The sequence below is a fragment of the Dromaius novaehollandiae genome, chromosome 1 (genome assembly GCF_036370855.1).
Source record: "Dromaius novaehollandiae isolate bDroNov1 chromosome 1, bDroNov1.hap1, whole genome shotgun sequence".
Taxonomy (NCBI): Eukaryota; Metazoa; Chordata; class Aves; order Casuariiformes; family Dromaiidae; genus Dromaius; species Dromaius novaehollandiae.
The window spans coordinates 26,158,325-26,281,658 of record NC_088098.1 but is presented as its reverse complement, the minus strand read 5'-3'; the positions used below and the strand labels follow the sequence as shown (position 1 = coordinate 26,281,658).

The following is a 123,334-nucleotide window of genomic DNA, read 5'->3' as shown; positions in this document are numbered from 1 at the left end:
GCCTATCTCCAGTTATAACTATCTCTGTGACCACGTTGTCTTTCTAAGGAAATTACATTTAAACATGTTTGTTGTCATCTCTACTGGCACAATAGCTGGTTAAATGTTGAACTACGAGCTTGGGGGCCTCCAATCCCATGGGAATTTATCTCCCAGACCCTATTTTTAGGAGGTGTGAGGCACCTGGCTACACCTTGCCAGGCCAGCTGGGAGTTGTGGTGGTCCCACAGGCGGCGGTGGCAGCAGCGAAGGGGTGGTGCATCCCGCAGTGCCCTGCAGGGTCCAGCCTGCAGGACTGTTCTCTGGACATCAGCCTCAGGGGACCTGTGAGGCAGAGCGGCTGCTGTAAGGTGTCAGAAGTAAGGAGAGGTTTCCTATATTGCATGTTCAATTCTATGTGCTGCATGGAAAGTGTATGGGCCATGGCTTTCCCTGTACTTCTCCAGTTGTCAGGCATCTGGAAGAGGAGCTGGGCAGCTGAGTGACCCTATAGGTTATTCTCCACTCAGTTTTGCATTCTCATAATTGATCTCTGTGCAGGTAATAGCAACTCTTCTAACTTCTTCCAATACATCACATGTCTGTTAGGGACTGCTCCAGACTGAACAATTTCAAATAGTACCTGTGTCCCAAGACAGAGGCAGCCAATTTGCTACGTATTCACTGGTCTAAGAAGTTGGAGGCAGCTAACTTTTTGCAAGTAATGGTACCGCATGAAACCATTCATCATCACTTTCCTGAGTTTTTGAGAACCCCAAATTACAATTTGTGCCCAGGGCAAATCTGGTCATTTGGAGGTACCTGGTCCTGACAAATCCTAGATGGGATTTTCCAAATTCTTCCTGCTTGATATCAGACATGACAAAAAGGGTGAGTGTTTTCATCAGACAAAGGGATCTGGAAGTGGATGGAAGAGGTGATAGAGGTGACATGGTTACTGAGGAGAGGTAGAATAGCTAGCTGATTTTGTACTGCCTCAGTTGTATTTATAATTACCTTCTCATAGGGGGAGACTTTACTATATGTAAATTGAATCCTTTTGTTTCTGTATTGTTAGCCCAGTTTCCTGTGATGTTTTCTGTTTACCCCAGCTACCTTAGAACAACTTCTGGCCTGGCAGGTCCGTTTTGACCACACCTGGCAATGTGACAAGTTTTAAAGATGTTAAGTTCCTACAAAGGGCCAGCACATCATGTGCGTTGTTCATAAAGCCTTCCCCTCCCTGCGCTGAGCGGAGCAGCTCTCCGAAGCTTGTGTAGACACTCAGGGACAACAGTTCCTTGGCCTGGTGGTACCCGTTCCTGTGGCACACCATGCTGAAGTGCTGGGAGTCAGAGGTCTAAGAAGCAAGAAAAAGAAGTGAGGGTAATGCAATTCAGTTGTGAGACAGAAAAAAAAAATCAAAGACAACCATTCATGCTGCTGCTCATAAATGGCTTCTTTTCATTTTCCATTAAAAAAAAAATCTCACTTCATTTTTATTGTCTTCCCCAACTCCACATGAAGTCCACAGACACAGTAATTGTTCCTCATTTCCTCCTGTCAAAAAGGTGACATACTGAACAATTAAGGTTTTTCTTTTTTTCATAATAAGCTACAACCTCTGAAAGAAGAGAAAAAGACTCAATTTTTAAAATTGTCTGGATAGTGAAAGGACAGACTGCTGTCTCAAAGAGACCAGGTCTTTATTTATAGTAAAATAGAAGCTTTTTCTTCTTTTGGACTATGAAATAAATTGTACCACTCACTGCTGCTGGTTTTCAGTATTAACACTTGCTGCAAGAGCTAATCTGCTTTCTATTGTCCCAACCTGAGATGATTAGTGATACACCAACAGCTGAGACATTTTTTGCTATTAGGAGTCTTGTCCTCAGTGAATACAGCCCTTTCTCAATGAATTCAGTCTCAACAGGGCTCTGGTTCAGACCGCCTGTGCCTTGTGTCACTCCAAACCAATTACAAAGCTGTCATCAGGAGACTGGCTGTGGAAGAAAACTGCACATGTACTGGTAATTTTCTGTACCTGGATACACTTTGTACTGCTGGCTGCTTCAAAAACCCACACCCATAATCTGAAAGGCCAGTTGGTTCTTATTACTCACTTGAAAGCATAAACAACTTAACACAAATTATGCTATAACGTAGGATACTTAGGAAACAATATTCCAATGAATAGAATAGTCAAAAATATGTTTTTCAACTCAGCTATGAACATTTTGAGGCATGTTTCCCTCTCCAATTGAGCATAAAATGGGGAGAAATTCCTAAATGTGTAGTAACCTTGTGTGCCTGGCAGATGAGATGCATGTTATGCATGTTGCAATGAGCAAATATACAGTATGAGTTCTATAATTTTCCATTGCATTAATTTGTCTGAATATATTTAGGTCAGTAATTTAGACTGGAAATTAAGGTTGTTTATGACAACTGCTGTAGAAAGAAATATCGTTTGCTCCGCTGTATTTTAAAACCATGTCATTGACTTTTGAAAAATGCTTCAAAGTTAAATGCACAAAATTGCTTCATCAAAATAATGTTCTACCATACAATTAAAACGTAAAAGATGAAAAGTTAAAGGTCTTGCATATTTTATACATAAGATTTAATTTTTCTAAAAGTGATTTAACTGAACTAGGATTACTTTTATAGAATGACACTGCGTGATATAGTCAGAATATTGTATAAAAACCTGGCTTTCTCATCTTTCTCTCTTTAGTTTTTAATTCTGCATTTAATATACACACTAACTTACTGTTTGGTGTTCTAATTTTTCAGAACCTAACTGAACCATCCTATGGTAAATCTTGCAGAATGTAAGCCGAGGTGTCAGGAAACTCTGCAGGAGCCCTGAATTAGTGTTCCTCTCCTAGGAGAACATGTCTGAGCTACAGATTTTCCCTTGTAGCGTCCATGGACCACTTTTGAATGAGAGCGTCCTTTTTTGTGGTCAGGCGACTTTCTTTATCCCAACCCCAGAACTTGTACAAAATCTCTACTGCAGGGTCCAGTGTTAGTGCTAGAAATAACTTTAAAGATGGATAGCCCATAAGTGAATTAAGCTCTGCCGACATGCTTGGTGTCCAGAGCAATCAAGGGAAACAAATGGTCGCATCCAACCAGGAAATCCTATCTCAAGAATTTTAGATAAGATTGGAGAAGAAAGATGGGCTTTGACTGCTCCTAGACATGGTTAATGGTGGGGAGGGAGCGTGGAGCCATGTAGCAGAGGTCCTCGGGCCCTGAGCACTGTCTCTTCACTCCAAAATTCTTGGTGCTAGAAACCACCAGGCTCCAAACATTGGCCAGGGTGGCAAAGAGTTGGTTCTGGCATGGAGACTGGAATTGTCTTCAAAGGGAAGAGCAAGTAGGGAAGGAAACTTAGCATTTTTAATGGAGGAGGAGGGCCAATACGGGAAAAAAAATAGGAATAATAAAGCAAAACTCAGAATGAACCTTTAATAGTTGTAAAATTGAATGCAATTTTTAAAGTAACAAGGCTTTGACATGCTTAAAAATTCTATTTCATGGGGAGAGAAAAATAGAACAGAGGAAGTAAAGTTCTGTTAAATATAGAGAGAGCTTTCATCTTTTATTTTTGGTTGTTGACTCCAAAGGTGTGTTCAGGAGAAAATGAAAACTTGCATCCTGTAGCTGCTTACTGAATGTAAATCTCCTCCTAATTGTAAATCATGCATTGCAAAGACCCTGACAGTCAAAACCTTGAGAAGTAACTACTGATTCTGCATGTCCTTGCTCTTGATTGTCTATTCTGAGATGTTTTACACGGTTCAGTAAAAAAAAAAATAGTCACGACTGGTAGCTTGCTTGTAGATCCACAAGAGCTACTTTACAGATGCTGCATTTGCATGACCATTGTACTATTTGTGAAGAGTATCTTTTGACATTTCCATCCAATTCTATTTCAAGTTTAACAGAAACATTAATCCTCATTCTAAAAATGTGCTTATTTTTTACAGTGAGAAGTCATCTGTTTTTTTTTCTTTTCACACTTTAAAGTCACTTAAAAATGGTTTTAATCTGTTTAAAAAGTAGTTGGATTATAATAATATGGAGATCTTGCATCATGCTTTTTAAACCCTTAGGAATGAAACCTAGTTATTGGACTATCAGATTCAGTCCCCTACTCTTACAGGCAGCCATATTATACAGTTCCTTTATAAATTCCATTTTAAAAGTATTTAGGTTTTCCGTAAGCCATGATATTCCAGTTGAAAGGTTGTTCCAAAATTTCAGTTTTATTTAGATCTATTCCTTACATCTGTGTTTAGATCTTTCTTCTAATTTCTAGAGTGTGAGCAATTCACACCCATTCGTTTTTGTGTCCATGTGTTTTGTGCCTCGGTGCTTCTTTTCCCTCCTGTTGTTTGTCACTGAGTCATATCCTCTCTTAGCCTTGGGTCTCATCACCAACCTAATTGCTTCTGGTATGATCAGCTGAGTTTCCCTGGCCATTCTAGCAGTCTTCTCTGCGTCCATCTCACTTAGAAGTGGTGGTGCAGAGGACCGAGTGGCCACAGAGTATGCAGTTGGGCTGGCTGTAGTTTATTTCTGTGAACTGAGTGCCCATTAGCAGGTGGTGCACGTTAAATGTGCCTCTGGAGTGAATCTTCCAGTTTCGTTTTTTCTGAAATGAGTTTGCTGTGTTTTGGCCCACTCTGTGGTGTGAATTGAAGCGTTATAAGCAGGGATGATAACAATTTACTTAAAAAGCACAGTCCTGATCTGAACTAAAATGCTGCTGTAGGCAGTACTTTATAACACCAGGGCACTTCCTTGAGGAACTGGGATTTATTTCAATGTCCTTTTCCCAAACTTTTTCTTTTCATTCTGTTACACTGAGGGCCGTGCATGGTAATTGGTTGCTGTCCTCCATTGCTATCCATTATAATGAACACTACAGGGTTTTTTATGAAGAGAAAAATAGAGATCAGTGTAGGCAATTTGCAGATATGCCATTTCTTTCTACCCAGATGTCTTGATATCAATTTTTTCTTGTAGGGTAAGTCAATTAAAAGTAAATCCATTTTTAATATGAAATAATTTAAAAATGCAGGTACTAAAACCAGTGATCATTTATCCACTTCAAATAAATGTGCTTCTGAGTTTTTGTTTTAACTGTTTCCCTGTGTTTTTTTGCTGTTACAAAATGGCACGATTTTACTAGGATCTAAATGTATTGAAAGGCATATTAACCAAGAGAGAGGAAAAAAAGGAGCTATATATAGTTTTACTGTCCCTTTAGGGAACCATTGCTTGAGCTTCATTAATATGCATTTTAGCACAATCTAATTTACTCATATGGCTGGCCCCAGGTGTTTGGAAAGGCAACCAGAGGAAAATCAGATCATACTAAAATTAGAGACAAGAAATATTGAATGCCTTCCCTTTTAGGTCCTTGAAAGGCACATATTAATTATAACTGGATGAATTTATGAAAACTAATACTATGAACAGCTCCAATAGTAATTATTTTTGAAAAATGTTCTCTACCAATAAGTGTATGCTGATCAAAGTGCACATAAGATGTTCTTTTAGAGAAAATATGTATAAACTGCCCCTGCAAAACATTAAATATTTAGTGCAGTGCCCCCTGTGACACCCTTCTGATGTATATTTATTCACTGAAAACCAGAATACAAAGCTTAATTTCTTGTGCACCATCTCTTGAATGGCTTCAAATGGGGCAGAGCATTAGATTTCCAATGGATTTGCCCAGTCCTGCTAAAAGAGAGTAGGTCTTGGCTGGGCTATCAAAAACCAAGACCAGCAAGGCTGGGCGGGGGAAGAAGTGAAAAGGTGTGGGGAAAAAGGGTTAAAAAACTGTCTTTGTGTGGTCCGATGAAGTGCTCCGTGCTTCCGCTAAGGCACTAGGAGGGTTTGGCAAGCAAGTGCTCACAGCTGCTCTCTGAACTGCTGGCGGGATGCAGCGGTGCCATAAAGGGGCTTTCTGTGATCGTTTCCTCAGTGACTCCTTGCTTTGCAGCATGAAGCCTAAGCAAAACAATGTCAGACAAATTAGCCCTGAAGGGGCCTTTGGAGCAGCGCTCGGCGATCTGCCCTTGCCTCCGCACTCTGAACTCTTCAACTGGGGAGGCACTTGCCTGGGGAAGGGGCTATTTCAGAGTAAGTCCTGAGGGCTGCAACAGCCCGAATGACAGAGATAGCAGGCTGCTGAGAGCTGCATATGCTGTGGAAACACTTAGTCATCTCCAGTGAGATTCTGATTTGAAATATCTGACCTTCCTATCATCAGAAAGAGTGAGACCTCACCGCAGAGCCTGGCGACGTTGCATGTAGTGGCACAGAGGCCTGGGTGGCCCATGGCGGAGAAGCAGCGCTGCCTGGCCGGGCTGGTTCACCCGCCATCCCCGTCCGGGAGCCTGCATGCACCCGGCTCCGGAGGCGCCAAGGTCTTGCCAGGGTTTGTGACGGCCATGAAGGAGCTGGGAGGGTGTCTCCCCTCCATGTGCTGTGTAGAGCTGCGCAGAATAATTTTAATCCTTGTGCTAGAAATTTGGTAAGAGGTCTTGCTATTTCAGCTAGGAAGCAACTTTCCTTATTCCTAAAGAAACAAAGCTTCTCTTTCTGTTTCAAAAATGGTTTAATTTCAGGAGAAACCACACAGAAGTGTACTAACATGCAAATCATCTGATGTTTGTCAGATATATTCATTATACCTTAGTGAAGGACCGCGGACAAACATTGCTTTGATGTGATAAGCAGGGGGACATTAAAGGTGAATACTAGAGTATACTATTAAGGTGGAGTTTAAAATGTACTTACTGAAAGGAATAGACTCTTTACAGAGGGTGCCATTTAAGAATAGTCCATCTAAAGAACATTCTCTTAAAGCAAAAACATCAAAGAAGGGATAGAAAATATGTTTTAGGCCGGGATTCTGGAAAGAAATCAAAGACATATGAATGTTATTAAATCACCAAGGAGTTTAAGGGGAAGTAGATTTAAAATGTGCATAAAAAATATTGCAGTAGGTGAAGATGGAAAATAAAATATCCAGTGACCTGGGAAAAACAGAGAAAAGAAGAATAAAAAAAAAGGAGGATTTAGAAGTACCTTAGGGAAAAAGGTTACACTGATGGACAGAAATACATACAGATGGGAAGCAGATTTTCCTCCTACAACAAGCAGGGACCATTCCCAGAATTAACCAGTACATGAATGCATTCTTTTAAGCTTGACGAACTAATTAGGGGAACTTCTATAAAGGCAACTAGATGATAGAAGAAAATAAAGATGGTTGAAACCTCTCTGTACCCACTGGTTCTCCGAGACTGAGAAAAGTCAATGAGCAAATTTGAAACAATGAAAATACTGTCTTTAATCATTTAACTGCCTGTTAATAAAAATACATGCTTTCACAATAGACAAAGCTATGCCAATTAACTGTCTTCCTCTGAGTGTCTCGGTAACATCGCTGCATAGCAGGAGCGACCAGAACCATGGACCTTTATGAGAAGAAGTTATGCTCTGCCCTTGCACTCCTGCAGCCACCAGCGTGGGAGACCGCAACCCGCAGCCACGCGCAAAAGGAACCGCGGCTTGAGGAGTTGAAAATTCAGCAGCAAAAACATCTGACAAGAGAGAAGCCAGTGTCCTGCTACCAGCCTGCAGGGTGTCCAGGGAACAGGCTGCCAGCAAAGAGGAATTACATCTGGAGCCTGATAACTGTCCTCGCATCCAGTGGCTGTAAGCCACGTGGTTGCTGCTCTCAATGGGACGGGAAGAGGGCCTGATCCTGCCCTTCCTGCTGCTGTCCTTGTGCCCGTCCATCTGCAAGTGCAGCCAGGCCTGTGGCTCACAGCCAAAGGGGGCTTGGAGCCACAGGGAGAGGGAAGAATAAGGGATGGGAGGTGAGGAGAGATGACCTCGAGGCTAAAAATAGTGGTTGGGATGTAACATGAACAGGTTAGCATTTCAGTCCCAGGGAAAAAACAAGCATTTTTCAAGTTATGGGTTACGGCTCCCAGCACGCAATAAGCAGAATAGCTGCTGTGTAACATGGACTCCATTTTATTTCCAGCTTGGTTCATCCCTTTCTCATTTAAATTACTTTCTTTATATCAAAGGTTTGAATGCTTATTTGTCTGTGATTGAGCCAGCACTTTGTTTCACCTCAGCTGGAAGCACAGAGTGTTTTCTACGGCACATGTTCTAGCTAATGCTCCTGCAAGACTCCTCCGACATCGTGGGTGGGACTCTCATGGGGAAAGGCTCCCGACTTTCTCTTCTTTCTGGCTGCTTTGTTCAGTTAGACTCTACAGGGCTTCTTTAGAGTCTCTGTTATACACTGTCAAAATGCCGTGTGAATGCTGTAAGGAGATACATGAAAAATATTAATGACATATTACACATGATATTTTGATGAATAAAATCATAGAAGAACAAGGATATCATACCAATGATATTCTATGTGTCTTTGTTATAGTCGTTAATATGGTGCCACTGATATATGTGTTTCTGGGCATAAAATTAAATCTACAAACAAGTATTTTTACTGAAGAGTTGAGAGCTAGAGGGCCGGGGAGTTGTGTACATAAAAAAATTCAGGTGAATCCAACTGTGAATCAACATTTACTCTATCTCTTGATAACTGGTTAAGCGTACTTAAACCTGTAGTTTTAGCTAGGGATGTACCATCAATGTATACTGTACCTAAAACAGGGATACTCAAGGAGGGCTAGATATGTACAGTAAACAGTTTTGGTTTCTATTCATTCAGACAGTTTAACTCAGGTAGGATTTAAGAACTGCATCTGAAGCCTTCAGGGTGAATGCTGGACTGGTTACTAGAAAAGCAGATCAAGAAGAAAAAGTGGAACAGATAGGATGCTGGTACTTTGTGTTACCCATATGTGGAAAAAAGAATGTGCCTGAATCATACTGTATTTAAACTTGAATTGTGAGCATTTACTGCTTGGATAAGACATCATCTGTCTAGAGTTAACTGTATAACTTGGCATACATAACTGCAGGATTTTGTTGCAGAGCTGGGAAAAGAAAATATGTTGGGTTCTTGACCTCACTGGTCCTGAGAAACCTATGCAAATTTATACCTATAAATATACTATGCAATTGTTATTATTAGCTAGTCATGCTTCATTCAAGCCTAAAATTCTCTGCTTGTCACATGTCAATATGCTGCAAATGGATATTACTGTGCTCAGCTGTAAACTTTCTGTCCAATATATCTTTGCAGAGAGCATCTCTTTGCCCTTGCCTTGTCCTGGAGATGTTTGCAAGGTCAGTCTGAAAGTTCCTCCAGCACCTAAATGTAAGCAGCTGCTTCACTCAGGCATGTGCAAGTGCCTATTTTCAGCCCAGCACCTACTGCAGTCCAGAGCTTAGATGCCTTTCCACTGCAGAGATGCACCCTGTAAGTGTACTCTGAGTATCCTAACACCTACAAAAATAGCACGAAAAGCAAGAACTTCAATGAATGGAAACCAAAAGCAAGAGGTCATCTAACCCCTTCTCCAGCCCCTGACAGGAACAGTTTGTACCTGCATCGAATGTGTTGCTTACGACGTCTGCTGGTGAGATTCTATCGTCTCCTCAAATGAGCTTTCCTAGAGCAGAGTTGTCTTACTGCAATAAAATGTGTCTTAATATCTAGCCTAAATATCCTTTCTTTAATTAAAGGCTACTATTTCTTGTCTCATCACCAGAGATGGATAACAGATCCTTCTTACTTCTTTGCAGCAGTCTTTTAGGTACTCAGCGACTCCTTCATCAAAAACCCTAACTCTTTCATAACCACCCTTATATGTTATGGTTTTTAGACCTTGCATCGGTCACACTGTTACTGTGCTCTCTCTGTCTGGTTCATACCATTCTCAGTGTGGTACCATTAACCTGGCACTGCACAGAGAGGTCAGTTTAGGCCTTCCCAGTATTAGATGTTTCAGACAAAATCCACACATCTTGCAGACAACATAGCTGTTAGGTTAATTGCTGCAGCGCTGCTTACGCCTGACATTTGAGAGTACTTATCCAGGAAATGGAAACTCTGATTTTTATCCTTTCCTGAGCCCTCTAGGTGTTTGGATCCACCCTGCCCCCAAACCAGGAGAATGTTCTGGTTTTCAGCTGTCTGAGATAGCTCTGCTTTCATTTGTAGTTGCTCTACTCCATGTCTAGAAAAGGAGGATTCATTTGGGCAGAGGAAAAAAATCCCATGAGGTAGGAATGCAACCAAATGGTTACGGCACTGGGATGGGAATGGCCTCTGGTGTTAATGAACTTTTACAGGTGACAGTCCTCGTTCTTATGTATTTTAATTGTGAGTCTACTCTAAAATACATGGAAACTATAATATAGGGCAAAGCTAAAAATGGAAAAAATTGTTCTAAGGACGTACTGTTCTCTATCAGACAGTGATGGTACTGATGTGCTTAAGTTCAATTTGCGTCATTATTCTGATTCCACATCACCAAGGGCAGGCATGCCTTCATTTCACAGGATCTGCAATAGTTATGATTCATGTATAAAAGTGAAATTCAAGCATAAAAAGTCCATGCATAAATATTTACAGGATAAAGACCAGAGTCTTGGCCATAATGAATTCACTGAGATCACATAACTGGACATTTGACAAAACAACCTTTCTTCAGAGGAACAGCCTTGGAATATGAAATCACTGAATAAAAATTTCCATTTAAGTCAATAGAAAATTATGTCAAATACATTGTGTACATATATATAGGCAGGGAGGCGTGTGTGTTTGAAAGAAAGTGAGACCTGGATTTTAACCTGAATTAAAATGTTAAAAATAGTAGGATCCTGTTTAGCAGAGGTGACATGAGAGACCTCCTTAGATATGCTACTGTATCTTTCTACATTTTGGGCCAGTCATGCTACTTTTATGCATCTGCCTTACATATTCAGCTAAGAAGATTTCTTTATGACAGGAGAAGGAATTACATGCTCAGAGTTGGGTAAGGAGGGTGACTTACCGATAGAGTACCCCTGAGAAAATTTGTATTCTTATATAGTGTGTAATTTAACAAATAAATCACAGGGTCGATTTGATAGCAGGATGAACAAATCTTTTCATCTTCCTCTCACCTAGTGAGTTTGACGATGATTACCCTTATTGTCCACTTTTTCTTTAAAGTCTGTAATTTCTCTTGCTTGTCATTTTAGCTAGGATGGCATTGCTTGATGAATGTGAGGTCAGCTGTGCACAAGAAAGGACAGGTTATAGAGAGAGGGCTATTACTGTAGGAAAATGTGATGCAATGTTTGTAAAGTTTAGCAGTCATTAAAATGCCTTAATTGAGTAGGATAATTTTAGTACCATTCAGTTCTCATAAAGTTAGGTGGTTGGACCATGATGCCATGAGGGTCTTCTATCATCAAATTCCTACCACAGTTACATGAATTTTGGACGCAGAGAGACTGTCAGACTTCCCTATTAGGTGTCTAGGAAGGAGGGAGTGAAGAACAGCCGGGCAAGGACGGCTGCAGAGAAGGATTCAGTCTGCGCCAGTGGGCCAAGAAAACCCTTGAAAGTAGAAGTGAGTTAGTAAATTTTAAGATCCCCTTTATATGACCAAGTAATGAAAATTGCCTTTGGTAAGCAGAAAATCAAGGTGTAATTTTACAAATATGCCACTGACTTTGCATGTGAAATTGGGAAAATAACTTGCCTCCTGTAGGCCTCAGCTCCTTTTCTCAGCCTGCCTTGAGACAAATCAAGACCATTTGTAAGGTGTTTGTATTCTGATGTGATAGGTAAAATGGAAACACATAAACAGGAAATACTATTTATTTTATAAAATAGTTATTTAAATGCACCATTTTCTGCAATCTTTTTGATATTATGTAGATTTGATAATAGTTTGTCTGTTTGCTTAGCTGAATTGGTAGATACATTATTTAAAGTCAGCAATAGAGATTTTATTACATGAATAAAAATTTCAGTAATATTTCCACTGTCAGGATGATCTGAGAGCCCATGAGCAGACCACTAACCCACACAACATCAAAAAAAGAGCTAAAACACTGTACTGCATTTAGAATTGAGAAATTAGCCACCAGAGGGAGTTGAGTGAATACAGTACAACTGGTTGGTATTGGCACATAAAAGATCATTAAATAGTTAAGATGTAGGGCTCAAAGATTGAAATTTTCTTTATGATGTTCCCAGAAAATTCTATAACAATTCAACATCTAATGAAAATCAACTTAAAAGTTTGGCTTTTTTCTATACAGGCCCTAGTACAAAATTTACACAGTGAAAATGCTGCCTTGATGCCTCAGATTTAACCTTCATTATTTGTGCAAAGTATGTGTTTGCTCCATAAAACAAAATTACTAAGTAAGTTATCCAAATTTTTGCTTGAAAATGTAACTTTGGGACTGAAAATCAAGACATGCTTTACAAATCATGAACACTTTCACTGAATTAGTATAAAAATCTCAGTAATCTGGAGTTTTCCTGGCAAGTGCTTTGCTGGTTATAAAGCAGATTACAGCTGATTGCTGTAACGGCTCTGCATTGCTGATACCAGAATAAGCTGGAGAGCATCATACAACAAATACTTTGGCTCCGAATATAATGAGTAGAGGGTGGATGAAATACAATGCCTTTTTGTTTTTTCAGAGTTATCCTTTTTAGCAGATCCAATATTTAAAGAGGTATGGGATCTATTCCAAGCAATACTGAAGTCTTTTGTAATGCCAATACAGTATAAAGGTGCCTAACAACAAGCAAGAAGAGAAGCTGATATGATCTGATGCTTCAGCAAGAAAAAGAAGTCCTTCAGAGGGGTCTATCTGTTCAGTGCCTTGTTTGGTCTTGCTTACTGCACTTTGACTCACATTACTTCTGCAAAGCTCTGTAATACAAAAATGCATGCGTACCCCTCTCTGAAGCAACAACCCTACTGAAGCATTAGGAATCGGTTCGTCATTCATTAAAAAGCAGTTTCCCATTTCCATAACTGCACCAGGCTGGACTCTATATCTCAGATGTATGAAGAAGCAACAGACTGAACGAGAACTCAAATAGCTAGGAAATAGCAATTTCCTAAACATGGCAGGTAAGGGGAGGTATTAGAGGATCTCCTCTACTGTTTCCTGCCTATTCCCAATTACCGATTCCTACTCACCTGCTTGCTACTGTTCCCCAGTGTATCACTCACACAGTTTTTCTGCAGGTCTCTGTCCAAAATAAAGCTCATTTTAAAGCTAGGGTATGTCACAGAAGAGGTACTACTGAGTCTTTATGTATTCTTTTTTAATGTGTGTAATCCTTTATGAATCTGGAGATATTTTACCTTTCAGGAATTGCAATGTTTTTCATTCTAAATACCCAACATCCCATCACTCCTGGGTTATCCTTATGACCTTTACAATTTCCATAATCCATTTTCTTTAAATCTACAATAAATTCAGGGTGCAGAACTGGCAAAATACAAACCCTAACCATGAGGATCTCACTTTCTATTTTCCTTTTTCATAAGTAGCAGAAAAGTTGTCATCACAGAACAAATTTTTTGTAGGAGCTGCTGTGGTGGCAACCTAGCAATTCTATTACTTTAAATTGTTGCACACATAGAACACCACCTGTTCATAAGTACAAGTATAACAGTTAAGTGGAAAATATTTCTAACTTTTTTATTTTTGCCACCTTCATACTTGTAGGAAATTAAAAAAAATAATTACAAAAGCATTAATTTAGAAATCAAAATTTAAAATATAATTTGCCATTTTCATTCATCTAGGCAATTATACATACTTGAGCCTATTGATACTATCTTTATTCATTTTTCTGGGGAATGGATGAGGAATTTTTGGTAAAGATCTGTGGAAGGAATTTCATCATAGTTTAAAAGAGCAGTAGAGAATCCATTTCACAAATGATACTATAGTGTAACTCAAGCAAACTTTGCAGTGTTGCTTTTCTAGGACTTCTGACTGGAGAATATAGCAGATGAATCTGCAAACATTCACTAATCCTGCTGTACATTATGCTCTGACTTGCTTTTTATCCTTCACCCCAAAAAACTCCCACAGAGGAATATGTTTCACAACTTTCGTGCTTAGTGTTTGTGGATGTTTTTATATGACATAGGTAATGGAGCTGCAGCATAGTATTCACTTTCTAGGTCAACCTTCTGGAGCTCTGGAAGAGATATATATGTGTGGCAGGAAGGAAAATATCTTGGCCCTTCTTTAAAATTAGTTAAAAGAGAGAACAGGTCCAACAGTGCTTACATGGCTCCATAAAGCAATGTCAAATATAGTTTGTACCCTTACCTGCCCCTTTGTAAATGCTGAGGTATAGTCATACCATTTTGTATCGTCCTCATGCAAATTATAGCCTATTTCAGTCTATAAGTTCTAAATATATCTGAAACTTGCACCTGAACAGGTATTTGAATGACCATTTTACTTTAAAGTTGGTCAGGAAGGCTTTTGGTTAAACTTTTCTTACTATAGTTTCATACATTTTTAAGTGTTGTTAGAATATGTTTCTCCATTTTAACAGGGAAATTATTTAAATTGATTAAATTTAATTAAGTACAAATGGAGTGCCTAATTTTTAGAGATAAAATTCTTTGTTCAGCTATTATTTTGATTCAATTTAGACTTTAGAGTATCAATTTGAATATGATAGACTATTGTTGAACACATACGTATACATATATATATAGTCCTTATATAAAATATTAACTGTTCCAATACTAAAAAAATGTAGTACTTCAGCACAAATACAACTCTGTTTTCAGATTTTTATCCCACTCTGGAATGAAACATTTTGCAACGTTAGATTTTCCACAGAACTGAACCTTCTTTTTCCTTGCAATTGTATTTTTCCTGTTTGAGAAATGCCATTAAAGCACAGCTCAAGCCTGAAACCGACGCTTATCACAAAAAAGAAATTCATAATGACACGCTTACTGTCATGTTAGCTTGAAGATACTGAATCAGATTCTGTAAAACCCTTAGTTTTGTAAATAGTTCTTACAAACAAGACTAGGCCAAATCTGTTCTCTTTGGTAATATTTTTAGGCAACAGAAAACTCTCAGCAATTAAAATGTTGTTCTCAAACCTTGTTATTTCCCCAAGTCAAATGAGAAATGTACAGATTATGGTTTTAGTGCATTTCATTCTAATTTAGCAAGCAAAACAATGTGGAAGACAGGCTATCTTTGGAGCTGATTAAAGAAACCTCAGATGTCAGGGAGTACACAGCTCTATTGAGAAAAGAAGAATATTAAGTAGCCTTTGAGCAGCACTGTGATGTGACATTTTTATAAGGAACTCATTTGGAAAAAAATGAAGTGCACATCCTCAAAAGAGACTGAGAAGAATGCAGCTATTATGCTTTTATATTTTTTGAAAAGGGCGATGACTTATTATTCTTATCCACAAGAAAGCATCCTTCAGTAGAACCAAATCCCAGAAAAATAGGAAGGGTAGATATCTTCTCATAGGGCTGTCTTCTTCATTCTCTCCCTATATTTTAAGTATCACTTATTGTTCCTAGGGCCTTGCTTCTAATATTCTTGGAAAAGTATCCAAGATGTTAACAGCTGAGAAAAGATACAAATGCTCATGGGAAGAGATAGGAACAGAGTAATAGATCCACTCATGAACAGTTCTTGGATACTAAAGAGCAATTCCCACAGGCAGTGAAATGAATAACAGTATGTCAAACATTTTATGCAAGAAAAACCTTCATAGTATTTCAGAAGTATTTCTACCTAAACAGCTTTCCTGTAATAGGCAAAAGCCTGTGTCATTCCCTCTCACTAACTGTAGGGAGACGTAGCTGAAAGAAATCCCCCTAAAGATGCTTCTAAGGCATAGATGTATAGATGGGTCCCACAGCAGCTGGTTTTGCACGGTTGGGAGCAGCTGGAGGAGCTGTCCAGGTCTCGCAGGCTGGCTGGGATGTGCAGCTGCCCGCAGAGAGCTGGGGGCTTCCTCCAGACCCTGATACTGGGGCTTCTGTCCCCAGCTGCTGCGTGGAAATGCATTTATTGCCTCTTGGAGAGGCTTATCTTGACTCCACTGCACAGGACCCATGAGAAGGACAGAATGCACTGGACAGGCAGTTCTGTGTAGTCCCCAACCTAGTGGAGGAGTGGGAGATGGCGCCAGCATGCACAATTCATACATCTCACAAGCTGGTAATACCTTCCCTTACGCCAAAGTAAGCTGCATGGATTTATAATGCATATAAGGCAGTTGCAAAAAAAAAAAAAAAAAAAAAAAAAAAAAAAAAAAAAAAGAAAAAAAATTCATCAGTGTAGAAAGACAAATCAGTTTGTTTGGGTTCATCACATCACTGCTATGTGAAATCATTGGTTTTGACTCTCATACAGGCTGCTGCAAGGAGAAATCCCCCTGGAATCCACTTGAAACTTGGGTAAATGAGAGAAGAATCAGGCTCATTTTACACAGTTATTTCCTGAATGTAGATAAATGCAGATCACCTCACACTCCTTATAAATTGCATTATTCAGCTGATGTATAAATCCCCTGTGGAAAGCCACAGTCTGCTGAAGTGAGTCTGGAAACAGAGTCAGCTGTTTTAATTTGCCTTGCATCTGTTTACTTGCAAAGATGTTAAAGGACAAAGTTTTATGAATCCAGACCCGTATTTGGAGGCTTAAGGAAGAAAACAGTCTCTGGGTCTATGTACCTAACTGAAAGTGCAATACCTGACCTGACGTGTGCACATCTTAAGAGATTTATAATGGGTGCATTGCCATTCCTACTCAGAGAGCAAATAGTTAGGTACCACCAGGGTTGCTAATGGCTACATTTCTTCCTTTTGTTTTCTTGTTTTGTGTCCTCTTCATTGTGACAGACTGCACTGGCTGAGCAATGAGCTGTGAAACTGCATTTGTTCACACAATGAAACTCTAAAGTGATTTGGTCCCAATGCAGCAGAAATTCAGACATTTGCCTTTACCTGCAAAGGAAGCTTGTCCTAAGAGATAAAAAGTGAGATAAAAATAAATGGCAAACAAATACATGCTATAGTGCCAAGGATCCAGAAACCAAGTGTGGTCTACAGTACAGATTTGTAAAGCTGTACTTGTTCCAAAAAAGAAAAGAAGATGGTCCCTGAATTTACTGGTGCACCTCCAAGTGCACATAACACAATCCTTTGCATAGATATTGCCATATCTGGAACTCTAAAAACATTTTGTTTATCATATTAGGAACAGAGACTATGACAAAACCCCAATCAGCAGAAATTTGGAGTAGAATTGGTCAATATTTTGTTTGGAATGAGCACACCAAGTCATCAGAAGGCTCTCAGTTTTGGCATAATGCAGGTTAATGAGCTACAGCAAGTTAACTCTCTAACAAGGCAACTGGAGGAGACAGGTTAAATATGAAAATTTGTAAACCAGTATCTTTGCAGGACAAGTCTTTTCCTCCAGTCTTGCCTTCAAATCCAGCAACTTTCAGTGGCTCCCTGAATTGAACAAACCTCATAAGGTCTTCTAGGAGCTCCCTACAGCGCTTCCTGCTTTCTATGACCGCTGAGGGTCATGGCGATGGTATTGATGGTGTTTCTGCATCCTGCTCCTCTCACGTGTCTCCTGGACTGTGCTGACTCCTTCCTACCTGCCCCATCCTGCAAATCAGAAGCTTCCTCCAACTGAACAAGCACAGCCACTTTCAAGAAAAGCAGTTTCTTTTCTTCTTTCCTTCCCTTCTGGTTATAACTCACCTGCTTTGGTACTTTCCCCTGTGCTGCACAGCCGTTGTTTCTTTTTAGATAAAACATACACTGTACAATGCCATTTACTGTAAACAAACACAAATCAAAGAGTTATAACCCCCATCACAGAGGGCAGGAAACAGAGCAAGGACACCCTAGGCACAGCGGTGAACAGCCAAGTATCCTGTTCCTAAGGAAGAAGGGAGTAGGGAGGCAGTTAAATAAACTAGCATTTGAAGGAGAAATTCTAGAAGAAAATTCTTCTCTTTTCCTCCTGCAGAGTTCCCCATTGCCCAGACACATTCCTCAGCTGGATGCAGAAAGATTTTAGCCTTAGGGAGACAAAGAAAAGGCGAAAGATTGTGGAGACATAACATTGATGGAATATAAAGGTTAAGACTGAAATAGCTTTCATTCTAATCCAACCATTTAGTTCTTCTAATTTTCTGACAAAATTTCTTATTTTAGCCTGATTGTGTTTCAGGGCAAGCCAAATGAGTTTGCTATTTGATGTACAAAGACAAAGGCTGAGCTATTTAGAAGCCTCTTGTGCCCTACAAGATACCTACCGAATGCTGTGCTTTTCCAGGATCATCAAGCGAAGACATACGGTGGTTGTGGTAATGTGATGCAGATAGCTAACTCCCATGCATGGGGCTCCTGCATCATTCATATTTTGTAACTATATGGGTATCAGTTTGGAACTACTTTCTCAGCTGTAGGAGAATTCTTCCAGGACTGGGACAATTAGTTCTTGGCAGGACTGTTGGCATAAGACTGTGAGGAAGCCTACCCTTCAACCTTATTTTGTGCATGAGGAGAGACAAGAAGCAGTATTTCCAAAGTTAGAAGTCAAAAACCAAGACCTCTGTGTAAAAATAACCCCATTTTCAGAATCACCAGGAACCTATGGCTCTCATTGCCTCTGATGTATCATCTAGGAAATAGTCTATATGAAAAGCACCTGACCAGGAACTTAATTCGATGAGGTGTGGTAGGCACGCAGCTTGAACGATTTTGGTGCAAAATTCTGAGCTAATATTTAACCAGGAGCATTTCATCAGATCTAGCACTTTTTAAACTCTCAAAGACATTTCTCCCATAGTTTGTAGGAAGCTGCCTTGTGCAGAGTAGACTAGAGGATAAAGTGTTAAGGCAGTTAGCTTGAGACCCCAGAGAATCAAGTTCAAATCTCTGTTCCACCATAATCTTCCAATATGGCAGTTCATTGTTTTTGCTTCACTTCATCGTTTCTATTACTTTTGAAACAAAGCTGAATATCTTTCTAGACCATGAGTTGTTCAGCTCAGTCCAGGTGTCACTAAATGAAACTGAATGACCTAAAAATATGGGAGGTTAGAACATAAAGTTTATGTGTCTCTGGGAAATGAGGATGACACTCTTTCCTTACTTCATAGAGTTGTTGCAGTGCATACCAAGGTACTAGTATTTGGGCCATTAAAGTACAATACCTAAAAATACAGTGTTTGGTTAAAATTTTGATGCAACAAAAATAGAAATTTCTTTTAAAATGGATATCTTCAGTATTTGCTATAGAAGAGAAAAAGTGTGCAATTTTTGGAAGTATTGTGTCAATGGCAATAGTGTTCCTAAGACGTCTGAGTACATGATTATATAAAAATACAAACAAATAGTGACTAAAGGACAAACCTGTGTTGCAGAAGCTTGGTCCAAATATTATTTTTGTGAAATTCTTATTTTTTATCACTCATGAGTGGACTTAACCTGAATTTATCAACGCAACCAGGTAACAGTAAGAGGACAGCCATTGAACCTGCCAAAATTTAAAGAGGAATTCCTGACCTCAGTAAATCAATCATCTATTGGCTCAGTGGGGCCAGAGTTTCACTCATAATGTTTTAATTCTTCTTTGGTCTCTGAAGTTTTAAGTGAAAATGGAGGTGTACCAGACATGGATAATGTATTGGAAGGTTTTTCGCTTACTGATATAACTGACCATAAAACTGGACTTGGTGTCTGAGGTTACAGTTTCTGGGTTTTTTTTCTTGGAAAGGCATAAAATGCATCAAAGCCTTTAACACATCTAATATTCCCAGGATTACTAGGTCCTTATATGAATTTTACAATCCATTTCGTAATTTATTTTTTCTTACATTATAGAAGTTATATCAGTGATTTTAGAAAATTTATATCTATGACAGTGATTACTCAAAAATGAAATCAGTGAGAATTTATTTTATTAAGGCCTGGAAAAGGGCTGCAGAACTGAGTTTATTATGATGAAATTTGGAACTATTAGGTTTCGGTTAGGGTTGGATTAGGAGCTGAGAACTGGTTATTGACGAACTCACTCTAATACTGTTTTTAGAAGAATACTTAGGAGTGTGTAACTTACCACTTACCAGATGGAGAGAAATTTATTCGTGAGTTTTGAGAAGAGGTGCAGAGTATTTCCTTGGGTGAATCAGGGATAACCTTCCATTTGCCTTGTTAATAAAAACTGGATAGATAAAGGTGCACGAGTCAGAGTCCTTCCCCTCCCTGCTGTCCCTTGGTCAGGACAGTTGCTCAGTTCACTCTTGTTTGGAGAGCTTTCAATGCGGCAAAGTGTGCGGCACTGCTCTCTCCATGTCATTTAAAGAGACTGACTTGGCAGAGCACCCTCCAGAGAGCATTAGAGCTTTTTAAGGATCAATCCCCAACTTTATAACCGATGCCAGACATTTCACATGATAAACTTTGACATGTTTTGGAAAATAAATTTGTAGAAATGTATCTATCTATCTATCCATCCACCTGTCCATCAATCCATCTATCCATCCAGCTGTCTATCTCCTAGTTTAAAAATAAGGTTGACATTTCCTATGGAAAAATTACAAATCACAAGTAAATCTGAAAGATGAAATCTCTGTGTAGTAAAATGGAGGTCTAAAGCCATTGTGCCACATAGTGTTTGGTTGTTCACTTCATCTTTATGACGTTACATATTGTTTAAGTCTCTGTATATGTCTGCAAGTTTAATAAAAATGACAAATCTATAGCAAGTTTTAACTATTTGCAGTTTGGGACTTAATTTGTTTAGATATGTTTTTGCAGTTTTGATCTTTCCATTGCTTTGAGATTATCACACTTTAATGGAAGAGCATTATGTAAGCATAAATTAGAATAGAAACCAAATTCTGAGACTAGTCTGACTTTTCTGTATTTTGAGTATGAGTGAAATTTTCTGTGTTACCTTGCATCAACAACAATGTAACTCTCCCAGGAACCATCTCAGGAGGAAACTGAGTTACTTTTCTTGGTTGACTTCTCTCTTACCTTATGGGGGGTAGAGGTATGGGGGTAGAATAAAAACCTATTCCATCCTTTTTTTGGGCATAGATTACTTCTGAAGAGATTCTGCGCTCCCTAATCAGCTGCACAGCAGTCTTTCCAAGCCACCTCTCACAAAGGGATATCTCACTGAGGAGTGGAAATGAATATCTCATACCTCTTTATGTTCCAGTATTTCTGGTTGTGTCCTAAGAACCAATAGACAATGATCTGGAACCCTCAGGAAAAAAATCAGAACATATAACATGATTCGGTTAAACAATTTGACTTACTAAAATAAAAGCTACTTACGTGAAGATGGAGAAAGTTGTTAGAATAAGTTTCATAGCCGTAACTCTGTCCTGAAAAAAGTTTAACAGTTATGTATAGTCATGTAGATAGAGATATAATTACCTGCTCTTCTGTATCAAAAATAACAGTCATCTTGCTTATCTCAATGTTTTATCAATGTTAATAGACATGAGTTAAATCATTCCACAGATATGACAAACTCTGCACCTAATGGAAATGTTCTACAGGATTTAACATAGAGCAGATTTAAAAACCTTTTTTTTACCAAATTTATGGAATTTTGAGTGATTTATAATATTCCATTACTTTCTAAAAGTTTTTAGAATCATTTCAGTTGGATCATATTGATTTCCAATTGTTCTCTTGCTTTCTAATTAAACAGCTCTACAGGACTCGACTATCCTTACCACTGACAAAAAGCAGCCTCAATCAGACAATCTTTATGAAAAAATGTGTTCTCATTAATGTTTGCTCCAGAACAGCATCCAGATGCTGTCCTTAGTCATGACTGAGTTCCATTTAGAGTGAAATAAAGACATATAATATGTGCAAAGACAAACAGTAAAATTAATCTTCTTAACAAGATTAGGATTTTACTTACAGCTTTTGTCACAATACATTTACAGTTAAACTTTAGCCTACCAACTTATCTTCAGGCTTTTGCAGAGTCCCACCCAGGCACAAGTATCATTCCTGTACACGGATATTTCTACAGCAGATGGCAGAACAAGATATAAAACAAAATAATTCAATAGAGGTAAACAACCATGGTCCTTAAACTCTTATAAACCCCATAAACAGATGCATAAATACATCTCTCTTTAGGTCAGCACTTATACATGTGCTTTAATTTAAGCTTGTGTTTTATATCATATTAAATCCAATAGGATTTATCACATTGATGCTTTCCCACGCAGGAACCTACAAATGTGTGAGGGAAGATGTAAGCCAAGCTTTGGAGATGTGCTCATACCAGAATTTAAATTGAATTTTGATGGAAAAGTATTATCAATCAAATAAAACAAGTAGACAGCTATAATGCCTACTACCTACCCTATATAGCCAATATCATGTGTTATTTCTTCTTTTCCTTCCCAAAACAAAAATAAATGAACTTTGTTATTAGAAACAAGAATGCACAAGCACAGAACTTGTTGTCTTCAAAACAGTTTCATTAACATGAGTTAAACTAATTAAAAATAAATGTGCTCTTTGAAAATATCAAGATGTGGCCTTTATCTTTTTTGACTTGATATATTTTATAACTTTATACTATCACTTCTTGTTGAATAGTGTAAATTATTGGCATTAGTATCTTGATAAAGTACTTCTCTAAAGAAATTTAATTTATCTTAAAAAACAGAAAAAAAAGCACTGGATTTTCCTGAGATTTTGCAAGTTGCATCCTACCCTACAGTACAAGAGTTTTTCATCTAAGAATTTTAGCGAAAGTTAAGAAAAATGATACACTGAGTTTATGGCTCCATTGGCTTTAAAGGATGTTTTATCCTTGTAGTTGTAATTTCTGGAGACCATTTTAACATTTTTTTTCTCATGATCTCTAAAGCAGCTTGACCTTCAACCACATAGGTAATTTTACAGGTCTTGTTAAATATCATTTAATGGGAGTATTACTGCGTAAAATAAAGGTTGTTCCCTTCTCCCCCTCAAAAATCTAGGAGGAATTAATGCTTAAAGTAAGCATATTAAGAAAAAAGGTGATTTTTTTTTAAAAACACTGAGCAGGTACTAAGCTGGGAGGGACATGGATGGGGCCTGGTCCCTGTGACTTCCAAGTATATGAGGCCATGCTTTCCACTGTACATGTGAGGAAGAATGTATGGACAGAGGACTCAAAATTAGCTGCCTACAGAAAGCAGCTCAAGGGACAAACCAGCATTCATGTGTCCGAAGGTAGGCAACCAGAATGTGACATGCTCAGAATAAGTGGCTTCTTTTGAAAATGTTGACTCATTTCCCAAAGTATGTGTTTTTGTTCTTTATACAGAGCACACTTTAACATGATTCTATTTCTAGACAAACAGATGCCAGTAACTTAATTTATTCTTCTTAGATTTCACATCTTATACTGTGTTTGTGAAAGTTGTGCCCAGTTCTGTGCTGTTTTTGCTACTGCTGTAGTTACTCTAAAAATAATGTCTGTGAGGGTGATATTTTTAGTAATCATTTTAAATTACTTTGTCAGTGGTTGCAATCACATTAATCATATTGAATGTTTTTGGGTGCTCAAATAAATGTAAGTACCTCCGTAGGAGCACTGCTATAATTTAATACTAACATCCTCTTATTAAAAACCTTAGTTTCAATAAAAGAAGTGTAATATATGTGTTGTATATGAGACTGAGGTGAATTTTTTAGAAACTAAGAGATTTATTTCTATATTTTTTTTTCCAAATGAGGATGACAGAATAAAGAATAATATGCAACTGAAGTGGCTTAGAGAAACAGGAAAGCAGGTAAAAGTCTGAGGACCAGACCTGTGGATGAAAGCACTGAGGAGAGCCCAAGAATTAAAGGTCCTGGATCCTGAGACCAGCGTCTGCCATTCCCATCTTCTCTTCTACTGGGGACTAGCCATTTTATGAGGGACAGAGGTCCCTGGCTTGGGAGATATTCTGAGTGACTGGCAGGGCTTTTATAAAAACTTGGATAAAATATAGCTTTTCTTCCCCCACTGGAAACCCACAGTGAATATTGTCATGGCTGCTGCCTACCATTGCTGGGAGAATCAATCCCCCACCAAGGAGAGCTGCTCACGCGGGGACATAATTTGCAAATAAGCACTGGTCCCATGGGTGTATTCCCTTATGCAAAATAAACCTTAAAGAAGGTCTCCTGCATGTCATTTTCTTTTATGGTACAGTGTATATTAATAAAATATTTCTATTTAACAAAGGGATCTGTCTTTAGCCCAGCTCTTTGCTAAGTTGGCATAAGCTTCTAATTTAATTGAGGAATTCCAAGCATTTTTTATTTAAGGCAAAGGTGCTCATTTTTTGTCTTGAAAATGTCTCATACTAAATTCTTTTCCCATCAGTTAAGAGATACTTTTTGACATTTTTAAGCCATTGATAATAATGATTTCTGACAGCATCAGTGTGCTATAGCCATGGCATCTTGGAATGCTACTAGTCCTCAGACTGTAAGAGGAAATGGTCATGATTTTTTATAATACATTGGAGATAAATAAACACATATTTTTATTTTAAAGGCATTCCAAAAGAGTTTAGAAAATGCTGGTGTACTTCAGCATCTTTTGTTTTGAGAAAGCGAGCTGTTATTTCTGTCACTTGCTGAGAACTGCTATCTTAATGATACAAAATTGTACTTTGCGGCAGAGCCCTGAGCCTCACAAAGCAGATTAGGTTGAAAACATTCACATCCTTTCAGAAGAATTTGGGAAACTTGACTGCTTCAGTACTATTAAAAAATATATATTTTGGCTAATTCAGCGAAGAGCTTGCAAGCTGACTTGCTTGTTTGGTTTAATTTAATGTTGTCTTTTAAAATGCTCTACAAAAGCTTGTACAGGGAGAAGAACTTTTTCCTTGGCAATGTGCCGTCCCTCCAACCAGACTTTTCTTTCTGTTTTACATAAGATTTTTTTTTTACTCTTTGGGTCCCACTTACTTAGCCCCTTTTTAATGAGTAAAGATATCACATAAGTGAACACAGCTAATGAAACCTAGTCTGACAACATTCTTATCAGGGAAGCAATAGATCAGAAAATCTGTCTATTACACAAATCTTTGGCATTTATTACATGCGTCACAGCCAGTAATCATGTTGACTTCTTGCTCATGGAATCTATGAATTTGTGATCTAACAATATAAAAACACAAATAAAATCTTCTTCCTTGTTTTGTATCACAGTGCACGATTCCTTGCCTAATTGATGAGTAAACACGAAAGTTTATGCTCTGTTTACTTGCTACACTACCTTAGACATCAGAAAAAGCTGCAGTTAATTACAGTATTCCTATAAAATATGTTATAGGGCATTATATTGCTCTTTGAATCTACTGCATTTAGGTGAGGTGATATAATTTTTTTCATGTTATTCATCTCATCCAACACACTCTCCCATCCCACTCTCTGCAAAATACCTTTTAAATCAAATCACAGTTCCCAGAAATCTATTTGCAAAGGCTCTTAAAACATTTGTTCCAGGAGTGAAATCTGAGTCCTATCAAACGTTATCAGCATAGCACTGGTAATAATTCTACAAATCTAAATAATTAAATAAAGGAAGGCTTAAGAGAAAATTATAGTTGATTTATTGTGGCAATCTGAAAGTTTTAGTGTTAAAAGGTACTTCTTACTACGAACTGATCATAAAAATTATTGAAAATTAAATTTCTTTACTCATGAGCTCTATAACAATATTCATGGGGAAATCATGACATTAATTTCTGTGATGACATTAAAGCATTTTCAGTACTGTAGTTCATGAGTATGGCCTGCAGGCTATCTATAGTGAAGGACCATGATTCAGCAGTATGTGAGGTGTTTCTATATGTACGCAATAACAGGAGAAGTTGGTCCCAGACCCATTCTCTTTATATAATCCTCTGGACTCGGCCCCAGTCTTCTCCCTCTCCCCATAGTCCCTGTTTCTCTGATTCTCGTCATCTCCACTTCCTATTCCATGAAGGTTATCCAATGATGTGGAGTAGCAATGTAAATATATGGTTATTATTTTCTATGCCTTCTTAAATGAAAACTAACATTTCTTGTGCTTCTTTGTTCAGCTCTGCAAAATAAGTAGGCGTTTTAACAGAACACCCAGGCATTCCTCTTGCATGGTTCCAGTTAATCCATCACTGTGCCTTTGTATTCCAGAGTATTCAGCTGTGAAGTGCCTAGCACTTTCAAAAATGACTTTTTCTCACAGAGTCAATAGTCCAAAAAATACTGACTATACCAGGAAATGAATAAATATCAACAATTTCTCTTTTATATTTCTCTATACAAAATAATACTAACATATTTAGGAGGCATGCGTTCTTTTTGTTGTTGTTTGTTTCCTTTAGAGAGCTGTGTTGTCCCTACCATAATGTCTTTTTCTGTTTTTAGTGATTTCTTTCAATTAGGATGACCTTGAATTGGAGTAAGACGTATTGATCTGTAATTGTTATGTTTACAGTTTAAAAATGGCCTTTTAAAAATTACGGTAAAACACTTGCTTTACTCTAATCCTCTAATAAAGACTTTGGCAACAGAATGTATACCTCTGCTTATGTCTCTTCTTCTTAAATATTCACCTCAATCTTTATCAATAACATCAGATCTCAAAAGTACTTAACAAATGAGGCAATTATTTTTATCAGTTTTGGAGCTAGGGAAATAGAAACATGGGGTGGTGAAGTGACTCTTTTAAAATCAGTCAGAAGATCAGCATTCAGATCTCCATGTCCCAGTGCAGAGGTAATACTCTCTCTCTCCATCTTAATCTCCTTTTGAATTTTACCGTGAATTCCTTCTGGTCTCTGTGATTGTTTCCCCTTAATTTCTTTATTTAGTTTGGTGCTGTTTTGGACACATGGTTATCTGTCTAATCTTTATCAGAATGAGTAGGTGCTTCTTCTGTGTTCTCTCTGATTAGCTACGATGTAAAAACAAAGTGTCTTCTTGGCAACATCTTTATGCTTCTCAATTTTCTTCAAACCTCAACAATAGCTTAGCTCAGTTATCCCCAAAGTATGACCCATCAGATGGATCCAGCCTGACTAAACGATTTTTCTGGCCCACAGTGTATTCCTGCAGCCCCTTTTCCAAGTGCCTTGGAGGCATGAACAGGGACTGGGATGCTTGTTGAATTAATTGCTTTGCCAGCCTGTGAGCTGTCCCTGCCTCCTCCTTTCCCTCTCTCTGCAGGGCCTTCATCAACAGGTGACTGGATGTGCATCTTTCACATGAAAAATGATAGCATCCCCCATTAAATTAGGGTTGTGTTTCTGGTCGTAGGAGTGCATTGGCAAATGTGGCTGGATACTTGCTTGTGTGCTCTAGTGTCTGATAGACCTTTTTTCTCTTTACTCTTTGAGGTTTTGATGTCTGCTATGATACTGGTGCATGGTGATGTTGGCTGGTGTAGTGCTTTCTTTACTTTTTAGAAATATGTGTCTCACAGGATATGCTGACTTTGAAGAAATTAATAAATAAAAGTATTAAACCAGATCTCTCATTTAGATTAATCTTCCTGTCTGGTTCAGAGCATGTGGACTGTCCTTGTGTTCTTACAGCAAGTCTGACAGCAACGCCCTACCGTCTGCAAAAGCAATTCCCTACCCATATCACACTCTGATTCTGCAGGCCTTTTCAGTCAGCACCTCACTTAGGTACATTCTTCAAGTTTAAAACTTGCTTAAATGTTTTCCTTTTGATATATTTATTTCAGTCTATAAGCAGGAAAATGCCCATTTTTTATTAGATGGCCTACTTTAAAAGATGACTTATTTCAAAAGAAGCAGTGACGCATTTTAGGATAATCCTTGCTCCCTTCCTAAATCTTTCTGTCTCTTGGAAAGACTCTCATTCCCGTAGTTCCACTTACCTCCTTACTTAGAAGTTTTGAGAATAAAGGAGAATTGTGCAATGAACCAGGAAACACAAAAGACTAACTTTCGTAAGTCATTTTGGCAAACAGGAATGGGTTCAGATGTGCTTTTAAGTACGTTACTGATTTTCATGTAGCTGAGATTTTTGTTTCAAAGAGACTGTAAGATATTTCCTTTACTGTTTCTTTGCTCACCCTAGAAGTTTCTATATAAACTTTTGTTGACATTTACTATAGCTCTTTAAAAATCAAATGGTAATTTTAAGGTTAAAACACAGAATTCTGATTCATAGATCTAGATTTTTTCTCATTCTAACAATAATTTTCTCTGGGATCTTGCCAAAAATCACTTGCAGAGTATGTCTGTATCCACCACCGAAGGCAATTACTGCCAGGAATAAGAAATACCTAAGTAAATGGCAGAATTTATTCTTCTTTCATTTTGCCCAAATATAAAAGCGAGCTGACCCCTTTTCAGAATAGTGATGTGTTTAATTTGTTACTTTTTGGAGAGAATTTTTGGAGCTACCAGAAAACATTACAGAAATGCCATAGACATGCAGAATTACTGTTTTTCAGAATAATAATCCTCATATAAAAGAGTCCCATGAAATTTAGTAGATTTGAAGTGACAAATGTTTTACATAAATTGTGTTTTAGAAAATACATTGTAGAAGTACTTAATGAAGTTAGTATTGTTAATATACATTTTAATTTTTAAACTAAATTATAAATGATCTGTTGTTTAGGATGGCTCAGCAAACCTAAGGAACAATTACAACTTTCTACGAAATTCTGTATCACTTCACCTATGAGAATGAAGGAACCATGTCAAGTTTTTGGAGCCTATAAGGCCTTTTGGGAATAATTCTGATAAAGATTTCTCATAGAAAAATGCACAGATGGAAAGGTTTGTTATGATCACAGTTGGATGAAAAACTTCCTAGGGATTTGCAAATGGCTGTTGGCAGAGAGTATGCAAATTAGGATTCTGATGTAGTATATCGGAAATAAAATTGTTATGAGTTATTAATTTTCATAGCAACTTCTTCCTTAGTGTTAATTTGTGTAAAGTTGCCTTTGTCCCAAGTCAGGAAATGACAAAACAGCTTTAGTATAGCAGCCGAAAGTATTGTGATCTTGAATGAAGATGGGACTCTGTACTTTCTGTTATATAACTGAACTAACAGAAAAGGAAAATGGAAGTAGAAATACTCCTTGATGGAAATTACTACTACTTTAATGGAATAATGTCAAAGATCACTTAGTGGTGAGTTATCACTTCAGACACTTGAAATCAGTAGGAAACATTGGCAAGCTACTCTAAAATCTGCAGGACTGTGAGATTATAACTGACTGTGAATAAACACTTTTTCTCCCTGTCCTTAAAATATAACGAAAAATACGCAACATTTGATGAGATGAGATCCCAGGTCTGAAAACTGCCATGATGGAAGAGAAAGATAACACTGATGATGGAGGTTACATGTATAGGAGGGAGGATGTAGGATCAGATCTTCAAAATGTGACCATCTGTTAAATACGTTAAATATAGAAAAGGCCTATATTGTGAGGAAAAAAGGAAAACTGACATTTCCAACAACTGACATCATTAAAGAAACACACCAAGGCATGTAGCTAATGAGTCCATGCCTATAATGCTCAAATGTTTATTACAGTTCTATGAACAAATGACTCTCCTGCAAAAATTTTACTTGGCCTTTTGGCTGAGGTCTGCACAGGTATGGGCAGTGTATGCTTTTCTGGGAGGCAGGACACGTGCATCTGAGCTTCCCACTGCTTCTGGGACTGCCCCAGGCCAGCCAGAAGGAAGTGCAACACTACCACCAATTCTCTGGTGATCCACAGCACTTAACCCACTCCTCCAGGAAAGCCACTGCTCTTCTTGTTTTCTGTCTTAGGATGGAACAGAACTCACATTTCTGTTTTAAAGCAGTGGCAGTGGGGATACATGCCATCTGTCACTGTGCAAAATGCTTAGTCTTTGCAGGAGTCATTAAAACTCTGTCCTCTTGACTCTCTCTAGTCACAGTAACAGTTATGCTTGTTCTTGTCCTTGCACTATCCCTCTGGTCCCACAACTCTTGCAGTACTTCCTACACTGTTTCAATGGGTAGTTTTGATAGTTTATTTATTCAAAAAATGCTTGTGGCCAATGGTTCAGGCATTTACCTAAGAGACATGTTGTAGTTTGATGAGAATCAAAGGATTTAAGTAAACCAGTTTAATGACTAACATTAACTTTGCTGTAATTAGACAGATTTTAAATGTTAATATATAATTAGAGAGGTATTATACATACATCCATATATATAAATGTTATATATTGTGTATAATTTTATATGCTCTTTTATATATAATCTATAATCTATTATATCTATTATATCTATTAATCTATTATCTATTATTATTATACATTTTATATATTATTTTATTATTGTTATGTAACTTGAATTTCCAGGAACGCTGAGAAGTCTGGGAACCCTAAAGTGAGAATGTACACATGACCAAGAATGTGTTGAAGCTTCCTTAAACCATACATGAAAACCTATGCAGGTGATTTAAGGCAATCTTTCACCTTTCTGTTTAATGGTATGTTAACTGCTCATTAGCTGAAGCCCAAGGTGTGCCCTATTGTTTTCAAATAAAGCTGAATGTTCTAGTAAAAATAGTGACTTTTGGAGTAATGTTTGAAGAACTTGCAGTCAAGCTATTCCTTTTCCAAAAGTTGAACCCTCCATTAGGGGGGTTACACTCAGAGTAAGCTAATGTGCCTGTTATATTACATTCAGAAAGGACAGAATGATATTTTTAGGACTGTGACTTGAGATTATGGGATGCCAGTCTTCCAAATTTCATTTAGACAGACTGTGCTATCTTCCACATAATCACTGTTTTAGAACATAAAATTCTTTTGTCACAGAATCTGCTGTCATTTCCCCACTGACAATACCTCAGTATGAATGACTATGATGTTCAGTATAACAAAATATTAGAACTAACATATTATTAGTGTTGTATACTGTGAGGTATGATGAATGTGTGCAGACTTGTCCAGGTCAGTGTTAGACCACATACGTAGGATACCAGTTATCCCTGCTTCAGGTCACTCTCACCTATAAACTCTGCTAAGTTGATTCCAGGATTTATAGCTGTTTTGCATAAAACACTGCTAATATGAGGGTGGGTATGAAATAAAAATAAGTTGCTGTGTTATTTATCAGCAACAGCAGCATAGTCAATACGCTTCTTGCCGAAAGAACCAAGAATCAGTAATGCTTTGCTAGAGAAAAATGTGAACTCTATGTAGGCCAAACAGGATTATCTTCTTAATGACACAATTTGCATTACTTTTAATAGGATTTATTCTTACTGGCTTGTAGCAGAGAATGAAAGAAACATTTCAGCTCTTTAAACAAGATGTTCCCTAAATGAGTTCACAGGGTCATATGTAATGCTGGTATTGTATAGGCACCACTGTTGCACATGGCTAAATTCAATGACACAAGCAAGAAGAGTCATGGCAGAATTATTTTAGTTCTTTTGAACATAAATATTTTGTTAGTGAAAAGAAATCCTAATATAATTTTCACCTGAGACGGGGAAAGGAGAACAGACCATTACGCATGTTCTCTGACATATCCCTGGGAGGCAGCTTGAGGTGAGGGCTGTGTCAGGACCGAGGGAGAAGAGTGCAGCGCCTATAGTAGGGAAACGGGTCTGCTCAGACAGCAGGGCCAGTCTGCACACCTTCTGCCGCTGCTACTTCCTTCTCCACAGAGAGGACAAATGGGACTGGGGAATGCAAGTTAAGACAATTAAATTCTACCCTAGCTGATTACGTTTCCTAATATGTAAGGGCTTGCCCCCTGAATACCAGGTAAGACTGCAATTCTGCAGAGCTTTCCGGGTACATGGTCTGACTGACATGCACTGCAGCAGAAGAAGGCTTGGCACATGGGCTGCGCACCTCCATCTGAGATCTCAGAGCTGCTCGGTTAATCGACACACTGAAGGTGAGGAGGTGGCGATGCAAAGAGCTCCCACTATCAACATATGAAGCGCAATAGAGAAAATGTGCAAATTAATAGTAACAGTTTTCTGGATGTCATTTCATTTGTGCTACGTACCCACACGGAGGCTGAAGTTTTTGCATAACTTAGGCCAACGTCTCTAAATTGTGTCAAAAAGCAGATGCTACTTCTGTGCTTCCCACTGGGGACGTGTAGGCTGCATAGCTAAAACAGCTAACCAGATAGCCTTAACTACAAAACCTTGCTAAGTTGTGAACTACCATCCCCTTCTACCCTTTTCTTATGTTTTGAATACTTTATGCTTATACATTTGTAAAGATAAAGGAGATCAAGCCCAACATTTAACACAATATCATATGGTGTAATGTTATTACTAGCCAAAATAAATCTGAATTATGTCATTTAAGAAACTATACCAGAAGACTAAAGCTGTATGAAGCATTTTGATACAAGCTCCTCTAGCTGCCTCTGTAATCTGACCACAAAATACTGCAAATATTGAACTATGTTAATTTGAGTAGCAGTATGATCTGCATTACACTTACTTTTCAATAATTGAATAACTAATAAAGTATCTGTTTTGAATTGTTATATTTAATTGGGAGGAATAGCAGTATGAAATATAAGCCTTGAGGAGGAACTAGCTATATGGCTCAAGTCATTGGAAAACCTGATTGGCAGTTGATTGGCTCTGAATTCCCCAGAGAAAATTTTACTTCTGAAGCAATCTTAACAACTGTATCACTGAAGTGTAGTAATAATCAAGAATTGATGCTCTCATAAATTATCTCCTGTTGTTTGATTAACCAGGCAAAGCGTCAAATGATTTCATGTCTTCATAAGGAACTACTGAAAAAGAAAAGGACTATCAAGGAATATACTGAGATGTTACATAAATACTTTGCAGTCCCTGACTATTCTGTAGCCATTTTTACTCACTGTAAAAACACTGAAGGGGACTGCCTGGAGTCCTTCAACCTTCATTAAAAGGCAAAAGAAAATTCTATGGGAGGGCAGGCAGCTGACCAGAGCTAACCTAGCAGATGTTTGGGATATGGCCCAGAACACTTTAAACAAACTGTTCTGGCACCAGATAATCGTGCAAAGAAATGAATGTTTCAAAGTTGCAGAGAGAAATAATGTCGACACTTCATTTTCTCATTGAATTATAAAGAGGGATACAAATGGTAGATTGAAAGTGGGAAAATTATTGCTTGGGTTAGCGAAAGTGCCCCTTGCTTGGTAAGAACAAAAGTCCTGTTGAAAAAAAAGGCTTTTCAACACAGTCTTTTAATATCTCATCAAGAGAGAATGGGGCAAAACTGAAAAAGAATAGGAACACTGTTATTGTAAGAATGTGGATGACTTGAATAAACTGAGAAACTAATCAGTACAAATGGGAAAATGAGCTGGAAAATCCACTTTCTCATCAGTTCCAGCTGGTAGGTTGGAAAAAATTACTTTTATGCATGTGATACTTACCTGAATAATAACTTGGTTAAATGCTCCTCAAAAAAAAGTATATATCTGATTTAAAAATCCTCTGAATGACTAAAATGTATGATCTGTACTTGCATTTCACTAAACAGAAGGTCCAGCAATGATGCCAGTCAAATTATATCAGTCAAATTAAACTACTGAAGAGGAAGAAATTCATCAAATCAAGAATCTATGTGCCCATACAACAAATATTACTGTAAAGTCCTGAGTGGACTAAAGCCAATATGAATGATTATTCATATTTCATGGTCAAGAGCATGAACAGTCTCTAAGAATGAGTAAGACATTTGAGTTGGCCTGAAAGCTAAAAATTTTCCTGGTTTCTCAGCCTTTGGATAGAGTGCCATAAGAGCTCAGAATACTGATTGAATTCAAATGAAAGAGGATTTTCTTTAAAATTATGAACAGAATGTTGTTGTATGTATGGTAGTCTCATATGTAAATGAAAAAAATGAGCCCGTAAGGTTTGTCAGCTGTTATGTCCGCAGAAGTGGAGGCAGGGATAAGGAAGTTTTTTAAAGCAATAAAACCAGCCCATCGCATGGCACAGAGGACATGACAACATCTATGGTACTAATGTCGTAGCTGAACCCCACTGAGTACATAAGGTCATTTTGAAGTGATCTGACACCCTTTCTGGAATAAATATCTTGTATACTTTTCCGGTATATTCAGAACAGACACAAACAATCCTGTATTTCCACTGACACAGATGCTTGACTGGAATTAAATAAGGACCTGCATCAGAAAATAATATTTCATTTTTGTAGCAAAATCTTTTGCATGGAGTCAGCAGAAAGAAAGATGAAAGTGTGAATTTGCAATAAAATTGTGATAAGACTGAGCTGAGTCATTACCTTCTGAAAATAATAATGTTGTGCTCTAACTCAGACTTCAGTTTGCTTTAATTTCTTGTCTGCTTTGAGAACTATCTCAGCTAATATAATTCACTACTCTGCACTTTAACTAAAACACAGAGATCCCAAGAATGATGAGAAAACTCCAAGAGGTAAATGATTAGCTCATGCTCAGAACAGGGTGTCCTTTAGAACCTGCAGAACTAACGCTCCTCGTGCATCCTAATCATACTTATATTTTCGCCTCATTATTGCTGCAGCATGTTTACTCATAGTGCAGTGCACCTGCATCTGGAATCCTCTCTAATCACAGGTTTTGTCTTGGTGGACAGGTAAGGAAAGAATATTTTGGTTTGACGAGTCTTCTCTTCCTGGAGCTCCTGTTCCTGTTCATGTCTGTTGCTCCTTGAAGATTTTTCCCCTGGTTGAACTGCAGGCAGCTAAGTAAGAGTTTATCAGTGACAGAGCCACTGACAGGAACGTAAAATATGCTGAGGGCTGGATTGTTTTATATGAGGCTGAACAGAGCACTTACGCACTTTGTCCTTGGGCAGGATCAAGCAGCAGTGTAAAATCCAGAATCATTAAGTGGCAGTAGCACTGTCTTATAATACAGAAGAGTAGAAGCAACTGTGAAGCCTGGGAGCTTCTTTGAGCTCATTAACTGCAGAAACAAGCTGGGACTGGATGTAACACAAAAAGAATCTTAAAGAAGAGTATGTTAAGGCCTAATGCCATTTTACATGTGAGTGAGTAAGAAATTTAGGATAGAAGACATCTGCGATGTCTTTTTGTGTGTATACGACTGAGGATACCTCTCAAAAGCATGCAAGTAAACAGATATTCACGTTTTCCAGAGTTGTAAGGATGCCTGTAAAAAAATTGCCTGTTTTTATCTTATCTGTAGAAATGGTTCATTTTTAATGGTAATGTTTTAAATAATGAATCACTTTCAGAGCTGGGAGTAAGCAAAAGCATTTTCCATTTGGTTATTCATTCTCTTTATTTGCACAGGCCATGTAGGAATTTAAATTAAATGAATCTAAAGTTGCTGTCTTTTAAGATAGAAAAATGTAAACAACACGTATGAAATCATTCTCCTTATGGCTTAAGAAGATATATTCCATATTGGAGTAATACTAATTCAATCTATTTTTCTGCAGTTCTCTTACTTTTTTCTCTTCAGATGTAAGCCTGAGAAAAAATTAGATTTGTTTTTCCTCAGTTTGGTTGGAAATTAAATATTAAATAGTTGATTTATCAGGAAATTTAAGGTGTTGCTTTCAAACAGTCTCCTTTTGCTTGAAACAAATTTATTGCAGTAACAGAAAAATGCATATTAGTCATCAAAAGCTGCTTATAGATGAGCTTAAAGTGCTATCAACTAAATGATTCTCATCATGTAGACTAACTTCCAGACCAATAATGCAGAGGACACCTAGCAGAGGACGAATTAAATAGCCAGAGGTAACTGAAAATGAGGAAAAGGAATAATCTGTATTTGACTTACCATATAAATCCAATGTAAAAGTTTGTATTTGCTAACTTGGTGTGATCCAAAGCTTACTTTTGATACTGAAGCCAAAATTTTAAAAATTACTGTTTATTTTAGATACATATTTTGTGGGAGCCAAGTCTGATCCTAAACATATCAGGTTCTTAAACTCTGAATTAATCCTGATTTCAGTTGTTACTGTATCAGTGCAGCCTCTTCGTATGAAGACTGAAACCAGAAAAAAATTTAAATGGGGAAGTGAGACGTGAAAGCTATGTCTCACTTACTGAGGGGGATGCACATGGGAACTCAAGGTCCTTCCCCCTCAGCACGCCATATCAGGGGAGCTGCTGCAATGCTCAGCAGTTGCCTTCCAGCCTCTATGTCCAGGTTTCTACCCCTTTTGGGATCCAAAACTGAGAGTCTTTTCCTGAGGCTTAATATCCACCAACGTTCTTCTAAAGATGGAGCAAGTCTCAATAGTTTTACTTTTAGAACATCGTCAGTCTTCTGTAACATCAGAGGCTAACAGTGCACTTGCCCAGGAGGAAGGAGGCATAACTTTTAGGCCCTCTTCAGTCTCATTGAGAGAGTCCTCATTCTTCTTGTTGAAGCTGATCCACTCCGCAGCAAATAATTAAATATTAATGGGTTTCAGAGGGAGCAAGCAAAAACCTGTGATGCATTGTTTCAGGCACCCACCAAGGAGGGCCCATGCTGTCCTCCAGGTGATGCGCCAGAGATGTTTATAGATGTTGCACTCAGCAAGGACTGGATGGAAAGCAACAAACGCTCCAAACTCCCCCCCCTCCCCCACACCCACCAGTGACAATCACCCCCAGACCAGGAACCAGAACCAGGCTTCTTCCCTCCACAGTTGCAATATTATGTTTAGCACTGAACTCAAGGCTGTGTGTCAAGCACTCTGTGTTGAGCATGACCTAAACTCACCTAATGGAGTTGGTCTGAGAAGGACTTAACTGTGGACACCTCGTCTGTGAATCTCGATTGGATAGGGGCATGAGATACACACTACAATTCTCAGTCTAGCCAGCATGGTCAAAGTCCTGGGTATGCACAATATTAGCATCATCAGAAAATTTTTATCATCATTAGAAACATGAAAATGTGGATGTTTACATATTATCATTGCCTACGGAGCTGGGCATAGCTTTGAGGATGGCACCACTGGAATTAAGTGCCTAAGTCCCACTTCAGGTGCCAATACCCTTGGTGGATCTGGGCCTTTGCTTCTTCCTCAAAGTCCCACCAGAAGCCTGTGGCAGTGGTGCAGGTGTGGCCTCAGCAGGGAGCTGACTCTAGCTCTGCACCCTAGATTAACACTCGCCAAAAGGCGCTGCCTCTGCTTTAATTCTATGCTCAGCAGTCACTGGCTAAAATACCAGGATTTCCAGATTTTGGCTACTGTCTTTTGTACTGAACTCGAAGCTAAGCTACCTGTACAGTACTGCTGTAAATTTATAGCTTGCAGAGCTTGTTCAAATCCTTTGGGATAAAAGGCCCTCTATAAATGCAGGTATTTTATTAGGACACAAGACAAAATATATTGAACTACTGAAGTAAATATCTATGGGGTGATAAGAAAAGGTTAACTGTCACTGCCAGTCAAACTAGGAGAATGACAAATGGACTCCAAGAGCTACTTTAAGGGCAACAGCAGATGCTTTAAAGCTGGATGAAGCACTGAGAACAGATACTCGAACCTTTTTGTTTTATAGGATCTTATTTATGGGAGTGAAGCCACCAAGAGGATGATATACTTGTTCCTCCCACCCGATCCTCATGTCAAAAGAGTGCTAACCATTTAGAACAAAAATGTTTATTATAATAATAGCAGGGGAAAGAGGAGCTGAAGGCCTCTACGCAAAAGAGAATCCATTAGAGACGTTTAGGATTGTAGATATGTGTGTGTGGGAGCAGAGGTAAAACAGGTGGTTGAGAACTGGGATACTTCTGTAGACTGTAAATTATAAATTATCCTTTGTGGTTTTGCCATTTAATATCTCTATTCAAAAATGTGTTAGCTGTAAGTAAATTAGATAAGGATACGGCATCTAATATTGTGACAACATTTTCTTTTGGAGGCCAAGGCTCTCTCATCAACTAAAAGCTTTGCCAGAATTGATATTATATTTAATGAACCAGAAGATAATATATAGCCAGGTTAATATTCTTCCAAAACTTCTATAATAGGCCACAGAGAGGGGATAGGACATTATATTAGTGGCATGTTGCAGGAGGTCAACTACTGTGTGAAATCATTTCACCTGGTAATATTTAGTGCTCAAAATTTCATCTGGCTTGCATTGATTGGATGGCAGCCTGCATGGGAAATGCCCTGTAAATGCAGGGTTGTTTTGCAGTAGGTTGCTTCATTGCAAATATTATCTGGTACATTTTTGCCATTTCCAGACTAACAAATGGTGATGACTTTGCCCTTTCAGTTATAATAAGAGCTAATCTGTTGTCCAAATCTCAACACCCCCTCCCTGGGGACTAAGTTAATGTAATGGAGAAATTAATTAAGATATTCCCCCATCCTCATTTTTGCAAGCTGGTGCAATTCTAGACTTAGTGCTGAAATATTATGGAAAAACACAGTTTCCCCAGGAATGGTGGCTTGACTAGACATGTGATATATATTAGATGTTTTAGGACATTTCGTTCTAATGAGATTAGAAACTAGTTCTGCTGATACAAATTATTAAAGTAGGGTATGATAAACATAAGGTTCAGATAAGCACCAAGACTCTAAGACGCTTATCTAATCTGACCTTCTGCAATTCTTTTCTTCACCTAGCACTGCATAAAAATGAGGGGACAAGTCATGGGATCCTTTCATTGATCTAAACTGTCTTGATTAGCTTTCGCTAGTGTAACAAGTGCAGAACCGCTCACCGCAATAGGGTCCCAGCATTAAGACACTACAGTTCTAACCCCCCCATAAGCACACCAAACCCACCAAGGAATTTTGGTAGAGCTACTGTTTCATCATCCCCTCTGGTGGCCTCTAGCAGGCTATTCTTTCAGTTAACTACGTTCTTTTTTCCCAGATGGGATTAAAACAATCATCTCAAATAAAACAGTTCCTTTAGTCTTTCAGGCTTTCCATGATTTTCTTTTAAGCACTGCTGTGAGTTTCTCTGAATCTTGACCAGTTTTTCAGGCCAGAAATTGGTCACAGCATTCTGGTGGCAATCACATCAGTACCAAATGTAGACACAATACAGCCTCTTTACTACTGCTTCACATTGCTTTGTTTATATACTGAAGGCTTTCTTTTGGCCCTTTCAGACACTTTTGTGCACTGGGAATTTAAGTCTAGCTGATTACCTACCAGGACTGCAAGTCACCTGAATGATTATTCCTTAGTACTGAATTCCTGTTCTTTAAGCAAGAGCTGTACTTCTTTGTTCCTGCATGTAAGACTCAACAATAAACTGAACAGAAACGTATATTGTTTGCTTGTGCCTGCCCAAAAACACAGTCCAAATTGTATCGGTGATCTGTCAGCCTCATTATTTACCACTTCCTCAATCTCTGTAAACTTTATCAGTCATGATTTTATTTTTTCTTCCAGGTCACTGGTAAAAAAACGAAACAGTTTGAGGCCAAGAATAAATCCCTGAAGCCTCTAGTAGAAATATTCCTATTTGATTCACGGTCTATGGTTTCCTGCTGATGTGTGTCAGCTACCCAGTTTTCAATAGGTTTAATCAATTATTTCTGTATCCCATTTCTTAAGCAGAAACTTGTACAGGTCTAGGTCAAATGATGTACAGAAGTCTGAGTATGTTCAATCCCCAATATTCCTTTTAACAATTACATTTGTAATTAGTCAAAAGTATTGAAATCTATAGTAAAATTAAAATTAAAACAATTAAAACATTTTTGATTGGGATTAATCATCATATCATCTTATTTAATTTTTTATTTTCCAGTTTTTATTAGCTGTTCCTTTACTTTTCTTCATACCAATATCAGGCTGAAGAGTTTGTAACTTGAATAAACATTTAAAAGTATTTGCCTAGCATAAACTCTTTTTGCAGACAGTGACCCAAGATTATCACTAACAACGGCTCATTAAACAGGAGAAAAAAAAAAGAGGAAAAACAGCTAGCATCAACCAAAACAGGACTGAATACTGGAGAGTGAAACGTATAAACAACAGGAGGGAACAAAGTAATTTCCATAGTGATTTTTGATCACTGGTTTCTAATTTGGCATTTTTTCTCTGGAAGGACATCCAGAAATAAAATGTTTAACCTTTCCTCAGTGCATTTGTACACTGAATATATAACGCTGGGCATAGGGAGCGTGTGAGGGGAAGGGCTCTTCACCTTGCAAAAAGATCAGTTTCTCCTCTCATCTAGAATTTTAAGATTAATTATTAATGCAAAAGTGAAATAAATAAACTTTTGAATACTATATAGGACATTTAGGTTTTCTTCAACAAAACACTGAAGCAAAAAACACCCCAAACCTCTGGGATCTATTTCTATTTTAGGATAGGACTGAAGGGAGCACTCTGCTTCATCTTCCTAAAGCAACTCTAATCCTCTGTTCTAACTTCAAACCCTCCCTCATACCCAGCCAGGAGTATGCTCCACAAGCTTTCTAATCCAATTTTTTGTCAGTGACGAGGAAAAGGAACTTGAATTCCAGCTTCTGAGTCATAATTTTTACAAATTAAAGTGTTGGGAAAACCACAGTTTGTGAGAGAAGCATTTTTAAAAGGCTTTTTGATACACAGATCGGCCAACCTGACCCATGCTATCTGTCTGAATCCTAAGTGAAATTAAAGCATGTTATTAAACTTGTTTATGTGCACTGAGGATGGAGATGAAGCCTGCTGATTCTTACTATTTCTACTATATACTGCAACACAGACATCAGTATTTCTTAACTAGCCTCACAGGATAAAATGAATAATCATTCTCTTTCTTCAATACTTCTACAGTGGTCAACTGAGTAAGACATTTACATGAATTTAACACTAGCAGTACCAACTAGTTTTTATTCCCTGAGAAATGGAGAAAAGACAGCAGAATTTCTGTGTTATTATTTACTTTGGATATGCTTCACCTTATAAGTGTTGGTCCTGCAAACATTTATGCACATAATTAATTGTTTGCACCGCACAGGTCCCACTGAGGCTAAGACTACTTATGCTGTCAGTTGACAATTTTACATTTTTAGTACTCTAAATTCAGTTTGTGTAATCTCTTCAGAATTTTCCACTATTTGTAGAAGCTTACTTTGCTGCTTGCGCATTATTACTAGGACAGAAAAAAAAAATCCACATTGTTATGTAACTTCTTCCTTTCTTCATGAGCTTCATTCAGTGCCCTCAATAAGCTTGTGGAAACTCCCACTGGCTTAAATAGGTTCAAGATCAATACCTGAGTGGATCATTCAGGAGTTCTGTTTCTGTGATCAGACATTTACTCGCCAGGGGACTACTGTTTCCCTTTTCTTGCCTTTTCTGTTTGTTGTAATCCATTCCCTTTAGTCTACTGGCATTCAAATAACCTTTCTTTCAACTACAGTAACACAAGTTATTTCAGTCATTATTTCGGTTCTTTTCAAATATTGGCAGCTACTATCCTGATAACATTTGACTGCACTACGAATTCCTCTAGAGAGGAATAACCCCATGCACCAGTACAGGCTGGGGGCTGACTGGCTAGAAAGCAGTTTTGCAGAGAAGGACCTCAAGGTCCTGGTGGAGACCAAGTTTAACACAGGTCAGCAAGGCAGCCTTGCGGCAAAGGCAGCCAACAGCCTCCTGGGCCACACCAGGAACCGTGTCACCAGTGGGGTGAGGGAGGGGAGCCTTCCCCTCTCCTCAGCGCTGGAGATGCCACAGCTGGAGTGCTGGGCCCACAGCTGGGCTCCCCAGGGCAGCAGAGGCATGGACCTCCCAGACGTGGAGCGAAGGGCCATGAAGATGATTAGGGTATTGGAGCACCTGCCCTGTGCGGAGAGGCTGCAACAGCCGGGACTGTTCAGCCTGAAGAAGAGATGGCTCCTGGGGGATGTTATCAGTGTGCATAAATACCTGATGGGGGGAGTAAAGAGGACAGAGCCAGACTCATCTCAGTGGTGCCCAGGGAAAGGATGCGAGGCAATGGGCACAAACTGAAAAAAAAGAAATTCCACCTAAATGTAAGAGAAAACTTCTTTACTCTGAGGTGATCAAACACTGGAACAGGCTGCCAACGGAGATTCGTGGAGTCTCCATCTTTGGAGACACTCAAAACCCGACTGTAAATGGCCCTGAGCAACCTGTTGTAGTTGACACCACTTTGAGTGGGTTGGTAGGTCCACACAATCTTCAGAGGTCCCTTCCAAACTCAGCTATTCTATGATTCTGTTTAATAGAAACATACCGGGTGGGGGAGTAAATATTTGAATCCGTTCTTTTATCCTTGAATCAATTTTGTGCGCATTTATTACTGAGAATAATATCTGCTATCAGAAGGACCACCAATGATGAATTGTTGCCTCAATGTTCCTGGTTATAGGTTGTATTTGCAAGATTAGGCCCTTCACAGATTCAAAAAATTCGCTTTTAACAAGCCTATGCTTTCAATTAGGGGTTGTGAGTTGTTCTTTAACACTGCTTAGTACAGGACTGTATTCCATACACTTCACTGGTTAGACAGGTTTGATGGAAAGAGGGAATCAATAATTTATGTTCTTTTAAAAATATGCATAAGTACATCACAGAGAATATCAAAACTTCAGGGGAAAGGTGATATTATTATTTAATGCCTTGTTGATGAGGTTTATTTTGGTAAGCTCTTGACAGCACAAGGTAACATATCGTCTTTGCGTTGACACAAACACTATCAAAATGTGAAGGGATACATAGCAGTAAAAGGTCTGCATCTAAAATAGATTTTTGAGAGAGCAAATCATTTTTTTCCTTCCCAATAGCTTGTTAATTTTCTTTGTAAGACTTCTGCCAAGACCTTTAAACAAAATTAAGACGCATTTTTGTTATTCTGTCATTCTTTACAGGTCTATTCAAAATTCTCAATTTTTTTCTGCCTTCCATTCAATACTGAAAAATGTTTTTGGTATTTGTGATTGGGATGAATATCATTTTATTTCCATTACTTTCACAGTATAGCTGTTTTCATTACTCATTGCACTGTGCTATTCATTTCTACATTGGACACCATGGTCTTTTCCTGTTTTTCTTCTTTAGGTCCTTTGTTTGGTTTTGTGATGAGAGCGATTCAGAATGCTCCAGAGGGCAGTGTTGTGCTGAAAGCTGAGGTTCTGTGGATTTTGCCTGTATACTTTTGGGGCATCAGGAGGCTGAATGTTATTTATTCACATGCAGACTTGTTTAAATGGCCTTAAGTCTTAATTCCATAATGGCCTTGGATATACACATTTTACGACTTGGGTCCTTGCAACAAACAGATTAACTGTGCTTATGCACATAAAATGATCTTCAAGGTTTTTCAGATGCTCATGAGTTAGATGGGATCAATTAAAAAAATACAGTTAAAAAATCACGGTCATCTTAAATAATGATGTGCCAGATTCACCATGCAGGCTCAGTGGGTGGAATATTAATTTTCTTGCTTGTGTCACATGGGGGAAAGGGAAGAGGGAAATTATCCCAAAGAGGGCACAAGTCAATGCTGTTCCCATCCTCCCTTAGGAGTTCTGCAAAGGAGCAGCAGTTTTCAGTCCCAGTTAAGGCTTCATAGGACCACGCTGATATTGGCTGCAGGGGAAGCGTCAAATCACACATCTCTTTCAAGTAGGGCCTCCTCTCATACTTTCTTTCTACCTTGCCCATGAGGAGGAATGTGCCAGTAATGCTAGCTGGCCTAAAAAAGTCAGGATCGCCACGTCCAGTTGTCACTGACCCTCACACTGCTTCAGAGCTTCCTGGCTGCATTTCTCTTATTTTCTACGTGTGGGTTCAAAGTTCCCCCTAAGCCAAAGACATCTTGGCTGTGTCTAAACTGATCTACCAATGCACATAATGGCTACTAATGAAAGGTCACTTTTCAGCAGCATTTCATGTGATAACACTGTCCCACCTAGCCCCACGTGCCTACCTGCCCATGCATTTCTCTGCCCCGTGCCCTGAGACCCTCATGTCTATTGCAATCTGTCCACATCACCTCTTTCCCTTGAGCACACACACTGCTCCCAGGTATCCTTCCTCCTGTCACTATAATTTCTCCCATCTGCATCTCCCCTCACTTGACCACACTGAAATCCACTGTCTCTTTCCATCCCTCCCACTGCAGTTCCTCCCTTTGACCACCTTGCAGTACTCATGGCTTATTCATTCCTTGGTTCTCGCTGCCTCAGAGGCAACTCCTGCTACTCAATGTGCTGCTTGGGTTAGAGGCATGAGCAATGAAAACAAAGGCATGAGTATCAGCCCCTTGGCTGAGGACATGCCCATCCCACCTCGGTTCTGGGGTAGAGAATCATTTGCTTACCCACGCACCCCCCACATCATAGATGTTGCTCTGTGAGCTGCACGTGGCTTACACTGCACAAGCCTAGCTTGAACTGTTGAACTGTTTGGATGCAGGCCGGCATACAAGGGTAGGCTTTCAAGAGCTAGCAAGCCACCTTTTTTAAACATGCCCTTCAAGCAGGGGCAATGGGACAGGTATAAGCATAGCATATTTGCTGGCTTGAACCCACCATATGTATCCCAGAATACTCTGTACCAGGGTAGGGCAGAAAATGCATTTGGATTCTTTACTGGATGATATGTGTAGGAAGATACTCTGGGATGGTCATTATGACCTAAAGCAAGGACCTATGATGGACAGAACAAGGGTCATGGAGCATTTTGTGCTTTAGCTTGCTCTTGAGCCTCCATACTGCTGAACAAAAAAGATGTAGCCTCTGATGGACTAAAGACTAGATGCTGCAAACCCTCATAGATTTAAGCAGTCCTGGTAGGGCAAACCTTGAAGTCGTCATCTGGGAGTGAACTCTGCCCTCCTACAATGAGACCCTTGGAAGCAAGCATAAAGGTATTACACAGAGCTAGCGCAAGAGATGAATTTACGTTTGCTAAATTTTTGTTGAACAGGGACAAATACAACAGAGTTCTGCTGTTGCTGCCCTCCAAGAACGGGATCTCTCATGTGTGTAGCAACTAAACAAGCAGAAAGGCAAAATTTGACAAAGAGGGGGGAAGTACTTGTGCGGAGGAAATCGTCATAGAATAACTGCCATAAAAATATCCAGTACCTATACCTCCAGTAGCAAAATGTTACAGGTCTCCACTTTCTCCATCTGAGTGCTGACTGAAGTCACAGGCCCACTCTCTGCCCTATGGAACTACTAAAATCCATGTGGATTTTGAGGATCTACTAGAAGGCAGGGCCATTTGCACCCATGCTGGTGCCATGGGTGCTCCATGGGTACCCGTAAGAGCCCCACTGACAAAAATGTCTATTGACAGGCTGCTCAGAAGTGCCCACATGAGTGAAGCAGGGCTTCAGCATGCTCAGGAGACTGAGAAATACATCACTTTTTAGCCTGCTCATACAGCAGAGGGAGGCTTTGCTATTAGCTCTCCTGGTAAACATATCCCAGATTTGTGACTTGGAGAGAGTGATGTGCTCCATGCTGAAAAGGGAGGAGAAAAGAAAATATTGCCATCTGCTTGTGAAGAAGTTTAAATTCATGCACCAGCTCTCCTGCACAGATAAAGAAGAATGATTCTCCCTTTTTCCTTAGATTTCAGTCATAAGAGTGAGGCAGTTGTCTCTCAGAGAGACCTGAAGAAACGTTGAAGGGGATACTCATGCCATTGAACCTTGAGATCTAATTTAGGAGCCTACATTTGAAGCCTCCAGAATTCACAGAATGCTGAAGCTCCACTGACAGTCAAGGGAACCTAGGCTGCTCATACAAGACACCTGAGTGACACATGTAGGATACATAGTGCTACCGTTCCCATAAGGTCATTGTATATGACATGAGTTATGCAGGTTTGGGTTCTAACATTGAATTGGTGTGACCTGCTTTCAGGTATTAAGATGTTACACATTGCTAAAATCCACCTAACTGACAAGAGTATGGTTGTCTGGCAAAAGTAATAATTTTTTTTAAAAATGGGGTATCAATACTTGTTTTTATTTATAGTATTTGGTGGTAACCCAGATATGGAATTGCCCAGACAACTGTGCCTTAATCATGTGTAACTGCCAGCTTGCATTTTTGCAGGCACATCTACCCTGACAAAGGCTTTTAATATTTAAAATCATGCAGATTATCTATTCAGCCCTCAGAAAACTCATTGTGATGAATTCAGTATCTCAGTTGCAGGCACTTCAGCTGGTGACACCTTTCTTCAGGCTACAGAGAGACTTTATTAATTGTATTAAAAATCCTGTGCAAACATTTTAAAAATATTATTTAGCACTCAGTAAAATATTTTTTTGAGTATGTTACTATCTATCAATGTTGTCATGAGTCTCTAGATCTCAGAAGTGGGTTTTACTTTCCTTTTAAAATGCATTTTTATTCTAAGAGCCTCTGCTTATGCAAATGTATCAGTCATGCCTACTCAGAAATGCTTATATCATATCTGAGGTCAGGAATTCGGCTGTATTTAAATTATATGCCAGATGGATGGGCAATGCATACATTTCAGTTCTTTGACAACTTAATGAACATATCTCTTGGCAAGATTAGGTTATCTGAACATCCCAAATCATCTGCAGCAGTTGTCCCCAAACTTTTGGGTTGCAGTCTACAGTCAGGAATAAAAGCTGACCACAATACTGTCTCATCAACCTTTCACTGAAATAAGTAAAAAAGTTATTTGCTTGCCTAGGGCAGCTATGGGTGTATTACTGTGGTCTTGTAAATTACAGTGAGGAAATCCTGATTTATAACAATTTTCAGAAATCTAGAAACATTAACTAATTAATTCATCACTCACGTTTCATTATTAGCCATTTTATTCAATTGGCAAACTAAGCAGAAAAAAAGTTTGCAACCCACATTCTCAAACTGACGACTAATCTGGATATCTTATTCTTGGAAGATTATCCTGAAATACTGTAGGGCCTAATCTTTTCAGTGTGGTCAGGAAACAGAGCTTTTCTTCGCAGAACACTTTGAATTTCTCAAGAAGAAAAAGTCTGAAAAATATTTTGGAAAGTTGAAATTTCCTGCAGAAAGCCAATACTTGGAGGAACAAGTTAAATTTAACATTTTTGATCAGTTTTATCACTTATAAATGACATTAATGTAATTTATACTTATGGATGCTCCATTCCCTTGGGAATTGATTCACTAGTGTCTTAAAATGGGAACCCAAAATGAGCAGTGCTTAAAATCAGTGAATAGCCAAAAAGCTGGGCTATATGAATCATCCAAGGTCACACAAGAAATGATGTTAGTGGCAAAGCTGCAATGAGAACCTGGAAGTTACTGGCTTTTGTCCTAATGGTCAGTTGACCAGACCAAGATACCACCATTATGGGAGATAATGATAATAAAATACTGCAGTGCTCTCAAATTGCACAGAAACTGCACTTTCACTGTTCTGAAAAGCTATCATTCAGTTTGGAAGTCATCAAAATTGCTGGGCCAACATACTCTAAATACATAGCGTCACTTACTAAAAACGTAGGATTTTTTAGTAGAGTAACATTACATAAAAAGGCAAGAAAAAGAGTATGGAAGTAGAACAGAAAATGCTGTTAAAATGAATGTGAAAAGGAATGAATGGTAAATAATGGATACAATTCTGTCTTTCTCTCTTCAGGCTTTGACTGAACTTATTTATATATAATACAGGCTCCAAGACCCTGAGAGCATTGTGGGACCACAGCTGCCCAGATGTCACTACTGGCAGAATCCCTTAGCCTTGCTTTCTTTTGCCATGGGTTATCATAAAGTCAACGAGGAGCTGAACTTCTAATAGACAACAGCAACGTGTTCCTGTCTGGGTGACACTCACTGTTTGCTCTTGCCATACTCCTCTTCTGCAACACAGTATCTCTTCACTTCTTTGACCCTCCCATTCCTCAACTAATGTCATTCCCTTTCCTCATTATTATCATCCTTTCCATCCTTCCCTCAGTGCTCCATCTCCTGGAATCTCAAATCCACATGTCCCTGCTTTAGCCCAAGGACATTCATCCAAATTTGGTCATTCTTCCAGCCTTCCCTTCAGCTATCTTCACCTCCCACCACCATTTCCAGTATCCAGTCCTGTCCCTCAACCACTCCTTTGCTGTTTTCCCCAGCTTCCTGCTGTTCTCTGATTCACCCATAACAATTCAAGTATCATGCGATCTCTTCCTTAATTTGATAAAAAAGGTGGTGGTGGTGGTAAGTTCTGTACCCCAGACATTTTGGCGACTACCATACCATCTTATTCTACCTCTCATTTTTAAGCTCATTGACTGCAATGAATACCTGCAGTCCATCTCCTCAGCTTTCACAACTGTCTTCACTGAACCTTATTTTCAACATGACTTCTAATGACCTCTTCGCACCTAATGCTGTGAATCAGTAATTATTTTCATTTCCTCATTCAGCTTCAATGACACTTCATTCATTCAACTTTCTTTCTTTATCAAGAGGTTCCAATCTGCTCATGGTGACAGGCCATCACTGACAATTACATTTTCAGGTAACAGACTTTGTACTTTCTCCCAAGCTCCACTTCTCTTCTAAGAATCCATCCCATTGTTTTCAATTTCTTAAGACTTTTCCATGATCTCTCTCTCAACAAAAGGTCTGAATATGCTGGGACCTCTCTGCCCATCATCCTTACCAATACTATCTCATAATTTCCCATCTATCCCATCTATCTCTACTCATCTGTATTATGTTTTAATGCTTTGCATTTAGATAGAGACTGTGCTTTTTTCACAGAATCTAATACAAAGGCTATTAAGCAACATGGTTACATAAATACAAATTATAACAGGAGTTCAGATTTCACTGTAGTAAGCATAATATGAAGACCTTAACATAAAGAAAATAAAGAACTAAAACTTTTAAGTATGTGGGCTGGGCCTTAAAAACTCATTTCTTTGACATGCTGGGCATAATTAACTCAAATCCATTGATTTCAGAAATTAAGGTTTATATACAGATTCCTGACTCCATTGAAAGCAGTAGGCATTTTATTACTAATTTCAGTATGGTCAGGAATTTCCTATCTGTGTCTCATCATACTGATTTTTTCAGTATTTGCAGCATTTGCAAAGAAGTAGTCAAATGGAATGCATACAACAGTAACATTTCATAGTCATATTCAGTGACCAGAAATTATCTTCACAGCTTGGTTTCTAATTCTGTATTAGGCTTGCGTGCTAAGTTTGACAATACCCAGGTACCAAAGCCAAGGTTTAATGGATCTCATACATGACTTAAGAAAACATAGTTTGTTTTTGTGGTAGCTAGTTTTACACAGACATAATAGTCTCTTCTGAGCTTTGAATAAATAAATTATTTAGCAGTCAGCACTTGTCCTTAGATGGCATGGCTTAGATGTCAATACCACCCAAAAGCATCCACATTTGCCAAACCTGTCTTGCATGGAATGGAATGAGGATATTTGTGTAGGGAAAATGGCAAAGCATGAAATTTACCTCTTCAGGGGTTTCACTAATGCAATCAAATATTGTAGTAATAATTATTATATCAGCATTTACTTAACTGTTGCCAAAGAATCATATTATTTCTACAAGGCCCACTGATGATGTGTTTACCAATTAGACTTTTGGTTCTCTAGTTAGGAGGAGGCAATAGACTTCTCTGTGAAACTGCCTTTAAGTTAGTATGCTTAAAAGCAAATTTTATTAGGTAATCTTTTAATATGAAAGATTAAAAACTGAATCCTGTTTTCTCCAATACAAAAGGATACAACAAATCTCAGCTTTTGTGTTAGATGAAGGTCATCTATACACAAGAGTCTCCACAGACATTGGTCTCTTTCTTTCTGGAGATTTACATTTGAATGAGACTAAATGCTTATTGGGGCAGCTCACTGGAGCCCCATGTGTGTACACGTGCTAGCTGAGCTGAAATACAAGAGTCTGGAGGCAAAACTATGAGGGGTGGCTTCCATGTACCTCTCCACCCTTATGAAATTCCTCACAAAAAGGTTTTGCTGAAAGTGATTTGCTTTATCCATTCATTCCCTTTACACACACTTCTTTCTTCACCTATTAAACACACAAAATACTCAAAAAAGTCCTGAAAGGAAAACAAGTTCCAAAAATATAAGCAGAATGGACTGTGACCAAATAATCCACCTGGAGTAAATCCTTAGGCTGCTGGGTTTAGAGAGCATGACTACCACCACACAAGGTGCTTGCAACAGGAAGTAGCCTATAATATGTACTACTTCCAGTCTCTCCCTTACATACAAGAAGTCAGAGTAAGGCCTCAGCAGAAGCATTCCTCACCATTTTACTGCAGATGCCCTTGCAGCCACTTAGCAACTTGCAGTGATGCACAAGGAGGTATACAACTGAGCCCCAAAGCGTTGCTTACAACTATAAGCATATTCAGCTACCACTAAACGTCCCTCACCCTCCTTGCATCTGACTTTGTATTCACTTATGATACTATAGCGAGACACACTGTGTTCTCCACTGGAACTTGTACTTTCTATGCTTGGTATCAACTACACTACATTATTTTGGAGAATCTTAGAAAAGTTCACATATATGCACAAACAATTCCTCTTTAAACCAGTCAAAAGATTGGTTTTGCCCATAAACTATGACATAGATTACATTTAAACTCCTGGTATGCCATGATCTCACTGAGAACTAGCCAAGTAAAAAACATGAAATAATCAAGATCTTATAGTCTTTATTGAGACAGTTTCCACAAAAGAGAGGGGAAATTTTCATTGAGTAGAGATTGCAGGAATAAAGCCAAAGTTACATGGAATTACATATTGAATGGAACTCTATTTTCTACTATTTTCTAGCTTTATGTCCATCTTGCTACAGCTATGACAGTCTGTTAATTAAAATCCTGTAGAACCGTATTTATTTTTGTGTGTGTTTACCTTCCATTTACACAATCATCCTATAAAAGGAGTGCTTCTCCTTTGTGCTTCATGTCTTACAAAGTAATTTCAAGTCGTAGTTATCCAAATACACTATTTTAGGAGGCCCATCACTATCACTTCTATTGCCCAGTCATTACCATAAATTATTACACAGGAGCTAAATATACATTTCCAATCTTCATGATGTCCAAACAGTGCCGCAGTCAGAGAAATCAAATGTTCCCTGTGGTGTGCCCTAATAATCAGCATTGAGCGGTTTGGATCAAATAGAAGAAAATTCCAAAGCTTAAGGGCCTTCACAGAGAATTCAGGAAAAAGCATAATTGTAGAGTGCCTAATTTCAATAATAGGATTTGTATGTCTGTAACACAGGAAATCCTTACGGGAATGAGCAAGCACATACACTGATATATATCTCCATTACCAGTGCAAAGCTGCAAATACATTTTGCTATTAACTGTATTTTAAAGAATACACTGATGTGATTAAGCATAAAATCAAGTGAATCAAATGGTCGACTTGTGATGGGTGGGATGCGGTGGAGTGGCAGAGATGGCACTCATTTTCCAAAAAAAAAACAAAATCAAGAACAAACCAGAAAATTTTCTGAGTGATTTCAGAGGGGGCAACAGGGCATAAACGAAAATCTTTATTTCCGGGCCTCTGCTTCTTCTATCATTTCTGTTTTGAGGAAAAAACAAAACAAAACAACCCTCCCCAAACATGAATTACCTGTCTGTAGCCTATGAATGTTTTCTGGACATCTCTGATCTTTCTCACTGGTGAATTTCACCCATTAACACTGGTCACAGGCACAACTTATGCCCTACTTACACTCAACATGTAAATGGGTCATAGGCCTTGGACTGGCCTGTTCCACAGGTGATTTCACTGTGGCAAAACAGTAGCATTTTAGCTAGCTCATACACAGGGGTGAAAATTTTGTTGTATCCTACAACACAACTGTCTGCAGTAGTCATCATATGTGCCCTCCTCTTAAGCTATTTCGAGGACTTCATCCTCCAACATTATTAAGTGCAAGACTTTCTATTTTGAGCAATTTCTTCAATTTGCATAAGTATATTAACATGCCTGAGCTCTATGGTTATAGAGTGAAAATAAAACAGGTCAAGAAATGACATAGTTAATGGAGGTAGGAGAACTTTATATATATTGCATATATACACTGGAGAGAAGTAGGCATGTTGATAGACTATTACCATGTAGAAAATGCAGTACATACTGGACAATCTTCATCACAGCAGAGACAACCTTAACAAATGTATTTGTTCAACTATTTTTTCTCTCCCCTCCAACACCCTTGTTTTTCAGAGCTTGACTTTGCGTTCCTAAAATTAAAACTTTTAACATTCCACAGAAATAAGAGAAAAAATGAACCGGGAGCATATGATTGTTTTTGTTTTGTTATGGGTGTTTTGTATCATAAATGATTAATTCCATTCTTAACCATAAACTTTGCAGGTTTATGTAAAATGTGACTATAACAATGTCATAGATAGGTAGAATAATAATTTGAAATCAAATGTATAATTTCATACTTGGGATTTTTATTTCCACAGTACAGTAGAACTTGTCTTATCCAACCAATGAAAGGACCAACAAGATATAGGTCCTTAACTAGATGGATCTTCTAAAAAAGGTGAAGTAGATTTTTTCTGCCATTAATACAGGGATAATTTTGAATACTCTCTGGAGACAGTAATTTTTCTAATATTTGGAGAAGCTTTAGTATAGCTAATGCAGAGTTTGTTGAAGATTATATTGTATGAATTCTGTTTTTATATCTGAGGTGCTCATTAAATACAAAGCACAATACAAGAACAGTGATTCCAACAGTTAAGTCTCTCACTGGGGAGCTTCAGTCAACTCACTCTCTAAAGACATTGTCCTTTAGATGAATCAGGTATGTAAAATCACTAGGTACTGAAAATCTCAGTAATTATTGTTACCCAAATTTTATGAATCATACAGATGACCACATTTATTATATTTCAAACGGCTGAAGATTGTTGTTACTTATTTCCTCCTTAGACAATTAAAAAGTCTAACTTACTTACTGTGGCATTCATTTATCATCATATATTTATATAATTACACAGTTTAGCTAAACAAAAAACACAGCAAGAACTCATTACTATTTATAATGAGTAGTCTTTTAAAATTCACACTTCTTTCTCCTTGCTGGCTAGTTAAAGACTTTATCCATTTAAATGGACAGCTTCATCATATTCTTTTCTAAATATAAAGCATGAGCTATTTTCAGGCCACTCAAGGAAAGTCATTGTGTGCAACACCAAACTATCTGATTTGTTGCTGGCATATGCATTCCAAAATGTCATGTTGTCCTGTTAATAGACAGGACCAGAGAACACTTATGACCATTACAGATTTAGATCACTGATTTCTTCACACTCTAAGTCACTTCAGCTAACAAGGTATATTGAATTTTAGTTTGGAATAACACTATCACAGGTACAACCTTCTCCTTCTCTCAAAAGTCAGCCGAATTTGTAATGTGCACTTATACAGTTCTCGATGAATATAAACTGGAAGGAAGTTGTCTATGTGGTATGCAGAACTGTACAGTCGACTCTTGGTTGTCTGTGGGTGTGTAACCCAGGTTGCAGATTAGCTGTGCTATGCTAAAACAAAGCAGAAAAAAGGAAAAACACCCACCATTTCTCTTTGAATTTCTGATCTCACTTTTTACTTCAGCTTAATTCTTCGATAAATCCAGTAAATACAGGAAGTTCTTAGAGTCTTGTTTGCATATGCTTCGTATTACCTATGCTATAGCTTTATGCAAGTTAGTCTACTCCATTTCCAATAACTGAGAACTGACTGTGTAACCATGGAAGAGCCCAGCAACCCAGTTTTTATCTGACATTTGTTGAAAAACATGTGTTATTCAAAATACGTATTCTAATTAACCTCATCAAAAATATCAGACTTCCCTTTTATTTTTTAACCCATGAGTAATAACAACCTGCTGCAGTACTGAGCTCCTATTAATAAAACTACAGTGTTCTCATGCATGAAAGGCGGAGCAAAGACAATGCAAGTGAACAAACTCAGTGCACTTAAAAGGAGAGAGAGAAAGTGGACTCCTCTGCCCTAAAGGCCTAGAGATTGACTGAATGCCATTAGTAAAAATAATTTGCAGCTGTACCAAAGATGTTGCCTTCATTTGCTAACTGTACATTTTGTTCATTTAGAAGGTCATTAGCACTGAATATGCTTTTCAAAATCAGATGCTCCTGGGCAACACAACAATAATTGTGGTTTCTTTATGATGGGGATAGGGGAAGGACAATGGTTTCCTGCTGCCCTCTTCCCATCCTCATTTTTCTCTGCATAACCTGGGTAGCATCTATTTCATGGCCAAAGACAAAAGATGGAGATATTCCATCCTGCTAGTTAAGTGTTGTGGAATGACCGCTCTGAAAACTACTAAAGAAGCTGGGAGGAACCTGTAGTCTCACTCTGTCTTCAGGAGGGGAACTCAGACACTGACAAACCCTGGGAAGCTGCTGCAAGAAGCTACTGCTGGGGGAAGTGGATTCCTTATATCTATAGTGGAGGAGAGATGGTGAAATACTTCTTAAAGAGCCCTGGAGCAGGAGAAATATGAGACTCAGGAAATGAAATACATCCTGAAGAAGGTTTCACAGACAGACTGTCAAAGTACCAGTGGGGCAACAGCGGGGAGGAAAACAACAGAGGCAGAGAGCCTTGTCTTGAGGACATGTATCCTTACTTTTGTTTTCTGCCACCTTACTCAGGAAAATTAAAACAGCTAACTTTGCACGATGCGCATAAGCATTACAGATGAATGCAAATATAAAATAGTGCTGTATTCATTGCTATTCTGAAATAGAACAGTAACCTACCAGCCTTGTATCCTAGCTTTGGTAACAGCCTAAGTCCTGTATTACAATGAAAGCAAAAAGCTTTTCATACTGTGACAGACAACAGTGTACTGAATTGGAAGGAACCTCCTTGCTCCTTTGAATTCATACTCTAATGTATGATGTTTGATATGCTGACTAGGACCAAAATGACAACCATGACAAAAATAGCAGGTACTATTTTAATTCATGTATACATACAATCCTTGTAGGAGTCTTTAAACTACTTGACATCCTGTGCCAGTGAGTTCCACTGAGTAATAATTTTGCATAAAATATTACTTGATATGTTGCCTTTTAATTTCACTGAACATCCCCTTGATCTTTTAACACTGCAGAGATTAAAAGGAAGTACTTCTGTCACAAGACTTCTTATGGAACAACTATAAAAACTCACTTAAAGAGAAAGTACCTTTCCTTTGTCAGGTAGTAATACAATTGTGTATTTTTCAGTTAGTCAAAGGAATTATATTCATATCAAAAGAAAACCATTTAGCAAAATATTTGCTTTCAGACTTGTTTACTGTTTATTATTTTAATTTACATCAGTTACTGCTTGCAAAACTTCCAGGGAAATAATTTTAAATAGGTTTTTTCTTTTCCCACTGCATAGTAAATACAGCCTTCTTAGTATTTCAGAAGCATAGTACTATAGAAATGTTAGGGCCTGCTTCTGCTCCAAATGAAGTTAATGGGAAAACACCAACTGACTTTATTAGGAGTTAGGTCAGGCCCTGAATTTGCAGCTTTTGAAATTTCATAGTTGAAAATGTTCTGGCTAATCTTCAGAACCGACTACTTCTACAACTACAACACTATTTACAACTTTATTTATATGTACTTCTTTATTACAATATGTAATATCAGTGTTCCTTGTAAAGGTTACTATTTTATAGAAATTAGACTGAAGTTATTGCCAATCAACCTTTTAATAAACTTAAGTGGGATAACTTTCAGAATTTTTCTCAACATACAATTTATTTTTATTCACTCTCGCTATCTCTGACAATTGCTTAGCTATCTAAATTTCAAAGCCTTTTTCAATGTAATAAAAAAGTCCTTTTAGTAGAAGTTTATTGGCCCCGTTTCAAATTATGTTCTGAAATATTCTTGTACTGATGAGGACTCACTATTTTAGCATTTTTTTTCTGTTTCAACACAGTATATTAAGCCATGCCTCTCAACCAATCAACCTCAGTATAAAAGTGTAAGTGAGGTCAAATAGATTGCTCACTAAATCTTTGATCAAGTTGTCTGATCACATATAGACACAACTCTCTGAATTGTTGCATATGTTGTATAATGTTATCATACAAATTTAAGCATTTTCATTATTGACTGCTGCTTGTGTAGGTACATATTAACTTGCTGGTCATAAAACAACAACAAAGGACAAGATACACTAATACTGGATTAAGAACTCTAGTCTTGTCTCTCCAAAAATTAAGAAAAATTGATGCTCTTTACGATTAACTGACTCATGATGTTGTGCTTCAAATATACACATTTTCCAAAATTAAACTGTGAAGTTTATGTCAAATACTGTGTTGTAACTTTAAATATAACTGACATATTAGAACAGATAGATGGGTAATTGTGATAAACTACACAATAGTGCTACTGTAGATAATATCATTTATCAATCCTGTGGTCCCCATCATTCATGCATTTACAGTTTGGAAATACAGTGACTGCAAAGGATAATAATTTATAATGGCTACATTCTCAGTATTTCATGCTAGCTCACTAGACAAAATAAAAAAGGTTAATTGTATAACTGGAAAAATGTAAAATTTTATTCCAAGAAAATTAACAAGCTACACAGGTAAATTTTGGCAAATGCAACTTTATATTGAAATCCACACATCTGTATCTTAAAGAAGGAAAGACTCACAGACTCTAATGTATTTCTAAAATACTAAGAAATCATATTATATGCTTTCACAAGTTAAAACTTAAATAATTTAAAACAACCAATACACCAAAATGTGCAGAAAATATAAACAAGACTGTGCCTTCAGTAGAATAAATGCTTCACAAATTGTGCAAGATATCATACTAAGGCTGCGGTCTCCCCATGACAGCTGTCTTAAAATATAAACATACATCAACTGCCTGTGTTTCTCAGAACAAACTAGAAAGGGCGGCACACCTAGAAAAAAATCATATCATCCCAGTGATGTGCATACTGATTTTGGGAACCATTGGAGTAAAAAGGAAAAAAAGAAGAGGACTAAGTGATCTTTCATGCACTCCCAGATGACTGACCAGAGTTACTGATTCAATTTTCCTTGCTTATTTGCTTCAATGCTAAACAAAATGGAAGATACTAGATAACCCTTTAAGGCAACATGTGTTTATTCTGTATAATTATAATTGTTCAATTATGACTGGATATTATCATTATCGTTGCCTAACAGACTGATATCTAGCTTTTTAAAAAATATAAATAAGAGTCTATTAAACTTTATACCAAATCAGCAAAACCCACAGAATACAGTTAAATGTTAGTAATTTCACTGTTAAGGAAAATGGTATTTAGAAAGAGTAATATATTTGGAAAAAAACGTAAAGTCTAAATCTGAACAAAAGTACTGCTTTGGAATGCTCCCCAAAACTTACTCACAAGGCAAACAGATTTGTAAGTGTGATAATCCAATAATGCATGGCACATCTTTAATCAGTTACAGTACTTGAGTCCCCAGTTTTCAGTCTTTGCAAAACAATAATTGTATGAAATGTTTTAAAGGTCTTCAGATGTCTAAAATTAGTTTTATCAACACATTAACCTCATATCAACTTAATTTATTAAGATGTCCAATGCTAATCTTTTTGATGGTCTTATTTTATGTAGTGATATACACAGCATTTAGCACTGATACTTAGCACCTGCTACTTTCATAATCTAGATTTCAACCACATAAAGGAATTCAGGGCAGTAGTTCAGTCCTTTGTTCTTAATTACAAACCTTCAGCAGTGGTCAGCAGGAACATGTTTAGGTTTAAAACAGGATTAGAGGTGAGCTATTGCAAAGACTGCAGAATGTTGCCCAAATCCTTACAACTGCTGACATCCCATTCTTGATTTTCTTCTCAAGACATGGCTACAGGCCACAATTGCTTAGCAGAGAATGGTAGTGTTTCACAAGGCTAAAGATTTACAGATGCTCCCTCATATAACACAGTAAGGTTCCCTTGGTAACCTGGATTTTCTGCAGTAAAGCAGGGTTGTGCTGAAACAGCGCCTCAGCTCCCTGTTGGAGAAAATGCAGACAAAAGGATTGATTCCAGCTTGGGCAAAACTCATCCACACAGCGGCCGTTAGAAATCCCCCGGGTACTACAGGCCCTCTCGCAAAAACTCTCCAGTAACAGGCTACCAAATAGGGACCCCACAAGGTCAGAAAGAGGAATGTCATAATGTAGAACATTCTGCTGATTCTCTTCTCCATTTTGAACTCATCTAAAACCAGTAGCCTTCTCCTGCCTGTGGTGTTCGCATTTTGCCTGATTCCCAACAAGGTCGGAGGTGTGGGACCCCTTCCAAATCCAGCCAGCCAATTAGCAGCTGCTTGACCACTGGCTCCAGGACCATGAAAAGTCCAGTTCTGACTCACTGCTGCAACGAACTGGACTGGCTTCATTTTCCTGCGATCGTGAACGAAAAATATCAGCTTGAGGTAGACAAGCTGTGTGGCTAGGAGGATAAGGGCAAGAAGAAGCATAAATCCCAAGGAATCATTAGCCCTGAAGGAACGATGCTGGAAAGTGCATTGGTCTTCCTCCCTAATGAACGAGTAGGTGCCCACATCTAAAACTGGGGGGAAAGCCATGGCTACAGAGAGGGTCCACACCATACAGATAACTGCCAAACAAGTCCAGAAGGTCAGTCTTTTCGTATAAAAACGGTGGTGGGCAATAGCTAAGTATCTGGTGACGCTTATGCAGAATAACATGAAAGCAGTGTGGAAGCAGGACAAAACCCCCAAAAAGGCAATCACTTTGCAAGTAAGAGTCCCATACGTCCAAGTAGAGCCATTTTTTACAGAGGTGAAAACAAATGGGAAACAAATTGCAGATCTGAGGATATCTGAGCAGCAAAGATCCAACAGGAAGTAGTAAGGAGCTCTATGCAAGGTCTTATCTTTGACTAGCAAAATGGAGATCAGAAGGTTACCCACCACACTGACTCCTATTATGAAACCCAGTGAAGTCAGTTTCAGAAAAGCTGTTAAAGGAGAGAGATTTTGTAAAATGTTGTCAGCTGCATGGCTGTAGTTCGCCATAGATGGATGGATGATATGTATATTGCCTCAGTCAAGTCTCATGATCTATATATAAGAACAAGGAAAAAATAGATCCATACATCTTACTGAAAATGTAATCCACAAACAGAACTGATCTTGTGTCTAGTCACACAGTACATCCTCTTCTTTCTGATTTGTCATGCCATCAAAATATCTGAAAAAAAATCGAGCTATCAGTTCTTAAGTTAACAAGAAATGATGTCAGAAAGTGCTAACAAAGATGTTAATTTATGGAGAACCAAATGAAGTTGTAAATTTGAGTACTATTGTTTGTTTTTAAAAATCATGAGGCAATTTTTTTTTTTACACTTACTGTTTAGCACGTTTGATTATTGGCATTTCACAGTTTTGGCTAGTGACAGTTTCAGAACTGACCAGTGCCCCTTATATTTGGTAGTATATATAATTTTACATTTAAAGCCTCACAGATTTTATGAATCAAATGATTCCCAGTTTGCAAGCCCAAGAGTTAATCACTGACATCTTTTAAAAAAATCCCCAACGACTTCTGATATTTTGACATTACCTACATTTATTTTATAGCTACAGTATTTGTCAATGTTTTAGAGGCAGCTACTGTGTTGATACGGATCACACCCAAAGAAACCCTGCAGAATTTATGTTTTTTAACCCAAGTCACCAAAGCACATTAATCACACAGTGTTAGTTCATGCACATTGTAAGAGAAACAGTATTCATTATCCCCCTCCCTTCCTCCTATAAACCATAATTTTGTCATTTAGGCTTTCAAATAAACAGGTATGCCAGACAGACGATAGCACTATGCTTTAGGGTCTTCCTTCCCTCCTCTCCCCCCCATCCTCTGCTTTAGTGCAAATCTTTAAAGCCTCGACATAATTCCGAATAATCAATGGTTAATGGAAATATGGAGAAAAAAATAGGCAACACACCCAAGATATAACGCCGATCCTTTTGGAAGGGCTGGTTTTGGTTATGCTTAAATAAACATATAATAAATGGATTTTTTTTAGCTAATTAGGGCTCCGCAATTCCTACTAATCCTCCCGGTAAATCGCACCGGAACGTATTTCATGCAATAAAATAAAATAAATTAAAGAACTGTCTGCTGCTGTTTTTTTCCCCTCCAGAGCCAGGGACGGGAGCCACAGCGGGCATGATCAGGCTCCGCCGTTATCCACGCCAAGTGTTTCCTATGCCACCTCGGGTGCACAAAGGATATTCCCACTGAATCCCAGCAAAATCCTGCCATTCTTACCGTCCACAAAAGAGCCTGATTGCTGCTGTGTAAACAGAGGCTGATCAGATCATGGCACATCGTTTTAAAAACCATGAAATCAGGCTCCCCCTCCCCCCTCCCGCCAGCCCCGCCGCTTCCCCTCCTCTGTGGAGCTGTCCCCGCCGCGCGGCCGGCCCTGCCTCCACGCACACGCACACGCGCACACACACACTAACACACGCACACGCACACACACACACACACACACACACACACACACACACAAACTACACACAACTACACACACACACACACACACACACACACACACACGGCCACGCAGGGCTGCGCGGCGCCGCGCTGCGAGGCAGCCCGGGAGCTGCTGCCGCCTGCCAGCCGCCGGCGCCCTGCGAGAGCCCCCCGCGGCGGGGGGCCGCGGAGCGCGGCATTGTCTGGCGGCGCTGCCATTACGCCGTTCCTTTAGAAATACCCCCCCGTCCCCCCGCGCCGCTCCCGCAGCGGGGCCCGCCCGCACCCGCAGCCCCCAGCCCCAGCCCCTCTCCTCCTACCTGTTGGTGCGGGAGGTCCCCACATGCCACAGCCGCTCCTTCCCGCCAGCGCAGGGCTGCTTTTCCCTGGTGGTCTGTTTTAAAACCCTGTTTTACTCTCCTGCGCCGTCGTTCATTTCCCGCTCTTCCATTCCGTTTTTCTGTATTTTTTCCCGTTTTTTTTTTCCGCCTGGGTACCTTGGCGGTGGATCCAGTCAGCGGCTCGGGCGGCGCATGCTCAGTGCGGCGCCGCGCGCGCCGAGCCCCGTCCTCCCCTGTCGCAGCGCCACAAGCTCCCCCGTACCGCGGCGGCGGCCGCCTCGCTGGGGGCACGGCAGCCGCGGCGGCAGCCTGCCCGGGGGTGGCTCGGCGGCCTCCGCCGCAGCACTGGTCTCCTCAGGGAGGGCAAGGCAGCCCCAGCAGCCGCGCTGGCAGCGCGTTTCCGCTGCGATGCCGAGCGGAGCTGGATTTAGTAGCGAGCCGGGGCAGAGCTGGAGGAAAAGGAGGGGAGGAATGAGGTCCTGCGCGCCTTGTTTATGCCTCTGAACTCCCCCTCCCGTCCCCGTCGCTTAAAATGGGGGCCAGGAAGCAGCTCTCCGCTCTCCTCCGGGTGCCTTGCCGCCCCTTAGCAGAGGGACTGAGGGGCTTCTGCTGCTGCTTGGATGCTGGAGTTTGTGGCCCATTTTCTTCCCCCCAAAATCTCACCCAGCGAATTCCTTCCTTTTAACTCCTGAGGCAGAAGTGCCGTGGCTTGGGGAGGGCCTGTTGGCTGAGGAGCCCTTAGGATGCTGCACCTCTCCCCAGCTTCCCCGCTCCCCTCCTTGCAGCCGGTAAACAGGCTTTTTAACATGCAGGCAAAACCGGCGCAGAGCTGTCAGCGCGTTTTGTGGCAACAATAATGAATTTTAATGTACGCCTGTTCTGTTCACAACAGGGCCAGCATTTTCCCCTCCAAACGTGAGGCAAGAGCAGTGACAAGCGTGGGTGCCCCATGCGCGGCTGCGGGCCCATGGGCGGTCAGGATGGTGTTGTAGGGACCGACGGACAGAGGTGTGCCCCGGCCCTGCGGCCCAGGCCGGAGCACGGGCACCGCACCCATCCCCCTGTGCACTGTGTGGTTCGCCTGGTCAGCCGTCATCGCGTTAAAACGAGGAAAAAAGCATGAAGGGTTGGATAAAACTCCTTTGGGCTTTGTGTTGGGTGAAAAGAGCATGCCCCTCCGCCCTGCTGCCTACTCAGATTTTATGTAAGTCAGTCTGAGAGAAACAGGAACATCATAAAGAATTACCCTGAAGTAATTTGGTTCAATTTCAAGGCTGTTGTGGAACAGCTTGTTTTGGGGAGGGAGATTTGGATTCTGTGAAAATTCTTCACTGGGACCTTCCAATTCAAGTCAAAATAAATTCTTCGTGGGGATGGATTTATGGGGTCGACTCATAATGCATGTCTCATTTTTGAGACCATTAGTAGACTATAGGCATTTTTTAAGATGTTGTCAAAGGTTTTTGCTTTTGGCACTTTCTAAAAGTCATGGTGATCAGTGGCCAAACCACAGAAGTAGCCTGGTCAAGCCCAAGGATCTGCAGCAACAGGAAAATAATTTAAAATAAAAATTTCACTGTTTAAAGCTTGTGGCTTGAAATTTATTCCTGTGCAGAAAACTCATGCAGACCCCAAGCACCACATTTTTTTTTCTTTTTTTCCATGAATGTGATTATTATGGCCTTGTGCTGGTGCTCATCTTTGGAGTTAGCTTCACCTATTAAAAACTGGCATTTTGGGTAGTTACTAAAGTCACCTCAAGCTGTACTTTTCATATGTCACAATCAGCTCAGCTAAGCAGACCTCCCCTGCTATCCCTTTTCTGTGACTACATAGAGGTACCCAAACATCCATGTACAATGACTCTTAAAGTTATTCTTAATGTCAAAACATGAAGGACAAGGAAGTGGCTACTAAGAGCAGGCACTTAATGGGCTGTCTAATACAGCAAAGGATTCCCTGAATGCATGGAAAATTAAATACTTAAAATACTGGATTGGAAAATAGACTGATTTATAATTTGTGATACAGAATAGCAGTAATATGTGCGTGATTGGGACTATTCTCTGACCCTGATTTATGATTTATAATTGAAGAGTAAAAAGTATGACATCATCATCATAATCATAAAAAAATGTAATGTGATAATTTTTAACCTTTTCTGTCTGTGCTCTTTCATAGGAATGTTACAGAAGTATATTGCTACATAACATTTAAGAACTTGCTTTTCTTTAATACTTTTCACAGACTGCTTAGGAGTAATCCATGGGCTTCTAGAATTCATAGACTAGTGTTCAACCACTGGTTTAGCATAAACAGGTTTATTCTCATATGTGTAATCTGAGAACCAATGGTCTAATATTATTCAACCAAATATAGATATCTAAACTACAGCTATATATAGCTAAGCTGTTTTTTGTAGTCATTGGAGAAAAGCAGGTATTTCAGGGAGCATTTTATCTCATTCTAAAGCACAAGTTGAATAAACATAGGTTGAATAAATTGCTCCCTAATTTCTTTGATTGTAAGGGTAGAGTTAGGCATGAGAAACCCTCATCACAAGGGGAATGATTTTTGCTGGAGTGTGAGATAACGCTCTGGTTATGCTGAGAGTAGGTCACTTTCCTCATGGAAGGAAAGCAAATTCAGGAGTCACGGGACTGGGAATCTGGGAGGTAAAGGCAGAGCAGTCAGTTAAAGATGACTTCTAGGAGTGTGAACCAGGAAATGAATGTGCTGTTAAAGGGGGGAGGAGAAAAGCGAAGAAAGGACAGAGGAAGAGATCTGTGCTGTGTAGTTTTTCATTGGGTTAGAGATCTGAAACGTGCAGAAAACACTGGGAGGAAGCCTTAGTTGCAAGCTGAGATAATTTGGGGTAGCCAGGCAGAATTTCTTGGGGCTCAGAATTTTTTGGGTGGAAAATCCTGTACTTTTGCCATGAGGAGAGATCCTGAACCCTGAGTAAATTTCCCACCATGCGGTATAAGGGAGGGTCAAAAAACCAGAGGAGCTGTGTGCTATATAAACATCACAGAGAAAAGAAGTGATGACCCTCAGGAAGGTAAATATCTCTTTCTGCCTTTTGTTTAGGTGTTTAAGTCTGCTCTTCCCCAAGAAGGAAGGGGTGAGAGACAGTGCAAGTGAAGTATAAGAGCAAGAGCATTTGTGTACCCCATTATAGCTAATTGCGGACTGATCTGAGCATTCTCTAGAGTATGTGACAGCCAGGACTATTTCCCTGATTTTCTAATTCAGACCAAAGATGTGAATGATGTCCAAGCTTTTGGGCAATCCAACTGCAAAGTTATTGACAGCTTTGGTGCAGATCTCTCTCATTTTCTCCTGTTAGAATTATTTTATTTTTATAATAATCACAGCCTAGAAAGTAACTGGTGAGGTATTCAGTGTTGTCACTGGCAATTGAGGATCCCATATCCTGCCTGGCAGCTTTTTCAATTTGATTTTAAGAATAACCATTTCAAAATAACCAAGGGATTGAGTCCAGTGCATTGGACCCACTAGATCCATCCCCATATCTGGAACACCTTATTGGAGAATCCTTCTTTGAGGTTTCTGTGTCTTTGGCATCAGCTGCAGATCTGAGCAGTCATTGCAGTGAGATGGTGTTGATGCTTGGGTACATATGGACAGTACCACGAAGTCAGGCACTGCGGTGGTGACAGCTGAGCACTATTGTAGGGGAACCTTGCTGGGATGTAAGTAGTAGTTTGGGTACTTGGCATCTAATTTCTTTTGAGAATACGTGCTCTGGAATTCTATACCAAAAGTGTGAGCTCGATGGGGATCCTGGGTAGGTGTTGTCATTGTTTTGAGCTTTTTCCTCAGGATGGGAGATTTTTTGAGAGAAGTCCTACTCTGAGAAATCTTACTAATGGAATCTAAGGTAGAAATGGGGTGGAAGACAGGCTGTTGATGACGAGTTACTATAAGCCGAACACATGGGGTAAGATCCTGGCCTCACCAAGGTCAGAAACAACACTCACCAGTTTCAATGGAATCAGGGTATCAGCTGTTGGCCAGAAGTTGTGAATAGCTAAAATGTAAAATATTCATGCCCTTGTTCTCTTGATTATTTCAGTAATTAAGATGTTTACTGGCTGTCCTGAAATCTGGATATATGCAATGTCTACTCAGTCTGCATAACGGAAACTGTGAAACACTGTAGGATTTTGTGATGTTTGTACAAAATAGGAGAGAGACTCTGCAAGGTATATCCACCTCTGTGCAGAGGCCAGCACAAGATTTATGTATTGCTTAAGACACTGTGATAGATGCTATCAAAGTACATCCTTTTCAAAGGGCTCAAGGAATTCTTCCAAGGGAAATTTCATGCCTGTGCAGTATATTTGTGCAACTTTAAAATGGTATTTAAGTAGGACTTATGTAATGCAGAGACCTGTGTAAGACCCCTGCACAATGGAGAATTTCACCTGCAGTATATTTGGTTTCTGTGCTTTGTAAACTCTTTGCAGAATAAAGACATTGCCAGTAGTGTCTGGATCCTGGGTTGGCTCTCATCCCAGAGGTAAATTTCATTCTGTGCTGAATACCTCTGACCTGGTCTCCAACTCAGTAATGTACATTTTCACCTGTAACAAAATTGTGTTCGTATGACCATAGGACTATAATTATCCTTACAGATAATTATTGCAATTTTTTTTGGTGTAAATCTTTCCTGAGATCCTCAGATGGTTTATATATATTTCTCAGAAGTGTTTAATGAGGTATTTTAAAAAATGTTTCAAAATTGTCCGTTGAAGCTTATTTTTTCTTAAAAATTGATCTATGTTGCATGTTTACACAGGGACAAACAAAGGTTTAAGGGCAAATATACATAAGCGTATTTGCTGAGCATATGAAAAAGGCTTTGTCCTGCAGAGGAGAACCTCTACTCTGTGTGACTCTCATGGGAGGGATGCACCAGTATGCTTCTGAAAATCCCATTAGATACTTATCTGTATCCTCAGGCTTCTAAACACCATTTAACATTTCGATCATTAGAACTATATTTTAAAGACCGGATACCGTTCTTACATTGAGGTTTCATAGATACACTGTTAAATCTGTGTTACAGCGTTAAATTCACTTATTTTTTTGTGTGCAATTTAGGTAGCATGGGCATGTAATTACTTGACTTCACTTGCATACTGGGTAGTTAGAAATACAAATGAATTTAACTGTGGCCATGAATAATTTCCAATGTTAAATTGCACTGCTAATTACTTGTGCCTGCAAAAAGATAATCTTTATATTTAAATTGCTGGGCTTTATAGTGGCCTTTATATATATATGGTTTAGAGGGGGAGACAGAGAGAGAGATGAGAGGTAGAGGCAGAGAAAGAAAGGTCCATATGTGGTCTTTGTAGTACGGGGCTCATTGTTTGCAAAGAATTTATTTTGTTCTGTGCAGTTTGTGCACCATATGTATGTTGTCATGTACTAAAGAACTACCAAATTGTTTATATTTGCATAGCCAGGGTAGAGTGATAATACATAACTGATAAAAGATACAGCCAGTCACACCCACAGTGAGGCAAATTGATTTAGTTCCACAGAAATAAATAAATAGATAAATAAATAAATAAAACATTATACTATTGGAAGAAGTAGTTCCAAGTAGATACATTTAGTAAGATAACATTTTAAAATGGTTGAGGACATTTCTGTAATTGTTGCTGCCTTGGATCTCCCATAAATTGTATGTAGAAAGAATGTCATGTTTATAACTTAATCTTTGAATAATTTGTTTAGATCAATTAAAAAAAAAAAGAAAAACCCAGAGGGTAAACACTATATTGTATGTCCATATTTCAAATCTTTTAATGTGAGTAATACTGACCTTGTGATATTGTCAGTGGGAAGTATTGACATTCTCATTCCATCAACAGTTTTTAGCTAATATGGGCAACACTGTAGTAATGCCACAGTAACAAGATCTTCAGTGAGGTCCTGAGCTCCTGACCAACAGGGACACTTGCTGTTATTCCCTGATGTCCTTGGAAGGAGGAAGAACCTCTCATTAGGACCTCAAAAGAAGGTGGACCAAACTTAATGATGTTTCTGCTACATCCACTCTCTTTGCACTCCTCCCTTGCTAGAAGGTCTGTTAATGTTTTGGTAATTGAATGTGGAATGGGAGGAAAGGATATTTCTTCTTTCTCCCTTACCAAAAATAAAATACCATTCCTTACAAGTCTTGTAAATGGGATTTGTCAAAGCATGTGCACAGACACTGAGAACAGTCTTACAGCAGTAGTGATTCATTTATTTAATGTATTTTTGTCCACAGTTTAATCAATTAATTGTACATATTTTAGTATAAGTTACATTACAATACGTCTTTCAGCTACTAAAGTCCTGTAAATGAATTCCATTCACTGATTAGTTTTTCTGTGTAAGACGTACAGTAACATGAATACATCACAGTGGTACAATTCGGCAATCTAGATAGCTGAAAGGACTGATGTCAGCTGAGCACGGTTATGAATTCATGACTAAATCACCATAGGTGGAAGGCATGACTTTTGCCTGAATCTTGTCTAACCAGTAATGTGAAAACAATCTGGTGAGAAGCAGGTAGCGAATCTTTCCTCTAATTCAGGAGCTGAACTGGGGACATTGACCCAGAGCCGTAGTGACTGATGGTAATGACTTTCTGCCTGCAATGCATGGCTAAGCAGTCCTGGCCTCTGCACTGAATGTTGTTCACATATCTTGCTTTGTGACACTCCACCAACCCTGTTAGGTCTGTTGTGCTTGAGTAAGCGGGTAAAAGGGGAGCATCTCCACACAATGGAAGATTTCCAGCCAATGCAAGTCGGTACCATAGCATTACTGACATAGGAAGTTATGTTAATTTGCTCCAGTAGGGGATGTGTCCCTGTGATTTTAGAAACAGATTATTAGCTTTAGAAACAGATGATAGACAAAAGCTGGTAGATTTTCTTTTTTAAACAAAGGAAGTGTTTGGTTTGTGTTGTTTGCCCACCTCATCCCTTCCCAGGTATTATGTTTGACAGTCCTTTTGTCTATGCTATTTTAACACTTGAGTTTTCAATAAAATGCTTACTCAGAGACTATTTAATGCTCCTGGTTTACTTTGCTAAATGGAAAGTCAGAACTTGAAATAAGCCAGCCACAGTTGAAGCACATAGCAGCTCTGCAGCGTAATGGCCATTAACAATGTCAATCACAGCATTTGAGAGCAATTTTTTTTTTCACTGTCACAGATGCCGGTGGAACACTATGGAGCAAAATGAATAGGGTGAGTGAAAATATAAAGCAGAATGCATGCCTTGATAGGAGAACCTAAAAACACCTGAGAGACGGGAAGGATGGCTTCTAGCTGAACTGTGCCCAACATTTTCATACACCTGATATTAAGGGTAGACAGCCCCATGTCTGAGGAGCCAACCAGCTATATAAAGCTCTTCTAGCCAAGCTCTTTTGTCATTTTCCAGAGTGTATGGATGTGCATGGAATGCTTCTTTAGATTGGGGGGGGGGGGGATTGCCAGGCTGGTAGGGTATCTTGTATATCTCCCATCTGTTTTTATGTTGTTTGAGTACTGGAGATTATTAGGAAATGGCCAGGGCCTGATGCAAGGTCCTGATGCAAGATGATTATGGTCCATTATTTTTCAGATACTTTCTGTCACAAAGCTATGTAATAACTAGATGAAGCTCATGTATATGTTCCCTCCCGTTCACTGTCTTTTGAACCTAAAGGCTGATTTTAGCCAAGTTAGATAGATGAGCAGAGGTCTCAGAGACAGGTGAAGTTCCCATAAATTGTGTGAATGCAGGTGTTGGCCGCTTATCCTAGAGTTTACCTTTTTCTTTCTCACTGACCGCTGCTGGCATTCTCAGGATGCTCTAGGGACCCTGGTCAACGCTTGAGGCTTCAGGATCAACTGTTCATCCACAGGTCAAATCAAACTATGGTCTGCAGTCTGTTAATCCCTTTCCAATCCAAACTATTCATGGTGAGGCTTGGCTGTGCTCCACCGTGCAGCTGAACAGGACACTGAATATGTCACCGTGGTTTCTGTATCCAGGGGCAGGATGACAAGTAGCAAGCATAACATTGTGCTAGAATCAATGACGTTGTTGGTTCTGTGACAGACTACAGATATCCTACTTGTTAGGTTAGGATGGAACTGATTAACAATCACACTATCAAGATCCTCGTTGCTTCAGTTGCACAGTTACTGCTCCATTCCTTCCAGTGCTCTTGGAACTATTTGCATGACTATTATTGGTGTATAGTGATATATGGTAAATCAATCACTTTTTGCAGAGCTGAGATATATAAATTCTCCCATTCTCTACTATCTTTAAGGTTAGGTTAGCGGTGAACCATGAATGGACAGTATGTTGTAGAATTATACAGACTGTTTGGCAAAAGCATTTTCTATTTCTAACAATATACTGAGAGGAGGATTTAAAAATAATAGGATAAAGCAGGATATCTGTCACTGACAGCTTTCACAGAACTTTTAGGCTCTGCTCATGTGCAAAAATTAACTGTCAATGTTAGAATTATTATTTTTTTTGCTGATATGACTGGTTCAGATCTACGCATTAGCCATTCACTTTCTACTAATTTATTGTTTAAATTTTTAATTGAAGAAAATACAGATATATAGTACAGACTGTCTCTGGACTGATTTAGAGCTCTGCAAAGAAAGTATAGGTTGGTAAAAAAGCATTATCCTGAATGAAATTGCTTTGAATACATGAAATTCAGACAGTGGAGAGAGTCAAGTCTGTAACATGTAGGATGGAGCGTGAATGCTGGCTTTGCTAACAGCTGGTATGAATGTACGCTCTTCTCATGAGTTTCAGGTCTCATGATCTAGAAAGTGGATATTCCTGTGTCCCACAGCAGTGTCACCTCAACTGTTACCTGCTCACTACTACTAATTTGATATCTAGAACCTAGTTCCATGGTCTCATTTTGTCAGTTTTTTGGATATTAGGTATGAAATGTTCTCATTTGTATGTGGAACAGGAGAAGCGATTTTTTAGTTTTATGATACTTGTGAGGATGCAGAAAGGAGTGTATCTCTGGATAAAGGTAGGTCATCTTTAAGAAACATGACAGATTGAATGCTGCATATACTATCAGAACAGCATTGCTGTGGCATGGCAGGAGGAACTGCATGAATGGAGCTCTATGATGCAATTATAAAGTATTGCAGAATTGCCAATTTCCTGAAGATATGAAAGGATCACCTTTGATCACCTACAGCATCACCTACAGCATCACCTAAAGCATCACCTACAAAAAACTAATTTAGCCTAATGTCAGCAAATGGCAATAACTTGCTTAATTGGACTAGTATTTGCATAAACTTAGGCAATATTTGAGTGTTTAATTGTTAAAAAGGTTAAAAACTGAGCAGGAATAGGATATTGCACCGTACTAGGTAAGAAACTCAGCTGGCAATACAATCACATGGGATCTGGTCCTTGCTGCCTGGACTTTTTACCGTGTTTTTTGTTTTACGTGTTTTCTTACTGACTAACTAATGTCAGGCCATGGAACAGGGACCAGGACTTTAATCTCTTCATCAGAGAGAAGTGTCTGAATTAAAGGACATGAGAGTCAGTGTCTCTGCCTTTTTTTTTTTTTTTTTTTTTTGGTACCATTGCTCTTGCATTTTTATATGTAGATGGTCCTGGATCAACAGGAGACAGGAAGAGTGTGCTTGCCAGGATCCTACCTCCTGGTGCTCCTGGGAACTCCTCTAGGAGGTGGGAGACTGGGCTTGAATTCCAGGTCTTGTATTTCATGTGATATAGCCACTAGGTGGTTTTGCAAAAGGATTGGTTATTCTTCCTGCAGTATTTGTGGGTACACTAAGCTCAGCACTGCTGCTGATGTGCCTTACCAGAACACACCAATTGGATCAGACTCTTCTGGAGACTTCACTGGGAGAGAGATATTTAGGTTATGCACTATCTATCTCACATCTGGATCCCTGAGGATTAGATTCTTCTCTACACATTCTTGACCAGCTCTGCTCCTAAATAGGAAACTTGCAACTTTGGGTCCAAATTGTAAATGCCAGATGAAAGTGAGCATTGATAAGTCTTGCTCTTGCTCTTGCTGCAATGAGGAATTTCTGGGTCACTTTTTGGAGGGTTTATGTACTAAATTATGTCCAAGTCCTGTTTGAGATATTTAATTAATCTCTTAAGCTCTTGCATTTCCTCGCTACATATTTTTATTAAATTTTTATGAACTTATTCACTCCCCATTATTAAAAAAACCCACAGAAATAAGAGTTCTAAATACTAGTAATCTGGTTTTGATAAAGTGCTTGTGTTTATCTCCTGCCTTTGTTTCTGTCCTGTGAAGCTGCAGTGTCCTACCCTAGAAAATGGAGTGCTTTTCTCCAGCGGGAAGGGTGATGGTGAAAATCCTCTCAGACAGAATCACAGAAATCACATAACAGTTGGGGTTGGATGGCACCACTGGAGATCACTTGGTCCAACTCCCCTGCTCGAGCAGGGTCAGCCAGATCAGGTTGCCCAGGACCATATCTAGTCAGGTTTTGAATATCTCCAGGGATGGAGAGTCCACAGCCTCTCCGGGCAAGCTGTTCCGGTGTTCAACCACTCACAGTAAAGTATTTTCTTATGTTCAAGTGGGATTTCCTGTGTTTCATTTTGCCTCTTTTCCTGGCACCACTGAGAAGAGTGTGGCCTCAGAGTCCTACTTTGGGATATGTGCCTGGACATAAAAACATTTCTTTGATAACTGAACACACCAGTTCCTCACAGTACAAGATCAGCAACAGCCATGTAAAACATACCTGTTGTATAATTCTCTGCTGCATCGTAAGTTTGATATTAATGCCGTGCTTCAAAAGCTAACAGAACACTTGGTTGATCTACTGTATATCCCTATTATGTATATCTCCTCACATAAATATGCATGCATAACAAAACTGTGGCAATTTGAGGAATTTATGTAAAACTTACAAATTCTCTTTGATATCATGGGTCTATCACGGGTCCTCTAGATATATCTGTTTCAGACTGCACACTCTATATTGGAAGGGGAGCATTTTTTTCTTTCTTTTTTTCCTAACCACTTTAGCGTATTGAATTTTCAAAGGACGTTGCCACAAAGCCAACACTGGAACATAGGGAAATGCTGACAACCTGCAATCAAATGGGAACCCCTCAGAAAAGAATTGGCTATTGCTCAGAATGACTTATTCACCCAAGTGGGTTAATTACTAAAACATGGATCACATCTTGGAAAAACATGACCTGGTGGTGCTGAAAGAGAAATAAAATTTATAAAGGGGAAGATAACTTAATGGCCATTCTGGAGTAAGACAGAAGAAATCAGAGGAAAAAACTTGTTGCAGACATTTTCTGCAGCAGGTACCACAGGCAGCTGGAGGCAACTGAGAACACAGAATTAGTGGGATTTCAAGGCTGGACTTAAACCCACTTTAGACCAATTTAGGCCAGACTAATTAGATAATGGAGCTAGCATGCCCTTTGGTAGTTGAAGTGAGAAGCTGAAGATAGCTAAAGTTATACAGATAGTCTTAATTATGAAACTTTCAGACTTCTAACTGCTTCACTTTTCTCTTCGAATACAATTATGATCCTACTTCAGACAAAACTGTCTTTGCTGCTCACTTTAAGTGAGGTATGCTTTCAACCCTTAAACCCTTTAACCCTTACTTAAAAATCTGGGAAATCAGGGATATGGATATTTAAATATGGCTGCTAAAAACTAGATGAAGTAAAACATTTCAAGACAGGAAATAAATACTTCCTTTTAATGTAAAAAACTTACATGTTCAGTCATGCTTTGATGTTTCTGAAATTGAACAATATAGGCAAGAGTAAGAGGATGTGTGATTAGTAGTACTAAGAATATGCTGAATTTTTTACATCGGGTTTCAAAGTGCTAAAATGAAGAACAGAATACCAGTCTAGTAGACTTTGACTGAGCATTATGGTTTAAGGCTTAGGGATGGTTTATAGGGAATACAATTGCATTATATGGCAGTTTTAAGAAAGGGTTTCTGAAGTGTTTGTTCCAGGAAATGGTGAAATGTTTGTTTTGGCAGTGAGTGAATCCTGGAAGTGACTGTTTGCACCAGCGTAGTTTATAGGCTTTTATTATTTCTGTGGTAATCTGAGAAGAACATATGTACTTAAAAAACTCTATGCAAATGTCTCAGTTTCCTGTAAACTGCACATTTCTCAGTCTTGGTAATAAGACTGGAAATAGTTACTGTAAGCAGGTGGCAGGGATCAACTGGTTCAACAATGAAAATAACAATCTTTCACTCATCAAGTTTAGTTCCTTAGCATTTATTTCTTGAGAAATCACAGTGCAGCTGTTATAAAGTGAGGAGAAAAGGAAAGGAAAATGTTTTTTCAACACCAGATAAGAAAAAACCAGAAGCCCAGCCCTTTAAGAGCTGAACATGGAATTCTTACTGAACAAATGGCTCAGCTACTGCTACATGAAACAGAGTGTATTTAAGGTGTGTATGTGAGTGCCTCTTCACCCTGTTTCTATGACATTTGCTTCATAAGACCTATATTTTGCACTAGATCATTTATAACAGATTCAGGCAATTTTCAAAGTCCTGGGTTAAAACAGTTGGCAGTATGATATATTAAGGCAACAATCTGACAACTCTATGATGCACAGCCAATTTCAAATTATTGAGACTTCATTTTGAAGACACTGTTAGTTTATTTAGATAGTGCGCATCAAGTGTTCACTCGTTCTGCATTCCATTCCCTCAGTATTGTAAGGGCAGTATTCCTTTGGAAGCAAAAGGGATTTTCATGGTTAATTCCCGTTAAGTCTTTTGGGAGTTAAACAGAGAAACCTCTGGCAAAACTGATGGAAGAGTTCAGAGTCTGAGCGCATTACATTTCTAACCTACTGCTGTAATAACTTACCTGTCGGCCCATCTGAAATCAAGAGCATATAATCTTCTTTTACTGGAATTTTATTATTACTTCTGGATAGGAAAAGAAAATGTACAAGGTGCTTCTCATTTAATACAGACAACTTCATGGGGACTAGGTGAAAGGAGTTTTTGGGGAACACTGACATAGACACAAAATAGAATTGTCTCATTGAAATGGTAAAAAATTAAGACAGATGAAAGGTGATGTTCCTCATGGACATCTGTATATAACATGCATGCATTAAAAGTGTGAATGGACACCTTATGTTAGTGTTCTTGAGAGTGGGCTGTCTTGTGGATTTCCCTTTTCTTTGGCTGATAAATCTTTTGGGGAGCAAACAATGGAGTCAAAGCTGAACATGTAAGTTCTGAAGTGTATTTGTGGAAGAGGAATGGGGAGAACATTTTTTCTAATATTTATTGAGATGTAGGTCAAATAATTTAATAGTAGCAGACTGAGAGAAAAAAAGACAACATCTATTTTAAGAACCAATTTTCACATAAATGGAAATCGAGAATAAGTCGACTGTATTACACAGAAGTGTAAGGGCTGGTGCAAGGTCAGAATGAAGCTTCTTGTGATTTCTGTTCAAAACAGATTTAAATCAGGATGACTGCACTGATTTCAGCAACTTCATGCTGTTTTTAAACCAAAAGAGAATTCGGCATTCACTAATTCAAATAAATAATTCAGCTAATATTTTCCTAAGGAAAGAGATGGGGATGGACTCTATAGTTCCCGCATGAGGACCATCTGGTGCATGGTGCATTACTGGTCAAATGACAGGGACCCCTCCATACCACTGACATAGCTATTGTATCCAACCCTGTATACTGTCTTTGATCTTGTCCAGAACCCCCAGAAATGTCAATGGGAACTCTGTGTAACACAGTCTTTCATTCAGGCTGTCAAACCTTAATATTTTCAAAACATCGACTTTGTCAAGAGCTGAGATAATTAGCATTTGGGGCTTTGAATTGAAGCACTGAATTCCATTTGGAGTACAGTACTAGCCCCATAAGCCCCTCTTTAAAAATCCCAGCATAAAAAGAGGATTACTGTACATATACTGTATTTGCTCCCTTTTTTCCATAACCTTTTAATGCCTCAGGGATTGAATTTCACTAGACGCAGTGGGAGAATCCTGGTACATCTGGTTTCCCTGTGGTCTTACATGATGACTGAACAGCCTCACAGCTCTTGCAGTCTGGTTCCCTATGGGCTCACACTGTGATTAGATTTGTTCACCACAGATATATCCTTGTTTACCATAAAGATACAAGTGAATTGAGTTGCTGTTTATGCATCACCATTTACAATTAGGATTTGATAGAATTGCAGAGTAAATTAGATTGGAAGGGACCTTTGGAGGTCATTACTCCATTTTCTGGCATGCTCTTTTCTCAAAGATTTTTTTTCGCTTTTGTGGATGGACAATTTAAAAATATTCTTTCAGCCATGCTTGAGCTCTGACCAAGTGACCTCTGCTTTTCTACTTCTCTCAAATCTCCAAGCACACACCCCAGCCCACATAAATTCCATATTTCCAATAATTATTTACATTTTAAAAAGATAAAAAGTGTAACAAAATACTAATACCCCCAAACCTGAAATCTGGTGTGGAAGAAAGACAGACATGGACAAACTGCTTATAAGCTACACAGCTGTCCGTGAGAGTGTCTGAACAAAAACCTGATCACCTAGTTTTTGTCACAGCAGGAGACGGCGCCTTGGAGGGAGAGGGCAGCATTGGCCTGGCTGTGCCACTGGAGCCCAGCGAGACCTGGCTATGGCCCACTTCTCAGACAGGATTTCACATTATCAAGCATCCCCTGCATCAGGGCAGCTCGCTGCCGTAACCCTAGCATGGGAAGTGGTCCTAAGTTGTACAGTATTCGAAAGATACAGTTTGGCTACTCTTTTAAGAGAGCTTGATTTGATTTGAAGCCAATACAATTCTTCTGGCTGACTTCACTGAGTCTTTCACTGGGTCATAGTCATTACCAGATAGCACTGACTTGGTTTTGGAAAAACACCTTTTTGCCTATTTTTAATGTTACGGTTTCTGGAATTTATGTTTTCACTCTGCAAATACAATAGGAAGAAAAACATTACTGTGAGACATTTATTGCTGTTTCTTATTGGCAACTGCTCTGGATATATGATCAACATCTTTAACTTCTGTGAGAAAACAAAAAGTGATTTGTGTAAGTCCCATTCAGATAGTACTTTTTATGAAAAAGATTATTTGGTAGATACAATTGTCCCTCTATAGACTATAAACTCTCTCAGAATACCAGATAAACTTTTGGAAGTTGACCACAAAAGACCGTTCTTAAAAGAACAAACTTTAAATTGGCATAATTGTTCCTTGTTATTCATGCAGACACTAAAATAAGTACCTGCTTTCGTAGAAAAATGAGTCAAAATGGTTTCTGCTGATCCTTCAGATCTTTTGAATAGATCCAGACAAAGTTTGAAACTACTGCCGCATGACTTATGAACAATAGCTGCTAGATCATGTTAGGTTAAAGTCTGAGAGATAAGTGCAGGTATTTACCACGTAATTTCCGTAGCCAACCGAGTTCTGAGAAAGATTGCCAGAAAATGTCTTTCAGCAGCTCTAGACGTACTTAAAGACATTCTGGTTTCACAGGTAATTCATGGAATAGAAAGTGAACATATTTGGATAAAAGTGACAACTTCTCTTCTAATTTGTGCCAGGATTAAAATTGATCATGTGTTATGACTGCTTCTTTTCTGAGAGGATAGGGTGGAGAGATGCTCTTAGTTGTATTATTTATTCTTTATATCACCTGTGTGCAAAATACACTCATTTTAGTGCCTTGAATAAATGGCAGCTGGGAAAATGGCTCATAATGTTTCTGACTAAAATTTCCAAGACAAACACTAGTGGGGAGGAATGCAGACAATGCAGTTAGCCTCAAGCAGAGCAAACTTTACCCCAACCCTCCCTCTCTAACATCGCAGCTCCTGGTACTGCTAGGGGCCACTCCACTTACAGCCCTGCACTTACACTGTTTGCTTATACTGTTTGCTTTGCTTTGCACTCTAAAGGGCCACCTCGGTCTTTTTTTTTGTTTTTTTGTTTGTGAAAATCTAGGTTCTGATCAGATCAGATGAATGATCCAGAAACAAAAGGACATGCTAACTGCCTGTTGTGCCTGTGCCTTAATTTGATAAAGCCTCCCACATATTTTCAAGTTTCATTAAAGAGAAACTAAGCTGAGGAGACTAGTAGAAAATGTGATAATGTCCTGAATATCTATATAATTTTATTGGTCTTTCATTTTTTTCAGTTTAAAATAGGTTTAGCTTTGTATGTAAATTAAGTTTAGGAGGTGTATCACCACTTGGTTTCCTAATTTGCCTTTCGGAGATGCACTACATATTGGTGTGCTTTCTGAATATTGGAAATGTAACATTTAGGTGCTATTGCCTATTCACATAAAATGAAAATCTTCATAATTTTCAAACTGTTTACATTCTTCAAAAATTTACCAGTGCATTTGTTGTCAGTCGATATCTAGCATACTACAAATTTGTCCCTTAAAAGTTCTGAAGATTGATTTCACTGGGAATTAAGTGTTTTCAGTCCTGCATATCTTTAATCACCTAAAATCTGCCTCTACATGTTTTGCTGGACTGGGTTCTCAATTAGTGGTCTTATTTTTCTAATTTGGTGAACAACCTCACTTTCTGTTGACCTCAGATCATTTACTAACAACTTGTTCATGTGCGAAATGGGAGGACGACTAGATTCAATCTGTCCTTTCTACCACTCCTAACAATCCCTTGTCATTACATCAGCTTAGATCTGCCAAGCCTTTCATCAGATGTAAAATGAATGGAAAGGTTACTTTTGTAGTATAACAATTAGAGCCTGTACCATGGTAACAGACCTATTATGGTTCTTCCATTTAGTCATGTTTTATCTTATTATAAACAGTGAACTCAACTCCCTTCTCAGAAAGCCTATATAAACAGCTTTTTGCAAAAAAAACCAGGAACCAAGGCTTCACACAACATCTAATGGGTACACTGAGTCCTGGGCTAGTCCAGGGGTAGGTCCTGGGGTGGGGGTAGGTAGCCTGAGAGCTGTAACCACACAAGGCTCCAGAAACCTCTGTGAGCATCCTGGAGATACCACATGCTTCCTGTGAAACAGCAGTCAAGTCACTGACTCTCCTATCAGTTTTCCCATTCATAAAAGGATACTGTAGGGATGCAAACATTAGTATTTGCAAGCACCTTTGGGCTCTCAGATGGAAGATAGTATAGAACTGCTGAGTCTCACTGGAGTAGTAACATGGCATCACCAGCAGCAGCATTTATCTCAGTGGGAGAAAGGGTTCACAGCAGTGGTTTATCAGTTTTAAAACATCAAGAGAGGCAAGTGTCTTGGTAACTAAGGGAAGTGTTTGCATGGCATTCCCAGGTAGTGCTATTCACGGCTGAATGGCAAAGCCCTGGCTGTTTTGTAGTGCTTGAAGGTACACAACGAGCAATGAAAGACTTCTGTCCTGTCTGTTCACAAATGGACTGTATGTTCATTTTTAAATGTTTGTAGGATGGCTGATTTTGAGCTACATGGTTGTTAAAGTAGATGGAAATCATAGCAGTCAAAAAGAACTAGCTCCTGACTTACAACTTCCTTACATTAATTGGAGGGTAGAGTGCGTTTTGCTTTTTGCTCTGAAGACAGCCACTAACAATACTAGTTTAGTGCACAAAGTGAATGGCTTTGTGCACAGAGCTGAGTCCCAAAAGAACTAGAACCCTGTTTTCATAAAATGCTGAGATAAAACAAGCTCTTTTGAAGTCTAAAAAATGTATCATTCAAGTAACTATAAAGGACTAGAACATATATATATATATATATATATATATATTTTTTTTTTTTAGAAAAAATGAAAATGGTCCTTTATCTCCTTAGGTCTCCAGCTAGAAAATTTCCATGAATGACTTTTGTACTATAAAGGCAACTACATAATCATAATGTTGAAAATTCACAGTCTAAAGGAAAAAGGAAATACCTCAAGTTTCCCTTGTTCCACAATAATGGGCTTTGCAATTGAATGCTGTCAATTTCAAAGTAAGGGGACCAGCTCCTTTAAAGTGCTCTAGAGTAATTGATATGGAAATGAGATAATTTTTTATATATAAAAGTAATAGGACAAACAGAAGTACACTCATGGTACAAAAGGTCAACTGAAAATATATCTTATACCATGCTAGTTTGTGAAGTCACCTAATGTAAGTGAAAGAACAAAATAATATTTAACATAAAGAATTCAGCAGTTCCACAATTTCTCGCATTCTTATTTTCCTTTTCATAAAAAGTACTTCACCAAACTGATGACAAAACACATGGAAATTTATTAAAACAGAAAAAAAACAGGGATATCCAATGTTACACTGCTTTTTAGTCACTGAAAAATGCAAGCCTTTAACAATACAACCGCTTCTGTCAGAACCCAGGAAACACACCATTATGGGGTGCAAACACCTTTCAGTAAGGTACATGCAGCTTCAGGCAAGGAACACAGTTCCTGATATCCCTATAGCTTGACACTTATTATGGTGCTAAGGTTTTGTTCTCTTGCTTTACAGGCTGAAACTGTTGCACAATCCTGTGAAACTATTACCAGGAATCTTTTCCAAAGTGAAGATAAAGATGACTGAGAAAAGCTGAGAAGGTCGGGTAATGGTTTAGCGGGGTTCAAATATGGAAGGTGAAACCTGGTATGTACTTCCCTTCATACCATGTAATAGGACATACTTGCATTTGCCCCGTAGTATAATCACATGTAAGTTCATCTAGAGCTGCTGGGCAGCCTGTGAAGGTGAGGCATTATCCTACCCTGTGAAGCTCTTTTTAGGGCTGCAAATTTCTGTCACTATAATAGCTGTCCTGTTCTGACTTAGGGAAGCCACAGAAAGATTCCAGACTGCTACCTGGCAAGGCTGACATGGGACCTCTACACTTCCTACAGCTCAAGAAGCAGGAATAGAGCAGTACAACCTACATTCTTGTGGCTAGCTGGGTTGAGTCCTGCATTTTCAACTGCACATTTTAGAAGCTCTCCTTTTACCTTTCTCCATCAGCCATGGTGATTTAGAGAAATTGCAAGACTAAAATAACCATGGCTTCTGTCTCCTCAGAAGATGGAGGCAGAAGCCAAAACAGCTACAAATGACAGACAGAAATCTTAGAATTTGAAGAAATCCAAATATAATCTGCCCACTCAATTACTTATGTAAGACCTACCAGACAATACTTTCAACCATTGCTTTGTGCTCCAATGACCAGACACGTTTAGGGAAAGGGCAGGGGAATAGTACCAAAATAAGTTATTTCACATCACATCTAACCTTCTTCCTCAGGTCTGAAATACAAAACTGGATATTTCTAGCATGTGTGCGCAGTGCCCAGAGCATAAGATCAGAAGGAAATTCTGTGGACCGTGGAGAGCTTACCTTCCTAGGCTCCTTATTCTGTTGCTGTTACTTACTTGCTTTTACAGACTGTGATCCTTTTATCAAACTGACAGCTAGAACATCCCAAGAAGCCAGAGGGATTTGTGGTAGACACACTTTGGCTGTGCCATTTCCCCTTCGCTACTAAAAGAAAGCGAGTCCGACACATGCTACTAAGTAGCTAGATCCTTTCAACTACGTAGCATAAAATCAAAATCAACTCATGCTAGACATCATCTGACTGAGCATGAATAGAATACGGTTATTAACAGTCTCCTATTTTTCATCATGACTTTTTACTTTGTCTTTGGTCCTAATCTTCCATGGAACTCAGATACATCAATTAGATAGGAAGCCTAAATGTGTAGTTAACAACTTGTTTGTCATGAGGAAGACATTGAAGTACCAGGGACCTGCTGAATAAAATCATGATTTTATCCAAACAAGTTTTTTTTATTTATTCACCATATTGAAAAAGGAACATGTGCGTAACTGCCTTGTTATAATTCTAATAACCACCTAATGCAGAAATAATGCACATAATATCTTAGTAAAATAGGTAAGTCTTCAGCTTTGGAAAAAAATCCAAGAAACCACCAAATGAACTAACCCTTAAACCCAGTGTACTAAAATGAAAGCTGAGTACAGAAAATAAACAAAAGAGATAAAATGCCTCCCTCCTTTGATTTATGAAGCTTTACATATACTTTCCTATGAAATACACATTACAGAAAAATCACGGTCCCATTCTTAAGTGCAACTACTTTGTAACATGAACAGAGGCTACAGAAGCGGCACATTCTAAAATAAAAATACAGAAGTAAAAAGCTTTCCATGTTGTCTTAGTTCTCCCAAGCCTCATCCCTGTGACACCAAAAGTGAGCTGTTAGGGGTTTATTTTAACTGTCATTACAAAGAATGTGAGCGCACACACACAAACAAGTCTCAGCAGTGTCCTCTTTGCTTATCTAATTATAAGTGCTTCTATACCTCCAAAGCCTTGTCCCCCTGACTGGAAGATTAATAGCTGCTTCCTCCTGACTAACCTTAAACCAAAATTGTGGAACTTGTTGCATGGGCTCCCTCACACATTTATAAACATTTACCGTGAACTGATCTATGATTTTCCTTTCCATTTCAAAAAAGTTCTTACCATCTCTAAGGGAACATTTAATCACAGGAAATATGAAATCATCTTACTGTCATGGGAATAGATCCTACAAATCCCTTTTACTGGGCATGCCTTTATTCTGTTGTACTGCACAGTAAGAGGGGCTTGCAGAATTATCTAATTCACATTTTTGAGAGTTATCCAAAACCAAAGCTCAGTTCTAAACTCCAGATCTCAATCCCAGCAGAGTTTTGAGTTACACTTTGTTTGAGCATCTTCTTGTAATCATTGCTGTCCATTTCTTTTCCTCGCATACAAGCCGAGACAGGCACAGAATCCAATGACGCTGACAGCAAGGCCCAGCAGGAAGGCCACTGTATCTCCAGCATCCAGAGCTTCAACTGCTGGCAGCACAAGCAGCAAAGAAATGAGGATCAGGAAAAGTTTTGAAGTGTTCCCACTAGAAGGCATGCTGCTGACCAGCTGAGCGCACAAGGCAAGTGCGAAGAAATGAGCTGTAGAAAGCAGGTACTATGGTAATATCTGCAAGGAAAACAGAAGGAACATGACAGGCTTCCCTTCTTCTCCCTTTGAATTGTCTTTCCAAAAACCAACCAATGTGACTGAGATATTGCAAATATCTGTGTGGAAGTTGAGAAATTTAGGTTTTATTGTCATAGATAACTAAGAAAATAAATGACTTACTATCATGAAATAACTACTGCGTGTTTGCTATCTTGCTATACAACTCTGTGGAAACGAGTCTCTTGAAGCCTTATCACAAGATAAGGACAGAATATGCTCACCTGCCTGTACTTGTCAGTGCCTCATGCTATGCTAAAAGAGCATCTTTCACTAGGCTCGTACAATTATGCTAGTATGTAAAGCTTATCCCACACCTTTCAGTGAGGAACAGCCTTGGGAGCCGCGTACATGGGAGTATTAACCTACACTAGAGAGAATGTGAATTTGACTGTCAGTCCCTCTTTTGGGTACGTTCCCATGTGAATACACTTACTTGCGGACAAACGCCTTTTCTGTTTTCTCCAACTTCAAAAGAATCCTGTTTAGACAACCATGAAGGGACCAAAGGAAAGAAGATGTAAGTGGCTTGCCCCTGGTCGCACACCAAGTATCTTCGGTAAAGTGCGCTACAGTAAACGAGAGCAAACCAAAACCCACCGTTATTCTGGACTAGAGCTTCCACACACTATTCAGCATTATATCCAATATATCCATTCAGCATAACTACCCCGAAGCAGTTTACCCTGCTGGAATAGCTCCTTTTTTGGTGTAAAAAAAGAAAAAAACCCACGCAAAATAGCGCCAATCCCTCTCCCTGGCCTGCCCCAGGTGCTGGTGCAACCCGGGGCAAATCCGCGGCGCCTCCTTCCCTTCCGTCCCCCCGAGGGCGCCCCGCGAGTTTCCGCCGCCGCCCGGCGCCCGCAGGCCCGGCGGAGCGGGACGGCGCCGCCGCTGCCCGGGCGCCCTGCTGCCGCCGTTCCCCGAGCGAGCCCCGCGGGGCCCGGCCCGGGGCCGCCGCCCGGCGAGCACGGCGCCAACCGCCAGCTCCCCTCAGTCACCTCCTGCCGAGACGGAGCGCGGCTCGCCGAGGCCGGGCGGCCCGCGGCGGCGCGCGGACAGGCGGCTGCAGTCAGCTCCGCGGGACTCAGGCCCGCGCCCGCAGCCCGCCGGCGGCCATGACAGGAAGGGGCGGTGGCGGCGGCGGGCGTGACCCGGCCGGGCCGCCCCCCACTCCCGGCACGCACCGCCGCGGCGCGGCCTCGGCCCTGCGCGGTGGCCGCCCGCGGCTGCCGCGGCGGCTGCGTGGGTGTTTCGGGGGCGCGGGAGCGGGGCGGCAGCCCGGCGGTGCTGCTGCCGGCTGCGGGCGGCGGGGACCCCGGGAGCCCCGGTGCGCGGGGGCGGCGGGGGCGGGGGCGGGGAGGGGTTGCAGGTGCGCTACCGGCTGTGTGTGTTAAATGAAGCCGGGTCCCGGGGTGAGTGTTTGATGTCGGCTTTTTCGAGCTCCCCGAGCAGCATACCCCGGTGGTGGTTGTAATTAAAACACTGATATTTTGTCCTGGCCTGTGACAATAATAACGATCTGGTGTTGTGGCTGTTAACCATGACATTATTATTATTTTTTTTTTCTTAAGGAATCGCTAAAAAGCACAGTACATGATGGAAAGCGAAGCACTGTGGCTGGGCCCTGTGGCCTGGCCTGGCCCGGCCCGGCGGCAGCCAGCGGTCACCAGCTGCCTCCTGAAATCACCATCCTGTGAGAGGCTCCTTACAGTAGGGACGTGGCAATATTAAAAACCTCACCGCAACAAGAATGTTACTAGAAAACGTAGGCTGTGTATGTCCACTTCGGCTTTGTCAAAATAAAATAACAATGTACTTCCTTGGGCTGGTTGGCTGGTCTTTTCACTAAAAATGAATAAATAGGACACGCTTTTGATTGCAGTCAGTTCCTGCGTATTTTCTCATTTAGATTCTCATGCAATGCTGGTAATGAGTACTAATTAGCACCATCATAATAAATTGCTTATCTGAGTGTTAGAGCAGTTTTACAGCGTGGAGAGCAGCATGGTGCTTTATAAAACAAAAAACTAACACATGGAGAAGTTGAGCATAATTGGGTAACCTGAGATCACCCACATAGTCCAAGTCAAACTTGTTCTGGTATTTTTTCTGTATTTCTACTTGGGACAAAGCTGCTTGTGGCAATATTGTATTGCACTGTAATATTGTTCTGTTACATGGTACAGTGCTAACATTTTTTTATTGTAAATGCCGTAGGGGGATATCTAGCTACTTTCTAATCAGATCTCAGGCTTTTATCTTCATTTTTGGTGGAAAACATACATGCTTAAGTTTGGGTGAAAGGCCTGTAAGCAATTACTGTAGTTTCAGTGTGTCTTTGGAGCGCTCGCAGAAATAAACAGAAGAAACTGCTAATCTAATGATAAAATCAACCGGGAATTTGTAATCCTCTTACATCAAATATTAATTCATGATAACCTGCATTCTTGAAATGTTTCCCCAGACTTGTACAAGACAACTTTTGTAAATAATTTTCTTTACAGAAATAATTTCTGATGAGCTTCCTAAACAAAAGCAGAAACCCAGATAAATTGTTCAAAATATATATAGATTTACATCTGTCTTGTGTAATTTCAGCATAATTGCTCAAGCTATGATCTTTTGTGCTGATCAAAATTCTTTTATTGCTGCCCGTCTTCCCCATCTATCTGGAACCATCAGCTGTCAATTTTTTTAGACTGCAGATTTCCTGGGACAGGAACAGTCTTTTTGCTCTCTCTTTTTATTACATAGCATGAAGGTTTCTACTCTATAAGCAGGGATTCCTGACTCTGGGATGATGAAAATAATCATCACTATAACTGATAATCGTATCTTTTATTTATGAAAAATCTGTTTGACATCTTTTCTTACTTGAAATGCTAGATGCCTAGTATTCAGTTCTGAAGTCATTTCCTTAAAAAACTGATGACCAGATAAATTCATTACTTACCTGAGAAAGTCCAGGGAACGGCAATATGGCATGAAGGAGAGTAATGTTAAGATGCCTAGCACGCTCCTTAATGAATCACAGATAAGTCTTACCCCTATAGTATCTGAAGAGTGACACTTTGAAGTGCAGGAGGTAGGTGTCATTTTAATCATAGCTGTCATCGGAGATAGTGGGCCTTGGAGTCTCAGCTGTCTTAGTTCCCTGCTTGGCATATTTACTATATCCTGCGTTGTTGGCAGGTAAATGTTGCAATGTTCTGCAATGTCAAAAAATGTTTAAGTCATCCCTGTAAATTTCAGCATTGTATTTGCTGTCGCCAGCACTTACCAACTAAAGTTTTCAATAGTTGTCATTTATTCCCAGAAAACAGATGTGGGGGAGATTGAACAATGACTTTCAAGTCTATCTTTTATTCCTAGAAATGTCAGTACCAAAGAGCTATAGCATCTTTGGACTTGAATATTTAGAAGGTGGAGAGTGTAAAATCCAAGTGAAAGACTGGACTTCAACAGGATCATCTTATTCTCTCTCCACCCTTCTCAACAACTTCAAATGATTTAAAGACAGTTAAAATGACATGGAGAAGGGTGCAGAGATGTGGAAAATATTTATTGTTAGAGTCATTTATTAGTTATGTCATGGAAGTGGCACTGAGAATTAGGAAGGAGCTCCATTTGGAGGTATATCTTTGGTTTATTAGCTCTTGCAATGCCATTGCATTTCTTAGCTTTGGCTTCAGAAACACTGCTGCTTTGAAAAAAAGCCAACAAAATCTAGCCGGTGAAGGAGACTGGTGGTTTTTGTGCTGTCAGAACAGCAGAGAAATATGTATTCAGCTTCAAGCTCTGCCATCAACTTTCTGCATCACCTCAGGCAAATCTTCCTTTTGACCTATCACCGCTTTGATTGCTTAGCTCAAGCTATTATGTAACTAATATTCAGAGGAAAGGCAGAGAATTCCCAGTGCTGACCAGCTAAAGCTTTGTAAATTTTGTGCACAAGGCTAAGGAGGTATATGTAAGGCTGGAAGGTGGAAATAAAGTGCGCTTATTGGCTAGGAAAAACATTACAAGGTAATCAACAGAGCAATGCTACAACCTAAAAGGGGGATTCATTTTTTTTGCTCCTGCTTGGCTTTTCTTATGAGAGACATTTGTTTACTACATGACCGCATTGATTTAAGAAGCTTTCTGATCAATTTTTTGATTTCAGTTGTACTGCTGTAATGAGAAATGCTAACTGATTACTGATAAGACATTGACTACTGGACAATGATTGCCACTTCTGCATCACCATGCTCACCCTTGAGCTACTTTTCCCTGGTGATACTTACTCTGACATTTTAGCTGTTTATCAGTATGTCCTCACCTCTTCACCTGACACACAGATCTACATCCGTGTTTCTCACAAAAAATATGACTTGCTTTCTTTGGATTTCACTGGGTGTTTCTCTTTCTTTGAGCTCCCCATCAGAAAGTAGACTCTATCACAACCACCTTATTTGTGTGTGCAGAGAAAACAAGCAGTTGTAATACCACATGACTTACTTTTGTCATTAACCTTTTCCACATTCACCTCTCATTCTGCTGTCACAGAAGTGTTGACTTCGTCCTTTCTTTTCCTTCCTGCCTCGTTATCCCTTTCCTTCCTATCATGTGTGTCTACTTTACCCTGCCTTCTTTTTTCCCTCCATTTCTTGAAGGCCTTAACTTTCCTCTCAGATATAGTCATAGATCTTCCTTGTCATGAAAACACCTGTTAGATTCCCTTCCTGTAACTATCACTCTGTTTTATTCCCATCATCTCTAACCTCTCCAAACATACTGTCCAAAACTGCTTTAATTACATGCTAGAGCTCCTTCAGTTTGGCTCATTCTTTCCTCTCTCATCTGAAGCTGGTCATATTGGTATCTGTAGTGTGCATCTCAGACATGAAGGGCTATGTTTCGTTATTGTCTCTTTGCCTTTGGCACTCTCATTCCTCTTCCAAGTCCAGTCAACATCTGATTTTTAAGAACATTCTCTCCTGACTCTTCACCTCTGTTTCTTAAGTCTTTATTGATGAATCCTCCTTTTCTTCTGCTGAGGGCTAGTTTCCATCTGCATTTTTTCTTCTGTGTTTTTTCTTTTTGGCTCTCCTCACACTGTCTCTGGCTGCCATTATCTACAAATACGGCTTTGGATACCGTATGTAAAGTCGTGCTTTCTTTGCTTTCCTTCTCTTTTTACTCCCCCTTGGTGGTGTTGAAATCTTACTGCATCTAGCACAGCAGCTCAAAGGCCTAACGTTTCTTTTCCAACTGTATTGCCAAAACTCATGTCCTGAGAATTATTCTTCTCTCTTGCCTTGACCCCTGCAACCTTGCTTATTCAAAATGGTGCTGCTACCATTCTCTGGTTTGTCATTTTTACTATCTATCTTCCCTCCCTTCTTAATCCTCTGGTTTGACCTCTCTTTTGCTGAACCAAACACAAGTTTCTTCTCAGTTATAGAAGGTCTTTGCAGTATAATATTCGTTCATACTAGTTTATCCTATTGCCGTGTCACGAGGTTAACTTCCACCTTTCTTTTGACACCCTGGCAGACTACTTTTGATCCCACTGAGAAGCAAAAGTTACTTCTTTATGAGAGCACTGAAAAGCTTACAGAAAGAATTGTGCCACTTTTTGATGGAAAATTCCTTCCTTTAGTACCACCTGCTTCCTGCAGTCCTTTATTCAAACATGAAAATAAAGGATTAAATAGCTCAATGAGTTTTTTTCCCTCAGTCCTTTCCTCCCTTTAGCCTGGCAGGGGTCTCCTCCACCCGCTGGAATCTCTTTGAGTTCTCTTGCCAGCACTTCAGAGACATCTCTGTGCAGCGCTGGCTGGAGCAGAGTGTTGTGGAGACAGCTGCCAACCCTGCAGAAAAAAGCTCGGGAGTTGGTGCTGGCAGGAGGAGGGAGCAGCAAAACTGCAGGAGTGAGTGCAGAGCATGCCAGCTGGAGTTAAGCACCCATTGATTGACTGCCCTGCTGAACTCTGCAGGGGAATGTGAGAGCTACGCATCAATAACGGCAAATCCAGGGATTCCCGGCGATTATTGCAAGTGCTGTCATACTTCTTCTGGATTATGAAGAGCAGGCTCCTGGGGGTATTGTAGAAGCATAATAAAGTAGAGGTAGGTACCAACTGGAACAATGCATCCAAACTCCCTCCAGCTCTGTGGAAGTAAAATCTGAATCCAGTCTTCTTGATTTCAGTCTCTTTGCAATAACATAAACAATCAGGATGTTCTCACATTATTCATCATTGTTTCTTCAGGTAAGTTGAATATTGTATTTTGTTTGTCTTGTTCTTCTTGGGAATAATAAATTATTGTACAATAGCAAGGAAAATGTATACCGAACTAACAGTTTAGATTCAGAGGGCCTAGTTATGCCATCTTCATCTGTAATGAATAGTAAGCAAAAGAAGATACTATTCAACACAAGAATGACAGAATGAGATTTAAAGGGGGAGCAGTAGCTGTCATCCACACATTGTTTTGTATAGTACATCTTTTTTTTTCCAAGCTATGCTGTCAGATGTTTTCTTGACTTCTGTGCATATGGTGATAATAAGTAGGAGAAGTTTCATGAAAATAAAAACTGATTAAAACATAATAACCTAAAATAATCATATGTTTGAAATCTAGACCCTATTCCATATTTGGATACATGTTCCTCTATAGGAAGAGGTAGGTAGCCTTTTTATTTTTCCTGCTTGAGGCATTATTAGAAAGAAAACATGCCTAATTGTGCAGCATCTAGACTCAGATGGCTAAATCTGAGTATGTTACTCATAAATGAGAAAATTGGTATTAAAAAATTGTCCCTTACATTTGGGTACCTAAAATACACTTTTTTCAAGATGGTTGCCCAAAAAGAAAGGTTGTTGAAATCAGAAGATAATTGGGGGAATAAGAGATCAGTGTCAGGCTCAAGGAAGCGTAATATCTGTGGCAGAAGCAGGAAAAGAAGTCAGAAGGCGAATCAGTGCTATATGCCAAAACACACTGCTGAGGGGAGAAGAATCACAGAATCACAGAATGGCTGGAGGTTGGACGGCACCTCCGGGGACTGTCCTAGAGCAGGCTGCCCAGGACCACGTCCTGCTGGATTTTAAATATCTCCAAGGATGGAGTCTCCACAACCTCTCTGGGCAACCTGTTCCAGCATTTGAGCAACCTCACAGTAAAAAGTTTGTTTCTTATGTTTAAATGAAATTTCCTCTATTTCAGGTTGCACCCAGTGCCTCTTGTCCTGTCATGGGACACCACTGAGAAGAATCTGGCTGCATCCTCTTTACTCCCTCCCCAACAGATAGGATGCCCTGAAGCCTTCTCCAGGCTGAACCGTCCCAGCTCTCAGCCTCTCCTCATATGAGAGATACTCCAGTCCCTTCATCATCTTCATGATCCTTTGCTGCATGCGGTCTGGTAGATTCATGTCTCCCTTGTGCTGGGAAGCCCAGGGCTGGACTCAGCGCTCCAGCTGTGGCCTTCCCCGAGGTGAGGAGAGGGGAAGGATCCCCTCGCTCAACCCACCTGATGCAGTCCAGCAGGCTCTTGGCAAACAGCATGGCCCTACAATGCTGCTATAAATATATATCGGCCAAAGGTCAATCTGAGGAGTAGAGGGGGTTTGGAGACATTTATACACCCCCCAGCTGCTCAGGTTATGGCACTCTCATTAAATGCTCTGTGGTTTAGGGGCCATAATTAGAACATGCTTTTGAGGAGTCCTTGTAGTGGGGCCTTAAAAGGGCTGCATAATATTTCTCTTCACCCGCTCAGCGCTTGTGCTAGAGGAGTGTTTTGGACTGATTCAGATCTTTTAGAAGCCTTCTGTAGGTGCCCAGTGTCAATCTCCTGGGCAGGGACCCGGCTGCTCAGTTGTTCTGCTCCAGGAGTGAACAGTTTTGCCACAAAAGAAGCAAGAAGTTGACATGGCTATAGATTTTGATGGAAGAAGAACAGAGGTAGGGAGCAAATAAATGGATGTTAATGTAAGAAAAGAAAAGGAAGCTCAATGAATGTTTCAAGTAGTTATAAATTTATACACAGAATTAAAAATGAATAGAGGCTGGAAAAGGAAAATAACAGGAAAAAGTAAGAAGAACTAAGCCGAATTGAGTGAAACAGAGAATGACAGTTGCAAAAGACAATCAGAGAAGGGAATAAAGACTAGAATCTTCAAAGGAAAAAAAAAGTCTCTCTCATAGTTATGGCTGACTCTATTGAGAACTAATTAAAATGTTTCAATTCCTCTTGGACATATTATTTAATGTCTCTGAGCTTGAATTCCCTATGTAAAGAACTGTCCCATTGAAATGTATGGGAATTTTCCCATCGCCTTCAGAGATGCTACGATTCCACTTGTGTCTGAAAAATAGGGTCAATATCACCCAAATTTCATAAATACAAATTTTACGATGCATGTGCAGCACTTCAGTGGTAGTGGTAAGACCACAATAAATCCTATGAATAAATAATTACATTGAAAGTCACTTATCCTAAAAGCTATGTGCATTTGTTTGGTTAATACTGAAATTCTGCTGTTGCAAGTAAAAAATTGCACTTTATCTGTGAAATATTTTTCCTGTTTTTAGCTTATCTTGACCAGAGAAGGCTCTAAAAATGCTTTGTAAAATACAAAGTAAATTTGAATTATTTCAATGCCAGTCTAAGAAGGAAGGGACATCATTCAGGAGGGGCACATTTAATGAGCCAACTGTCCGCTGTCAATAGCCTGCAATTCATTCCAGCACTTGGTTATTTGGCTCCTATTTCATTAGCAAAAACAGTTTGAGTTTCACTGTTGAACTAAACACACAGCTGTTGTTACAAAAGACACCCTGATTTCAGAAAAATATGACTGTTTAGTGCTTTTGCATTTCACAGATTATGCAAACTTTTAAAGGAAAATGCATTTAGGTTCTGTTACCGGGCTGAAAATTCATGTAGTGAGAAGTATCACTCATCATGTGTAAACAGTGCAATATAACTGTAAATACATGTAATTAAAATTGACATATCTCACCTTAATTGTCCCAGTGACTGCACTGACAACAATCTAAGACACATGAAATGCAGGAGCTGTATATATTATATATATTAGATGGGTTTAGTAAGTAATAATAATAAATAGATTTTAGTATTAGAGTGTCTCATCCAAACCCACCAAAGCTATTGGAAGAATTTTCACTGACTTAGTGAATTTTAGATGATATATAAATACTAGGTTTCACAGCATTTTGCAAAGGGAGTGGGGATGGTCATCTCCCTTTTACAACTGGAGTAATCAAGACATGGAAAGATTAAATGAATTCCTGAAATTCTTGCAGAATATCAGTGGCAAAGTTGGGAAGGGAACCTGCACCTTCTTATTTTTTCCTGTTGAACTGCAGCATCCTTCTAGCTTCCTGCAAAACTTTTTAAATGAAACTGATATACATTATATAAAACATGATATTGATTGGGTCCCAAAGTATTTCAGTCTTTAAAAGGAGGGCATTTCTCAGACGTGGCTCCCGATAGCTCTTATATATCTTTATTACAGATAACTATGTATCCTAGTCTACAAAGAGATACAGGGAATATAAATTGAAGATCTCCATCTGTCAGTATTTTCGCCAATGAGGGTGACAGGGAGAATACACTGTCCTAAAGTATTCTTCTGTTAGACCACAGCAGGCCTAAAAATCCCAGAGGAGGACAGACACATCACAGTTCAAAGGATGAAATCACGTGGCTGCAATGTTTTTCCTGAAGATTTTGCAAAAGGCCAGCTCATATGGTTAGAAATGAACAGAATTATCAAAAGCCATCTATAGTGGCTTAACTCTATTCGCATGGTAGCTGGTGGTAACTTCCACAGATTTCTGTGGAAACAGAGAAAAGGAAAATCCGTTTATGAATGTCCACTGTCTGTCAAGATGTACGTAATTTCCAACCAAACCACGAAGCCCATGTATGTTTTAGGAGATATCTTTTGTAATGACAAAGTCCAAAATGTTCACGTGTGACTGTCCTCATGTTCCAGCTGAGATACAAAGATGACAGTGATAGAAGCTGTAAAGATATGTACAACACAGATACAAATTTCTGTCAGTATTTTTAAAATTCATTGGCAGCATCTTAAATTAAAAAAAACCCGTTATTTTACCAGTGTTAAAATGCAATGGGATAGAGTCTGCTTAACTTACAGGCCATTTGCTATTTTTTGCAATCCAGAGCAGGAGGAGGGAAAATTACATATTTTGTGCATTAGGGAAGTGTTACTTCTTTTAAGAGTGTCTATAAATGTGGTCTGCAGTTGTTTCATCTGTGGCTGTGAACTCATCAGTATCGGAATAGAGCAGGGCTCAAATTTAGTCACTTCTTAAATGAAATGCCTCCCAACAGCCATGATATACATATATACAAAACACACACAAACAGATGTATGTATGTGTATCTAGATATATGCAGACAGATATATACACATACTTAAAGTACTTCCGGATGTTTCACTTCCCCTTTAGACTGAGCACTGAGGGTTCAATCTTGTGACAGTCTGAACATTTTGGCTGAGATCCTGGGAAACATTTAAATCATGTGCTACCCTGCAAGCATATATATATTGTACCAGGAAATTCAGTGAGACTAGTCAAATGTTTAATTTTAGGCATACGCTTGATTGCTTCACTGGGACAGGAACAGCATGCTCAGGGCTTTGCCAGATAAAACCCTAAATGTGTATTCCAGCAAACACAGAAGGCACTAAATTACTTCAGTTGGCATCACACCTTTTGATAAGATTCTTCTGTCTAAGTATTAAGGTTGGATTTTTGGTGTATAGAAGTGTGCTTTTATGCCTTGGTGTGATGTAGCGTAGCACACCTCCGTTCACCCGCAGAACTGCAGTAACTGTTCAGACAAACTCTGTAATTACATGCAAATATGTGTAAAAGGCATCTACGTTAAAGACCATTTGAAAATTTATTTTAATATGTAATGCCTATGAGGATGTGGAAAACAAACTTGTAAAAAAGGGGTGGCAGGAGATTACCAAGTTTGAAACCAATTTCATCTGAGCATCCACTTTCTAATGCTTTTGACTAAATTATAAACACATTGTCTATCTGTTCCCATTACAGAATATGCTGAAAGTATTTAATAGCTGGTGCTAATTGCTCATGTTTGTAGTCTCTGGGGACTCCTTTTGCCAGTATCTGTCATCTTCTGGAAGTGTCAAGCACTGTGGGATTCAAAATTTATTCTGACTCTTTTATGACTTGCAGTCCAAACAGAGATAATGTCACACTTTCTCTTCACCATTCTGTAAGAATGTAGTCTCTTATTTATCCATTATTGCAGGCAATTAGAAAGCATATATTCATTTGGCTGCGTATTTTGGAACACAATAGCTATATGCAGATTGCTTTAGACATTGCTTTCCTTATGAACACTGCCCTTCTGTTTCAGGCCTCTTTATTATTTTGGATGCTTTAGAAAAGATTTATGCATGTCATAGGGAGATCATAAAGGAGAAGGTTATATGGATCAAAGAAAGAGATGGCAGGAGGATGGACTGATATTTTAACAGTAGGGATGGAGAGAAAAGGTTGGATTTTGATTTAAAGAAAAAGCTATGGCAAAGTCAATTGACATTTAGGTGCCTGGCAGGAAGGATAGGTAGAAGATTAGACTGCAAGCCTCAGAGAATATGGGGTTGTTGACACCAATGAGAAAGACAACAGAAGATTGGTTTCCCTTGAGTTTTAAGATGTGAACCCAAATGGAGGCCAGCTAAGCTTATTGGCATAAGTCGGTCATTTCTGATCAGTTCTATTACTTTCATTGTCACAGGACCAGGTTCCTTGCACTATGATGTTGAGGCTGTCTTGGGAAGTCCCACAGCACTGAGATTTTATTGGAAAATACAACAGAAGGGTAAGAGTTAAAAAATTATTCCAAACTCAGGCTGATGGAGTTCGTTTAACTTTGACAGGACAATTGTCAGCTGATAAGGCTGAAAGGAGAATGCTGTACCAGCCTGGATTTAGATTAGTACATAGATGAAAGGCTGCATAACCTATTAACAGCTACTGGGAAATCTTCATTCCTGGTTTTATTGCTGTACCAATTTTCTATACTGAAAGGTCAGCAAATATAACCAAAAGTTCTTCACACTGTCGTCCTTCAGTTTGCACAGGATCACTTTTTTTCTCCGTGACTGCACTAAAAATCTCAACAGCAAGTCATTCTCATAGTAATGTATTTGCAGAAAGTTTTAGTGTGCAGTGTTCTTACAGAGACTAGGAAAACTACTTGTACTGTTAATAATCCTATGGTGTTTGGCTTTATCCATAACATCTCTGTAGAGCCATAGTTGTCCTGCTGTCTATATGAAGGACAAATGGTAAGCTCTTGATGTCAATTGAGGTACAAAACCTTTTACTCCCTATTAGCATTACAAACCCTAGTGAAATGACTAATACAAAGGTCAATGCTTTGGGCTGTATCTGGAATTCATGTGTTGAAGAAATTCAATGCTAAGTCTTTTCACACTTAGCTAATGGTAGAACCATAACTTATTCCTAAAAGTAGAATGTATATTATTTTTTTCTTTCTAACTGTTTTCTAAGTATCTGCTCTAAATTTAGGATAATACTGAAAGTGGAATAAACCTCACTGACATGTTCGGTTCTCTTCCTCCAATTGACATTTCCAACGTAATAAGATGCAGCAATCATATTTTCCTGAAGATCTGAATGCTGCAGAAAGACATATTCTTAGCCTTTAGATGCAGTTGACCTTATGATGAGATGAGTAATAAGAGAATTAGTGTTCTTTAATCCTCCCTGTGATCAGCTAAGGAAATCTGGCATAGAACCTTTTTCTACTCTGTGCTTATTCTTTGTATGAATTACTGAACTGAGTTCTGAGTGTTGTTTTCAGTGTTTCAGTTGTGACATCTGATTATGTGTAACTAAATGCCCCATAGCTTTATCAATAACAATGGTAATTTATTGATAGAAAAGCACTAGAGAATTCAAAACATAAAACCATAAAAGCGCCACAGCCACAAATAACCTTGGCAAATAGAAGTCAAAGTTCTCAAGCAGGCTTAGGTGCCTCTCTGTCTCCTGTATGTATATCCATGCAATACCACTGTTATCTTCAGTGCTACCCAGATGCTGCCTAATCCGTAAGTGTCTATAATTCTGCTACTGCACATATACAGAACCATCTTTGAATAGACATTCAAGCAATAGCTTAACACAAAGATCCAGAAATGGGATCCTCACGGCATCTGGAGCTGTGCTCTAGGTATGCTTTAGCTGCCTGCAGCTTTATTGCAGCCCAGGGACGAGGTGTGTAAATGCCAATGTGCATAGAAAAGTGTAATGTATGGAGCAACACCTGGCATGAGAAAATTTCAGATTCAAATATTTACTTCAGCCTGATTTAGAGTAGGGACTTGAACTTGCATCTTCCATATATGACAGAAGTGTCCTGGCTGGCAGGTTGCTCTTTCTCTTCGAAAGACAAAATGTCCTTAGATAAGAAGACACTTAGTTTGACATTACAGACAGAAATGGGTGAGGGTTTCCGGTGAAGTCAGCAGCTTAGCAAAAGACCTAATCCTTTTCCTGTGCAATCCAGGCATGGTGCTTATGTGGCTTTTGAGGGTATCTTTGCTGGGTCCAGGTCCATAGCCTCTGCTCTCATGGTGCAATGAAGGGGGAAGGGGAGGCTGAGAACTGCCCTCTGTCAGGGTGCAGTTACGCTCCAGTATGACGGGGCACGATGTGGTGGAGTGCTTGGAAGTCCAGTAGTCGTGCTACATAACATCCTTCCAGGCATGACCAAGCATATCCCAGAGTTGGACATTGTCTAGGAAGCATATAGTCTCCTCTGCTCATGTGCAGTACTTGGGGGTCCTGCCAGGGGTCAGCTATACTCTGTCTTTGATTTCAGTCCACAGTATGGGGCTGCAAGGGCTCTGCAGTGCTTCACTTAGACTGTCTGTCTGGGAAGCCCAGTCTTTAAAAATGCTGCCTGCCAGTGTGACCTTTTCCTTTTGTTGCTGACAGTTAATAATACTACTTAAAATAACAGTAATATTCCATCATTATAAATAATTTAACAAACAGCCAAATAAGTGCCTATAACAAACATATTCAGTCAAACTTTGTATTGCTGCATGTTGCCTATTGGGTGATTTGGAGTCCCTGGCTTGTCAGCAGGGGTACTTTCAGGGGCAGCAGGTCCAGCTGCTTGTTTGTGCTATGGCCAGTTTGCTGTGCTTATGCCTTGGGGCACATTTCCCAACCTTCCTTCTGCCCCACCTTCTAAACACCTTTAGGGGAGGTATTTTCTATTTATCTCTAATATAATGTCTCTAAAATGACTGCTGGGGATGGCTCTTGCTTAAACCTTGGGGCTGCCTTCTGAGGGACAGTTGCTGGTGACTGTAGTTTCTCATTACAGAGATGAATGATGTCATTTTTGTGAAGTGGTGGAAGCTCCCAGAATGCCCATAGGCTCTTTTTCCGCCCCCCCCCCCCCCCCAATTTTGTCTCTTTCTCCTCCTCCAATTCTCTAGTGACTTTGACATTGTTTTCTAACTGTGCAGGTGTTTTGGTTTAGTTTAGCAAAGTGTCAGGAGGTGTCAGCACATGATTCATTGATACTATTTTGTGATTATATTATGTGAGTAAAGAATTGTAATAGAACCATTAAGACTGGTATCAGTGGAAATGCTGGAGTGCAGAAGCTTCAGAAGGAAGGACAGAAAAATGGCATGTGTTGATGACAGCACTTACGTTAGCTGGTTTTCAGCATCTCTGTACGGCTTCTAAAGACACGCAGATCAGGAGTCAAAGGACTCTCAGCTCCTAAATGATACAGAAAAGCACATCCAAAATGAACATGTCATTGTCAACCTAAAAATAACCCAGGAGACATGGTGAGCACTCAATAGCTGGCTTGCCTCATCTTCTGCATCTGGACAGCCCACCTGGGTACTCACCTTTTCGTGCTTATGAATGCGTGGATATGAGGGTGTGAATGTAACTGAGTGCACCTGTTTTTTAAAAATAAAATTACTTTCTCCTCGGCAGTGAAAATCTTCCATGGAGCTTTGCTACATTGCTCCAACATTATTTCCTAGATTATGCCCTATATTCCTTATTTCCTACATCCTTCCTCAGTAATTGCTTTATTATTTTAACATTTTTCGTTCTGGATTGAGGGTTAATATGGACGCACAGTCCTATATGTTACCACATATATCATTGTAAATTACTTACAATCATGTCCTCAAAACTATGGCCCATTGTCAGACAAAGCTGTCAGATATAGCATGTATGGCCAAAACTGATTTGGCAGGAAAAAACACTAGCTTAACGGTAGCTGTAGTACAGGAAAATGTAGTAGGAATACCTAATTTTTGCCAATCAGCGTAAAAATTCTAAAAATCTAAGCCAGTTAGATTTTGTGACATTAACATGGGACCTTCATTTTGATTATTTTGTTGTAACAGGACTTCTTCAGTACTCCCTCTGGATATATTCACAGACTATTTAATTCTATATATATTGCCACTGTACTTCAGGACTGATGACTCTTTTAGTTAACTTCTTGTGTTTCTTAAACTTTTTATTAAGAATGATATCCTGTATCCATTGTGTATCTTCCTGCAGTTGTACTTTCAGCCTACTGCTACAGACATGTAGAACACGAACAATGATGGCTCTTACAAGAAATCTTCATGATTCCTCTTGTCTATTGAAGCAGGTGCAGTGATAAAGCCTCAGATTACTATGAAATACCCTTGCATTCTGTAGCATTCACTTCTTTTCTTTCCATAATGCAGAATGTAAATTGTATGTTGCTTTTGTATGGCACTTTAAACTGTTCTTGCATTTTTCCCCAGATGATGTCTTTTATGCAGGTCTTATCATCAAAAATGTGTGTCATTTTCTGGTGAAAAGTCTTGGATGCCAAACCCCACCTCCAAAGCACTGGGCAATCAAACAGCATCTTCCTGAAATGTTCAACAGTTGTACAACAGGATGCTGGATTTCTAAGGGCATTTGCCAGATCCCAGCAGATGCTGATGCGTTAGAGTATCAAGTATTTGACTTCAGCCTTATTCCCTGATATTGTAACTTCTAGGTAATGGCGATGCCTAAACCTGTGGTTTGGCTTGATCATAACTAGTAGTAACAAGACTCGTGCTGACTATGAGAGTCTTGAGGAAAAAAGTAACCAGGGTGATCGGCAATTGCTTGCTCACTCTGTCTCTCAGTGTACTTATAATAGGAGTAAAGTGCTTAAGTGCTTCTTCTGTCTCAAACCATTATTTCAGCATGGTGGAAGCGCTGGCAGATGCAGCATACTGCAAAAGTTGTAACTTTTCATCATGCGCATCTGAAATAATGCTTATGTCCGTGATGAATGCGTAGCGTCCCCTCTCCCAGTCAGGCTTACACCTGGTTGGTACGAAAAGGTGAAGCACCCATGACCACTGAAGAGAGCACATAATTGCTGACACATGCCAAGGCCCCTGACTGTGGAAATCTCTGCTAGGGCAGAGAGCAAACTGACTGTCCAGGTCCACTGAAGAAGGCAGCATCTGGCCAGCGATGTCTTCTGCCACAGCTGATTGAGTGAGTGGCTGTATTAAACACCAGCTGTAAAGTATCATACTGCTAAAAGCTTGCTGTGTTTGCTGCATCTGTGTTAGCCATATGGCTGCACTTTGGTCCTTTAGTACAATGGGCTGTCAGCACAAGAAAAGCTTTGAATATCACGCCAAAGCTCCCTGGCTAAGAATCCAGGCCTTAAAAGACACAGTCCCAGTCCCAGAAGTAGCAGGAGATCTCACTTTGTTCTTGAAAAGAAGCAAAGAACCTTCCCTTTTCTAAAAATTATTCATCTACTAGGACTTTGACATCTCAGATAATTGACCTTCAGCTGGATCCTGTAGTGGATGGGGAGCTGTCCTGTGTTCCAGTCTGGCTGAGGTTATTTTGGGAGAGATGAAGACACTCTTTTCCTGGGAAAATGTCTTAAGCAAATAGGGATCCAGCAGTTAGCAAGCGTATGCAAAGAATATACTCTAGCAAGGAACGTATGCTCTGTGAACCCAGGGTAACCCTCTGTTTCTGTAACCCCTGCCCAGGGGGTCAGCTGCCTGTGTCGAAGGCGCCATGGCCCAGTGCTGGTATGGCACCACTGTGTAACCTTGGCTCACGCTGCTGAGAAAGAGCTGCAAGAAAGTCTGCAGAAAGGTCAGAGAGGTAAAAGTATAGGCAGAGGTAGGACAGTTGAGACAGGATCATGAGCAATTCGAGGATTCAAGAGGAAAAACATAGCATGGAAAGGTGTAAAATTCTAAAGGAAAAAAAAAGAGGGAGAATGGTCAAGAGTTAGTCAGGAATTGTAGGCTTACTAATTGAGTCATTGTTGTCTCCAGTGTCGATGGAGCTGGTGGGAGTTGGCAGCTCGGCGACACTGAGGATCCTCATTGGGGTTGTGAGCACACTAATGCCTAGCATAACCGCTCGTTAAATCCTAACTGGGGTTTCTCCATGTGTTAAACAAATAACTGCTTTATACTTCAAAGTTGTGTATATCTTGCCTGCAAAGATGGTGTCCAGATAAATGGACCCAAAAAAGAAGCCGTAACAGACAGCAGCACAAAACCTGGAGGTCAAGTGATTGTGGAAAAATGATGACCTAATGCCATAAATTGTCTGGGCAGTCAGTTTAGAGGGAAGCAGGAAGACCCGGTGAGTGGCTTCACTTGCCAGAGGAAAACTGAAGCTGAGGAGACGCCAGCCATTTTCCACCATGGCCAGGAAAGGAGGGAGTGAGGAGTAATACCAAACCCTTCTTCCTCTGTATTAGAGCACTGTTGTTAGCATTGCAGACTCCTGGCATGCCCAGCCTGTACACTTGAAGGATCCCTCTCTGCCCTCACAATTTCACTGTATCTCTTTCTGCTAAGGGCATATTTCTTCTGAATACTGATAATCCATAGTAAGATCCTTTCATTTTCCCTCGCTCATTTGCACAGCCAAAAAGCAAACAAAAGTCCTTCCAAGAGACCTCAACCTGTTCTGCGTTAGACTAAAATTGCGATAGCAACAGAGGGTCTTTACAGACTACAGAAAAGGTAGATATGTAGAGTTTGCTAAGTCCTAACACAGAGAAATTCATATTCATAGAGAATATACACCATGTCTTAACTCAGTGTCCTGCTCGCCAATCAAGGCTGTCCGAATTTCACCGTATTCTCTAGAGATGTTTTCCCTGAGGCTTTTCACAATTTCTTATTAAATCTTTTTCTTAATTGTACTTTCTTACTGCCCCCCAAGTTCATCCCAATACTTCTCAATTAGTTCTTAGTAAAGTTTATATCTTACATCTGGATGCCTGATATGAGACTGGTATAACTATCTTAAAATTTGTCCATCTCAGCGTCTTTTGGAATTAAACATTATCTGCAAAGTACGATAATGAAATTCTCATGTCTTAATATTTCTCCTCATCTGATAGTTCCTTGTAATTAATGTTACTAGATATTTAAGCTACTTACACTGATATGGCTGGTTATTGACTATTAGATAAATTTCTCCGAGATATTCTTGTCATCTTACAAACATGAACTTGATTTTATCTTCATTGATCTTAAGTCTCATTATTCTTGCCACTTCCTTCAAGTCTCCTGTCATTTTCTCAGAGTTAACAAGGAATCCTTAAGTCTTCTTCTGACTTGTTGGGGTGAACACAAAGGTGTGTTCCTTTGAAGGGGTCATGATTTTCCTTATATTATTCTGCTCTCCTATATCTTAAGTCCCTAGGCTTGCTGTTTTTAGTACAGATATTTGATTTCATTCTTTTATATCTTCCTTCATTTTCTGATTTCCTCAAGAATTGCCATTCTCCTGTATTACCCATACATCTGGGACATAAAATTTCTTGAAATCTTGTGAGACATTATTGTGATCCATTTCTACTTTTAGACCAAAGCTGGAAAAGAATTCCTTCTGAAAGAAATAATTTACCATTTGGTCATGACGAATTAGAAGGAGATAGCTGTGAAGTATGCTTTTTCTGTGATTTCTTTCTATTTGGTTTCAGATAGTGTGACCCATGCTTCCATAATTTATGATATTTGAAGAATGATTGTGAGAACTATGTTGTCCTCATCCACCAGATCTAACCTTTTTTAACAACTAATATGGACTTTGACCATTCTTTTATATTTTCTTTTAACTAATACAAGATTTTGCTAAGGCTTGTAGTTAATTGCTCTGTCAACAACATCTTTTTGCATCTATCCACAAAAGTTTATTTCAGACCAATAACAAGTGAATTTATTATGATCTTTCTAAACTCAGATTCTGGATTAGATGATATAATGTGATGCCAAGAAGAGATTTCTCTTTTTAAACTAAATTCAACAAGAGAAGCTTCTTTGTAAGCAAAAAGGATGCATTGGGGGTGGGGAAGATGCCAGATATCATATGTGATACATTCTTATGCTTACCAAGATTCAGACCAAAAGTTCATTTTAATTCTTCCAGGAGAATCAAAAATTATCAGAGCTAAGGAAAATAATAAGAGAGCACTTTTATGTTGCATTGTATTAACTTAAAATCAGGGAATGCTTTTGGTTTAGTGTGAACCAATGATCTTATTAAAGTAAGTAGTATTAATTTACTACTTATTCTCTCATTTATGAAGTAAGTAGTATTAATTTACTACTTATTCTCTCATTTATGAGAGCACATTTTAATGTTCTTAGAATCCAGTGGGAGATACTCAGAGCAAGAAAAAGAATCTATTTTATTAGTAACTAGCAGTCCTTGATAGCAAGATGTGATATTACCAGCATTAGTACACAGGCAGATTTACCAGAGCAGAGGAAGGGCCTGTAGCTTCCCTTCTAGCATCACCCAGGTGATGCAGGTTTCTCCATCCCACAGAGTGATTCACAGCCCCTTTCAATTCACACTGCTTCTAATCTGACCCTGAATTCATAGGTGGGTAAGTCTAGCTAGTTGTGGTTTGTAAAATGTTTAGACTTCTTTAGATAAATTCTGTAAAGTACAAATTATTTTCCAAAGCTGGTTAATATATCAGGTGCATTCAGATGTACTCCACAAATATCAAAGAAATAATCTTTACTTCAGCTCCAGGCATTAAATTAATGTTTTTATCGTGCATGTTGCAGGTTGGTGCATAGATATTATACCACCTAGAAAGAGAAAGGATGCTTTCATGACAGGAAAGTCAGATCCTTCTTACTTTACCCATGCCTGCCTTTTTCCATGCCCTTGACAAGTTCCTTTTTGTGCCTCAGTTTCTTCTCCTGTTTCTCACCAATGCAGATTATAAGCTCTTTGGGACAAGATTTGTCAGGCACTACATAATGGTAGAGTGCCTGCCAGAATGGCCCTGACCCTGGGAGTGTTAACTGAACTAGTCACATGAGAAAAAGAGGCAATTTGAACATGCGTGAGCCAATCCATGGTCACTGCTAGTCAGCATACTCATAGTCTGAAGGGAACACACAATGATTTATTTTACATTTAACCCTGGGTAAAGACAAGCAGACAGACAATTTCTACAGAATACCTAGCACAGTGCAAGCTCCCCCTAAGCTGACCTGCAAAAGCTTGTTCATTGATTTGTACTCACAATTCCATCGTTATGTATATTTATGCATATATAGATACAGTTATAGACATACATATATATATATAAATGTACAGAGAGAGAGTAATGTGATAATAATATTTGTAAGATGTTACTCTTATAAAGAGCTGAGTTTTTTTCTTCCTTGGTATGCAAATGTTATGTCCCCAGGAAAAGTCAGCTTATTCATCTGCATCTTCTTATGCTGTCTTAAAAGAAGGGATGACCAAAAAGCATTAAATATAACCTATACTGTGCATTTACCAGAAATGTATCCCCCTTTGGCTTAGAAACAAGGACTTGCAGAGTTCAGATTTCCTAACATCTGTGCTTTTATAAAAAATATCTGAGGTCTAGTGCTCTGCTTCTCTCCTCTCTGTGCCTCTTTGTAACAAAATGGGGTATCATGTCCAACTGCAGTATTACTTCACAGCAGTCCACATCACAGTACCACTGTCTGCAGCTTTAATTGATGACAATGCTCAATGTAGGAGTACATTTTAGGGCACTGAAGATGGACCAAGGATTCTTCAGGGAACTGATTAATTTTAAACTTATTTCTTTCCTTGTGTCTATATTTAGTGTAAGAACAAATCATTTTCATATAATTTTCTGTTCTGGTTACAATCTTAAAAGTGTCAAGGGAATGGATAAATGGATAAATGTTCTGCTATTTTCTCTTTATTATTATAATTTTTCTCACAAGATTAAGAAAAAAGGGAGAATATAATGAGAAAAAAATGCACAGTATTGAAGCATTAAAGTTTGGTGATAATTCATTCTTGTGACAGACTACAGCAAGTACAGAATGCAGTGTAAGATATATTCATTCTCCTGACAGAAACTGTAGAAGGAGTAGGAAATGGTATAAAAGTAATTTACTCTTATGACAACAGTCCTGAGGCAGCGGTCTCATGTCCTCTTAGAAATGTCCCTTGTGCCAACATAGCTCTGGATATTTTATTTAAAAGTACTCATGAGTTCAGATTTTTGGAAACAAAGCTGGTTTTTGTGTGTAGGTCATTAATTCTACTTTAAGCATGTGAATACCATTTTATCAGTCATACTATTTAGATGCAAAGGTATCTTCACTCTGAATTTCTAGATGTTGACATTGATATAGGAGTTTTTTATGATGCAATCTAGCAAAACTAAAAACAATCAGGTTTTGGCTTTTCCCTGCATGGATTTAGTTCTGAAGTGCTATATTATTTACATCAGTGAGAGCAGTAATGGTTCAGTTTAGAACTTTGCTCCTGGATTAATCCCACTGCAGCCACTGAGATGTGGAATAATAGGGGACTTTGTTCCCCAGCAATGTTAGTATGAGATTTGTGGCCTTGAAATATGTCACTTGAAATTACATGTCCATTCAAAATTTAGGAAGAGTAAACACTTAAATAAAAAACTATTAGAGCACATAGCAGTATCTGTTTCTGTAAATTGTTTCAACTGAGTTTAATATAGTTTTATTGAGACACTGTCCCAAGAACTTTACTATTTGGTGATTAAACAGTAAATAGCATGCAATAGGGTTTAGTTTTAGACAGTATTTTCCCTATGTTAGAAATCTCAAAGTGCTTTGCTGCAATGGTTAAGATACTAGAAGTGCTGTAATTGTCTAATTGGATGCTGCTGCAGTGATATGCTCAGCAATAGCTTGCAGAGCATTGATGATTAGCAGATTTTTTTGTGGGCAGATGGGGCTAACACAGACCTTGGACTAAGAACTAAGGGGCAGCTGAGCTTTCCTTTGTGCGGGGTATCAGGGAGCTAGAACAAAGGTGTCTTTACTGCGTATGGAACAGCCAAAGCCTACCTCAAAGTTGAAGAAAAATAGATTGTATTTATCTCACAAATGGTTGTCATGGGACTAGCTTGAAAGAAATCTAAATCTAGTCATCTATCACCCTGAAGGATTCATGTAGTAAGGTATTTAAGGTAGCTAAGATTAGAGTAACTTCATTTGCAATTTAAATTTGCTACAGACTATCTTTTTGAACACACATACAAGAGTCCTAGATGTGAAGTGCAGTTCACTGAGGGGTTATTTTTTAATTATATTAAGGTAGTGTTTCTCAAGCTACCTTTCTGCCCTCTCTGGCTTCCCCCCACATCCAATTTCTGAGTGAACACAAAAGTGTGTGTACCCCCCCCCCCCCACACGTGCACCCACACCGTCTCTGCCTGTGCGGTCGTGGCCCAGCGCAGCCCTGGGATGGCAGCTCTTACTGAAATGGATTTAGAGCCGATGCCCTTAGGTGAGGCAGTTTTACTACCATGATATGGGACCTATTTTTGCTCCACCACATGAATAATAAATGGCAGTGTATAAACACTACGCAATGCAATGTTGATGTATTATATCTGGGTTAAGCAAATTTTAAGACAGGGCGTGTGAAAAAGTCCAGAGCTGTGGATGTCTGTATGGTGTAGGGAAGCGCTCTTGTGCAGCACAGGAGTGCCTAAGTCATGAGCAGGAGCAAGTGTTCAAATGTCTCCATCTGCAGAGTTTTCTGAAGGGCTGGCACTAGGCTAGTCCTTCTTCATCCAGCCTCCTTTACAAGGTCCCATCCTTGTAAAGTGTCGGTCTCCCAGCACACTGCATAGGAAGTCCAGGTGACATTCAGGATTTTGCATTCTGTTCCAGGGCCAAGTGATTAAAAAATGGTGCAACGGGTTGCAGTACTTAACTTTTTTTTTTTTTTTTTTTTTTTTTTTTTTTTTTAAGATCTGACTCCTAACTTCCATTGGTTCCCATGAATGTGCCAGACAGTGTTTACAAGCTAAGCAACTGTGATTTGTAACTTCAAATATTTATTTTAATTTTACTTTCTCTTCGTTACTTTGTCAGGATAACTTGATGGTTTATAACAGTGGAGGGCCCAAATAGAGATTAATAAGTGCAAGAAACACAGGACAGATGACATGTACCTCTTTTCTCTCCTGGTTAGGTCTCAGTTCCTCTGTGCTGGAAATCCATCAAACCAAAGTGCTCTCATCTCTATCCTACCACAGGCCCTTTTGCTCCCATTCTGAGGCATGACAAACCCATTCCAGATTCTCTAACTGGTCTGAAGGATACCAAAGTCTAGCTGCGCTGGCTGGCAGTATAACATAGGAGCATTTTTTCCCCTCAGCATGGCTGTTTTTAAAATGAAGATTACCTACGTATAGAGTCTTCCAAAAGGACTGCAGGATTTGGTCCTACCCTGCTGGAATTCCAAGCCAGCATAGCAGGAACAGCATCCAGTTGAAAACATCAGGGATGAGGAAGTTCATCTACCACTATCTGAGCAGATGAGAATTCTTACTGTTGGAAAAAAGAGTATCTGGGTGCTACCAGCTTAACAAGATTATTTTGGTGGATCCTATCTTACCCCACTATGATAAGATCTTTGAGTAGTGTGATACGCCATAGTCGCTGCAAATGTACACCTCATTCTTGCCTTGGATGCTGCCTCTGGGGCAATTCTGTTCCTGCCACTGCTACCAAGTTGTTAGGCTGGGGCAGCTCACTATGTACCCAGTGTATTTCTTGCCCCTCCACCAAAATGTGATGATAATTATGTGTAGTTACTATCCTAAATATTTATCTTTAAGCCCTTCAAATTGATTTAGATAATTAATTAGCAATGTTCACAAGTTATAATGTAGTCCATGTATTATGATCCTTCTTTTCAACTAACATGTTCTTTCAGCTACAGACCCCAAGAGTCAGACTTGTTCAGCAACCAAAAGCAGAACACAGGCAGTACGGTAAAGCATGGAGCAAATGCTGTTAGAGATCACGCCAAGGATAACTCAGGACAAACAGTTGGCTCAGGAGCCAGAGAAAAGCATCATGAAAAACAACAAATTGAGTAAAGGGCATGCAGCAGGGCAGAATATTTATCCCCCAATTATATCAGCACACTGTTCAGATTGGTGGCTCTATAAAACCCATGCTGAACTAGGATGCATTTCTTTTCCATGACAGAAAGGTTTGCATTAACAATAAAAGATCATTGCTTTTTAACAGTGTAGCAATTCTCAGAAGGTGCCAGAATGAAAACCAGGGGGGTTGAATTTCCTTAGCTTCTCTCAGGTAACCAAGAGGTCATATAGAACAACACCTTATACTTCATGTTTCAATATCTTCCACAGAGTTGACAACAACAAAACTCCTTTCAGTCAGCTACTGGCATAGTGAAAGGAACTAATGACTGTAAGAAAATGTTAGTCTTTAGATCTTGTAATCAATGTCCTTCATTTCTTCGTAGAGATTAGATACAGGTAAAACAGTATTTTTTATCTCAAAACTTCTCTAAAAGTCTCCTAACAAGAAAATGATATAATAAAAATCCATATCATGCTAATTGTGTTGTCAATAATACAAAAAATGTCTCTGTTGGGCTTCATGAAAGTGGGTTAGATATCTCGGTGTCTCTGCATAGAAGCTGCCAGCTAAGTGCATTTTTTTCTGGAGACCTGTCAAAACCTAACACGACAGTATGTTCCTTCTACGTGAGATGAAACAGCTATGCTGCCGGTAAGAATATGTCAACAATTTTCGCCTCTCTGGAAGTGGGCAGCTTGATGATTGCAGCCTGATTGTGACACCAAGGAACATTACTGTTGACTTTGCTACCTCAGATCAGAGAAAAAACACAAAGATATGCCAGCCTAGATATTCGTTTAAACAGTTGTAAAATGCAGACAGTAGCTTGTCCCCCTCTTGAAAGACAACGCATACGCCAACGGTATCACTGCGCACTAAATAGCCATGTGATGTTGGCTGCCTCCACCTCTGTTGTAGCTTGGTTCCAGCAAATGGTCACACTAAATAATTTGGATTTGCACTTCCTGTATATTTCCATGTGAGAAGGTTTGCAGGTAGGAGGTCTCTTGGCTTGAATTAGCCACTGCAGAGACGCCTCCCGAAGCTGATCTGTCGTGGCTATCTCCCTGCTATGGCAACATCACCTCTTTTGTATGTCCATTAGCAGCTCTGTCACCAGTGAAATGCTGTGAGCATGTTTTCATTGCCGCTATTCTTATTTTTAAACTACCTTAAATAACAAATTTATCTAGAAGAAAGGCCTCCTGGAGGATATTAGAAATTACATTTTTTGTGTTACTTTTCAAAGAACATAGTAATAATGATCTAATAATACTTTGTAACTTCTGTAGCAGTTTGCCTTTGCAATTCTCAAAGTGCCATAAAACCATTTTATAATGCATGTCTTTAAACAAATATATAAGTATAATTCTAGGCCTGATTCATTTCTTTCTTGTGTTGGCTTTGCCCTTGTAAATTTGATAATTTCAGGAAAGCAAAAGAGACTTTGTTCTTCTGTCTGGTGAAGGTTGGGGATGATGAATTGACTTCTGTAGAGCTGTGCCCGTGTCCATCCTGCATCACACCAGTGAGGGCTTGCATGGGTTTGGAGAGATATGGACTGGGAGCATCCAGGCAGAGAGTGCTGGGGTGTAAGCCTCAGCGTTAGGGAAGGGGAGGTGGAAAGTTCTTCCTGTTCTTTTCCAAGAAATATTAGTCTTCACTACAGTGTGTTGCTGAGTGTGAATGAAGACATATTGTCCAGAGAAAAGCTGTGCAGGCACTTCTTATGTAAGTCACAATAAATATTGTACAGTGGCGGTATGGCAATATAAGAGCAATTAGAAGACATTCCACATGATCCACAAAGACAGTTGTACCGTAAAACTTGGTGTTCCTGTTTTCCAGATACCATCTCTGGGCTGATTTACTATGAAGCACGCTAGTGATTGTACCTAACTGCAAGGATGATGCATTGGAGAGGTAACAAGAAAGTGTCTGGCTTAAAAAGAATCCAAAGACAAGATTATCTTCTTCCTCATCCAATGTGTCCTACAATATCACACTTTTTTAAAACGTTCTGACTGATGGAGTAAGAGCATCTAACACAGCTGCAGTAAGGTAGAAAAATATTTTATCTCCTGAAATGTCTTCTGTGAGAGAGAAACATTTTCTTTGGTATTTCCAAGGGATCCTAAAGCTGTGTGAAATTCTGGCACAGTTGCTTGCACCCGTACGCAGCACTGGCTTTGCTAGGAGTTTAATATAAAATGATATGAGTTCATACAGTATGTGGCATAAGGGACTGCCGCATGTCAGTGGGGCTGCAGCTAGAAGAAACAGTTGCAGCAGCAAGGCGCATCAAGAGCATCATGCTGGCGGGTGTGAACATGGCTGTAGGCACCCATGCGTTGAAAGCCCCACCAAGAAGTCACAAGCTGCAGATGTCTTATATGCCTGTGTGGACCTTACACATGTTAGCTGCAAATTGTAAGAGTGATAACATCCTCTTAGAACAAGTTTTGGCAGCCGAAGTTGAGGAGCATCATGGACAGTAGCCATCTTATCCTGTAACAGGGCTCATTGTACCAGCTGAGATGGATCACAGAGCTTTGATACCAGTTTTCTCAATTCTTCTCAACAGCTCGATTTCCTCCCACTATGCTTGTAATAACTCAAGACTGATTTGAGAAATAGACTTTATTTCAACAATCACAACATTATAGAGATCTTCTTTCAGTCTTATTCACTGTTGCTGTTAAATTCAGAAGACGTAATAGGAATAATAGGGCTAGTTTTTCAGAGTAACTTACAAGTGCTGAAGGGGCCGGCCCAGATCTGCAATTCCAACATAAGCACCACTATCAGTGTGCTTGGAGAGAAGCAGAAAAAGTCTGAAAGTTTGTTTATTTTCTCCTAGGGTCCTCACTCTTTGGAAGAGCTGTGTCCAATTCAAACCAGCTTGGGATAACTCTTGAACTTGCTGGGACTTTCTGCATTTCCTTTCTGTCTTCATTCTCTGAATTTTGTGTATATACGCTTTTGAATATTCATACTTATCCTGTTTTTTTAGCATTTGTTTGAGAACTTATCCACTGTACTCCTCATGTGGTATGTTGCCAAGTTATTTACGTAGAAACTACTTTGTTCTTGCTTAGTTTAAGTTTTGTTTATTAAACTCTGTATTCAGTTCTGAATACTAGTAAGCTGTCACTTCTCTGCATAACCTAGAAATCATCACCAAATTTAAGTAAGCCCTTGTAGAAGTTACTTCAGCTTTTCTGAATTTTCTATTGGTGGTTCATAGGCTGGCAAAGAGATGACAAGAAAAAGTAATCTAGATCCTATTTATCACTCTAGTTCTTTTTTTTAAGATCTCTGGCCTGTCTGTTGATATACCAAAACTTTATTGATGAATTTTACTTATTTCTGTATCATCAGGAGGAAATACCCGTTGTTCATAAGCCAACCTCAAATTCTTATCCTTTTCCCAACTCTCAACAGACAACATGCGCAGGCATTTTTTGTCAAGGCCATAAATGTCTTAGTTCAGGCTTCTCACTGTAGGATCTCTATTTGAAACTCAACTTTCAACTTAGTGCTTGCTTGTCCTAAAATTAATTGGGAAGCTCCTGGCCTCCATTTTTAAATAGCTTTTTCTACAGCATTTTCTCTCTAAGCCAAATCTTTTACCTTTGACAGGTCCAAATCTCTGTAGCGCTGAAGAGGTCATTGAGCGGCTGGCAAGATTTCTTTCCTCACCTGGAAATCATTTGCTGTTTTCCTGCTTGTTTTTCCCTTCTTACTCTGAGGGAATTAATTTCAAAGGCTTAATCATCTACTTGCAATCCATTACATTTTAATATATCTTTTTTTTGATAAATGCAGAATTCAAAGCAATATTTTCATCAGTATTTACTGACATTGAAACTATATTTTGTGGCCTCTTTTGAATATTTCTGTGGAACTTTAACTGCTGTTGAGTAAGTGTTGATTGATTACTACAAGAAGAGGCCTTTTGGCAAAAATTAAGCTTAATATTGGGAAGTTGCTTGATGATTATTGGAATGTGAAGAACAACACAAATACATGTACTGTACAGGGAACTCAGTCTCAAGCCATATTAACTGCTATGTGTTCCTCTTGGTGGTGATTCTAGAAGCCAGAGTTATACTATTTAACTTGAAAAATAAGATTAGATTTTTTTAGTAACATTTACTGTTGAAATATGTAAAAATAATTAAAATTAATTTCAAAATAAGGTAACTAATATGTAGAAGAGATCTTCCTCAGCTACCTTTGTTGTTAAGATGCTTACTTTTCCTTCTTTTTTCTCTTTAATGATTACACTGTATCAGTTGTTTTTGTCTTCAGTGATTTAATCGTAATTCTGCCTAAAACTTTCAGTGAAACCAACCATTTACAATTTGGTAAGGATTTTTTTATTAAGGAAGATGAAATGCATTTGCAAAGTATAAATGGAAGTGTTTTCCTTTTGAAATAGAAGGAAACTTTCCACAGTAAAATCCAAAGGAAAATGCCATGAAAACAAAAATAAACAACAATTTAAAGGAACAGCATCTACTGTGGTGTTGATGTCAGCAGAAACAGGGCGTAACTTTGTTATCCAGGAGCAGTTCTAATCCTGGGATGCTGTGCTAGAGAAAACGGTACTTGGACATGGAAATTCACCGGGTGATATTTTTTTCTTTAAAGCAGGAGTCTCCAGTTTTGTAGCTGTGCCTCTCTTGAGAGCACGTGGGTTTCACCCAGGAGCCGCTGGGCATGGCTCCTCGCGCAAGGGCTGCTCCCTCTTCTGCTTTCCACCAGCCTTCGTCTGCCTGCCTCTCCTCTTCCTTCTGCCCCAGCAGTGCCACCGTAGTGCATCTGCTCAACTCTCTCATCAGTTACTCACACTTCTACAGCCCTCTTCCTATTTTTAGGAGGCTTAATTAGTTTGTTATATCTACTTCTCCCTGCCTCACCTGTAACATGCTCATTCCTCACTACTATTATTAGAAGGTTATCCTAACTCGGGAAGGCCAGGGTTAGAAAGACTAAGGTAAATTACTCTAAATTCACGTCACAAGCGGTGCCCTGGTTCCCACTGCAGTTGCCTGCTTTCAAGACAGCCTGTTTCCAAACGGTTTGAATGGTAAAAACAGCCCCTGCATGGGGAGGCTGTATCTCTGACTGCAAGCGAGACCCTGACCAAATGAGGCTAGTAGCACTGTTTCTGACTCAAATGAAGTGAAACAATTTCCAATGCCATTAACGTTTTAGCACATTCTGAGATAACAAATGGGATTTGTCTGTCTCAGTGTTAGACTTCTAAAAGCTAGATGTCCAGGTCTGAAACCCTAGGTTTCTGCTATGAAGTTGGGAAAATGGGCATCTCTAGAAGTTATTATTCGACCTATTTTAGACACCTGTCTTGGGATAAGATGAAACACCTTTTATAGATATCTTTTTTCTCTCCATTGGTCATTGGGTGAATAACTCAAACTTTGATGTCTAAATTTTTAAATGTCTAACTTAGTGCAAATTAATCTTACCTATCACCTCTTAAATCAAAAGCTTTACTCTTGGGAGAAATTTTCCAAAAAGACTTACTGCAAAGTACAGACAGAGAATAACATGCTCTGAGTATATATGCTTTTAGGGATACAGACTCATGGGATGTGACACCTACTCAGTGATTAATGCACATTGACTGCTCTAGCACCACCAGGTTACCCATAAAACAGCCCTTTGACTATAAAAGACTTTCTTATTTAGCAGCTTTACTTGAACATCAGAGATAAAAAAACTTTCACCATGAAAAAAACTGTAAGACCTGTTTTCACAAAAGAGTTGTGCAGGACACCAGGTGGAATTGACCCAGAGCTTGAAATATCAGTTTGGGGTATATTAGAACCACAGTTTCTTAGGGTATGGAGAACTGTCCCCCTGCACCCCCTCCCCCCCTGCAAATGTGGATTTTTTTTTTTTTTCCAGTCTGGTATTTATCTCCATCGCGCCTTGCTCAGTCAGTCCTGGATTTTGGAATAATCCTTGTCTGAATGTTTTAAGGTCTGGAGATTTTCAAGGCAATCTAGGTCAGCATATGGATTTTAGAGCACTTGGAAAAATCTGATGATAAACAAAAAGGTCATTTTTACATTGAATATGATGGTGTTATCAGCCACTGAATGCTTCTGAATTCATTCACGGAATGTGTAGGCAGGTTTTATATTTTGAAAAATTCAATAGGTATTTCTGCATCTGCACAGGAGGATTTGGATTTGCATTTCTACCTTCATTTAGATTAGTCAGGAGGTAATGATTCAGAAATGCCTGTATTCTCTTCAGAAATCCACATGTTAACTTCAGAAAATGATGCCTCTGATTTGACCTTTTTATTTAGAAAGAGGTAGACTGACTGTAGAAAAATGCATCAGCTAGCAAACTGGCTGTAAGGAAGAAAAGATTAGGCAAGATGCGCTGTGTTTGGAAGTGACTGAAGTATTTCCATTAGCTAAAAGACCTGAGGATCAAAGACCATTAAAACTATGGAACCCTGGTTTACATGAAGAGGGATTTGAGGTGGTTTTCTTGATTAGGTATTGCCATCTAACTGAGCTGGGAGAGCTGAACAGGCAAATATTGAATGACATGGAGTTTAATATAGCTATCTATGTGACCACAGTACTCCTTCAGATATTACTGTGCCACATGTATAGCTCACAATCTTATATCTACTGAGGTAGGAAAGATGTGCCTGTGGATGCACTGAGGCACAAGATAATGGGGCACAGATAAGAAAAATATATACATATATATTTGTATAAATGTATATGTATAAAATATATACGTATAGCTGCTTAGTCTCCTGTGTTTTTCCCTTGGGTTTCCACAGCCTACCGTGATGTACTACCTTCAGGACCCGCCTGAGTCAGGTACTCCTACACACTATTACATCATGCACAGCATTGCATTGCATTCTCTAGTTGTTCACCAATAGGGGGAATCATTACACAGTTAGGATGTAACAAAGTATATATCAAAGAATGCTAGAATTGTCATAGAAAGACCAGAAGTTCAAGTCCCAGACTTCAGCATACTTGAATTTTCATACCATGCGCAGGTTAACTTACATAGGTAAACCATGCACTTCTAAAGAGCGGGTGATTTGACCTACATGTAATGTAAGTGCATTGCTGATGTGAGGAAAAAAATTGTATAGATAGGGCTTGTGAAAGCAATGTTCAGATCCAGACTGTTAACATAAACCAGGCTTCTAGGCTTGTATTTCTAATTAAATCTAGGAGCCACTTCATAGTCAGATGACAAAGTGCTGAAAGAGAAAGCGAGCTGCAAAAAAAATAATAATTTTTACATAAGTGGAAAGAAATAATTTTTATATAAGTGTAAGATCATCCAGACACTTTTTGTGTCCAAACTAAAGACAGAAAATAGTGTTAGCTTAGAGATGTGTTCAGCTTTCACGCTCACCATCCTGAAACCTGAAATGCTTTCGATTCAGAATATTTTGTCACCAGTTTTAAGTCTTACAGCAACATACAGTGCCAGTTATATAACAAAGCAATGGATCAGCTAAGTGTGATTAGAAACTTTGTAAGCAAAACTGACAAAGGCCCAATTCTATTTCAGCTGTACAGGAACAACTCCTTTGACTTAATGGATCTGTGCCCACGTAATTGAGGGCAGGACTGGGGCAGAAGGGTGTGCTGTGAAATGCGTTCTCCTGCCTTCATAAATATGGAGCTGAGTCTGACATAATGTGATTCTCACATAATAGATGACTGTCACATATGTTGCAAAACCCACTATTGTTCCCTCCTCTCTATAAGACTAGAATTGAGTCCAGTGTTTCTATTTTAAGCACTGAAATACAGAGTCTAATTAGTGATGTAGTTATGTATTATTCCTACAGTGGAGAAATAACTCTTACAGAATGCTTGCACTTGTGTAACGTATGTTTATTCTGCCTTTTGTGGTTGTATTATCTAACTATTGCTTTTATGGTTCAGGCCATGGATTATTAATTGAAGCAGTAAAATAAGCAATCATCTTTGGTTGCCATAGCAAAGCTACCCAAAATATAGTTGCTGAGGAAACCATACTGAGAATATACACAATATATAACCTAATAATGTTGATGTACAGCTTTAAGACCACAATGATGCAAAATATTCTTGTGTGCTTGTTGGGGGGTTAAATATTGAATCTGATAAATGCTTATTCATTTCTTTTCGAAAGTGTTGTTGCTGTTGCATGTAAAGATACAGCTTATTTAACTATCAGATATGCTATCAGTCTGATAATCTTTGGGCTGTGCAATGATTTTTAGAAATTCTTATTTCATCAAGGGAAGAAATAAACTTCAGAAGAGTCAGATCATAAATGGGTAAAAAGTGAACAAACATCATGATGATGAACGCTGCTTTACTAATCCAAATGAAGAGCTACAACAATGAGAAAAAGAATAACTAAAAATACAATTTTTCCCTGCCGCTTTATGGTACTTTATTTATAATTGTAGGAAAAGACTGGAAGGAACTGCCACTCCCAAGATGGAATCTGTATCATATATCATACCTATATCTTTCCTGAAAGAAATATGCATACAGTCCTTTCCGAAATTTCTCCAATACTGAAGATTTCAGAACCTCCATTTACAGCCTGTTCAAGTGCTTTGTTTCTCCATTTGGAAGATTTTCCCAGTGTCAAGCATGAATATTTGTTTCTGCAGCTTAAGCCCTTTTTTTCTTGTATGCATCATAGACAGAGAACAGATTATTTCATTCCATTCCTCAGCATCCGTCAATGTACATAAAGATTGTTACCATGTTTCCAAATTAGTTGTATCTTCTTTGATTAAATAACCACAGTTCCTTCCATTTTTCTTGATACCTTAAGTTTGATGCTCAGATTGCTACCACTGTCTTGAAATTCTGTGCCCAAAACTGGTTCCCACATTCTAGCTGAAACCTTATCCTTGCTAGACAGAGCAAGGGGATTATTTCACATGCCTTCAGAATTCCTAGTTATAAATCCTGACATGGCTGGTTGTCTTTTTCTTGGGAATAAGGTATTGTTCACTCCTGTTCAGTTTGTGATCCACTGAAATCCTGAAGATCCTTTTTTGAAGAGATGCTATCTAAATCAGCTGTTCATCCTGCATTTGTGCAGCCAATTATTGCTGAGAATAGAAACCTGTGATCCATAGTGAAATCCACAGTGAATTGTTTCCTGCCCTTCTGTAGATCATTTCTTGCTTGTTAAGAATATTTTCAACTCTAATTGTGCTAGTCAAGATACTTGCAGTCCCCTCTAGTTCTATGTCTTTCCCAAATGTAATAATCATAATAAGGCAATATAAAGAGCATAAGAATTCTTTCTATTTAATTATCAGACTCTTAATGAAAATATTGATTAGCACTAGAGCCAAGACAAACTTCAGTGGGACTTCGACTAATACATTCTTCTATTTCTGATCACTGTCTACTGAACTTGCTTCCAGTTTCCTAACCAGTTTTGCATCATGTGGTAGTAGCTGCGGCAAGACTGTGTTTCCCTAACCTGCACAAGACGAGTTTTGTGGGATTACTTTCCCTAGATATCCAGCTAGCTGAGACTTCCTATTACCTCAGGGTCCTGTACGTCGTTCTCATTCTTGCAGACAAAAGACTCCCTTGGCCAGATCTTCCTTGTCTGTAATAAACTGCTCACCATGACTGTATTCACGGTCTTGTCTTTTCTTAACCTTGATCAAGCCTTCAGTTCATTCAACTTTCTTTGTATTCTGGTTTTCCAAGGTGCCATGTGGCTGCAGAGTATACAGGGCAAAATCTCTTTATCTGTCTATTCTTCTTGAAAAAGCTCTACCCTTTAATGCTAAGTGAATCATATGAGCTTTTCCACAAAATATATGCCATGTCAGTTTAGTCACTTTGTTAATCATGTAGTAAGATTTCCAGCTCTTCTTATTTAGCTTCACACTTCCAATGATACACAGGCATTTATGTTATTTAGCACATCAAGTCATCATCGTCTCTCTCTGCCGTATGCTATTACGAATAGAGTTAGCTTTCTCTTCCCATTTTCAGACCTGCTTCCAGGCTGAGGTTGCTGATCTTGTTTTGTTCACAACCCCTTTGCAACAGAATGGCATGTCACCTGAGGTCGACACCACCTTTGCCCAACATCACAGGGAAAATGACTATAGAAGAAGCCAAATCCCTCCTGACAGCTCTGCACAGCTTTGCACCTATTTGCACTGCTTGAGCTTTACCAGGAACAGATCCTCAGATCCCTACGAGGGCAGGGGGGGACCATCAAGGCACGAGGCCAGGCAGAGGTATAGCTGCAGGTACCTCATGCAAAGAGCAGGCCAAGGGCCTGGGCTGAAATGCAGCTCCCATCATGGGGGAGGCCCCAAGCGAGGCATCTCCCAGCTTTTTCTCACAACTGGGCTCTTTTCACTGAGGTCGGATCTTAGGTTATGCAGCTGCACAGTACTGGGGCAGACTTTGAGCATGAGCAGAGAAAGATGGTTATAGTCTGGTCTGGGCTATCACAGCCTGTGGGTGCAATCAGGGACCTGGCGGGTTATTTCTGAGTGTTGTTAGTGCTCATGTGGATGAGGAATATGGGTCACAAAAACCTCTGCAACCTTTTGGTTACATCTTGGCATCAAACTCCTGGGAGATTACGCAGTCCTTAGTCTCTGGGTGGTGCCAGAAAGGTGTCCAGGGTTATAGCTAGCAGATACACATTTTAAAATAACAAATTACTTCACACAGAAAACCAGTCATCTGCAGACCCATCAATAATTTTAGCCAGAAACTTCAATGAGGGTTTTTAGGAGGCCGGGTTCAGGAGATTGTACAGATTTATTGCCTCAAAGTTCCCTAAGCCAAGCCTGAGTAGTCTGGAACAGTTTTGAATTGTGTCAATAAGTGATGGATTAAAGATTCCCCAGGTACCATGTACAAAACGACACTGCTGACCCAAATGGTTCCTTGAAAGCTATTCCGGTTTATTGTGTCAGTGATCCACAGATAATAGGTCTTCGGGGGACTTTTGAAGCAGGTTTTTTTCAATTCATGAGGCAGGAAGGATGCTCTGAATTGCCAAGTCTGGGCAAACTTTGGCACATCTTGAAGCATATTTGAAGGGCTTGAAGCAATGTCTCACAGACTTTTATTGAACTTGTAACAGATTTAAAGGAGGAACACGCAGGAACTGCAGTGTTTCTGGATTGGGCAAAGGCATGAGTAGGAGGGAAATCATGCAATGCATAACTGCAGAAACAGTTTTCAGGCACAGAGGTAAAGAAAATGGTTTCATCTATTTTTCAAGCCTTGCAATAGCTGCACAGTGTTATGTCAAAGTTTCTGACTTGCTGCAGACTCATGATAGAATATATTTGCATTCTCACACATGCAATATTGTGCATGTGCTTGAATTAGAAGTGAGAAGTAATCACACAGTAATTTCACAAGCAACCTTAAAAACACAAGCAGTTCTAATTTTTGAGTGATAATTAACATATAGATGGTTTTGTTTCATGTAATTAAAAAAGAGAGAAAGAAAATTTCAAAATTAATTGCCATAGTTTTATGTGATGGTGGGATACATTGAAAGTAGGAAATTTAGTTATGGAAAACAGATAAAATCTGTTGACAATGGAACTGGTTTCTGAAGAACACTTATTTCAGATAATTCAGATTTCTGCTTATCCAATCCATTTAGCGCAAGCACACAAAATTGATATTTTCACATAGTCGTTTCTTGTTTCATGTTTGCATGTTCCTAAATTTAGTTCTTATATAAAGTAAAATTATTATTAAATAAACAATTACAAATGCGTTTATTACCTAGAGTGTTCTCGTTACTTTTGTAAAACAGCTCTTTTATGAGTAAACCATGGAATTATAAAGACTATGCCCTTTAGAAAAAGACTATTTAAAATGTAAATTTCAGTGGCTCATTATATGTTTTTGCCAAATTCTGTATTTTCAGAAATATCGATCTCAGTTTAGAGATCTAGCTACATTTTATCAACCTGTGGATGACTGCCTAATTAATACTGTTCATGAATTGTTATTATTCATGAACTCTTTTTATTCATGTCTGGAGCCTTATATTTATTCAACTGCAATGATATTATTTCAAAATATGGACTGAACTCACTAGTCTTAGTTTACATGTTTTTGAAAAAAATTCCACTTTTTGAAATGTGCTTGTTTATGGTGAATCGTTATGAATCCCAATATACTGTGTAGGCTTTACTTGCGTAGCATTGGGATACCCCTTTAATATTTTAACAAGAAATACGATAGCTACCCTGCCTTCAAATAACAAATGACAATTCAGCAGTGTATTCTCTCTCAGTGATGCATACAACTATCAGAAAACAGGATTGCTATCTTCTGTCAAGCCCAGGATGTGAATGACGAGTGTCATTCTTCCTTTGTATCCAAAGTGGCATATCCACACAACTGTTACATGATACCTGTGTGTGCTCACAGAAGACATTTACTTAACAGGTGGCCTGCAATAACTGAAATAGATGTGTGGGAAAGGTTGCATTGAAATGCATGCTGCATACCTCTTTTTCTAATCTTTTCCCATTGCATAAGCAATTTCTGTTCTATTAAATTCTGTATAAAATGAACACTGTGTCCTCTAAGAATTACAGGAAGAAGAAATTATTCTCACTTATCACATTATGGAAATGCAAAGCTTCAAACAATAATGTCCAATTATTTTTCATGATAAGTTTCTTCATGTTTTGAATTCATATTTTTAAAGTTGTTCCTCCATTACATTAAAAGATGCAGGTGGCCTAATTAAAACCAAGACTTATTAAGAGTCGAGTGGGAAGATCAAATCGTAATGAAAGAAATATTATGAATAATATATAGTCATTTATATGCAGCAGAAGCTAAAGTAGGTAGGCAAGTGTTGAATTACTTATTTTGAATTTGCAGAGAGCACATTCCCCTTTCTCCCATTTGAACCTTCAAAGGGCCCTGTCTGTCAGACACCATTCATGTCTATTGTAGCCTTATTACCTCTTTATTTCACCTGTAGTCCTCTTATATTTCAATTTCTTCATTGTATCTGTAATTCAAGGAATCTATAAGCCTTAAGCAATTTGTGCTCACACATATCCAACTGGAGGCTGTGCACCTGTCCCAGAAAAGTGAGCTAAGAAATGACATACTTTGGCAAAAGTAGAGAGCCTACCAGGAGCGACTTTAGGCAATGCACAAAGCTGGCACATGCCACACATACCTATCAGCTGTGACAGTGACTGACATAGACTGAGGGTTAAATACATTTCAGAATGGAAACCAAAATAAACGGTTCAAGGATGAAAACCTAGACTGTGCAGAAGTAGTTCACTGGAGTACTACACAGCCTGCACATGCATTGGAAATGCGCCTGTCTCATGGTATTCTGAAAAGAATTGATAACATTCAACAAAAAAGAAGAGTCGTCATTATGTGGCATGTTACATCCTGTATCAACATTTCAGTGACATTCCAGTTATGTGAGAGCCTACAGCAGTCACAGGAAATGCAAATAAAAAAATCTCCCTGATAAGCCTCTCTTCTCATTTCTTCCCTAAAAAAACCTCACTAGGCATGAGGTAAATTGTTTAAAATGTACAGAATTTACCTATTGAAACTTTTCAGGAAAATTATGATCAACTGCTATTTAGTGCAGTGTTTTAATGCTGTGATATGTTTTGCACTGAGATTCTTCCCACAGTTTTGCCCCTCTTCAAGATTTGTGGGATACAGTCCTGCAAGCACACATTCAGATAACAACGCATGTAAATGATCTTCAACTAACTACAGTCAACGATGACCGCATCGGTAAGCATAGGCATTTATGGCTTCAGGAGAAGACAAGTTTATATTTATCTTAGCGAGCACTACATGTCACATAAAACTGGCTTTTTTCCATTATTTTTATTTTATTGCTGCAAATATACAGGTGTTAGCGTTTTAAGTCAGATCAGAATTCATGCCACAAGACACTATGCATTCCATTTGTGTTAGACTTAATCTGAAGAGATTTGGGGTGGAGGGGACACAGAGCAAAATAATTTTAAGCCTGTTGGGAATTACTTGTTCCCAGACCTTATTTCCAGTCATATCTTTTTTGAAGAGCTTTTCCTAGGACCAAGCCAATTGGAGACAATGCAAGCTCAGTCCAAATATGTGGGTTTAAAAGGACATCATAAAGACAAAAGTAATTTTAAAAATACTTGCCCTGTGCAACTACCAATGCCATGCAGCGCCTAACAATATCTTGTGGTATTAGAAGGATTTTTGCAAACCAAATTCACTTTTAGGCATATTCTGTTATTTCTCTTAGCTCAGACAGTGAAGTCAGCAAGGGTCTTTCACTTAGTTTAATGTTCTTATGCCTGATTACAATGCTGACATGTTTGCTGCTAGCCCTCCAAGCTAGACCATGTCTTTAGGCACAGCCCAAAGCAAGATGAGTTGCAGAGGCTGAAGCACCACGAAAGCAGCCCTTGGGGGCACTTTGCCTCAAGGACGCTCCTCCTCTGCTCATACGCGGGGGAAGCACGGCGGGGAGGAGAGAGCAGCAGGCAGGAAGAAAATTTACAGCATGTCTTTAACAATAATGGTTTACCGCCCTGCTCACAGTGGCCACCTGTTCTGACTACACAATAAGTGGGTGAAGATAGAGCTGGGACTTTTACGTGCATTTTGTTTTACCTCCTCCAGTTTGCTTACCAGGTGTGGACCCTAGGCCCGGCCTGCTTTCAGGATCCCAAGGACTTTTTGCCAGGCTACCTCATAACATGGTGACTGTTTGATATGTGATAAAATAGGCTTTTCAGCCCCACTGCTAAACCTTATGTAGGAAGCTTATAAATGAGCATTATATAAACTCTGAAACAGTCTCCATGATCTCTCCTAATTTCTTTCTTGACTAGCCCCCAAAGAAGGGCAGATTTTATATTCTGATGGGAGAAGAAAGTTGAAGCACTTAGGAAAAATTCAGACCACAGCATTTATCTAACTGCTGCATGTCTCTGAAACAGCAAAATCCCATGGGATTGACACACTGCAGCATGTTGGACCCCCGGGTCTAAACCCTACGTTATGAATTGTCTGGTAATTAACAGGGCCAATGAGGCAAGTTCCTATTTTGCTCTTGTTGACATCTGTCATATCACCATAGAAAGGACTTTGTCCTGCATTTGACAAAAATTTTGGAAGGGGCCTCACACTCCATATATAAATAGTAACATTTCTCCAGTAAGAAAGGTTAGATCCCTGCCAAGATAGGGTCCTTTAAAAATACACTTTGTCCTGCAGCTTTTGAGCACTTACTATGAATGTCAGGGCCTGCTTCTGAAGCTTTCATCAGCCCATTCTATCCTTCAGCTTTGTAACAGCTACATAGTCTACGCAACTGTTGAGAAAGGTTTGTGAGAGGTTATTTTAATACACAAATGCCACTTCCTATTCTGTAGGAACCTTTCAGTCTCCAGTAGGTTTACCTTCTGTCCTGCTGCTTCTCTTACTCCCCACAAACCACCAAAGAGTTAGGGAAATGAGGTTTTTCCCTATTCTGCTGCCTAGGGTTCTCAGGGTACAGGCATGCAGTGCAAGGCAAGCCTCCTGGAGCCATCTCTGCTAGCCCTCATAGCAGAAGTGTGTAGCTATGTTACCCTGGTACTCCTCCAAAGCAGATACATCCTGCTTTTAATGTGCATGAAGTAGCCCATGCACAATACTGTACAATTTACTGCTCAATCTTGTCTCTTGTATGCAAGCTTACTTGGCTATCTTTTCACAGTATTGAGTTACGCAATATAGATATGCCCAAAGGAATTTAAAGAATTCCTTGCTGGGCACAGCAAGGATCTCAAAGGTCCAATTCCCTACTGGCCTCACCAGTGAAATTCCCTACCGGCCTTCCTCTGCTAATATTTGCAGACAGCATTTAATAGAAATGGAGTGCCAATAAGAATACAAAGTGTTATTATTTGTAATCTCATTTTCCCATTTCAGAAGCAGGAGAGGTACTTTCTTAGAGACAGCATGATGAGTAGGCTAAGGGACTTGGATAGTTTCTTGGTTCATATGTAGAGGAAGAAGCACTATGATGACAGTTGCATATTTTAATAGATTCCCAAGAAAGCCTTAGCGGCAAGGTTATTATTCACCCACCCTAGCATAAAAGACTGTTACATTCATATTAAAGTAACTTTCAAATCTGCTCCTCCAACATGTTTTGGATGCATGGTTCAGTTCCTTTTTAAGAAAATGATTCCACTAAGCTGACATAATACACACATAACCACTATAGAAAATAATTAAAAAAATAGTATTAATCCCTTGCAAAGAGAGAGGATCTTATGCCAAGAACCAAATGGAGAACACTGCTGCCTCTTTCATCTTTAATAACTGAAGTGTGCTCCCTAGAGACTGAAGGTCGCTGAATGTAATGCTTCATAATCTAATATGCAGTCCCAGCATATAACACTCCAGCCTGATCTCAGGGGCAGATGGCAGGAGTCACAGGTACAAATATACAAACTTACAATTTCATGCTGTTTAGATCAAGACGAAATGCTATGTGATGGCACTTGTAGTCTCTGAAGTCTTTGCAGGCTTTTCCTCTGCATTAATGAAAAGACTCATAGCCCGATAGATTGCT

General features: G+C 39.3%; 1 protein-coding gene, 1 long non-coding RNA gene and 1 other non-coding gene across 13 annotated transcripts; 1 reads left to right on the top strand and 2 right to left on the bottom strand.

The window, feature by feature from the left end:
* Positions 1 to 6,609: 6,609 nt before the first annotated feature.
* GPR85 (G protein-coupled receptor 85) lies at positions 6,610 to 61,432 on the bottom strand. Of its 11 annotated transcripts, none has more exons than XR_010388007.1 (7): positions 60,910 to 61,432; positions 59,202 to 59,296; positions 21,342 to 21,391; positions 20,120 to 20,217; positions 17,745 to 17,821; positions 10,400 to 11,218; positions 6,610 to 8,351 (listed from the first exon to the last, which is right to left on the bottom strand). XR_010388007.1 is itself a non-coding variant. In XM_026117730.2 (2 exons), the coding sequence occupies exon 2, from the start codon at positions 59,119 to 59,121 to the stop codon at positions 58,009 to 58,011; it is 1,113 nt and encodes a 370-aa protein (XP_025973515.1). In that variant the 5' UTR covers positions 59,122 to 59,296; positions 60,910 to 61,413; the 3' UTR covers positions 50,683 to 58,008. The 11 variants fall into 11 exon arrangements, 2 of the variants coding, with proteins under 2 accessions (XP_025973515.1, XP_025973516.1); XR_010388010.1 differs by lacking the exon at positions 20,120 to 20,217 and having other exon boundaries at positions 10,400 to 10,503; positions 10,995 to 11,218; XR_003261783.2 differs by lacking the exon at positions 20,120 to 20,217 and having other exon boundaries at positions 10,400 to 10,503; positions 11,107 to 11,218.
* Positions 61,433 to 81,995: 20,563 nt separating this feature from the next.
* LOC112993807 (uncharacterized) lies at positions 81,996 to 83,252 on the bottom strand. The gene is made up of 3 exons (XR_010387988.1): positions 83,112 to 83,252; positions 82,547 to 82,679; positions 81,996 to 82,071 (listed from the first exon to the last, which is right to left on the bottom strand). It is a non-coding gene; the product is annotated as an uncharacterized LOC112993807 (transcript).
* An 11-nt stretch (positions 83,253 to 83,263) lies between these two features.
* LOC112993801 (uncharacterized) lies at positions 83,264 to 83,989 on the top strand. The gene is made up of 2 exons (XR_010387990.1): positions 83,264 to 83,440; positions 83,685 to 83,989. It is a non-coding gene; the product is annotated as an uncharacterized LOC112993801 (long non-coding RNA).
* Positions 83,990 to 123,334: the final 39,345 nt, after the last annotated feature.

Coding starts and splice junctions, on each gene's coding strand:
- GPR85 (XM_026117730.2), bottom strand. CDS start 59,121: ATGGCGAACTACAGCCATGCAGCTGACAACATTTTACAAAATCTCTCT.